Source organism: Miscanthus floridulus, chromosome 3 (genome assembly GCF_019320115.1).
Source record: "Miscanthus floridulus cultivar M001 chromosome 3, ASM1932011v1, whole genome shotgun sequence".
Lineage (NCBI taxonomy): Eukaryota > Viridiplantae > Streptophyta > Magnoliopsida > Poales > Poaceae > Miscanthus > Miscanthus floridulus.
Window position 1 is genome coordinate 34,122,070 of NC_089582.1, and position 143,726 is coordinate 34,265,795.

At 46.8% G+C, this 143,726-nt stretch overlaps 5 protein-coding genes, 1 long non-coding RNA gene and 5 pseudogenes across 9 annotated transcripts; 6 read left to right on the plus strand and 5 right to left on the minus strand.

The window, feature by feature from the left end:
• The first annotated feature begins 9,584 nt into the window (after positions 1-9,584).
• LOC136543498 (uncharacterized) lies at positions 9,585-16,757 on the plus strand. Its single transcript, XM_066535927.1, has 4 exons — positions 9,585-9,675; positions 10,357-10,594; positions 12,600-13,067; positions 15,169-16,757. The coding sequence occupies exons 3-4, from the start codon at positions 12,635-12,637 to the stop codon at positions 16,755-16,757; spliced, it is 2,022 nt and encodes a 673-aa protein (XP_066392024.1). The 5' UTR covers positions 9,585-9,675; positions 10,357-10,594; positions 12,600-12,634.
• A 14,781-nt stretch (positions 16,758-31,538) lies between these two features.
• On the plus strand, positions 31,539-45,710 carry LOC136543499 (uncharacterized). Its single transcript, XM_066535928.1, has 2 exons — positions 31,539-32,366; positions 45,600-45,710. The coding sequence occupies exons 1-2, from the start codon at positions 31,539-31,541 to the stop codon at positions 45,708-45,710; spliced, it is 939 nt and encodes a 312-aa protein (XP_066392025.1).
• A 464-nt stretch (positions 45,711-46,174) lies between these two features.
• On the plus strand, positions 46,175-46,888 carry LOC136547622 (uncharacterized; annotated as a pseudogene).
• Positions 46,889-60,746: 13,858 nt separating this feature from the next.
• LOC136541556 (DIMBOA UDP-glucosyltransferase BX8-like) lies at positions 60,747-68,465 on the minus strand. Of its 4 annotated transcripts, none has more exons than XM_066533490.1 (3): positions 68,451-68,465; positions 61,883-62,503; positions 60,747-61,805 (listed from the first exon to the last, which is right to left on the minus strand). In XM_066533490.1, the coding sequence occupies exons 2-3, from the start codon at positions 62,373-62,375 to the stop codon at positions 60,940-60,942; spliced, it is 1,359 nt and encodes a 452-aa protein (XP_066389587.1). In that variant the 5' UTR covers positions 62,376-62,503; positions 68,451-68,465; the 3' UTR covers positions 60,747-60,939. The 4 variants fall into 4 exon arrangements, with proteins under 4 accessions (XP_066389587.1, XP_066389586.1, XP_066389585.1 ...); XM_066533489.1 differs by lacking the exon at positions 68,451-68,465 and adding an exon at positions 64,842-66,471 and having other exon boundaries at positions 61,883-62,497; XM_066533488.1 differs by lacking the exon at positions 68,451-68,465 and adding an exon at positions 64,842-66,471.
• LOC136541555 (DIMBOA UDP-glucosyltransferase BX8-like) lies at positions 62,910-64,848 on the minus strand (annotated as a pseudogene).
• A 4,273-nt stretch (positions 68,466-72,738) lies between the features above and the next one.
• On the minus strand, positions 72,739-79,150 carry LOC136541559 (DIMBOA UDP-glucosyltransferase BX8-like; annotated as a pseudogene).
• Positions 79,151-79,356: 206 nt separating this feature from the next.
• On the minus strand, positions 79,357-81,144 carry LOC136541558 (UDP-glycosyltransferase 76C2-like). Its single transcript, XM_066533492.1, has 2 exons — positions 80,547-81,144; positions 79,357-80,427 (listed from the first exon to the last, which is right to left on the minus strand). Exons 1-2 carry the CDS (start codon positions 81,046-81,048, stop codon positions 79,529-79,531), a joined length of 1,401 nt encoding a protein of 466 aa, XP_066389589.1. The 5' UTR covers positions 81,049-81,144; the 3' UTR covers positions 79,357-79,528.
• A 2,667-nt stretch (positions 81,145-83,811) lies between these two features.
• Positions 83,812-84,695, plus strand: LOC136541561 (uncharacterized). The gene is made up of 2 exons (XR_010780396.1): positions 83,812-84,344; positions 84,472-84,695. It is a non-coding gene; the product is annotated as an uncharacterized lncRNA (long non-coding RNA).
• Positions 84,696-90,806: 6,111 nt separating this feature from the next.
• On the minus strand, positions 90,807-99,976 carry LOC136541560 (DIMBOA UDP-glucosyltransferase BX8-like; annotated as a pseudogene).
• Positions 99,977-103,908: 3,932 nt separating this feature from the next.
• LOC136541557 (DIMBOA UDP-glucosyltransferase BX9-like) lies at positions 103,909-105,885 on the plus strand. Its single transcript, XM_066533491.1, has 2 exons — positions 103,909-104,719; positions 104,840-105,885. The coding sequence occupies exons 1-2, from the start codon at positions 104,176-104,178 to the stop codon at positions 105,721-105,723; spliced, it is 1,428 nt and encodes a 475-aa protein (XP_066389588.1). The 5' UTR covers positions 103,909-104,175; the 3' UTR covers positions 105,724-105,885.
• Positions 105,886-136,703: 30,818 nt separating this feature from the next.
• Positions 136,704-138,376, plus strand: LOC136545421 (DIMBOA UDP-glucosyltransferase BX8-like; annotated as a pseudogene).
• The last annotated feature ends 5,350 nt before the right edge of the window (positions 138,377-143,726 follow it).

A 143,726-nucleotide genomic window follows, 5' to 3' on the forward strand; every position in this document is an offset into this window, starting at 1 on the left:
ATTTACTCCGACCACCTACCGCGTCGCAATGATGATCGTCGCGAAGAACGGCGCCGTGACAACCGCGACCGCCGCCATGACGACAGTTCGGAAAGCTCGAGGACCAGGCAATTTCGTCAACGCCGACCAGATAACGTCATACGCCGCCGACCAGACGTTCTGTCTAAAGCTAAGTCATGCTTTAATATTTTTCTAAATATTCTCCGATCTTCGTATATCGCCATAATGTTTCTCCGAGCAGTTTTCTCCATGTTTGCTCTCCAAATGATTTTCTGAGCCCCCGAACAGTCATGTTGATGCTCGGATGTCCCCAGAGACGGCCCTGTCTCTGGCTCCTCCCTACACGTGCACGAGCGTCTGCCCTCTGTGTTATGGGTGGTCGGCAGTGGCTCCTTAGCGACGCTTTGTTCTTCCTACACGCACACGGGCTCCACGCTCCGCGTTATGGTTAACGGGCTAGCTAGGGCTGGAGACTCAGCTACACACTAACTGTTCGGGCGGTTTGTATTAAATATAAATACATCTTCACACCAACTGATCGCCGAGCTGCATATGCTATTTCATCGCCATTGCTGATTTTTCTCCGGAGTTCATATATTTTTATATCATGTACTACCCGTTCTACATATTTGTATTGCAGGATCGTCGTCCAGGTGATCAGACCACCTGGTCCTCGGACTTCTCCACCGATCAACTGGTCGGACCGCTAGGTTCATGGACTCCGTCGCCGACCAGTTGATCGGACTATTCGCCGGTCGCTTCTACTCAATGCTCACTTCGTTGCCGACCAGTTGACCAGACTGTTCGTCGCTCGTGCTTCGTTGCCAGCTACGTCGGTTACTCCTCGGCGCTCGAATTCTTCGTGCTCAGGGACTAAGTGGGCACACTTCACCCCACTTCACCTTGCGGACATCGCCAGCTACGCCGGGAACTCCTCGGTGCTCGGACATCGCCACCTACGCTGGGGACTCCTCGGTGCTCGGACGTCGCCAGCTACGCCGGGGACTCCCTCGATGGTCGGATCTTGCTGTGCCTCATCGGTGTGCTATCAAGCTGCTCCATGCTGTTCGGATCAGGGTGCTGATCTTGGGCAGCATGTCTGGGGTCTTGATACACACATGTCAGACGATGTCGGCAAGCTTTCAGACTTCTTTTTCTTTGACCCTGCTACAAGATTCATTCTTCATCTTCCAGCAGGCTCGGGGACTAAGTGGGCACACTTCACCTTGCGGTGAATATGCGCTTTTCAATTCAGGGCTCCGCCCGTGGACTGGTTGCCTACTCGGCCGGTCTTCTGCCTTTCTTCTACTTTCTGACCCTGGCACCACGTGACTACGTCACTTACTGTCAGGCTCGGGGACTAGCTGTGGGGGTATGGCCCCCGGTATCCACAAGACAAGACATGGGCCGCACCATCAGAGGTGGCCCAGCCCACAAGATCAAGGCGTGCACCGCAAGATATTGTATAGTACCAAATAGGATAATTTTCTTGTAACCCTATCCCTCCAGAGTATATAAGGAGAGGCAGGGGTCCCCTAGTGGACAAGATCTATACATCTCAATACAATGCACCAAAGACATAGGACGTAGGGTATTACGTCCATCAGACGGCCTGAACATATCTAAATCGCTATCTCTGCGCCTTGTGTCACCATCCGGTTCCTGATTACGCGCATCCCCACCAACAAACCTACCATCGTGGGATACCCCTCGGTGGACTGCCGAGCATCTTGTGTCGACACTAATAAATAACCAAATGAATTAGGAGCTGCAGCTATAGTGGTCCATTTGGTCTTTGCCAAGTAGTCACTACTACACAAATGATTTTAGAAGACGGTGCCCAAGCATTAACGGAGGTGGATACAAAATTCAACCGCCTCCTAAAATGCCGGGCTATTAACGGAGGCGGTCATTTTCATTTATTGAGACAATCACGTTTGCCTGCTTCATAAAATCAAATTACGGAGGCGGTCGTTTTAAGACAACCGCCTAAAAAAATGTTCTTTTTCTGGAGGCGGTCGTCTTAACGCAACCGCCTCCTTAAATCGTTTTTTGGAGGTGGGCACACTATAAGCCCCGCCTTCGAAAATCATAGCCCAGGCAATGCCCAATGAAAGGATCAAGATGCCCAAGAGGGGGGGTGAATTGGGCTAATTCTAAATTTTCTTGTAATAATTAAATCCTATTGATAGCCCAATTAACCCCTTGTGCCTAGAAAGTGTTTCTAATGTTCTATCGCACAAATAGACTTGCAACCTAAGTTCCAATCCTACTCTAGCATGACAATTCTAGGAATGTAAATGACAAGAATTGAATTGCTCAAAGTAATGCTCAAAGTAAATGCTCAAAGTAAAGGGAGGAGAGGAGACGCGGCGATGTTTTGCCGAGGTATCGGAGAGTCGCCACTCCCCACTAGTCCTCGTTGGAGCACCCACGCAAGGGTGTAGCTCCCCCTTGATCTGCGCAAGGATCAAGTGCTCTCTACGGGTTGATTCTTCGACACTTCATCGCAGTGAATCACCCACAACCGCTCACAACTTGAGTTGGGTCACCCACAAGCTCCGCCGGGTGATCACCAAGCTCCCAATCACCACTAAGCCGTCTAGGTGATGGCGATCACCAAGAGTAACAAGCACGAACTCTCACTTGACCATGCGAAGCCTAATGAGGAGATGGATGCACACTTTGCTACTCTTGATTCACAAATGAGGCTACTCTCTTGGATTCTCGAATCACAATCACCTCACTAGGACCTTGCTCTTCTTGGCACTCACAAACGTGTTTCTCAGCTGTTGGAATGAGCAAAAGTAACTCCACACATGAGTGGAGCTTCTATTTATAACATGGGCTGAAAAATGAACCGTTATGTGCCTCTGCGGGTTGACCGGACGCTCCGGTCAGTTCAACCCGCACACTAGTGTTTAAGAGTTGACCGGACGCTGGCAGGGTCCGATCACCACTGACCGGATGCGTCCGGTCGTATTAAACCCTCACTAGACCCTTACTGTACTCTACCGGACGCTGAACCCCCAGGGTCCGGTCAGTACTGACCGGACGCGTCCGGTCGCTGATTTTCATCTTTGGAACCTTACTGGAGTTGACCGGACGCTGGCCCTCAGCGTCTGGTCACTTGACCTCTCCAGCGTCCGGTCAAACCAGACGAGTTCACCTTAGTCAAATGAACTGACCGGACCCTGCGGCCAGCGTCCGGTCGCACCGAAGCTAGCGTCCGGTCAGTATTTGACCCTCCATTCACTTCCAACTCTCGATCATATGAGAATGAAGTTTGCTCCAAAGGATCTAAGGGCTTTGTTGGAGCTACCTAGTGTTAGATTTAGCAAGTGTGCACCACACCTAACTCACTAGACTCACCTAGGTCAAGCTACCCGTCCATACCCCCCTTAATAGTACGGCCAAAGGAAAAACAAAGTCCTAAACTACTCTAAGTGTCACTCCAACTCCAATCGACACTTAGAACTAGTCATCCTTAACCTTGTCTTCCATCCTTTGAAAACCGAAACGATTTCCATCGTAGGAGCATGACCACCTTGATCGCCCAATTGATCTCCATTACTATGACCTAACTTAATTGCCTCTGCAAAACACACGTTAGTCATAGTAATCTTGTATTGTCATAAATCACCAAAACCCAACTAGGGGCCTAGATGCTTTCAATCTCCCCCTTTTTGGTGATTGATGACAATACCACCTCAAGTATGTGAAAGAGTGAGGTTTTTGACTTGCTTAGTTCATATAAGCTTTTGTCAATAAGAACAAAGGTGTTAGTCAAGCTTATATGACCTAAGCCAACACGATGTACTCAAAAGATATGAAATAAGCATGAGTACAAGTAACAAGCTCATTTGCATTGGAGTATAAACGCGGAAGCAAAGGCAAATGAGCATAACACAAGTGATATGACATATAAATAATTCAAAGTAGAGGGCACACATGTCATATATCACGGTCATGTAGATATCACTATCACATAGATATAGTTTAATGCATGAAGGTAAACACACGAATGCATAATAGTAATAGTGTATCACACAAATAAAACTCCAAATGTATATAATAGACTAATAGCTAACTAGGCTCCCCCTAAAAGTCGCTCCCCCTGAGTCTACATACTCGAACCCTCTCCCCCTTTGGCATCAAACACCAAAACCTAAGGGTCGGTTGGCGGGGCTGCAGCAGACAAGTCGGGCGCTGAAGTACGAGGAGCAAGCTGGAACTGGGCGCCATCATCATCTGACCCTGAGCTCTGTGCTGACTGACCCTCTGTGGCTGGAAGCATCGCTGAAGCGGTTTGGGTCTGAGCTAGGGCAGGTGCTGCCTATGATGCTGCTGGTATGTCTGTCGTAGGATCTGAAGATGCGACAGAAGAGGGGAGCCTCTGAGTAGTCACGGCGACGGGAGCTGCTGTAGAAGGACCTAGGGCATGCATATATGTGGCGGTGTAGGCATCCCTGTCAACTCGCTGAAAGATGCTCCAAGACTCCTGGAGACTGACGTGTCAGGGATAAATAGCGAGGATGACTGATTCGGTGTGAAGCCCATCTGAAATGGTGTGAACTGCGGGGCTACCACTGGCGAGGATAACCACTGGGACACCTGTACTGGGGGAGAAGCAAACTGAGCTGGAGGTTGTCCCTGACTCGGAAGCCCACTGGGTTGTACTGCTGGAGTCATCGTGGTGGTGGTAGGCTGAGCAAGCTAGGGTGAAGGCTATGACTGTGGAGCCCCAAGTGCTGTTACTACATGCTGCATAAATCCCATAAGCTGCTGCTGCATGAGTAACTGTTGCTGATGCATCTGCTGCTACTGCTGCTGGAGGACCTGCTGCTGTCGCTAGAACTCTTCCTGACGAGCCTGAAACTGTGAAAAGTTGGCAGCGGTCTCCTGAGCCTGTCGTGCCTGATCCTGCTGCATCCGCTCAAGAATAGCAATGAGAGCAGGGTTCGTCTACGGTGCAGGTGGAGCTGAGCTAGAACTGCCGGCCTCATGGTCATGTCTGCATGGAGGCATATGAGGAATAGGCTGGTAGTCGTCGTCTGAGCAGTCACTGGGCTCGCTCACCTCCTGCTATGCCTCAAGCTGCTTCTCCTCAGTAGCTGCTATCCCTTGAATAATCTCATCCTACTGAGCTGCGGACTCTGGTACATCTGGACGATGGTGAGGCTGACTGGGTGCCTGAGGAGTGCTGTGCCTGATCCTCTGTGCCATGTTATATGCTGGGAACTCTGTGGTGGCACCTCTGTACTCTACAACCATCTCTGGTGTCCTAACTTGCACTGCTTTGAGGATAAGGAATGTGATCCAATGTGCATATGGAAGCTGTCTGCGACCCTTGAAGCCCTCAGCTATCGTGTCTTCCATCTCTGACAGAAGGAGTTCCCAAATATCAAACACTGTCTGCTGCATCAGGGCATTGAGGAGCCAAAGCTGGATACATGTTAGGCCCTCCCTGTATCCCAACCTGGGAAGCAGTGTCCTCCTCATAATAGCCTCTAGCACTCTAGCTGTAGGAGTAAGGTCACTGGGGTTCCTCCGCGACCCCTCACCAAAGGGCTCCTTGAAGCAATGGCGCACAAGATCAGTAGGGGGCACCATACCACCATAAGGACGCCTAGGAGGCTCCTGCTGTCCATAATAGACTTCATGTATCCTGACTGGCTGCTCCTATAGCCTCAGTATCTCCCTGGCCCTCTGACTCGTCATTCTGTAGTCTCTGCCTTTGAATGCAAAGTGAATATATCTATGATGCGGGTCAATAAACAGAGAAGCATAGAACTGACGGACCCATGATGGAACCTATAACCCTGTCCGTCCAATCAAATCTGTCAGCCCTGGCAGATATGATAAGTATGGGTGGATATGCTCTCCGGCTGCTGCCACAATAGACTCTATACTGCATACCTACTGAGATCTGAACACTGCCCCACTGTTGAGATAAGCATTGTAGAAATCCTCCTGTAGTGGCGTGTAGAAACCCTCTACTGCTCTCTCATCCCTCCTGGGTGGAAACCACACATCAAACTCCACGAAGCAAAGCTACTAAACCTGCTTGGCTGTGGCGGCCCTCAAGTCAAGATGTACCACTAGAGGCAAACCCTGTGGTCTAGGCGGTGGACGCGATCCCCTCCGCTGTGTCTGTGGCCTCGGTGAGACTAGGACCCGGGTACGACCAGAAGGGCGAAGCTAGGGCTGTGGTGCCTGCTCTGTCTCCTCGGCCTGCTCGGCCTGCTCACCCTCCTGAGTCTGCTCTACTAGCGCTGCATGCGGCTGTGACTCCCCCTAAGGCTGACCTTCATCAATAGTATAATGCCCTCCTTCAACAGTGATAGTCCTAGGTGGACTACCAAGAAGGCGCTCAACTCGCTCAATCCCAGCCCTTGTTCCCGATGAAAGTGGTGGATCTACAATCACAACCCCACTGCGAGCACCTCCTCTCTCGGCATGCTCTGCGGCCTCTGCAACTGCCGCTGCTCGAGCTGTCTCTGCATCTGGGTACTTCCTTTGCTTGGATGCAATCTTCTTTGTCGCCTTGCCTTTTGGATCTGCAGGCAGGCGAGGCGGGGGCCTCCAATCATCATCTCCTGGACCACCACCAACATTCTTCATGCGAGCCATCTGAAAAGATCAACCGCTGCTAACAAGAACAACTGTCGCTGACAAGAGTAACTGCCCTGACACTTTCAAGGCTTGGCCTCGATCCGTACTCGCGAGCTTGGCCCCGAGTTAACTGACAACAGCACCTGACACCTCAACGGCACCGACTCACTACATGATGGAATAGATATATATACAAATAAATACAATATATCTAATGGATGCGAAACCCTAGGAAGCAAGCAATTTAGATAAGAAATTGAAACGACGGGCTTTCTACCTAACGAAACCGATGATCTGAAGAATAGGAAAGTAGTGTCATGCAGGGGGAACACCGGGACCACTAGGGTTAGGGTTCACGATGAATCAATGGCCCTGTAAGCAATTTGAAGTCAATGCTTGTGATAACAGTGCGGGTTGGGGCACGACGGCGTTGGGGCAGGGCCTTACCGGCGTGGAGTGGTGAGAGGACACTGCAGTGATGGCTCCGGTGGTAGACGCAGGCAGGGCACGATGGCGGCACGGCAACTGTGGGTGAAGCGGGCGGCGCGTGGAGTTACGCGAGAGGCAGGGTGTGGTGGTGTGCGAGAGCGGCGGCTGCGGCGGTGGAGGCACGGCGGCGCGGGATAGGGTCACGGCGGTGCTGGCGCGAAGGCTCGGGACGGCGTGACGGCTAGGGCGCGGAAGACGGCGGCGGCTCTCTACGGCTAGGGCACGGAGGGGATGCGGGACACGGCGTACGGTGCGCGGTTATATGGGTCCCCCTACGCGACAAACAAGGAAACAGATTAAGAGTCCTAATGCCGCACGAGATCTACTGACCGGACGCTCTGGTGGTAGCGACCGGACGCTACCACCCAGCATCCGGTCGATTCCAGAGAGGACCAATTCCTCTGGAATCACGACCGGACGCGTCCGGTGGTCCATGACCGGACGCAGGAAGGGTCCGGTCAGTTGCCTTGAACGCCATGTAGATCGACCGGACGCTGGAACCCTTCCTGACCGGACGCTCAAACGCAGAGTCCGGTCACTCCTTCAGCTTCTGTTCACCTCCTATGAACTGACCGGACGCTAGACATCAGAGTCCGGTGCAGCGTCCGGTCACTCTTTTCCAGCAAATCTTCAATAATCCTTCACGCTGCCTGTTCCTAATCAAGTCCCAACTTGAATAAGATTCAAATAAACACCAATTGGGACTGGTGTGAGTGACCCCTCTCAAACCCTCAAGTTTTTTAAAATATTTTGCCTTAGGCTATATTTCTTTTTATGAAAATAGTCATTAAAGGACAAATGGAACAAAACGACAAAACAACATTCATGCATATGCAATACTTGTAAGTAAATCTAGTTGCTTATCAAGTTTGATCCAAGGTTGAGCTTCTTCACACGCTTTTCGGCGGTTATCTTAACCATGTTAGACAAGCCCTATATGCATTACCAAAAGTTAAACATGTTGTATATTACAATGATCTAGGGGCGCCTGTCCTTCGGCGGCGGATCGAGGGTGGTGGCATCCCTCGGTGGTGGATCCAGGGTGGGCGCACTCACCGGTGGTGGATCCAGGGCGTGCCCGTCCTTCGACGGTGGATCGAGGGTGGTGGCATCCCCTGGCGGCAGATCCAGGGCGTGCCCATCCTCCGACGGCAGATCGAGGGTGGTGGCGTCCCCCGATGGTGGATCGAGGGCGGGCACGACCAGATACAGGGACGGCGACGGCGACAACGCGCAGATACAGCTAGCGGCGGCGGCGGCGCGTGGATGGGCTCGACGGGCCCATAGATGGGCTCGGCGGGCCTGTGTACGGGTGTTTCTTTTTTCGTGTTTGATTTACGGAGACGAGCAAAGCAACCGTCTCTGTAGGTCACGGATTAACCATGACCTTTGATTGGAGGCGGTTGCAATGCCCGCCTCCAGAAATAAAAAAAACGCCCGCTTCCAATAATCATTATGTAGTAGTGAGTATAATGGAGATTTTTATTTTACTTTCTTTGATCAAACTGGTAGTTTCTAGACCTTGAGATTAGTATGGAATCTTATTTTGTTGGCCAAATACTAATATGGTAGTTTTCTAAAATTTATTTTTTATTTGATTTATTTTGTGAGATTTAGCATGGAGCCTTCCAAACGTTCTTTAATTAATAATAGACCAGTGTTAAAGAAAACACTGGTCGACAGCAGCAGCTCGTGCCCTGTTCGCTTGACTGATAAGCTATGGCTGAAAGTACTGTTGGCTGATTTATTGTGAGAGAAAAATATTGTTCGTTGGCTGAAAAAGTACGGCTTATAAGCCAAGCGAATAGGGTGTCGGATTCTACATCTAGCTAGTACTCCTTTCGTCCAAAAATTTTAATGTTTTAGGATTTTTAGGGTAGATTAATAATCAACAGAAATTACTCATATATCCCTATTTATTGATGGTGAAAAAATCTTTTATTGAAAGGAATATACGGAAACATGCAGATCACAATCTCAAGTTGATATGAACCTAATCTATTATCCAAAAGCTAAAACATCAAGTTTCCTGACACATTTTTTTGAATTCTAGAATATCAAGTTTTTTGGATGGAGGGAGTAAATTGGATTCCCTAACTTTGTTCACTTTGAGTCCCTCACAAGGCATCAAAACAAAAGGATAGTGTACTGACTCAATAAGGATACTGTAGGACCAGATCAGGCAGATATATAACGAGGAACAGAGGAGCCTTGCTACTTATTTGAAAATTCTGCAGCAGCCCGTTAGCTGGTTCCAAGCAAAGAATCGTCTTTTGTTTTCTTTTTCTCACCCAATAAGCAAAGAATCATCTCTGATGAGCATACAGACACACAAAAGAAAAGTTTATCCGAACATTTGGCTAAAAAGCAAAGTTTCTGTGGACTACCACCACCAGCTACTTTTCTCACCCAATAAGCAAAGAATCATCTCTGATGAACATTTGCTTCTGTCTAGACTCTCCCTCAGACCCGTCCTCACACACGCACACAAGCACAACACTCGCTCAATCGTCGGTTCCATCCGTTTGGCTTCTATCTCCTGCTGCTGCATGCAAATTCAACATAACCGAGGTATGTAATTTAATTATTGGATCTACAATGTATGTAATAACATATGCTCATAATCATGAGAAAAACAACTACTTTGAAATTACATGCAATCTTTGGTTTGATCCATTTTGCGTTCTACATATCTCCCTGCCACGTATTTGAGAAAAAAAAACAACTGATTTCTGCTGCATATTCGAGAAAAAAATCTATATATGCCCTGCTACTGCATGCCAAATAAATATAACTGAGATATGCAAAGATCCCTTCCCGCGTAAGTTCAAGTTCATCGTCTCTGCTGCTATGCTGCATGTAGCTTTTGCCCATCATGGAAATCAAATGATCTGGAGAAGTGAATACATCATACGTATGTGGCATAAAATTTACGATACATGGATAATTTATATGTTCTTAAATACCCCTTCTGTGCTGAAATATGATGTATTTTTAGTTGGTTGAACTCACATTGTCATAAATTTCACAAAAGTTCTAGAAAAAAGAACAATAATATTTATGACATCAAATAATTAAGCTTCCTTAGACATATTATTATGAGATAAAACGTACCCCTTTTGATGTAATAGAAGTTAAGATTTTACTCTGCAAAATTGGTCAAATAAACTTAAGATAATTTGATATAGAAAAACTGAAGATCTCTTATATTTCGGAATTGAGTGAGTAGTTTCAATTTTGTGTGTTGATCAGGTCAGCGGATGGAATAATGATCGATGGGTTAGATTCCATATATAATCGAAATGGGATCGGTCTGCTGGTCGTTGGCATCGGTATGCATGGACCATTCCCTTCCAAACTGAAGCGGAGGTTGCAGCATTATTTACTGTTGAAGATACAGTTCTGGTACACCAGACAAATAATCGACCAAGCTAAGCCGAACTGACTGGCGCGGCCGGTTACTTCAATCCAATCCATCATGCGTACTGAGGTAAACCACTGAGAATTAGCAAGATCTCTCTTTTACGATGATCTCTTCACCAAGGCTCAGTGATTCGTACAGCAAAGTCGTAGCTCTCAATTTTGAAATTCATTTCTTTTTATTTTTTCAAATGTGACACGGTCTACACCAAAGTCGTAGCTCTCAATTTGTGCAACAACTTTGTAGTTGATAATATTTTTATTTGAGGTTGTATGGAGTTAATTTCTCAAAATTTGAAATTTAATGTCTTTGAATTTTTCAAATGATAAAAATTTGGGCCTCTAAATGGCCTCAAATAAAAAAAATAATCAACAACAAAGTTATAGATAATGTTCAAAGCTACAACTTTCGTGTAGACCATGTCAACATCAAAGGTTGTTTGAAAAAATCTAAAATGATTGAATTTCAAAATTAGAGAACTTAAAACAAATATTCGAACCTCTAAACAATCTCAGATAAAAACATTGTCAATTATAAAGTTGTACATCTTACTGGGACTATAACTTTAGTATAGACTATGTCAACATCCGAGACCATTTGAAAGAATCAATTTTACAATTTTAAAATCTGGTAACTGAAAATGAATATTTGAGCCTTTAAAATATATTAAATAAAAATATTTATCAACTACCGTGTCAAGCTCTACGTAATTAACATAAAGTTTATATTCATATGAAAAAGCTATGCCATTTTATATATAAGAGAAGGGAGAGACCGAGTGATAGGTGGGCTCCACTGTCACGTTAGCGAAATCATCCGAGAAACCACTTTGAAATGGTTAAGGAGGGTATTGTATCTGGTTTTAAAAGTTCAGGTGTGTATGTCGTTCTATATTGAAGTTCCAAGGGGCTTTGAAATTAAGTGACTAGTTCAAGGGGTGAATCGAATACTCCATTAAATAATTATACCCAATGTAAGGGATTTATTTTTTGGACAAAAGGGCAATTTTATAGCAAATAGCCACACAAATTTGGTATGTATTATATTGTTGCTTGTCATTTATATCAAATAAAATGGTCCTTTACTTAACGTCTATACGTGAAAAAATTAAATTGATTACCAAATGAAGTCAGGGCAGATGTGTCTTTTCTATTATAATATGTCTTATAATCTAATAGAATCAGTATGGGGTTATTTTGTTTATTACCTTACCCAGGCAACGTTGTCTCACCAGTCAGCAATCCAGGCTCTCAATTTTGAGTGTCTGGTGGCCAGATTTGTTGCCTGGCAGGCATCAAGATTCAACGATTGACCTCAGTATAGTTGTAAATTCATGTGTTGGATGTGATAACTTTATAACTATCTACAATGACTTTAATTATCAAGTTAGGAATGTGTACAAATAGGAAACTACACAAATTAATTAGCTATCTGTTAAAAGCATCACCAACAGTCCCCAATACCTCGTCCGATCCCCATAAAACTATTATATTAGGGATACTCATGTTTTTTTTGCTCCAACAATTCCCCAATACCTATCCTTTTTTTTGTGACCAACAATATTTACCTCATCTCCCCTCAAATAAAGAGGAGGGGGGGTTGCATCTCCCCTAGTGTAGCATGTGGCCCACCTAAACTTTCACTTCTCAGCTATCTTTTTTCTTACACACCTATGGGACCTACCTTTCATATTAGTATTTGGAAAGATATATTAGGGTACTACCGTAGCAACTCCCCTAATATTCACAAAAAAAAAATATTTGGCTACCCCAATACATATATTAAGGATACATTATTGGAGAGATGCTGGAGATGCCCAGCTATAAAATTCAGAATAAATATCTACTATACTCTTTTCATCAATTAATAGTTCCTAAATTAAATATAACGTATAGAACTTTAGCACTCTAAACTTTGATGTTTATAGTCGATGTTTAATTTAACTGTTTATTTATCCATTTGCCTTGAGTTTCTACTATTTATACTGAGCATCTACAAAAGACATCAGTTTTAATATGTACTTTTTATTTCTTACACCACACCATACTTATATGTACATAACTGCAATCAACAGTGGTAATTAAAGGCGCCTAGGGAATCAAGTACACGATGCAGAACATCAAGAAACTCTGGAATGAGTGGGAAATTCAGTTCTTGGTGCTCCTCAGTTTCACATTACAGATTTTCCTCTTTTTTACTGGCAGTCTTCGGCGGCGTAGCACCAACATGTTACTTAATTTCATAATTTGGATAGCTTACCTAGGTGCAGACTTGGTAGCAGTTTATGCCCTTGGCTTTCTTTCAAGACATGAGGATACAACTACTGGAAGTGACACTTTAAGAGGGGTCCACCAATTAGCTTTCTTTTGGGCACCTTTCCTGCTCATACATCTTGGTGGACAAGACACAATCACCGCTTTTGCCATTGAGGACAACTTTTTATGGTTGAGACATTTGCTGAATTTGATTGTTCAAGTTACCCTTGCCATCTATGTATTTTGGAAGTCCATTGATCAATACAGTCATCAACTTACAGCTTCAGGTATCACTACGGGACTCAGTGAATTTGCCGAGTGCCAGGGGCACTCGGCAAAGCCCAATTTGCACTCGGCAAAGGCTTTGCCGAGTGTTGCACTCGGCAAAGAGCACTCGGCAAAAAAAGAGTCGGCAAAGACGTCTTTGCCGAGTGTCTTTTATCAGGCACTCGGCAAAGCCTTTGCCGAGTGCCGACACTCGGCAAAGTTGGAACCGAAAAAAAACCCGAAAAAAATGGAAATTTTTACCCAAAAAAAATGGAAATTTTTTTTAATTGGTGGAGGCCCCCACCGGTCAGCGCCTATCCATCTCCGGCTTTTTTCGCGTAAATTTCACGGCTACGCGGCCGACGGGATTCGAACCCAAGACCTCTTGCTGCGCACAAACCTCCTCTACCACTACACCACACTGTCACTTGTGTCTAGAATCCGTTTTAGTTCCCAATATATTATACTAAACCGAGTGTAAATTGCTTATTTGAGGCCGTAAATGAATTCAAATCAAAAAGTGGTCAACTACAAAGTTTCATAAATTTTTGAGATCTACAATTTTCATTTAGTAAGTTTTTCCATCCGAGGTCGTTTGAAAAATTTGAATTTTAAATTTGAGAGATTCAAACGTAGTTTTGCATGATAAGATGATTTCAAATCAAAAAGTTGTCAACTACATAGTTTCATAACTTTTGGAGATCTACAATTTTCATTTAGGAAGTTTTTTCATCCGAGGTCGTTTGAAAAATTCAAATTTTCAAATTTTCAAATTCAAACGTCATTTTTGCATGAAAAATGATTTCAAATCAAAACGTTGCCAACTACAAAATTTCATAACTTCTCAAGATCTACAAAGTTTATTTTGGTCATTTGTTCATCCGACATAGTGGTAGTAACATTGTTCACAAATCATATATATCTCTCTTCTATTTTCATGAAATTAATATGAGAGATGTATATTTTATGAACAACGTTATTGTCGCTTTGTCAAATAAAGAAATGACCAAAATAAACTTTATAGATCTTGAGAAGTTATACAACTTTGTAGTTGAAAAGTTTTTCATTTGAATTCATTTAGGGCCTCAAAAATTGATTCGAAAAACTGATTTGCCGAGGGCCAAAAAAATACACACGGCAAAATACCTCTTTGCCGAGTGCCAAAACATAGGCACTCGGCAAAATACGGCTTTGCCGAGTGCTAAAAAAAAACACTCGGCAAACTGAGAGTAAATTGCTTGTTTGAGGCCCTAAATGAATTCAAATCAAAAAGTGGTCAACTACAAAGTTTCATAACTTTTTGAGATCTACAATTTTCATTTAGTAAGTTTTTCCATCCGAGGTCGTTTGAAAATTTTGAATTTTAAATTTGAGAGATTCAAACATAGTTTTGCATGATAAGATGATTTCAAATCAAAAAGTTGTCAACTACATAGTTTCATAACTTTTGGAGATCTACAATTTTCATTTAGGAAGTTTTTTCATCCGAGGTCGTTTGAAAAATTCAAATTTTAAAATTTTCAAATTCAAACGTCGTTTTTGCATGACAAGATGATTTCAAATCAAAATGTTGCCCACTACAAAATTTCATAACTTATCAAGATCTACAAAGTTTATTTTGGTCATTTGTTCATCCGACATAGTGGTAGTAACATTGTTCACAAATCTTATATATGTATCTTCTACTTTCATGAAACTAATATGAGAGATATGAGAGATGTAGATTTTATGAACAACGTTATTGTCGCTTTGTCAAATGAAGAAATGACCAAAATAAACTTTGTAGATCTTGAGAAGTTATACAACTTTGTAGTTGAAAAGTTTTTCATTTGAATTCATTTAGGGCCTCAAAAATTGCTTCGAAAAAATGATTTGCCGAGGGCAAAAAAAAATGCACACGGCAAAAAGCTTCTTTGCCGAGTGCCAAAACAAAGGCACTCGGCAAAATACATCTTTGCCGAGTGCCAGAAAAAAACACTCGGCAAAGACGTATTTTGCCGTGTGTTTTTGTTTGCCGAGTGTATTTTATTTGGCACTCGGCAAACACGGTCTTTGCCGAGTGCCCGATAAAATACACTCGGCAAAGCCTCGGCACTCGGCAAATCGCCGGTTTCCGGTAGTGTATTTTTGTCTCTGTTACTGGAATCATCAAGTATGGGGAAAGGACAATGGCCTTAATGTATGGGAACCTAAGAAACATGGGTGGTGCTCTTCAGAAAAACAAAAACACGAGTGGCTCCAATACTAATGAACATGATGGCTCTCATATCACTGAAAATGTGGAAGTGGTTCCAAGACTAGAGCAGGCAGATGATGTTGATTATCTTGGCATTGTTTCTTTTGCTTTGCAATCAGCTCCAGGTGTCCGAGAACTCTTTGCAGGACACACCTTGCACCAAATGGAAGATTACCAAAGGAGTGTACTAACATCATCTAGAATTCGCAAGGCCCACATGCCCAAGTTATTGGAGGTTGAACTTGACCTAATGTACGATGATCTCTTCACCAAGGCTCAGGTGATTCGTACAAAAGGTGGCATCGTACTTCGAAGCTTGTCTCAAATTTCTATGGTAGTCGCTTTTGTGCTCTTCCTTGTAAGCGACCATCATGGATATAGCAGGGCCGATCTTGCAATCACATACTTGTTATTTTCCGGAGCCTTTTTCCTGGAAGCTTGTGCAATATTTTTGTTAGTGATGTCGCCATGGACTTGGTCATGGTTGAAGGCTCGAAGGTGCTGTGGGCTCGCTCATGTAGGCACATCCCTCCTCTCCAGCTGTATCAGGCAGTCTGAGGGGAGGACGCTGTGGTCAAATTCCATGGGGCAGTACAACTTTCTGAGCTATGTGGGCGAGAAGTCGAGGCTGTCCAAGCTAGTGAAGAGGGTGGCGAGGATGACGGCAATCCTAGTCGGAGCCAATGAAGGAAAAAAACCATTGCTGTGGCTGAGCAAGCTGTTGGATACTGAACATGTCAAGGTGGACAAGACGACAATGGAGTCAATCATACAGACAGTGTATAGATCACACAGAGATCACCCGATCAGTCTAGTGGATGCCGAATGGCCTAACATAGGCCCCTTCCTCAAATATCTACTGCCCGACTTTGGAGCCAGTCTAGGTTATGGCATTGTGTGCTTTCACATATTCACGGAGCTATACTTACAGCACACTTTCATAGATGATATCGGTCACTTGGTAACTGCATGCCGCAATGTGTCCAACTACATGCTCTACCTTGTGGTAACACGACCTGAAATGCTGCCTGTCAGTGGCACCACCGGACATACCATAAAATTGTTTCTTGACAAGATCGCTCATGAAGATTGGCACACATCGGACCGTTTCACCAAATTGTGGAGAGCCAGAGATCTTCTGCGACGCTTGGGTTTATCATCCGAACCTCCGGCATGCAGAGAAACGCTGGAGGAGATAATGAGCGTCTGGACGAAGCTGCTCGTTTACTCCGCTGGCAAGTCGCGAGCAGCAGTGCATGCGACGTCGCTAAGCACAGGAGGGGAGCTCATCACCTTTGCTTGGTTGCTCATGGCGCACAAGCAGCTTGGAGATGTTGGACAACCGTATGCCTTCATTATTGGCGATGTTGGTCCTGTTAATCCATATATTCATGAACCCGTTGCATCTAAATTCGAGCCGACGTCGCCGCCTCCATTCACGCCGTCGCCGTTGCCGCCTCGGGCCAACGTATAGGACTTTAGCACTCTAAACTTTAATGTTTATAGTCGATGTTTAATTTAACTGTTTATTTATCCATTTGTCACTGTATTAATAAAAATGTCGTCTGGTGGTCATAGCAGCTCTCCGACTCCTCCGTATAAGCCCCTCAGGTGGAGCCCTGCCAAACACCCCCTTACTCATTGCTATTTGGTTCACCTGTGATGACCACGACGTGATTGCCTAACAGCCTTGACGACAGCTAGGAGCGATGTTCGTGTCGCCTATGAATAGGAAGGTCCACATGTATATGTTTCTTTGTAACACTTGAAGTGTAACATTATTTTGTGTTACTACAAGGTATATATTTGTAACACATTTTATATGTTCCATTTATGTGTTACAACATAGTACACTTTTGTAACATTTTGCTTGTAACATTAATTTTGTGCTACTATAATTATTGCCAATAACACATTTTTTATAAAAAAAAGTATTTTGTGTTACAACCGAAGTCTGTAACACACTATTTGGTGTTACTATGAAATTTCACTGGAACACATTGATGAATATGTTACAAGAAAGTGATACAATATCCTTGTTTTGTAGTAGTGTGAGTTTAACTATTTATACTGAGCATCTACAAAAGACATCAGTTTTAATATGTACTTTTTATTTCTTACACCACACCATACATATATGTACATAACTGCAATCAACAGTGGTAATTAAAGGCGCCTAGGGAATCAAGTACATGATGCAGAACATCAAGAAACTCTGGAATGAGTGGGAAATTCAGTTCTTGGTGCTCCACAGTTTCACATTACAGATTTTCCCTTTTTTACTGGCAGTCTTCGGCGGCGTAGCACCAACATGTTACTTAATTTCATAATTTGGATAGCTTACCTAGGTGCAGACTTGGTAGCAGTTTATGCCCTTGGCTTTCTTTTAAGACATGAGGATACAACTACTGGAAGTGACACTTTAAGAGGGGTCCACCAATTAGCTTTCTTTTGGGCACCTTTCCTGCTCATACATCTTGGTGGACAAGACACAATCACCGCTTTTGCCATTGAGGACAACTTTTTATGGTTGAGACATTTGCTGAATTTGATTGTTCAAGTTACCCTTGCCATCTATGTATTTTGGAAGTCCATTGATCAATACAGTCATCAACTTACAGCTTCAGGTATTTTTGTCTCTGTTACTGGAATCATCAAGTATGAGGAAAGGACAACGGCCTTAATGTATGGGAACCTAAGAAACATGGGTGGTGCTCTTTAGAAAAATAAAAACACGAGTGGCTCCAATACTAATGAAGATGATGGCTCTCATATCACTGAAAATGTGTAAGTGGTTCCAAGACTAGAGCGGGCTGATGATGTTGATTATCTTGGCATTGTTTCTTTTGCTTTGCAATCAGCTCCAGGTGTCCGAGAACTCTTTGCAGGACACACCTTGCACCAAATGGAAGATTACCAAAGGAGTGTACTAACATCATCTAGAATTCGCAAGGCCCACATGCCCAAGTTATTGGAGGTTGAACTTGACCTAATGTACGATGATCTCTTCACCAAGGCTCAGGTGATTCGTACAAAAGGTGGCATCGTACTTCGAAGCTTGTCTCAAATTTCTATGGTAGTCGCTTTTGTGCTCTTCCTTGTAAGCGACCATCTTGGATACAGCAGGGCCGATCTTGCAATCACGTACTTGTTATTTTCCGGAGCCTTTTTCCTGGAAGCTTGTGCAGTATTTTTGTTAGTGATGTCGCCATGGACTTGGTCATGGTTGAAGGCTCGAAGGTGTTGTGGGCTCGCTCATGTATGCACATCCCTCCTCTCCAGCTGTATCAGGCAGTCTGAGGGGAGGACGTTGTGGTCAAATTCCATGGGGCAGTACAACTTTCTGAGCTATGTGGGTTGCGAGAAGTCGAGGCTGTCCAAGCTAGTGAAGAGGGTGGCGAGGATGACGGCAATACTAGTCGGAGCCAATGAAGGAAAAAAGCCATTACTGTGGCTGAGCAAGCTGTTGGATACTGAACATGTCAAGGTGGACAAGACGACAGTGGAGTCTATCATACAGACAGTGTATAGATTACACAGAGATCACCCGATCAGTCTAGTGGAAGCCGAATGGCCTGACATAGGCCCCTTCCTGAAATATCTGCTGCCCGACTTTGGAGCCAGTCTAGGTTATGGCATTGTGTGCTTTCACATATTCACGGAGGTATACTTACAACACACTTTCATAGATGATATCAGTCACTTGGTAACTGCATGCCGCAATCTGTCCAACTACATGCTCTACCTTGTGGTAACACGACCTGAAATGTTGCCTGTCAGTGGCACCACCGGACCTACCATAAAATTGTTTCTTGACAAGATCGCTCAAGAAGATTGGCACACATCGGACCATTTCACCAAATTGTGGAGAGCCAGAGATCTTCTGCGACGCTTGGGTTTATCATCCGGACCTCCGGCGTGCAGAGAAACGCTGGAGGAGTTAATGAGCGTCTGGACGAAGCTGCTCGTTAGTCGCGAGCAGCAGTGCATGCGACGTCGCTAAGCACAGGAGGGGAGCTCATCACCTTTGCTTGGTTGCTCATGGCGCACAAGCAGCTTGGAGATGTTGGACAACCGTATGCCTTCAATGTTGGCGATGTTGGTACTGTTCCTCCATTCATGCCGTTGCCGCCTCCATTCATGCCGTTGCTGCCTCGGACCAACGTATAGAACTTTAGCACTCTAAACTTTAATGTTTATAGTCGATGTTTAATTCAACTATTTATTTATCCATTTGTCACTGTATTAATGAAAATGTCCTCTGGTGGTCATAGCAGCTCTCCGACTCCTCCGAAGAAGCCCCTCAGGTGGAGCCCTACCAAACACCTCCTTACTCATTGCTACTTGGTTCACGTTGATGACCACGATGTGATTGCCTAACAGCCTTGACGACAGCTAGGTGCGATGTTCGTGTCGCCTATGAATAGGAAGGTCCACGTGTATATGTTTCTTTATAACACTTGGACTGTAACATTATTTTGTGTTACTACAAGGTATATATTTATAACACATTTTGTATGTTCCATTTATGTGTGTCGACAGAATATCGTCGGCAGTCTTCCGAGGGGTATCCCATGAAGGTAGATTGATCAGTAGAGAGGCGTGTAATTAAGAACAAGAAAGCAACAGAGACATACGAGTTAGACAGGGTTGGGCCATCAGTATGATGTAATACCTTACTCGCGTGTAATTAAGAACAAGAAAGCAACAGAGACATACGAGTTAGACAGGGTTGGGCCATCAGTATGATGTAATACCTTACTCCTGTGATCTGTTGGTGTGTATTGGCTATCGTATGATATTGCATGAGTTTGGAGGGGGTCCCTGTCCGCCTTATATAGTCCGGGGGGCAGGGTTACAAGTTGGTTAGATCTGAGAGATAACCGAAAAGTAATAACAGATTACAGGAATCATAGGATCATACGTATCCAAACAGATCTCGTAGCATCTTCAGGATATCTTCCTAGTATCTTGCGGAAGGCGCCGAGCAGAGTCGTGCCCCGCAAGGCTTCATCTCATGGGCTGGGCCGCCCCTGGAGGTGCAGCCCATGTGGTCTGTCATCGGTATCGAGGGTCGTACCCCCCACAGCTAGTCCACGAGCGCCTTGTACCCGTTGTGCAACGCCGTCTTTGAGCTTGTCCGAGTAGGTGCGAACAAAGCCGAGCAGTCAAACTCATGATCCGACCACCGTGATGAGTTGCTGAGCAGTTGTGAGCAGTTGCCGAGCAGCGTGAACCGTCGCCGAGCAGCGTGAACCATCGCCGAGCAGTGTGAACCATCGCCGAGCAGTGTAACCCAAGTACGGCTTGCCATAAGGGTGTAAGGAGCTCAAGTTCAAAATCGAAAATTTCTTTGTGGTGGAACAAGTGCGCCCACTTAGAATCCGACCATGAGAAAGGAAGATAGTCTTCTTTAGCTTCAAGAGTCGCGGAGTCTTCTAGATTAAAGCAAACACACTCACCACAAGATGAAGTGTGCCCACTTAGTCCCCGAGCCTGACAGTAGATGACGCAGTCATGTGGTGCCAAGGTCCAAAGTAGAAAAATAGTAGAAGACCAGCCGAGCAGGCAGCCAGTCCTCGAGCGTAGCCTCGAAATGAGAAAAAACACATTCACCGCAAGGTGAAGTGTGCCCACTTAGTCCCCGAGCCTGATAGTAGATGACGTAGTCATGTGGTGCCAGGGTCAGAAACAGTGGTCAACAAGAGAAAATCCCCAGTGCGGTGAGGAACCGAGACATAGTGCTGATGTAGTCCCCGAGCCACAAGAGGAAATCTTGGAGAAATTAAATCATGGAGAAAATACCAGAGTAATGGCTATACAGTAGTAATTACTTAGTAGAAACGGATGGTGGAGAAGTCGGCGAATATTCGGCGAGCCATAACAAATTGCGGAGATAAATGGGCGATACGGGCCGTAGTTACGCGAAAGCCCAGGCAACGGCCCACCTTGCTATTGCGGAGAATTCAGAGAGGTGCCAATCGTGGGAGTGGTTTCCCAAAAACCCTCGAATGCGAAAAGGTGGGGGGAGTGCTTTATAACTATGCCGCTGCACCCCGCGCTCCCATGTTTGCCACTTTGCCATTTCATCTTCTTTCTTAGCCCTCGCATTTCTAGATTCACATCCACGCGCGCTTCCGTCGCCAATCCCCATCTGGATCTGAGAGATGGCGTCGAAGAGGGGAGCTGCGAACCTAAAGAAGGCAAGCCCAAAGAAGGTGAGCACCGGAGCCAGTCGAGACGAAGAGTGGGTGCCGTCGCGCACGGGGGAGGCGAAGCTCAACAAATTGGTGGAGGTGGGCGTTCTTCCTGACCACATCACCGCCGGATGGCACCCGGCCCTCGGTGAGCCCTTCCCCATGCCTCATACCGATGAAGCTATGATATTTGAGGACTACTTTTGGCACGGATTAGGTTTTCATGTTCACCCATTTTTGAGGGATTTGTTGGAGTTCTGGAGAGTCAGTCTGTGCAACCTCCACCCAAAACCATATTGCACATATCTATCTTCATCCATTTCTATGAGGCGTATCTCGGAATCCTTCCCCACTTCAACCTCTTCCGTCACCTGTTCTGGCTGAAGAAGAGAGGCGATGGTGGTTCTAAGGTGGTCGACAGAGTGTATCTTCAGCTACGTGATGGAATGGCGGGCGACTACCTTACTATGCCGCTGAACACATCGCTGAAGGGGTGGAACGCCAGGTGGTTCTACATGAAGCAGAGCCACCCTGTCGTCCGCTGCGACACCGGCCACATCCCGGAGAGCAAGAAGAGCTGGTCGGAGATGCCAAGTAGCGCTGATATGGAGCAAGTGAGGGAGCTCCTTGGCTTAATAAAAGGCATGAAGACCAACGGTGGATTGGTGGCAGTGAGCTTTATAGTGCGCCGTGTCCAGCCCTGCAAGGAGAGGGCTCACGCAGCCTTTGATTTCGAGGGGGAGACCGATGGTACCCGGGAGAGGACAGAGATGCTGTCGAGGGACATAGTGCAAGAGCGGGCTACAGAGCTATTCACTCCATTTGCCTCATTCAATTTGCCAGGGTAGACGAGACCCTTTCACTACAAAAATCTGCCTCCTTAGGTAAATATCTCAATTGTGTGTTCCTGATGCTATTTATCTTCTATCGTTGCCGAGCAGTGGACTAATTCACTTATGTGAAGATCCATTCGCAGGAAAGAGCGGTGTACTTCTTGGGCGTGCCGAGGGGCGATTGGCCGCAGACAGTAGATGCCCGGCCACCGACATAGCCTGAGGAGGGAGCCATTAGCATCTCATCGGAGAGTACATCCCCGGTGTCGGAGAAAGTCCAGGGGAAGAGGGCAGTGGCAGATGAGCCGGCCCAGAAGAAGAGAAAGACGACGGGTGCCGCTCCCCTCAAGCCGGGCGACATCTCGCTTGGCGGTGACCATACCACTCGGACACGAAGTACCGCGATGTTCGAGTGGTCGGATGACGATGAAGTTCCAGTTGCTCCTCCACTGAGCACGACGGCGCCTCCACGTAGCACGCACGTAGAGGAACAATCGAGGGGAGGGGAGGAAATCCCCCAACAGCAAGCGACGAGAGCCCCCGAGCAGCAGGCAAAGGGAGTCCCCGAGCAGCAGGCAAGGGGAGTCCCAGAGCGGCGAGCGGAGGAAGTCCCTGAGTAGCAGGCGAGGGGAGCCCTGGAGCAGTGGGCGGAGGGAGTCCTCGAACAACAGGTGAGGGGAGCTCCAGAGCGGCAGGCGGAGGGAGTCCCCGAGCAGCAGACAAGGGGAGCCCCAGAGCGGTGGGTGGAGGAGAGGCCGATGGCGGAGACCGTGGGACCTCAACCCCAAGAAGCAGGCATCGACCCCAAGGCCGTGACTAGGGGCTCAGGTAGGCAACGCCGGTTTAGAAAAATCTACCGAAAAGCCCTACGTAAGTACCCTTGTCTTGGAGTTATTTGGTTATCGTATCGTTATCCTTTTTGTTTTTTTGGCGATTGACTAGCTGATTTGATGTAGAGCGAGGCGTGTAGAGGATCTGACCCCACCCATCCAGGCTGATGAGCAGCCGGGGGCTGGTCCCGAGGCGGAGGAATGCTGGCGGCTCCCGTCTCGAAGTCCCCGGGTGCCCGGCAGTCGGTGGAAGAGTCAACCGCCGTTGCTGATGGACTTGGTGGCAGCGAGAGGTTGGCGTCGACGGTAGACGGATCGGCGACGGTGCCTGGGGCAACGGCGGAAGCCGCCGGGTCTTCAGCAACGAATGCAGGAGATGCCAATGCCACACCTGAGTCTAGGGCAGCGAAGCCAGTGGCGCTCGAGGAGCAAACAGTGCCTCCCAAAGCATCACAGGGGGCGGTTGGACCCGTTGTCCGGCCACAGAGCCCTCTGGTGGTGCCTCCAGCCATGGTGAAGGAGGACGAGGTGGAAGAGATCGATCATGAAGAATCTTGACCCCAAGCTGTCCGAATCCTCCGTAGACGCGGCGATGAGGTGGTGGTTGTTGAGGAGGAGGACACCGCCAGGGAGCTGTGGAGACTGGAGTCCACCCTTGCCGGATTGATGAAACAAATCAAGGTTAGTACTGCACCTGTAATGTTCATCTTTGACATTGGAGATTGTTCTTGTTCATAATCTTGGTGTTTTTGCAGGGGATAACCCAGACTGCCGAGCAGCAGCGCCAGCTGATAAAGAGGATGGAGCCCCTCACCGAGGAAAATGAAAAACTCAAAGAGGCGATGAACCTTATGGAGAGAAACATCCATAGGGCCCAGCGCGAGCGAGACCTTGCTGAGTCCAATGCGCGTGACGTAGAGTACCAGAAGGGCATCCTATCCAAGCAGCTGGCGACCATCTTCGAGTAGCTGCATGGCAAGTCTGAGCAGCTGGCCACTGTCTCCGAGCAGCGGTTGAGTGCTTCCGAGCAGCTAGAGCGGAAGTCCGAGCAGCTCAGGGACGTATCTGAGCAGAAAGCAGGTATGCATATCGGCGAATGTGTTTTGTATTGCTAAACAGCCATATTTTTTGTGATGACTGTTGCGCTTGTAGAGCAAGATGCAGAGCTCGGCCAGCTGTGCTAGGCTATCGAGCAACTCCGAGAGGAGAAGGCGAAGGAGTCAGGGCAAGTAGACAAACTAGCCAAGGAGCTAAAATATGAGTACTTCCTGGTTGGAGTTACTGTTGAAGTAGTTTTCTTTGCTTAACGGAACCTTGTAATGCTTGCAGATTACCGTCATAGGGTCAAGGCATAGTTTGATGTGCTGGTGCAGGAGGCCAGGACCTAAAGGGATAAGTTCGACGCTACAGTCACCGGAGTCAAACCGGTGCTCGACTGCGTCGACGTAGAGGCGGCTCCTCAGCCCGATGGTAGGCCGCCATGTTCGGACACCATCATCGAGAGGTGCAAGGCGGCGTGGGAGAACTTTAGAAGCTTCAACCGTGATGCCATTGTTACCGCCGTTACTCATGCCCTTGCGGTGGTCCGGTCCCACTATCCAGCCATTGACCTTCAGGCGATAGGGGATGGATTCACCAAAGGGATGGGCGAGGCAGAGCACCAACAGCTGGAGGATGAGGTGGAGGACGCGGCGAAGAAGCTGGCTGATGACATCGACCTATTTCGGCGAGACGGACGGCGATGGCGAAGCTCGGTGACCTGCTTGGAGAGTTGTGTTGTATTGACTGGAGAGAGTAGTTAGAATGCGTAAGGGCGCAAACAGACATTTATGTATATGTATAAATGTTGATATGTGCATGTTTATGAAGTTTGCTGATATTGTGGTGAAAAAATCGTTGCAGTATTAACCCTAACACAATTATACGTAGTATAAGTAGCGTCCGAGCAGTTAGTTCGTTACTGAACTCTTTGGACTTAGCTAGCCCATAGTCCATAACATCTAGCGTGGAGCCCGTGCACATGTAGGAGGAACAGGTGTGATCAAGGAACCGTAGCCGACCACCCATAACGCAGAGCGTGGAGCCCGTAGCACGTGTAGGGAGAGATCGGAGACTGGGTCTTCTCGATAGAGAACAGAGCGAAACATGTGTTGCTCAACGGTTGGTGAAATAACTTGCAGATAACGTAGTATAAGTGGCGTCCGAGCAGTTAGTTCTTCATTGAGCTCTCGGCCTTGGCTAGCCCATAGTCCATAATGTTGAGCGCGGAGCCCGTGCACCTATAGGAGTAACAGGCCTGACCAAGGAACCACAGCCTACCAATTATAACGCAGAGCGCAGAGCCCGTAGCACGTGTAGGGTGAGATCAGAGACTGGGTCTTCTCCATAGAGCACAGAACAGAACATGTGCTGCTCGGTGGTTGGCGAAACATGTCGGAGATATGGAGAAACGCGGCGGTGTGTTTACGGCGATTTCATATTGGAGTTTGTTATGGAGTAGCTTAGAGCTCGACGACCGTAAGTCGATTCTGTCCAAGTCACGTAGGCGATAAGACCCTAGTCGGGTAACCTCTTTGACGACATAAGGCCCTTCCTAGGGCGAGGAGAGCTTGTGCATCCCTTCGGTTTTTTATTTTCTACGGAGAATGAGGTCACTGAGAGCAAATGAACGACCTTTGATGTTACGGTTGTAGTATCTCCGCAAGCCTTCTAGATATTTGGCTGTGCGGACATAGGTGATCAGGTATTCCTCCTCGGCCCTATCGACGTCCTCTATCCGAACAGCTATGGCTTGCTCTTCATTGTACTGTTCCACCCTAGGTGCTCGGAAGGCAATGTCCGCTGGTAGTATGGCTTCTGAGCCGTAGACCAAGAAATATGGAGACACACCGGTGCTGTGACTAGCTTGAGTGCATAGTCCCTAGACCACAGCTGGTAGCTCTTTGAGCCATCTGCCCGGATGCTTTTCTTCTTTCTGATATATCCTCTTCTTGAGGGCATCAAGGATCATGCCGTTCGCCCGTTCGACCTGGTCGTTGGCTCTGGGATGGGCAACGAAAACGTATTTGACGGAGATGCATCGGTCTTCGCAGAAGTCCCAAAAATGATGACCAGTAAATGTGGTTCCGAGGTAGGTGATAATGCTGTTCGGGAGACCGAATCTGTGGATGATATCTTTGAAGAGCTCGACTACTTTCTTTGCAGTAGCCGAGCGGTTTATACTTGATCCACTTGGAGAACTTGTCGATGGCAACATATACGTACCGGAAACCACCTGGCGCTGGCTTGAAAGGCCCGATCATACCCAGTCCCCAGCATGAGAAGGGCTAGGAGGCTGGGATGGTCTGCAGTTCTTGTGCCGGCACATGTATTTGCTTGGCGAAAAATTAGCATCCTTCACAACGTCGGATGAGGTCTTCTGCATCGGAGATGGCCGTGGGCCATTAAAAACTAGCTTGGAAAGCTTTGCCAACCAAATTTCTCGAGGCCACATGGTTGCCGCAGGAACCAGAGTGAATTTCGAGAAGTAGCTTCACTCCCTCTTCTTGGGTGATGCATTTCTGCAGTATCCCTTCCTTGGCACTTTTCCTCATCAAGTTGCCATCCACCAGATATAATGTTTGCTTCGATGGATTAGGCGTTCAGTTTTAGTCTTGTCAGTGGGTACTTTGGCGCTAGTGAGGTACTTGATGAACTGTTCCCTCTAATCAGCGGCCGGCTAAGGTACTGTAAGTACTAGCTGCTCAGAGGGGGGAATTTCCTTAATTTCCTTCTCTTCCTTAACGGATGGCGCCAAAAGATCTTGAACGAAGACCCCCGGTGGAATCGCGGTGCGAGAGGAGCCTAACTTGGATTGGTGGTCGGCGAGCTGATTTTGATTTCGTACCACGTGGTGGTACTCGATACCGTAGAATTTCCCTTCAAGCTTCCTGATTTCGGTGCAATATGCATCCATCTTGTCACTAGAGCAGGACCAGTCTTTGTTGAGCTGGTGATGACCAGTGCGGAGTCCCCGTACACCATGAGGCATTTGACGCCAAGCTCAACGGCTATACAGAGTCCGTGGAGACATGCTTCATATTCGGTGACGTTGTTGGAGGCCGGAAAATGTATCCGGAGAATGTATCGGAGCTTATCCTTGGTCGGTGTGATGTACAGGATGCCCGCACCAGCATCATTGATGTTGAGAGTGCCATCAAAGTACATCACCCAGTGCTCGGGGCAAGTAGCGGTGATGGGCTTTTGAATCTCGGTCCACTCAGCGACGAAATCAGCGAGTGCCTGAGACTTGATGGTAGGCCTGCTTCTAAATTCGATGGAGTAAGTGCCGAGCTCGATAGCCCACTTGATGATGTCACTGTTGGCCTCTTTGTTGTGGAGAATATCCCCCAGAGGGAACTCGGTGACCACGGCAATCTTGTAATACTCGAAGTAATGGAGGAGCTTGCATGACGTGATCAGAATAGCATATAGCAGTTTCTGAACTTGAGGATAACGAGTTTTGGGCTCGTTAAGGACCTCGCTGATGAAGTAGACCGGACGTTGCACCTTATAGGCATTCCCGACCTCCTCACGTTCGACGATGATAGCTGTGCTAACGACACGAGCAGTGGCGGTGATGTAGATCAAGAGAGTTTCATCTGGCCGTGGCGCCATCATGATTGGAGGCTTTGTTAGGAACAACTTGAGCTGCTCGAAAGCTGTGTCTGCCTCCTCCAACCAGGAAAAGCGCTCGGAGGCCTTGAGGAGTTTGAAGAAAGGTAGTCCCTTTTTGCCGAGGCGCGATATGAAGCGGCTTAGAGCAGCCATGCAGCCTGTACGCTTCTGTATATCCTTAACACATGTTGGTCGTTTCATGTTGGTGATGGCAGAGACCTTGTCGGGGTTGGGTTCGATGCCACATGCGCTGATGATGTAGCCCAGGAGTATACCGGATGGAACTCCAAAGATGCACTTTGAAGGGTTCAGCTTCCATCGGTACCTTTTTAGGTTGGCGAACGTTTCCTCGAGGTCGGCGATAAGATTGTCGGTGGTCTTAGACTTGACGACCACATCATCGATGTAAGCTTCGACGTTGCGGCCGATCTATTGATCGAGGCACATCTGGATGGCCCTTTGATAGGTCACCCTAGCGTTCTTGAGCCCGAAGGGCGTGATGAACGACATCTTGATCTGGTCTTCTTCCTTGAGGGAGATCTGGTGATAACCAGAGTAACAGTCGAGGAAGGAGAGCAGTTCGCAGTCGGCGGTGGAGTCTACAACCTCATCTATCCAAGGTAGACCGAAGGGGTCTTTAGGACAGTGTTTGTTAAGATCAGTGTAATCAACGCACATTCTCCATTCTTTATTCTTTTTTTGAACGAGAACAGGGTTTGCTAACCACTCTGGATGATACACTTCTTTTATGAATCCGACAGCTAGGAGCCATTTTATTTCTACCCTAATAGCCTCCTTCTTGTCTGGCGTGAATCGACGGAGTTTCTGCTTGATCGGTTGGGCGGTCGGTGAGACATTCAAGGTGTTACCCCCGGCATGTCTGCAGGTTTCCAAGCAAACACGTCGACATTGGCACATAGGAAGGAGACGAGCACGCTTTCCTATTTGGCGGTCGTTGAGTGCCCGCATCCTTGTTGAAGTGCACCTCAGCTTCCTCGGCATTGGTGTACTGGTTGGCGGTCGTGATCATCTCGCCAATCCCTGTGGGCGGCTTGCGGTTGAACTTGGAGCGAAGCTCACGGTGATGGAGTCCTCGGATGAAGGCGGTAATGACCTTAGCTTCCGTGATGTTAGGAATAGAATTCCTCATCTCAGAAAAGTGTCTGATGTAGCTACGGAGGAGCTCGGACAGCTTCTGGTAGATGCGGTTGAGATCATGCTTGGTGCCCGGCCGAGTACATGTAACCATATAATTGTCGGTGAGGACTTTTTTTAGCTCTTCCTAGGATCCGATGGAATCTGGGGCGAGGCTTGTGAACCAGCTCATGGCGGTTGGCGTTAGCATGATGGGAAGATAGTTTGGCATGACACTGGTATCTCCTTCGGCGGCAAGGACAGCAGTGGCGTAAGCCTGTAGCCACTGTGTTGGGTTCATCCTTCCCTCGTAGGGCTCGACCCTAGTGATTTTGAAACCTCGGCGCCACTGAAGTGTTCAAAGCGCCCTTGTGAATGATGGGGGCCCTTCGGGGTTGTCAGCGCCGTCATCTGCAGCATTGCTAGCATTGAGCGGCTCGAGAGCTGAGTCCAGGTTACCGTACTCTTGCTCATACTCCTGGCGGTGGCGTACTTCTTCTTCATGGTGACCGAAGTGGCGTTCGTCGATACGTCGTCGCCCATCTCGGAGATTGTTGAGGTGCACTCGGAAGTCCTGGTCGACCTCCTGGTCGTGTTGGTGGTGATGTTCCATGCGGTTGCCCCTAGCTCCGCCCTGGAGGGGTTGCCTGCCGTTGCGGTGCTGGTCGGTGAAGCGACTTGGGTGGCGATCGGATCTTGGCGCGGCTGATCGGTGAATCGAGCTTGTAGAGTATGAAGGCCTCTGATCCTGGCGGATCTCGTTGACCTGGCAGTGCGTTGCTTTCAGCATGCGGCGACCTTGGTGACCTCAGGTGTCTACGGGTGCTGGGCGAGCTCGTTGGGGGCCACGGCCAGGTTGGCGCTTGGGGTCTTATAGACGTCGTGGTCGTCAACACGGACAAATTCATCATCGAGGTTGCGTTGGAGTTGGCGTGGTCTTCCTTGCAAGTCAAGCTACTGCTCGGCCATCGCAAGGGCAGCCTCGTTTGCTCGGTGCTGTGCACGGTTGACGTTTCGGCTCTCGCGAGCGGCGCGTTCCTCCTCTGTTTCGCCGTTCCGAGGGGGGCTGTCGATGCTGACGTTGAAGATTGCGCCGCCACAGAAAGGAGGGAGAGGAAGTAGTTCGGTGGTGGCGACGGTCTCCGTAGAGCCCTAGGACTCGGAGTCTGGATTCTCCTCTAGGATGTTTTGGAGGGATGCTCCGGGGCGTCGACCGACGTGCAGCATGTTGACGGCCGGTGGAGGCTGGTCGATGATCTAGTTGGCGGGAGGATGGACATCTCTAACCTGGTCGGCGAACTTGCCCCTTAGGCCATCTCGGTAAGCGGCGGCGATGTTGGTGAACCCAAAGGGTAGGGCCATAACCCCTGGAGTTTCCTGAGCTGCCCCCGATAGATCTGGATCGGAGGGTGGTCGGCGCTGAACCAAAGTGTCCAGAGCCGATTCAGCGATGGAGAGGCAATCGACGAGCTTCAGACCAACCTGATCGATGGATGCGATCAGATTGTCATTGTTGATCTGCCTCCTCTGGTAGTGAGGAAGTGGGCAGCGAGTTGTCGATGAAGGCGACCTCGGAGGTGGTTCTGAGATCAGATCTGCAGTCGCAGGTGCTGGGATGATTGGCGCATAATCAATCTGCACCGGCTCGATGAGCTCTCCGACTCCATCAGCATTGATGACCCACGAGATCGATCTGACCATGAAGATCTGGTCGGGCTGTGGGAGGGACGAAGAGCCTGCGGAACGTACCATCTTGTTCGATATAGAAACAGCACGCACACCCCTACCTGGCGCGCCAATTGTCGATAGAATATCGTCGGCAGTCCTCCGAGGGGTATCCCACAAAGGTAGATTGATTGGTAGAGAGGCATGTAATCAAGAACAAGAAGGCAACAGAGACACATGAGTTAGACAGGTTCAGGCCGTCAGTATGACGTAATACCCTACTCCTGTGATCTGTTGGTGTGTATTGGCTATCATATGATATTGCGTGAGTTTGGAGGGGGTCCCTGCCTGCCTTATATAGTCCGAGGGGCAGGGTTACAAGTTGGATAGATCTGTGAGATAACCGGAAAGTAATAACAGATTACATGAATCATGGGATCATACGTATCCTAACAAAACTCGTAGCATCTTAAGGATATCTTCCTAGTATCTTGCAGGAGGCTTCATCTCATGGGCTGGGCCACCCCTGGGGACGCAGCCCATGAGGTCTGCCGTGGGTATCCGGTGTCGTACCCCTCACAATGTGTTACAACATAGTACACTTTTATAACATTTTGCTTGTAACATTAATTTTGTGCTACTATAATTATTGCCAGTAACATATTTTTATAAAAAAAAGTGTTGTGTTACAACCGAAGTCTGTAACACACTATTTGGTGTTACTATGAAATTTCACTAGAACACATTGATGAATATGTTACAAGAAAGTGATACAATATCCTTGTTTTGTAGTAGTGTGAGTTTAACTATTTATACTGAGCATCTACAAAAGACATCAGTTTTAATATGTACTTTTTATTTCTTACACCACACCATACTTATATGTACATAACTGCAATCAACAGTGGTAATTAAAGGCGCCTAGGGAATCAAGTACACGATGCAGAACATCAAGAAACTCTGGAATGAGTGGGAAATTCAGTTCTTGGTGCTCCTCAGTTTCACATTACAGATTTTCCTCTTTTTTACTGGCAGTCTTCGGCGGCGTAGCACCAACATGTTACTTAATTTCATAATTTGGATGGCTTACCTAGGTGCAGACTTGGTAGCAGTTTATGCCCTTGGCTTTCTTTCAAGACATGAGGATACAACTACTGGAAGTGACACTTTAAGAGGGGTCCATCAATTAGCTTTCTTTTGGGCACCTTTCCTGCTCATACATCTTGGTGGACAAGACACAATCACCGCTTTTGCCATTGAGGACAACTTTTTATGGTTGAGACATTTGCTGAATTTGATTGTTCAAGTTACCCTTGCCATCTATGTATTTTGGAAGTCCATTGATCAATACAGTCATCAACTTACAGCTTCAGGTATTTTTGTCTCTGTTACTGGAATCATCAAGTATGGGGAAAGGACAATGGCCTTAATGTATGGGAACCTAAGAAACATGGGTGGTGCTCTTCAGAAAAACAAAAACACGAGTGGCTCCAATACTAATGAAGATGATGGCTCTCATATCACTGAAAATGTGGAAGTGGTTCCAAGACTAGAGCGGGCTGATGATGTTGATTATCTTGGCATTGTTTCTTTTGCTTTGCAATCAGCTCCAGGTGTCCGAGAACTCTTTGCAGGACACACCTTGCACCAAATGGAAGATTACCAAAGGAGTGTACTAACATCATCTAGAATTTGCAAGGCCCACATGCCCAAGTTATTGGAGGTTGAACTTGACCTAATGTACGATGATCTCTTCACCAAGGCTCAGGTGATTCGTACAAAAGGTGGCATCGTACTTCGAAGCTTGTCTCAAATTTCTATGGTATCGCTTTTGTGCTCTTCCTTGTAAGCGACCATCATATATGGATACAGCAGGGCCGATCTTGCAATCACATACTTGTTATTTTCCGGAACCTTTTTCCTGGAAGCTTGTGCAGTATTTTTGTTAGTGATGTCCCATGGACTTGGTCATGGTTGAAGGCTCGAAGGTGCGCTGTGGGCTCGCTCATGTATGCACATCCCTCCTCTCCAGCTGTATCAGGCAGTCTGAGGGGAGGACGCTGTGGTCAAATTCCATGGGGCAGTACAACTTTCTGAGCTATGTGGGTTGCGAGAAGTCGAGGCTGTCCAAGCTAGTGAAGAGGGTAGCGAGGATGACGGCAGTCCTAGTCGGAGCCAATGAAGGAAAAAAGCCATTGCTGTGGCTGAGCAAGCTGTTGGATACTGAACATGTCAAGGTGGACAAGACGACAATGGAGTCTATCATACAGGCAGTGTATAGATCACACAGAGATCACCCGATCAGTCTAGTGGATGCCGAATGGCCTAACATAGGCCCCTATCTCAAATATCTGCTGCCCGACTTTGGAGCCAGTCTAGGTTATGGCATTGTGTGCTTTCACATATTCACGGAGGTATACTTACAGCACACTTTCATAGATGATATCAGTCACTTGGTAACTGCATGCCGCAATCTGTCCAACTACATGCTCTACCTTGTGGTAACACGACCTGAAATGCTGCCTGTTAGTGGCACCACCGGACCTACCATAAAATTGTTTCTTGACAAGATCGCTCAAGAAGATTGGCACACATGGGACCATTTCACCATATTGTGGAGAGCCAGAGATATTCTGCGACGCTTGGGTTTATCATCCGAACCTCCGGCATGCAGAGAAACGCTGGAGTTAATGAGCGTCTAGACAAAGCTGCTCGTTTACTCCGCCGGCAAGTCGCGAGCAGCAGTGCATGCGACGTCGCTAAGCATAGGAGGGGAGCTCATCACCTTTGCTTGGTTGCTCATGGCGCACAAGCATTGACGTCTGGCTACTGGCATCGTCGTCGAGAGATAACACCTGCCGATTGGCCGAAAGGCCTTCCGTCTAGCCGAAAGGTCTTTCGGCCGTGTTGACGGCATTTCGTCGGAAGGGTGCAGAAACCATTTCGCTCAGCATGACACTTTCATTTTGACTTGGTATGCGCGTGTTGTGTAGGTAATCCCTTTTCGTCTTCGTGCTACGAAAAGGCAGAGGTGGCCAGAACAATAGAGGCAAAGCGGTTCCTTTGGCGGGGCCCCCTTGTGCCAGCTGTAAAGCAGAAGGGACCAGGCGAGGAAGGCGCTTACTGGGGGAGGCCAAAGGCGGAATGGACCCGAAACGCCCGACGATTTGGAATAGGCTTTAGGATCTGGGTAGTTGGAGGGGCATTTCTGTCCTTGTAAAAGATACAGATATGTATAAATTGAGCTCCAGGAGAGCTGGGTAGGGGAGAGAAATGAAACCCTAATTCCTTGAGTCATTTGTAAGTGCTTTTCGTTCTTCTTGTTCCTTTCGTTCGGTTACTTTGGTGCATTCGGTAACTTGAGCGACAACCCAACATTCGAAGGCTAAGGCCTAGAACAACACTGGTGCCCAACGTGGTTGTTGCTCGAGCTTTCCATGGCCGGAAGGAAAGGAGCGAAAACAGGTAACGACAATACGGAGTCATCAATGGCAGCTGCGGTTGCCACCACAGCGAAAACAGCAACCGACTACTGTAGCAACATTGATGATATCAACAGGAGCTGGGGAACCAACCGCCCCGCAAGTGCAAGGTGGCGAAACAAGACCATTCGACAGACAAAAGTGTATGCCAGAAGGACATGCTCGAGAAGTGATCACCGATCAGATCGTGATTGAAGATGAAGATGGCGAAATCTCTGACCAAGCAAGAGACCTGAGAAGGTTAGATATTTATCAGCAATAGATCCTTAAGTTGCAGCACGAAAAGGACCAACTACTAAAGCAAGCTACAGCACGAAAGAGGGCAGAATAGATCCGTTAGGCAATCAGACAGGCCAAAAGCCAGAGAGAAAGGTTGATCAGAGAGATTCAGCCGCTCCAGAGAGCAGGCAGCAAAAGCACAAACCATGTCCGTGAAAGCACTGTCTCCCTGGATATAGGCCTTCTGGACGAAAACGTAGAAATGTATGACCCAACATCACCGCTATCAAAAGAGATGCAGCAGCACCCATGGCCATAGAATTACAAACCCCGCATCCCGCTTTTTGACGGATAGACCAATCCGGGGAAGTTCATAGCAAGCTACAAAACAACAGTCTATTCGGCTAGGGGGATATACAGACTCTGGCGAAATCTCTTATATTGGCGGTCGAAGACATCGCCCATGACTAGTACATGTCATTGAAACCCCTTTCTGTTCACTCATGGCACCAAATCAAAGCAGATCTTCTGGCAACTTTCCAAGGGTACCGGCTAGAGACGAAAACCACAAGGGATCTCATGAATTGCGTTCAGCAAGATGATGAAGCCTTGTCGGACTATCTAAAAAGATTTATCCAGCTCACGGCGCAGGCACCGAATGTGCCAGAAGCAGTAGTAATAGCAGCGGCCATCGAAGGCTTGGCTATGGGGGATTGTGCAGCGCATTTCGTCCGAAAGCCACCGGCCGGCCACAGTAAAAGAACTCTTTGAAGTCATGAACCGTTGTGCAAGATCAGATGATGATTACAAGCGACGAAAGGCAACACGCAGTAATCTAAGGCAGGCATCAATGCAGCCGTTCGACAAACTACCTACAAGAAGATTCAGAATAGTCCATGCCTGATCAGGTTCACTCCCGCCCGTCGCAGACTAAACCCTATTGCGGGGGTTTTGACTTTTCGTCACTTCATGAAGGATGAGATGACAGAAGAAGGAGCGGATGCCAAAAGGTGCCGTGTTGTTTCACATGCAGCGAAAGTGCTAGGCATATCTCCAATGATTGCAAATACAGTAAGATGGCTAGAGAGCTTAAGGAAAAGATGACTCACCAAGAAGTCGGAAGAAGCCGAATTAACTGACGAAAACATCATTAGCCCAAGGGCAGAAGCTGGAGAAGACACACAGAAAACTCCTCTATCCAAAGCAGCACCTGACAGTTGTGTCCATATCGGCACAGACCTATCAGTCGAAGAGAAGCAACAGCTCCTTTCATTCTTACACGAGAACAACAATATTTTCGCTTGGTTAACGAAAGAATCACTCAGAGTCAGCCAATATCCGGCACAACACGGCCTGTATGTGGTGAAAGGGTCCAAGACAGCCGAAGCAGCGAAAGCTAAAGTCCAAAGATTGCCATATGCTGAGATCGTCAGATTCGTTCAGTGCCCGAAATGGTTAGGAAATGCGGTCGCAGTCATATGCATTGATTTCAGAAACTTAAACAAACATTGCCCAAAGGATCTGTAACCCTTCGCCAAGAATTGGCGAGTTGGTGGAAATTGTAGTAGGACACGAGATGATGAGTCGGTTGGATTGTTGCTCTGGTTATCACCAAACCTGATCGGATCCCAAAGACGAAGAAAAAACAAGCTCCATCACCCCAGGCGGCTTGCATCATTATCGCCACATGCCGAAAGGGCTACGAATTGCAGACACCACTTTCTCCAAAAAGACAAATGGCGTTTTTCACATACAGAAGCGGAAGAAACTTTTCGTGTACGCCAACGATATAGTGGTGAAGTCCGATAAGAGAGAAAAACACATTCGAAACTCGCAAGAGCTCCAATGAACTTCCGCAAGATTGATCCCAAGCTCAACCTAGGTAAGTGCATTTTCGGCATCCAGATGGGAAAGCCGAAGGACGGTGGATTTCTACCAGGGGTGTTGAAGCAAATCCAAACAAAATAACAGCAACAACACCAGTACAAAGGAAGCTTCAATCACAATGATATGAACCTTTCGTCCTGGCAGAAATGCTAAAGCTAGAAACCTTTGGGCTGGTGAACAACCAAGGGGCCGAAACAACACACACACGGAACGTAGACAATCTGCTTCGCTTATATCTACAGCCAGCATAACTCATATCACCTAGCGGGTAGTAATGCATTTTTTGTTTAAATTTCGCTTTCCGCAAAAATTAAGGGGAATCGTACTCATCTTCCTTTCACAAGAAACCTTTGCAGAAGGGTATTTCAAGATATATAAGTGAAGTCAAGCACCAAACGTCGAAAAAAGAAGCTTAGCCATGACCAAAGCTTGGATATTGGCAGTAGCACCTGCAGGTAAAAGGTCGTTGCATAGTCAATCTATTCGTAGGAGATCTCAAGCAGACTTCGCAACCTCGAAAGCCTAAGGGCTAGTTTACACTTCGTCCCTCTGAAAATGTGTGAGGGCGAAGAAATGAAAGCCTAAGGGCTAATTTACACTTCATCCCTCAGAAAATGCGTGAGGGCAAAGAAAGGAAAGCCTAAGGGCTAATTTACACTTCGTCCCTCCGAAAATGCGTGAGGGCAAATAAACGAAAAGTTAAGGGCTAATTTACACTTTGTCCCTCACCGAAAAGGTTGGGGGACGGCGCCGTTTTTCTCTAAGTTACGCCAAAGGGCTGGCACTGAAGTCCTATCACGCGTGTTTCGCCATCCCTCGCCAAAAAGGTTGGGGGACGGCGCCGATGGCCTCTTTCGTCATTGGTTTCATTAAGCCGAGTGAAAGGTAGGTTGAAAGCTTTTGAGCTTTCCTGAGCAAACCGGGTGAAAACCGATGGCCTCATTCGCCATTGGTTTCATCGAGCTGGGTGAAAGGTAGGTCAAAAGCTTTTGAGCTTTCCTAAGCAAACCGGGTGAAAACCAACGGCCTCTTTCGCCATTGTTTCGTCGAGCCGGCTGAAAGGTAGGTGTAAAGCTTTTGAGCTTTCCCGACCAAACCGAGCGAAAACCAACAACCTCTTTCGCCGTTGGTTTCGTCGAGCTGGGTGAAGGGTAGGTCAAAAGCTTTTGAGCTTTCCTGAGCAAACCGGGTGAAAACCAACGGCCTCTTTTGCCATTGGTTTCATCGAGCCAGGTCAAAGGTAGGTCAAAAGCTTTTGAGCTTTCCTAAGCAAACCGGGTGAAAACCAACGGCCTCTTTCGCCATTGGTTTCGTCGAGCCGGATGAAAGGTAGGTTGAAAGCTTTTGAGCTTTCCTGAGCAAACCAGGTGAAAACCAACAACCTCTTTTGCCATTGGTTTCGTCGAGCTGGGTGAAAGGTAGGTCGAAAGCTTTTGAGCATTCTTGAGCAAACCGGGTGAAAACCAATGGCTTCTTTCACCATTGGTTTCGTCAACAAGCCTTTTGTCCTTAGCGGGCAAAATGTTGGCTGATTAGTAAGAAAAGGTTGGGGGACAACGCCGTTTTTCTCTAAGTTGCGCCGAAGGGCTAGCATAGAAACCCTATCGCGCGCGTTTCGCCACCCCCCGCCGAAAAGGTTGGGGGCGGCACTGTTCTTCTCTAAGTCACGCTAAAGGGTTGGCAATGAAACCTATCGCGCGCGCTTCGCCACCCCCGCCGAAAAGATTGGGGGCGGCACTGTTCTTCACTAAGTCGCGCTAAAGGGTTGGCAATGAAACCTATCGCGCGCGTTTCGCCACCCCCCCCCACCCAAAAAGGTTGGGGCGGCACTATCCTTCACTAAGTCGCGTTGAAGGGTTGGCAACAAAACTGTATCGCCCGTGTATCGTCATCCCTAGCCGAAAAGGTTGGGGGACGACACCGTTTTGTTTCAATCACGCCGAAGGGTGGGCACTGAAACCCTATCGCGCATGTTTCAACATCCCTCGCTGAAAAGGTTGAGGGACGGCACCGTTTTTCTCTAAGTTGCACCGGAGGGCTGGCACTAAAGCCCTATCGCGTGCATTTCACCATCACTCGCCAAAAAGGTTGGGGACGGCGCAGTTCTTCTCTAAGTTGCGCCGAGGGGTTGGCATCGAAGCCCTATCACGCGCATTTCGCCATCCCTCACTGAAAAGGTTGGGGCACGGCGCCGTTCTTCTCTAAGTTGCACCGAGGGGCTAGCACCAAAGCCCTATCATGTGTGTTTCGCTATCCCTTGTCGAAAAGGTTGGGGGACGGCACCGTTTTTCTCTAAGTTGCACCGAGGGGCTGGCACCGAAGCCCTATCGCGTGCGTTTCGCCATCCCTCGTCGAAAAGATTGGGGGACGGCGTCGTTTTTCTCTAAGTTGCACCGGAGGGCTAGCACTAAAGCCCTATCGCGCGTGTTTCGCCATCCCTCACCGAAAAGGTTGGGGGACGGCGCCGTTCTTGTCTAAGTTGCGCGGAGGGGCTGGCATCGAAGCCCTATTACGCGCATTTCGCCATCCCTCGCTGAAAAGGTTAGGAGACGACGCCTTTCTTCTCTAAGTTGTGCCGAGGGGCTGGCAGCGAAGCCCTATCACACGTGTTTCGCCATCCCTCGCCAAAAAGGTTGGGGGACGGTGCCGTTCTTCTCTAAGTTGCGTTGAGGGGCTGGCATTGAAGCCCTATCACGCGCATTTCACCATCCCTCACCAGAAAGGTTGGGGGACAACACCGTTCTTCTCTAAGTTGCACTGAGGGGCTGGGACCAAAGCCCTATCGCGCACGCTTCGCCATCCCTCGCTGAAAAGGTTGGGGGACAGCGCCGTTTTTCTCTAAGTTGAGCCGAAGGGCTGGCACTGAAACCCTATCACACGCTTTTCGCCACCCCCACCGAAAAGGTTGGGGCGGCACTATTCTTCACTAAGTCACGCTAAAGGGTTGGCAACAAAACCCTATCGCGTGTGTATCGCCATGCCTAGTCGAAAAGGTTAGGGGATGGCATCGCTTTGTTCCAAATTGCACTCAAGGGCTAGCATCGAAGCCCTTTCGCGCGTATCGCCACCCTTCATCGAAAAGGTTGGGGGCGGTGCCGTTCTTCGCTAAGTCATGCTGAAGGGCTGGCAACGAAACCCTATCACGCGTGTTTCGCCACCCCTCACCGTTAAGGGTCGGTGGATGGCATCACTTTTCACTAAATACCGCCAAGGGTCTAGCAGTGAAGCCTGCCAATATTCTAGTTTTCATCCATCCCTTTCGAAAAAATAGCATCAATTCTTTTAAGTTCAATCCTAAAACCATTCGTTAAAAACTAAATACAAAAAACTCCAACATGGAGGCTTCGGTTCAGTAGCAGAGTCAACGAATACCTTATCATTACCAAAAGCATTTGGCCTTTCACACACTTTTGTTGGGCCTTTATACCCTTCAAGGTCAACTATGCCTTCAAACTTGGTGCGGATGCACAACAGCTTTCGACCAAGGGCTATCCATTCTTCAATCAGATCCATGCTAATTTGCCATTGGCAAGTAAGGGTGAAAGCTTCCCCCGCTCCTCACTTCGCCTGGTTGAGTCTGCCTCATATGGCCAAGGCTGCAGCACAAACTTGTCACCAGGAGGCCAAAACCACGGACGTCCCAAACTATCCGAAGCTATGTACCCCTTGTTCACATATTCTTGAAAATGTGAATGATTAACTCGAGGCAGCACAAGAATGTCCCAAACTTGTTCTGACATTTCAAACTCATTTGGATTGTTGGTTGAACGCCAACGGAACGCCCAGCAGTACTGTCATGGCAACCGTGTCGGTTTCGGCATGAAGATCCAAAAGCTCTACTGCTGGACGAAACCGAAGTCTATGACGAATGACCTTTCGTCCTATTAGTCCTCCGGTCCAAAGACCCTGAGTTGTTATCATTCTCGCTTGATGAATCGAAGGATGAATACGTCTCTACCGAGCAAGCCATCTAAAGAGACGGCAAAATCGCAAATGCAACAAGAAAGAAAAACACAATAAACTGTAAAGGAAACGCAAAAAAGCAACAAAGATAAGAAGAACAAATTACCAAAGCCAAAAACGAAACCTGAAACCACCAAGGAGTTGTGAAACGTCACCCGAAAGCGCAGAAAGCTACGAGCGATCATCTAACTGTTGAAACGCCAAGAGGCAACAAGCACACCCGAAAGGATTGCGTATATATCGGTCAGGCGTGTGTTTCGCAACTCAGGGGGACGGCGTTGTAGGCCGAAACATGATAAAGAAACGGTGCCCCTTCGACGCAAGCGATGAATGGAGGCGCCGAGGGGCTACTGTTGGGGGATGCCCCGATGTTTTGGTCCCCCTATTTCCCTTTATCTATCAACCTTATTTCACCAACGATTGCCGAAAGGCCCGCTGGAGCTACCGGGTTGGCCGAAAGGCCTTTCGTCTAGCCAAAAGGTCTTTCGGCCATCACCTTTCGGCATTAGAGTCTGGCTGTCGACATGGTTATCAAGGCATAATGCCTATCGATTGGCCAAAAGGCCTTTCGTCCAGCCAAAAGGTCTTTCGGCCATTGCTTATCGGCATTGACGTCTAGCTACCGGCTTGGTCGTCGGGAGATAATGCCTACCGGTTGGCCGTAAGGACTTTCGTCCAGCCAAAAGGTCTTTCGGCCATCGCTTATCGGCATTGACGTCTAGCTACCGGCATGGTCATCGGGAGATAACGCCTGCCGGTTGGCCAAAAGGCCTTCCGTCTAGCCGAAAGGTCTTTCGGTCGTGTTGATGGCATTTCGTCGGAAGGGTGCAAAAGCCCTTTTGCTTAGCATGACACTTTCATTTCGACTTGGTATGCGCGTGTTGTGCAGTTAATCCCTTTTCATCTTTGTGCTACGAAAAGGCGGAGGCGGCTAGAACAATAGAGGCAAAGCGGTTCCTTTGGCGGGCCCCCCTTGTGCCAGCTATAAAGCTGAAGGGGCCAAGCGAGGAAGGCGCTTACTGGGGGAGGCCAAAGGCGGAATGGACCATAAACGCCCCGACGATTTGGAATATGCCTTAGGATTTGGGTAGTTGGAGGGGCATTTCTGTCCTTGTAAAAGATACGGATATATATAAATTAAGTTCTAGGAGCGTTGGGTAGGGGAGAGGAATGAAACCCTAATTCCTTGAGTCATTTGTAAGTGCTTTTCGTTCTTCCTGTTCCTTTCGTTCGGTTACGTTGGTGCTTTCGGTTACTTGAGCGATAACCCAATGTTCGAAGGCTAATGCCTAGAATAACAATATGCTTTGTGCTAGTTTTCAATTATTAAATGTATTTTAAAAATTCCATCACATGTCTTGTATAAAAGATGGCGTTAGTAGTTAGAAAATAAAAAGGAGGCGGAACCAGTGATGACACGGAGGACGCATTAAAAAAATAATATGAACACAGGGGAAATATAGATGAATCAGTAATTATTGCGCATAGGAGCAAACAAATACTACTAATACTGATAGCATGGCCTTATGGTAGATAATAATTTGGACATCGATGAGGATGATAACCAGTACTCCCTCCATCCTAAAATAAGTGTACATCTCGTTTTCTCGAGGAGTCAAACATTTTTTAAGTTTGACCAATTATATAAAAATCTTATCGATGTTTATATCTATAAATAAGTATATCATGAAAGTATATTTCAATTTTAATATAATGATACTTATTACACAAAATAAATATGAATACTTTTCTATATAAGCTGGTTAAATTTATAAGTATTTGACTCCTCGAGAAACGAGACGAGCACTTATTTTGGGACGAAGAGAGTTTATGACAAGACAAATTTTAGGTAATGCAATGCTAGGTAACTACTCTTAGCTTAGCAACCGAATATATGTTATAAGGGGCCTTAATTTCCGTAGCCTTTTTCCTGGAAGTTTGTGCAGTATTTTTGTTACTGATGTCGCCATGGACTTGGTCATGGTTGAAGGCTCGAAGGTGCTGTGGGCTCGCTCATGTATGCACATCCCTCCTCTGAGGGCAGGACGCTGTGGTCAAATTCCAGGGGGGCAGTACAACTTTCTGAGCTATATGGGCTAGGCTGTCCAAGATAGTGAAGAGGGTGGCGAGGATGACGGCAAGCCTAGTCGGAGCCAATGAAGGAAAACAGCCATTGCTGTGGCTAAGCAAGCTGTTGGATACTGAACATAAGGTGGACAAGATGACAATGAAGTCTATCATACAGACAGTGCATAAATCATATGGAGAAGGCCCGATCAGTCTAGTGGATGCCCAACGCTGGCCTAACATAGGCCCTTTCCTCCAATATCTGCTGCCCGACTTTGTTGCCAGTTTAGGTTATGGCATTGTATGCTTTCATATATTCACAGACAGGGGCGGAGCTTCCCATATGGCAACATACCTCAATTTTTCTGGAACTCATACCCCCCAAATCACTCCCTCAGCCATGAATGCTTGAAAGAGTTCGTGAACTGCTGTTCTGTTGCCCTGAAGGAGGAGAACAATACGTCAAAACTGAACCGGCATCTGTATTTCATATGTGGGCTGCAGGCTTGTGGGCTTATGTGGCCTGAGTAGGGGCCCAATTAAGATGGCGTCCAGGCACCCACAAGCTACGACGGAGAGCAGATCAAGAGTCCCGATTTCAGGGAAAAAAAAAAAGAAGCAGTTCGAAACGTTTCGTATACCCGGCCATCGCATCGTCCTAGCCCTAGCTTTTGCCTTCCTCGATCAATCGGCCTCCGCCGTCCTGGCCTCCTGCACTGCGCGTCCTGCTCCTTGGCCGATTGCCTAAACATGGATCCAAAAGGAAAAGGCAACGACAATGCCAAAAGGCTCAAAACAAAAGGTACATAATGTACTATAATTAATTGGAATTTCAGCTCCTAATACACTTCAGTTGAAAGGGCATTTTCAGCAGCGAAGATTATCAAAACTGAATTACACAACAAGATGTCTGATGCTTGGCTTTGTGCTACATTGAGCGAGAGATATTTAAAGGAATTGATCTCGAGAAAATTAAGAAAACATTCCAGAAGAAGAAAGATAGGAAAGTGCAATTACCTAGATCTCCTAGACGCAACTAAAGCTTCATTGTCACTCGGTTTGTCTCTTGATTTCGCTTGCACCTTTTTATTATTCTTCTTTAATGTTAGATTCCTTCTATATAGTATTTATATATTTTTGTTTGTACATTTCATGCTTGTTGAACGAAGATCATTAAATTTTACATGTATATAAAGCAACATTAGTTTTAAATCTTATGCTATCTAAGTAGCTATATATTCTCTAGTTTGGCATCCCGCCACACCTCAATTTAATTCCTTCCTCCGCCACTGTTCACATAGGGACACTTTCACTACAGGAAACTGGGACTTTGCCCAGTGCTGGAATCTTTGCCGAGTGCCAAATATCGGGGACTCGGCAAAGGCCACCTTTGCCGAGTGCCGCACTCGGCGAAACTTGGCACTCGGCAAATAGGTCTTTGCCGAGTGTCTGGCACTCGGCAAAATACGGCACTCGGCAAAGCCAAACTTTGCCCAGTGCCAGACACTCGGCAAAGTTGGGCACTCGGCAAAGAGGCGCCCGGGATAACGGTGCCCGACGCCGGCCTCTTTGCCGAGTGCCTTCTGTTTGGCACTCGGCAAAATATTGGCTTTGCCGAGTGCCTAGGGCTAGCACTCGGCAAAATATTCACTTTGCCGAGTGCCAAACCTTAGCACTCGGCAAAATAATTTTTTTTTTGTTTTTTACCACCAACTTTTTTTCTTAGATTTGTATTTGTACCATGAACAACATGTTCAAATTTGGCACAATTTCATTGCTGTTTGCTATATTTCTTCACTTTATTTCGTTTTCTTGCAATTTTCCGGAAAATGTAGGTTTGAACTGTAGGTGCATCGAATAATAGTTTTGATCCATTCCAAAAATGTTATTCTTGTTTGTTAGTGTCACTTTATGCTAAATCAAGGAACTGTCTCCGAATTTCGATCAACGTGCTCACGGGGCAACGTCGCGAACTTGCGTGCGAGTGGTTATTTAATTCTATAAAATTCAAACGAATCCCAAAAATCATGAAACTTGGCGAGATGTCGTGATATCACATGCATATGCGGTGGTAAAAATTTGAAAACGTTTGGAGGGCGTCATCACGTATGGTGTTCACAAACCAGGACATCATCACATGTGATACGCAAGTTCGCGACGTTGCCCCGTGAGCACGTTGATCGAAATTCAGAGACCGTTCCTTGATTTAGCATAAAGTGACACTAACAAACAAGAATAACATTTTTGGAATGGATCAAAACTATTTTTCGATGCACCTACAGTTCAAACCTACATTTTTCGGAAAATTGCAAGAAAACGAAATAAAGTGAAGAAATATAGCAAACAGCAATGAAATTGTGTCAAATTTGAACATGTTGTTCATGGTACAAATACAAATCTAAGAAAAAAAGTTGGTGGCAAAAAACAAAAAAAAAATTATTTTGCCGAGTGCCAAGGTTTGGCACTCGGCAAAGTGAATATTTTGCCGAGTGCTAGCCCTAGGCACTCGGCAAAGCCAGGACAGGATTTTTTTTTTAATTTTTTATTTCGCCGAGTGCCAGATCGGGGGGCACTCGGCAAAATAGTTTCTTTGCCGAGTGCCCCGGATCTGGCACTCGGCAAAGAGGTTTGAAATATAAAAAAAAACCGGACACAACACACACCACGCACACACTAGACACGTACGTGCGCCGTAGCCGCCCCGCCGCCGCGCCGTAGCCGCTGCGCCGCCGCCGCCGCAGCCGCCGTGCCGCAGCCGCCGGCTCCCCGCGCGCCCGCCCCGCCGATTCCCCGGCCCGCGCGCCTCGGCCCAGCGCCCGCCGCGCCCGCGCGCCTCCGGCCCCGCGCCCGTGCGCCCGCGCGCCCGCTGTAGGAAGGAGGAGGAGGTAGGAGGAAGAGGAGGAAGGAAAGCAGGAAGGAGAAGAAGGGGAGGAGGAAGAAGAAGAAAGAGAAGGGAGGAGAGAAGGAGAAGGGGAGAAGAGGAGAAGAAAGGGGCCGCCTCGGTTCGTCGACCCTCACGCCGTAGTGGTCGTCCCCATTGTCGTCGCCGGGCCTCGGTCTTCGCATTCTCGCTGGCAAGGTATGCCTTAATGTTAGTATTAGTTAGTAAGTAGTAGTGTTAGTAGTAGTAGTTAATTAGTAGTGTTAGTATTAGTTAGTAAGTCGTAGTGACAGTAGTAGTTGTAGTTGTTGTTCATAGTTTTAGTGTTAGTAGTAGTTATTGTTGTATGTATGTGGTTGATGGCCTTCGTGCCTATGTTTGGTATACATGTGGTTGTTGGCCTTCGTGCCAATGTTTTCTGCAGGTTTTGGGAACCTCTCCGTGCAGGGGAGATACTGCCGAAATTTTCAATGGAGTCTAACCATTTGCCTTTTCTTTGCAGGACGAGGATCGTTGGGAGGCACTCGGTGACCCCGATCGTCTGCGTTGGCGTTGCGGTTCTGCCTGCACCGCGTCGCCTCGCCACTGCAGCGACTCGCCACCGCCCCACTAGCCTGACCTCACCGACACCCTAGGTATAACCCATCTTGCATACTTGCATCTCGTGTAACCCCAGTTAGGCGTCTCCCGTCCGAAAGAGATACGGTCGTTGGTATGCAGATCTTTGCATACCAAATTCTGTACCTATTTCGGATTGTCCACGTTTTTTAGACAGCCCGCGGATGCGTAGATGGATTGGTTTCCGTGGCCCGCTCCTGTCCGAGACAGAGTTTCGACACCACCTCCTCGTTGTTCTCCTGATACACAATCTCCCTGCCAGGACGTGTATCGGGAGAACAGCGGGGAGGTGCTGCCGAAATTCTATCTTGGATAGGAGCGGACCATGGAAGCCAACCTCATCTACGCATCCTCGGGTGGGATTAGGACCTATCCTTCACCTATTAGATGTATAGTAGGAACGCCTTGTGGATTTACCTGCAGTTTTTATTACTCGCTTACATATGCATGTGCCAGAGGATGGATAACCGTGAGTGGATGTACACGGGCCACGCAAGTATGACCCCAGAATGGATGACCAAGACCAATGCTTTCCTGGAGCATGCATTTGGTGAGGCTGCTAAAGGGTCAGCCCGGATGCCGTGTCCGTGCAGAAGATGTGGGAACAAGAAAAGAAAAATTAAGAGGCTCGTGGGGGAAGATCTTATCAAGTATGGATTCACGACAAACTATACCCGCTGGATCCACCATGGTGAAGCCGATCGTATTAGAGAGGAGGTGGTGAGACAGCGTCTCGAGGATTATGATGGAGATGGCGGGGTAGCGGACTAGATGGATGACATTCAGCAGGAACAGTTCGGTGAAGGATTGGAGGAGAAGCCAGAGGAAAGCGCAAAGACGTTCTATGATATGCTATCTTCAGCGCAGAAGCCCTTGCACGAAAAGACAACGGTATCGCAGCTGGATGCAATTGGACGCATCATGGGGTTGAAGTCGCAGTTTAGCATGAGTCGGGACAACTTCGATGGTATGTTGGCAGTTTTTGGATCCCTGCTTCCGGAGGATCACATCCTGCCGAAGAACTTGTACGAGTCACAGAAACTTCTTCGTGCACTTAAGATGCCGTATGAGCATATCCATGCTTGTCCGAATGGATGCGTCCTTTTTAGGAAAGATCACGAGGGAGCAACGCACTGTCCAAAGTGCAAATCCTCTAGGTACCTGGAGGTCGACACTAGTGATGGCAAGAAGGAATAGCTGAGTATCCCTACGAAGGTCCTACGGTACCTTCCTTTCATACCGAGGATCCAACGGCTGTACATGACAGAGGAGTCCACGAAACAGATGACATGGCACAAAAATGGCAAAAGGTACAATCCGGACAAGATGGTACACCCATCGGATGGCGACGCCTGGACCCATTTCGATGCCATACATCGTGTTAAAGCTGAGGAGGCTCGCAATGTACGTGTAGCGTTGGCAACAGATGGGTTCAACCCGTATGGATTGTCTGCGGCCCCATACACTTGTTGGCCCGTGTTCGTGATACCCCTGAATCTCCCCCCCCCCCGGTGTCATCTTTCAACCCAAGAACGTATTTTTGTCGCTGATAATTCCTGGACATCCGGGGAACAATATGGGTGTGTTCATGGAGCCTGTGTTCGATGATTTGATCGATGCTTGGGAAAAGGGGGTACTGACATACGACCGAGCTACAAAGAGAAACTTCACAATGCATGTGTGGTACCACTACTCCCTGCATGACTTCCTGGCGTATGGCCTATTCTGCGGGTGGTGTGTTCACGGGAAGTTCCCATGCCCAATATGCAAGGCAGGTGTGAGGTTCACTTGGCTGAAGAGTGGTGGCAAGTTTTCTTCGTTCGACCAACATCGTCAGTTCCTCCCCCTTGACCATCCATTCAGACGAGACATCAAGAACTTCACGAAAGGTGTTGAAGTCACCGATCATGCACCTTAGATGATGACCACTGCCGAGATCCGCGCTGAGATAGAGGCTCTCAAAGTTGATAAAGAGAAAGGTCGTTTTGATGGATATGGTCAGTTCCACATGTGGACTCATAAAATCGGGCTTGACTAGGCTTCCCTATTTCAACGATCTTCTTCTTCCACACAACATTGATTTAATGCACACAGAGAAGAATATCGCCGAGGCGCTTTGGGGAACACTCATGGACACAGAAAAGTCTAAGGACAATGTTAAGGCAAGAGTGGACCTGGCAGCACTATGCGATAGACCAAAGCAAGTGATGAAGACTCCCGCGCCTGGCAAGAAATGGAAAAGGACTTCGGTCGATTTCGTTTTGAAGAAGGACCAAAGGAGGGAAGTATGTCAGTGGGTTCAGTCGTTAATGTTCCCTGATGGGTATGCGGCGAATCTGAGGAGGGGAGTGAACGTGTCCACTTGCCGAGTGTTAGGGGAGTGCCGCCTGCAGATGGGTGGGCCGGCGCACTACCAAGGCAACCGGCCCCTCAGTTCGTACGCCCAGGCCTGGGTACACGCTATGCACTTATTTATTTATTTGTTCTAATGCTCAATTCTCATTACTTCTAATCGTCTTTGTGTTTTCCTCGCAGTCCCAGTCGCATGATGGCTAGGAATGCAACGAGTTCATGGCGTACGCCATGGCACACAAGGGCAAGGCGACAGCCCCGGACACCGTCTACAACCCGGAGGACGGGCCCGAGGCGTACAGCAACATGAGCGTCCACAGCAAGCTCACCGACTACGCCTCGGCGGCCCGCGAGCAGCATGGGGAGGACTTCGACCCCGCCACCCAGCCCCTTGATACCGACCTCGTGATGAGGCTCGGAGGAGGGAAGCAGCACGGCCGGTACTGGATGGCCTCCAACATGGTCGACTCGACCTCTGTGCCCAACCTCGCCCAGATCCGAGCACAGAGCACGAGCTCCTCCGTCCCCATTCGACCTCGGTAGGCGAGCACACTGCAGCAGATGGCGGCACTCCAGGTTAGTTCTATTTCATTCACCGTTCATTACTTTTACACATGTACCTTGCATTTGCATTGTTTAAACGTTGGTGATTGAATATTGCAGGCCACTGTGGAGAGGATGGAGGCCGAGAGGAAGGCCGAGAGGGTCGAGAGGGAGAGGGAGAGGGCCCAGAGGGAGGCCGAGAGGGCCGAGTGGGAGGTCCTGAGGGCCCAGAGGGCGGCCGAGGCGTAGAGGATGCAGGACGTGTTCTCATTCATGTCGAGCCTCGGCACCACTCTCCCGGGTGTGGTGGTGCCCCAGTCGCTGCTCGCTCCAGTTGTGCCTCCTACTCCTCCGGCTCTAGGCACTCCGGTGAGTATATATATATGGTTGATCAAGTCCTTTAGCTTGTGTAGATACTAATGAATTCAATTCTCCTTTGTGCAACAGTCGTCGGGTTCGAACCCGACTCCTTCGCCTCAGCACACACACCCCAGCTGGACAAGTCCACCACCGCACGGAGGTGCCCCTTCAGGCTCCCATTGGGATCAGTGGCAGTAGGTGGTGCCCCTTCATGTTTCATTGACTTTTCTTGATTTAGGACTTGTGTTGGATGAAAACTTCTTAGATGTTGTCATGGATTTGCATATTGGATGTGCGTGTGATGGATTATGCAGGAGGATGTGCTTGTGATGGATGTTGAATGTGCTTGTGATGTATTATGGATTATGTATGCGTTTTGTGTGATGCTAAATGCCTGTGTGCTGTCTCATGTATTATATATGAGTTTTGCGTGTTTGCTTTCGAAGGAAAGCAACAAACAAAAAAAAATTGCAAATTTTTTAGCTTTGCCGAGTGCCAACACTCGGCAAAGAAGTCTTTGCCGAGTGCTAGGGTGTGGCACTCGGCAAAGCTGGGAAAAAATGCCGTAAAAAACAGCCACTTCCCCAGTTTTGCCGAGTGGCACAGCCTGGCACTCGGCAAAGAGGTACATTTTGCCAAGTGCCACAGCCTGGCACTCGGCAAAGAGGTCAATTTTGCCGAGTGCTAGATGGTACCACTCGGCAAAGACTATTTTTAAAAAGATTTTTTTTAAAAAAAAATTGTTTCTTTGCCGAGTGCTCAGCCCTGGCTCTCGGCAAACATTCAAATTTTGCCGAGTGCCAGTCCCTAGGCACTCGACAAAGCCGGCGTTAAATGTTGACGGCAGTTATTTTTTTGCCGAGTGCGGGCTTGGCACTCGGCAAAGACTTTGCCGAGTGTCGATTTTGGCACTCGGCAAAGAAATTTTTGCCGACAAAGTCTTTGCCGAGAGGCCTTTGCCGAGTGCGGCACTCGGCAAAGCCTTTGCCGAGTGCTTGCCTGGCTTTGCCGAGTGCCCCCAGCACTCGGCAAAGATGGCGTCTGCAGTTGTGTTTTACATGGGGCCCTGTTTCAGAGATGATGTCATCAGTGACTTGGTAACTGCATGCCGCAATCTGTCCAACACTACATGCTCTACCTTTTGGTAACACGACCTGAAATGCTGCCTGTTAGTGGCACCACTGGACCTACCATGAAATTATTTCTTGACAAGATCACTGAAGAAGATTGGCGCAGAATGTACCATTTCAACCACACGTCAAGAGCCATAGGTCTTCTGCAACGCTTGGGTTTATCATCCGAACCTCCGGCATGCAGAGAAACCCTGGAGGAGTTGATGAGCGTTTGGACGAGGCTGCTCGTTACTCCGCCGGCAAGTCGTGAGCAGCGGTGCATGCGACGGGGCTGAGCACAGGAGGGGAGCTCATCACCTTTGCTTGGCTGCTCATGGCGCACAAGCAGCTTGGAGATGTTGGACATCGGTATGCTTTCATTGGCGATGATGATGTTACTTCGGCAGTTGAACGCATACGCACGATGAGAATATTGTCCTAGATGCTAGATATCCTGCCACAAAAAAAAGCTGGCAAGCTCATCAATGTTTTCTAATCTCTATCATTAGTAAACGATTAAGGATTATTAGGATGTTATATTATTACTTAGTAATTATGATGACAAGATTAAATTTGGTAAGTGTTAATCTGTTGAGTAGTTCATGTTCTGTAAGCTTATTAGGATAATAGTGGTGCTAATTAACATATTTTATTTGTAATTGGCGACTACCATGACAAAATTAGTGTTAGTGCATTTTATTAGTGTACAATCAGTTGTTATTCTTATATAATATAAATACAATAAGTTAAGTATTCTCAACCCATTTACTCTCATTCATCTAATCAAAAGAAATATGTCTCGTCCTATTCATCCAACCAACAGAAATCACCCGATATAAGAAGCAAGTTGATGATTGTCTCCAATTTTGTTGACGTGTGTTGCTAATGTCTTGGTTTAATTAGGAAGGCTAAATATGGTGATTAGCATTGTACCGCGGAGTATCTCTAGATATGATTCTGCACCAAAAGCGGGCTAACGAATAGGACCACGTCGCCCGTGAACCCGCTAGCCGTTGGATCTGGCCAAGACGCGATACGGACCGTCCGATCGGGGGTGTAGCGGGTCTATCACCCGTTAAACCGTCGACCCAGACGGTCACGAATCCTCGTGAACCCACTGGCGAGCGACTCGGCCTCTCCCCGGCGCGGTCTCTCCTCCTGACCTCGTCCTGCTGCCCTCCGCCGCCCCCGCACCTCCATCCTCCTCCCGGAGTGGGCGAGGGGGGCAGCGGCCCCAGCACGGGCGGGGTGCGGGTGCCGCGGGCATGGCGTTCCCAGCCATCCCGGCGCGGGCGGGGGCCCCAGCTACCCCTGCGATCCCAGCACAGCCGGCTGTGCGAGCGTGGCGGCTCGGGCCACCCCGTAGCGGGCGGCGGGCACAGGCACGTCGGCTGCGACCACCCCGGTGCAGGCGTGGGGCTCCATCCACCTTCCGGGCTGTAGCTAACGCGGCATCGGCGGCTTGTCCCTTGGTCAGCTGCACCCGCACTCGGGTGTCCCTCAGTGGGATGGTTCCCAGACCGAAGGGGCCTGAGGCGACGTCGAGCTACAGCCGACAGGAGGCCGTCCTCCTCTGACCTCACCCCTTCGCCCGCTCCTAGGTGAGGTGAGCTCTCCCTTCTTCTCTTGCCATTAATTTTTGTGTTAGATTTGAGCCATCGTGAGATGCTTCTGTGTGCAGAGAGATGATCTATCGATTGGCATCTAAGGGCAAGAGATGAACTGTTATTCCTGAGTTAGACGTGTATGTGTGCCTGGATACAATAGTGATGTTTGCCTGGATACTATAGGTTAGTGAGTGAGGATGTGACCTATCTTGCTGCATATGCACATTCAGATGTTTGTTTCATGGACTGTTTTAGTTAGAATCTAGAAAGCTAGAACTGAAAATTCAGAAGTGATCTTTTTAATACCGTTGCACGTCTGTAATTTTCATGCCAGTAACCTTGTCCCAATTGATTCTGAAACTCAAATTTGTCCAGCCATTACATTTGCTTGAACTGAGCTAAACAAGAATCATCCTTGCCTCTGAACTGCATTAGAAGTAGGCATTAAGGTTTAATAAATACTATCCCAACTCATGGTTGAATAAATCTAGTATGCTAATTGGTTGAATTTGTTGTAGAAAAAATATATGTCTAATAGTATATAGAGTATCCGTGATCTGTGTGTTCCTATCCCAACTCATATGGTTCTCTACTATTTATTTTTTCCTAAAGTTTTAAGGTGCTATGTACTGATTCGTATAAATACTTAGTTAAATAGGTGCAATTTTGGTATATTGTGGTTTCATGATTACACCTGCTACTCCTTTCTACAATTGATTCTGCTTGCGATATACAATAGGATGCAATGATAAACAAGTGCCCACTGCTGTACTGCTTGATGGCTGCTTCCTGCAATTTGGTCTGCTGGTGCTGTATGTCATATCTCTGACTCTGTCAAGCAGGATTCTGTATTGTAGATTGCTGAGAACTTAATGTTTATTTTTTTTATTGTGCAAGTTAGACATTGCAATATTGCATACCTCGTAGTGCTACATTGTGAGATAGGTGTGCGGGCATGATAAATTCTTTCCTTGTAGCTTACCCAGTACTCCATTCTAAGTTCTAACCGTGAGTTTCTTGCATGCTATGCTTCTACTGTCTAATGAGAAATATTCTGATTTGTAATCTATTGCTTCTGACTTGTGATTTAAATTTACTAAGATCTTGCTGTGATGACTTAATGTGAGTGTGATGACCAATGATTTAAATTTACTAAGTTCTGATCTGTAATCTATTGGATGACCAATTAGTTCGGGACTGAAAAGTCGTGCACTTTACATAATTTTGGTGTTTTAAATGACAGTCAAGATAAGCAGGTAAGGTAGACACTATCTATCTCTCTACTTTCTGGACTGTCTACTTTCTGGACTGCAACATTCTGAACTTAGAATCTTTTACTATCCTATATTCGAGTGCAGATTGAGTTTTATAATCAGGGCCTAACAGTTATAGGAAGCTCCTCTAATCATATACATACTTGATACCATATTTGTGTTTCTTACACATGAACATGCTTTCCTTGTGTGAAGTTTTTTCATGTCACTAGATACTTTCTTGATATCATATTAGTGATTTTTAATTTGACCACTTGCTTCCGTGAACAAAACACAACTATTTTTTTGTTCGTTTGTTACAGCTGCCATGGATCAAGGTTGCCGTCGAATGACTGGCCGAGCTGTCTCGGGCAGTGCCGCAGGCGCTCCTGCGCCACTACCGCACACGCGCGCACACCATGCCGCACAGGCAGACTGCCGACCGAGCCATGGTGCCCATAACCATGAGCCACATGCCCTGGAGCAGCACCGACGATGACCGCACCACCGCCCTGGCGAATCTCCTTGGCAGGACGGCGCTGGCCGCGATCGTGATGAGGGATGCCGCCACCACCAGCTGCAGCAGCCAGTGGTAGTGGCCCTCAAGGCCGGCATGGCCCGCGGAGTGCAACTGAAGCAGGAACAGCTCCTGCCCGAACACCGACGCGGCAAGCGCGGCCACCACGTCGCCGACTTCACCGGCCGTGGCGGCATCAAGGCGCCGGGAGCTGTTACTATGGCAGGGTTCCTCAACACCATCTTCAATGGCAAGCGTGCACAGTCCATGGTGCAGTCGGTGTCACAGGTGCACCAGAGTCTGTGCTCGACTGCGTAAACAGTGAAGGCTGGAGTTGTTAGACAACAAGAACGGTGATCCGGTCACAGTGCCACGACAGCCATGGAGTGCTAGGATGGTGCTGGAGCTAGAACAGAATATGTTCCACTGGATGTAGATGCACAATTTTAGAAAGAAACCGATCCACCTCATACTTGATTAGGTTGCTCAGCTCTTTTCCTGTTTAGAATCAGAAGTTTAAGATTTGACTTATAACAGCTATTTCTTCTCTATTATGCTGTGCACACCAAGTATTTGATATAATGTGTGTCCAATATATTATGTATTCTGTTGTGGTAACACTCAATTCTCCAAAATGTGTCCTTAGTACCTTGAACTTTTCAGTAGTAATTATACATCTTAACGGCATAATAGAGAAGCAATATTAAAAAAAATGTTTCAGATATGACATGACTATAAATATTATTTGAAATTGATTAGTCGACAGGTGTCCTAACCTTCTAATGAGGTTAATTGCACTGGAACATCTCATGTTCCAGTATCAGAACCTCTCTCTATATATGTTATATGCCCCAGACTGAAAAATGTTGAACCAAATAATCATGATTTACTAATAAGTTCCATTTAAACTGGCATATATTCTCCCCCATATCATAAAAACACCCTATTCTACCTTCCTTTACTTAAGTTATTAATATGGATAGTTTTTTCATGCCCCTGCATTCACTAAGCCCAGAGTATAAGATAGTCCCATATTTATATTAAATCATTATTCAAGTAAGAAAATTGTTGTTTTCACATGATTTTATTTGTACACAAAACAAGGCGACCATCAATACAACGGACACGTCCACTGGCCATGCCGCGATCTTTTCTACGGAGTAGTATATACTAGAGCAGCGCCGTGCGCCGCCCGTTCCTGTCCAACCCGTCATGCAAGGGGAGAAGGCGAGCCCTTGTGATTGGCTGGCTGCTCGGTTTCTTGGGCTCGAGTGTGGCCAGCTAGCCCACGGATGTCCTTCCATTTTTTTTCCTTTTGATTTTTCGATTCCACTTGCTGAAATTTCTTTTAATTTGACTACAACTAAAAATTCGAGTTTTAAGGCAGAAACCCTACAAATTTCATTATTCCAACAGCGCAGCTTCATACAATTTCATACAATAGACAGCAAGATACATATGCTCTGATCACCATGCAAGATTCTAGCTAGCTTTTGTCTACTTCGCTGCAGAAACAACTAAATTAGTGTGTAATAATAGACAGCATCCACAGCTAGCACATGGTTGTGCACGTTCCCTGCTGGCGCTACCGTCCACACAGCACCGTCTATGAAAGGAGGCAGAAGAGAAGAGGGAGGCAGAAGAGAAGAGGGCATGCTCAGCACTCGCCGATCAGCCCATGCTAAGAGAGTCCCAGACTTTCCCGGCTAGCTAAACCTTCATTTTCCCATGGACCCAGCCAAGCTCGCAGCTTTCCTTGCCGTCGCCGTCGTCGTCTGCGCTGTTGCCGCCGCACCGGCTACCGCGGATTACTCCGGCGGCGCACCCGCCCCAGAAAGCTGCCAGACGCAGATCACATACTTCACCAACTGCCTGGCCCGTTCCGAGATCCGCGGGCAGTGCTGTAGCGTGGTCGAGAGCCCCAAGTGCCTCTGCCAGCTGAAGCGGGAGGTGGCGCTGCCCTGTAGCCTGCATCGCCACCATGAGCGCAAATGCTCCAAGGAAGAGCAGGCTCCACCGTCGGTGAAGCTGGCCGAGCTGCAGCGCCTCCCATGCTTCAAGACACTCAAGTGCTAGCAGCCGTCTCCAGTTCGTATTTTTGTTTCGTGTACGTGTGCTTTTGTTTCACATTGTTCACTTGTTACTGTTCTATCCATTCGGCTTGCTATGGATGCGTACCTGAGCTTTGTTCGTTGAGACAATTCCTTATGTGTCACTGAAAAGATGGTTGACTTGTATGTGCCATTGAAAATTTGCTGTGACTGTTATGTCGGCTTTTAAATTTTTCTTTCCATGGTGCCACTTCTGTCAAATACTTCCTTTGTCCTAAATTATCTGTCGCTTTTAGTTTCTGTGCCGCAAGTTTGACTTGATTTGTAGAAAATACGTGCAACATTTGTATCTTCAAATAAATTTATTAAAAAACTAGATTCAAACATATTTCCAATGATACCAATTATGTACCATAAATAATAATATTTTTAATATATATTTTGTCAAAGTTATTTCTCGAAAAACGAAAATGACAGATATTTTGGGACGGAGGGAGTAGCTGTTAACTACCTAACAAAATGGGGCACTAAACAGAAGAAAATTTTAAAAACTGATATAGAAGGTAACAACAATATTAGCAAGATATATAGCTGTATAACAAATAAATTCATAATGTTTTCAAATGTAGTCGGATGACGATAAATTTTATATGAAAGCTGTAGAGATCTCTGAGATCTAAAACTTTATAGTCAATAACTTTTTCAGCCGAGATCGTTTAGGAGCAAAGATAAATATATTATGTTCTCAAATTTTGAATTCAGATTTCCAATTTTCAATATGATTTCGGATGGAGACACACTCTATATTAAAATTGTAGTGCTCGAAGAGATCTAAAATTTGTAGTTGACGACTTTTCATTTGAGATCATTTAGGAGCCCTGATATATAATATATTAAGTTTTCAAATTAAAAATCTATTTTTAAAATTTTCCAAATGATGGCAAATGGAGACACACTCTATATCAAGCTGTAGTGTTCAAAAAGATCTAATACTATATATTTGAAAACTTTTCCATTTTTCATTGCTTCGATTCGAAGCTAAAATATCCAATACAAGATTCATACACGTGTCGTTTGGTTATTTGTAGATAATCTCCTTTGTGTCACTTGATACCTATTAATGGTGTTATCTAGGAAGTTAACAACCACTTAACGAAAATGACATACATACTTTTGTCATTATAAAACATAATTCTAAATAACCCCATAACATTGCATCTAAATTACCGTCTGTACTATTATGAAAGATGATTTCAAATACCCTAATGCTTTTATAAGCTACCCATCTTTGTCATTATAAAAGATAATGAAAAATTACCTCCTAAGTTTGCATTCAACTTACCCATGTATGTGTCACTGTGAAAGATAAACATTTGTATGTACCTCAACCGTTATAGTAAATAAATAAAAATATCTTTTAAATCTACATGTAAATACTAATATATGTTATTATAGAAAATAAAATAATATTCCTAAAGTATGGTATGTAATGTTATGAAGTATGAAAAAACATTTATAAATTAAGACTTCTACAACCATGAAATTAAAAAGCCATATTGTTATGTTTCACCATGTATACAAAATAAACATGTATACACTAGGATAAATAAATATATATATATATATAGAACTACTACCCTGTAGCTGGCTACAAAATAACTTATTCTGTAGCCACTTTGAGTTACGATAATTATTATGTTAGTATACGAGATTATAGTAACTTTTTACTAAGTGGTTTATTATAACGTTATGGTAAATATCCCCATGTGTTATAGTAACCCAACTATCGTAAATATGTGTTGACATTATCGTAAATTAGTATATAAAATTATCGTAAATGGAGGTGGCTACAGAATAACTTATTTTGTAGCTGGCTACTGAATATACTCTCCCTATATATATATATATATATATTAATAGCTTACTAAGCATGGAAAAATATTCATTTAACAAATCACATAGCAATAACACTGACAATTCACTTCAATTTATATTAATACTCCACTATAATAAATTTTTAAGTTGTTATTTTAAATAAATTTATATATTTTGAATAAAACATTATACCATATAAAAAATTGGTAATTTAATTTGAAACACTCAATGATATATAAAGCAATACTACAAACATATAATCATGTGGTATAATAAAATCAACAAGTCCAGTAACTCGGTTGAAAGCTCTAGTTTGGTTTTGGCTAATTGATGAAACCCTAAGTACTTTGGCTCTAAGTGAATATGAGATAGATTGGTACACACCAAGCATTGGAGCAAATGGATGATGATCATGATGTTGGTGATGGCCATGGTGATGATCAAGTGCTCAAGCTTAGAAAAGAAGAAAGAGAAAAACAAAATGGCTCAAGGCAAAGGTATATTTCATAGGAGCATTTTGTTTTTCCACTCAAGATACCAAGTGGATGTGAGTGGGTTTAGGATAGATAGTCGTACTTTTAAGAGGGGTGAAACTCGTCGTGAAATGTGGTTATCAAAGTGCCACTAGATGTTCTAACTCATTGCATATGCATTTAGATTCTAGTGAGTGCTAACTCCCTTGAAAATACTTTGTGAAAATGCTAACACACATGCACTATGGTGGGACACTTTGTGGTTGGCAATATAGAAGCAACGGTAAAGTGAAAGGAGTTGAAACGCTGGTCACTGGGGTGATCGGACGCGAGCGAGGGAGGACCGGACGAGTTCGGTGCTTGACCCTAGGCTCGGGCAGAGGCGTCGGGATGACCGGACTCTGGCTCGAGGGAGTGACCGGACTCTGGGGGAACACTATTCTCGGGGCCAATCGTGGTGACATGGCGCGCAGGAGCTAAGTGAGTGAGGGTCAGACTCTGAGTACGTCCGGTCACCTACGATCGGACGCGTCCGGTCGAAGAAATTCGTCTCTGGATGCTTACTGGACTCGACCGAACTCCAACTGAGGGTGTGCTTGGTCATCGAGTGGTGAGTCTGGTCATGGCTGGTTGAGTGTGCGGGCGCAGGCGAACAGACGCTGAGCTGGTGCGTACGGTCATGTGTCGGACGCGTCCGGTCTCAACTTAATGCACGTGTGCGAGGGAGTTGACCGTTGGAATCGAGCGACTGCAGTTAAACGTGGGGGACGCGTGGCAGCATCCAGGGGACCGGACCCTACACCGGACGTGTCCGGTTGTCCCGACAGGCGCGTCCGGTCAATGCGTAGAGAGCCCCCTCTTGTGCCTAACGGCTCTATTTCGTTTGGGGGGTATAAAAGGTGGTTTGGGCTCATACTCTTGACCATTTCTATTGAGAATACACCCTGGTGGGCCTAGCCATTCCTCTCTAACTCATCTTGCTTAATTGATTCATCATTTGGTGAGACCGAAGAGCATCCAAGTACATTGCTTTGAGTGATTACATCTAGAGCCACTTGGTGATTGTGTTTCGCTGCGGGATTCGCTTGTTACTTTTGGTGGTTGTTGCCACCTAGATAGCTTGGTGCAACGAGGATCGTTGAGCGGAGGAAGGTGTTTATCTCCGGCTCCGATCGGTGGATTGTGAGGGGTTCTTGTGCCTTTCTCGTGGGAGATCACAAAAGGCAACTCTAGTGAATTGCTCGTGGCTTGTATATCCCCATCTTGTATTGGTTGTGCGGCACCCGGTAGCAGGTTAGGCATGTGATGCCTATTAGCGCGTGAACCTCCAAGTGGGTGAGTCGCCACAACGGGGACTAGTTTGCCGGCAAGCAAGTGAACCTCGGTGAAAAATCATTGTGTCATCTTGTCCCGAGGAATTCATTGGTTTTCATTGTGAATGATCTCTTGCCAGCTCGGTATATCCATCCCGAGCTCTTGTATTTTCTTTGTTGTGTACTTGTGTAGAGCTAGTTGTAGCTAGTGAGTAGTGTAGCTTAATTAGTTGTAATTACACTCGCTAGGTTGCTCGCTAGTGGTAGAAGTAGTGACATAGCCTTTGCTTGGTACATAGATATCATAGTTTATTAGATTTGTGGATAGGTGGCTTGCAACACTTGTAGAGCTAGCGCAAAATTCGCTTCACCATTTAATTAACTAATAAGTTGTCTTAGTGTTGTAGAAATTTTTTATAGGCTATTCACCCCCCTCTAGTCATTTAGGATCTTTCAATGGTGCAAGCCGAGTTTTAACTTAGCATGTGAAATACTACTAGGACCTAAAATCTTTTTAATAATAACATGATAGTAGTAAGTTGATAAGCGATGACAGCTGATGAGAGGCAGCTTGTTCGGGAGGCCGTTAAGGATCGTGAATTATTTACTGCTGACTGATTTGGTGTGAGAGAAAAATATTATTTTAGCTGGAAATTTACGATTGTTTACGACCAAACAAACATGCCGAGGATATTTGTATGTGCATTCTGAAGCGACAGCAGGAGGAGGAGGTTGCTGCAGTTCACGTGCTCAAATGGTAGAGCGAGTCCTTCCACCCCGTTTGGCCGTCTGGCCCGTCTCCATCTTATTATTGCTGATTCCATTCGTTGATGATTCCATTTTAGTTAGCTTTGATTAATCGGGCTAAGACTTAACTGTTGAAGATCTGCACATTCATCTTGGCATGACTCAGTTGTTCCAATACGCCATTCGCGATGACATGACTTTATTCTGCCACGTGTCGATGGTTTACATGAAAAGTGTTTCTTGTACGTGTCAGCATGTCTAGTTAGTCATGTAAATGCATGTGGCGTGTCTGTAACGATTGCACCATGTCTATGACCTAACTGAAAAGACTATAGTTTCTAAAAATTTAGTTTATGTACACTTTTTTAATATAGTATTTTTTGAATTAAAATTAAAAAAATCAGCTCGCTGGCGCTAGGAAAAGGAGAGGGCCAGACCTCACTGGGCTATGCGGCATGCCGGTCGACCTTGGGCTCGTTTCTGAATTGCCATCGGTCGTACTCCACCTCCCTCGCCGTCCTTCCTTCCAGCTAAAATGTGCCAAAGGAACGAAAGGAAGAAGCAGCTGGGTAGAATAGGCCGCAGTATTGGGTAGGGGACAGGAACTACTGGGCCGGCCCGTCGTAGAGGGAGGTCGCGCGATAGCCACGGAGCGCGACAGGTCGCTAAATAGACTTTGCGCACATAAATAGGCCTTTGAGATTTTTTTCATGGGAATTTCTGAATTTCTATTGGGCCACGCCCATTTATTCCAACACTTCCGACCCAGCAACCCGTTGCTCGGGCACCTGACCTGAGCATGTTCAATTCCAGAGTCGAGCAGGCACGGGTGGACATTACCTCCTTCAGTTTCAGTTTGCTCACAGTTACAGGAGACCACAACACGTTACATTATTCGATGAAAAACAGGCTACGGCCTGCTCGAGAGAAAAAAAATACATTATTCGACGAATTTGCAAACAGATCCAGATTACCTTGCAGTTCATGCCCGACTCGATCAAATTTCTGACATGTTCGGTGTTCACAGGGACAATACGTACTGGACTAGGCCGTCCATGGCGGAACTAGTAGCTGCAGATGCCTGCATCTGCAGACGGTGTGCCCTCTCCCTCATCAGAGGTCCATCTTCCCCAACCATCACTTGGTTCACCACCTTGGCGACGCTCTCCCTCTCCAACACTTTCCCGACCTCCAGCCCAACACCCCACTCATGCGTGACATACCTGGCGTTCACGATCTGGTCCGCGAAGCACGGCTGCACAAGCATGGGCACGCCTTCGCAGATGCTCTCCAGTATCGAGTTCCATCCACAATGCGTCCAGAACGCAGCAATGGCTGCGTGCGCCAAGACCTCTCTTTGTGGCGCCCAAGTGACAATCTTCCCTCTGTTCCTGATCTCCTCGCTAAACCCATCCGGCAATGATGGAACCTCTTCACCGCTGACTAAGCCCGGGCGGACAACCCACAGGAACGGCACACCGCTGCCGGCCAGCCCCCACGCCATCTCCTCGAACACGCCGCGGTCGACGCAGGCCAAGCTGCCGAGGCTCACGTACAGCACGGAGAGCGCCGGGTGCGCGTCCAGCCAAGCCCGGCAGCTGACGTCGGGAGTGTACAAGCTCTGCTCCTCCGAATCCTGGGACGACAGCAAGTGCAGGGGCCCAATCGCGAAGGCAGGAAGGGACAGCTCCCGCCGGATCTTGGCTAGCTCCGACGCCTCCATCGCCTCGAGCGTGTTGATGACAATGCCAGACACCGAGGCTCCTACGGCATCGGCGACGCAGGTGATAAAGCTGCACATCTCGTCCGTGTCGCAGCCGTCAACACGGAGCAGGTCTCGCACTCGGAGCGGCTCGAGGTCCGGCACCAGCTCATCCAGCTTCTCCTCTGCAGGACAATGTGGAACTAGCTCATCAACGCCTGAGTTCGAAATCCAGTGGGGAAAATAATTTCAACTTGCTTGCCTTTGGTGGGAAGATAGCCGGCGTCGCGCAGCCGCGGGTACGCCAGCATGTTGCGCAACGCGGCGGCGCTATCCGTCCGGAGCGCGAGCACAGGGACGCCGAACCGGCCGGCGGCGCCCAGCGCGGCGTAGCACTGCCCGTCGACCACCGCGCACGCGACGTTCTGGCCACGCCGCAGCAGCGACGCGAGGGCCTGCCGGAAGGGCGCCTCGCAGGCGGCGTTCAGGGCCAGCAGCTTCGTGAGGATGTCGGAGTCCGGGGAGGTGGCCTCGTCTCTGAGCGTCTCGTGGATGGGGACGAAGGTGAGCTGTGGGTGGCGCGCGGGGTCTGGAGCGTTGAAGTCCGTGTGGAGGACCGTGACTCCGAGGCCCCGCGCGTGGAGGACCGCCGCCAGCTTGAGCATGGGGTTGAGGTGGCCCTGGAATGGCAGCGAGAAGAGGACGACTTGGCGGCGGTGGGAGCTGCCGTCGCGATGCTCGTCTTGTCCGGCCATTGCCGCCGGCAGAGTGGTGGTAACTGAGAAGCCTGGGTGATCTCGAATTTTTCATAGTCGTGGGCTCACCCGTCAGTATTTGCCTTTGAATGCGAACAGTGTATTTTTCGGTGATGCATGCACTGCACCTGACCCGAACCGACAAGCGACAAGGACACAAATGTTATCAGCTGAATTCTTTAGTCTGCATTGGTAGCAGAGAACTACTATATGCTTGTGTTATTTTGAAATGATTGATTAGTACGAAATAGTGTAGAGGGGTAATCGAATATTGATTGGAAGGATTGATGAAACAAGTTCAAGATTGCTCAAGGATAACTTAGTAAGGTGTAGTTAGGTGGGAGGACAATGAGAGAGTATAAGATTCCTAAATCTGCGGATTAACGAGTTAACCCAACCGCATCCCTTGCATAGGTAGGACAGAGTGAGCCAAACATAGCGACATGGTCAGTTGGTCGCTGGCTACACTATCAAATCTCTCTTTCCCAATAATTTGATCGGAAGTTCTGTCTATTTATTTTTAACTCGAATATGCAAAAGACTTGTGCATCATTGTATTAAGCTAAAAGAAGTGTTCAAGTGTTTACAAGGGCACCCATCACCGCCGCAGCGCAAAAGCTCTGGATCAATGGCACCACCACGCCTACTCTAGCCCTGTACCCATTGCTCTGCCTCGTGCTTCTGCGTTTGGATCTCCGAGAAGCAGGCGAGCTCCATTTATTTATTTTGCAAAGAAAATAAACATAGCCAAAGAAACAGCAGGCATGGTTTTGCACCTGTACCAAATGGCTAGAGGGACAGGATGTGGTTCACCAGCTTGTCGACGTTGAGGTCGGACGATCCGGCCTTGGCCACGCTCTCCGCCGCTCTTCTACTGAGCTCCCGTGCCCTCCCCCGCAGCTCGGTGCCGGCCTCGCTCTCGCCTGACCCCATCATCGTCGAGATTGCCGCCTCCACCTTGCCCCTCTCGAGCTCGCCGTCGAGCGAGACTCCGGTCCGCCACACGTGATCCACGTACCGCGCGTTCCCCATCTGATCGCCGAAGCAAGGGCGGCACAGCATCGGCACGCCGGCGCACACGCCCTACAGCGTGGAGTTCCAGCCACAGTGCGTCCAGAACGCGCCCACGGCAGGGTGCGCCAGGACCTCCTCCTGCGGCGCCCAGCTCACCACCATGCCCCGCCCGCGCGTCTCCGCGTCGAAGCCGTCCGGCAGCGGCGGCTGCTGCGCTGGCGGCGCGCCGCGGACGAGGCCTGGCCGGAGCACCCAGAGGAAGGGGCGGCCGCTGTTGGCGATGCCCCAGGCCGTCTCCACGAGGTCCGCGGCGGACATGATGGCGAGGCTGCCGAAGCTGACGTAAAGAACGGACGCAGGGCCCTGCTCGTCCAGCCAGTCCAGGCACCCTCGGTCCTGCTGCAGCAGGCTGCTCGAGGCTGCCGGCGAGTGCACGTGGAGCGGGCCGATGCCGAACACCGGGACGGCGAGGTCGTGCCGGAGCGACGCGAGCTCGTCGGCCTCCAGCGCGTCGAACGTGTTGATGATGAGACCCGACGAGGTCTTCACGGCCGTCACCGCTCGCGAAATCAGCTCCCGCATTAGGCCGAGGGTGGCTCCGCTGGCGGACGGCAGGTCCCGGACGCGTACGGCGGCAGCTCCATCACCGGCTTGTCCAGCTGCGACTCTGCCACTGGAGATTGGACACGTTGGCATCCATGAATGCGCAGGTGTGTACCTTGAGCGGACAGGTAGCCCTTGTCGCAGAGCATGGGGAACGCCATGAACCAGCGGAAGCACGCGGCGCCGCAGGTGCCAAGTACGAGCGTCGGCACGCCGAGCCCACGTGCCACGTCCATGAGCGTCAGCAGGTGCGCGTCGGCGACCAGGCACGCGACGTCCTCCTCCTGCGCGTGCCGCTGCTGCTCGAGCAGCGCGGCCAGGCGCTCCCTGAACGGCGCCTCGCACGCGCGGTTCAAGGCGAACATGTGCTCCACGGTTACCTACACCGTGTCCGGGCGGGCTGTTCGCCGGCATCCCGTCGTCCTGGACTGGGACGAAGTCGTAGGCGGGGTGCTGGGAGCCTGGGACGCATCCGGTGCGTTGAAGTGGGTGTGGAAGACGGTGATGGCGAACCCACGCGCGTGTAGCAGGCCGGCGAGCTGGAACATGGGGTTGATGTGGCACTGGTATGGGAGCGAGAAGAACAGCACGCGGCGGCGGCGGCGGCGGTCGCCGCTGGCGGTGTGCCCCATTTTGATGGTTCTTGGATTCCTCGTGCTCCTATGGTAGCCGCTAGAGTTCGAGACTACGTACCGAAATGATGACGCACAGTTTGTCAACAAACTATGAAGGGCCTGTTCGGTTCCTGAGGAACCGTGGCCTGGAACATCATAGTCCAGCAAGAATGGTTCCTGACTTTGTTCCATGCCAAACGAACGAGCCCTAAAATGAGTCGAGTCAGTGACATACCAGATGAGCAGGCATGGGGGGATTTAGTGGCTGGACGAGAGCAAGGTGACCGGATCATTCTCCGTCGCCTACTAGTCGTCTTCTGGCTAGAGTTGTGCTCTTCGTGAGTTTTTTCAACTCTATCATCGTTTTTGTCAGCGCACATCTCCTCACCGGCCAGATAGATAGGATAGGACTAGTTCTTGGTGATTTAGTCAAACACTAGATAGCCTTTCCTTTTGTCCATGGCTGATCCACTTGTATATATAGGATGCAGTTGTGTATCGGCAACATGTATATGTACCTCATCACTGTTAATGGAAAACTCGTGCAGTTCAATTCTCTCACATGGTATCAGCCTAATCTCGATCCAGACCCCTTGCTTCCGCTCTCTATCATGGCGAGTCCGAGTGGCGCTTCTTCTTCCGCCTCCTCCGCCGCCACCAATCCATTCGCTGCACCGACTGAACCTGCTCCACCCCCAGCCTCCACCCTTGTGCTCCTCAACATCCGCAGCCACGTCCCAATTACCCTCTCTGTGGACGATGGCAATTTCCGGCAGTGGCGCTCCTTCTTTGAGCTCACCTTCCAAAAGTTCGGCCTCGTCTCCCATGTCGATGGCTCCGTTGATGCCGCCGCCATGTTCGACGATCCGGAGTGGCTCTAGATCAATTCTTGCATTGTCTCTTGGCTTTACTCCACTGTGTCCAAGGACATTTGGAATGACATCTTCAAGCCACGCGCCTCCGCCTACGCCGCATGGACGGCAATCTCCGAGCAGTTCCTCGACAACAGGCTCCAGCGGGCTGTCTACGCCCAGTAGGAGTTCCACAGCCTGTTCCAGGGGGACATGCCCATCATCGAGTACTGCGGCCGCCTCAAACGCGTCGCCGATACCCTCTATGATTGTGGCGCTGCCATCTCCGACAACGCTCTCATCATCAACACATTGCGTGGTCTGAACAATAAGTTCAGCCAGGCGATTGCCCTCCTCACCACCATGAAGCCGCCGCCGACTTTCCTCTACACGCGCTCCTACCTGCTCCAGGAGGAAACGCGCATCCGGTACTCTCATCAGATGGAGCAGCAGACGGCGCTCCTTGCGGCGGCACCCCGTTCCTCTGCGCCCAAGCCAGCTGCTCCGCAACAGCCTCCTCCGCCCCACTCCAACTTTGTAACATCCTGATTGCCCCTCAGATTGTTAAAAACCTTATTTCCGTTCGTGCACTTACTCGTGATAATTCAGTTTCTGTCGAATTTGATCCATGGGTTTTTTCTATCAAGGACCTTCGAACCAAGATGGCTCTGCTCTGAGGTGATTCGTCCGGAGATCTCTACCCCCTGCGTCCACAACATGATGCAACGCGCCGTCAACCGGTGGCCCTTCTCACCACGACGGACTCTCCCCTCTGGCATGCACGGCTTGGATACCCTGGTCATGCCACCCTTCAGCGCTTGTCGCGCACCATGGGGTTTTCTTGTTCTAAGTCTAGCAATCACACCTGTCATGCCTGTCGCCTTGGCAAACATGTCAGGTTACCATTTCAAGATTCGCATAATGTTTCACAGCTTCCATTTCAACTTCTTCATTGTGATGTATGGATATCGCCAATAATGAGCAATTCTGGGTTCAAATTTTATCTTGTCATTTTGGATGATTATTCACATTATACTTGGACCTTCCTTTGCGCCACAAATCCTACGTTCTACCCACCCTCATCTCGTTCCACGCCTTTGTTCGCACGCAGTTTAAACTACCAATTTTGTGCTTCCAAACTGACAATCGCAAAGAATTTGACAACTCGGCGTCACGCGCGTTCTTCGCCAAGAATGGCATTGCTCTTTGTCTCACATGTCCCTATACATCACAGCAAAATGGTCGTGCCGAGAGGGTTCTACGCACTCTCAATGACAGCCTCCGTTCCCTCCTCTTTCAAGCCTCCGTGCCAAGCTCCTTCTGGCCGGATGCTCTCGCGGCATCCACCTACCTGCTCAATCGCAGGCCATGTCGCCCGCGAGCCAACTCCATTCCCCATGAACTTCTCTTCGGCACACCACCGGACTATGATCATCTCCAAGTTTTTGGGTGCTTATGCTATCCCAACACCGCTGCTACAGCTCCTACAAGCTCGCGCCGCGTTCGGCACGCTGCATCTTCCTCGGCTATCTGCTCGATCAGCGAGGATATAAGTGTTATGATCCGGTCACTAAGCGTGTACTAATCTCTCATCATGTTTATTTCGACGAGACAGCCTTCCCATTTGTGCAGGTCCCCACACCTCCGGCAACTTCTGGGCAGCCGGATTCTCCATACGTCGCTGAGGTGCTCCCAGTTCCCACTAGAGTCCACCAGCCTCGACGTCGCGCCCAGGCCCCAGCTACCGCCGCACCAGTGGCGCCTTCGGCACCTGCCCCAATCGATGCTGCTGCATCGCCCGAGGCGTCCACCGCAGCAGCTTCTTCGCCACATGCTGCCATGGGCGCCCAGTCCTCCTCACCACCCGCGGTCTGTCCACCGGCGCTAGAGGTGCCGGCCACGGACGTTCCCGGCGCGGTCATGCCACCGCCGCGCCATCCCATGGTCACGCGTGCTCGGGACGGCATCCACATGCCCAACCCCAAATACGCACACGTGGCTGCGGCTTCTCCAATGCCGCCGCCACCGTCTGTCCGTGCTGCTCTTCGTGACCCTGCCTGGCACGCCGCGATGCAAGACGAGTTCGATGCCCTGAAGGCGAATGGGACATGGACGTTCGTTCCACTACCGCCACATGCCAATGTCATCATCGGCAAGTGGCTCTTCGAGAACAAGCTCCATCCAGATGGCTCTCTCGAACGGCGCAAGGCCCGGTGGGTTGTCCGCGGGTTCTCCCAATGACCCAGGGTCGACTTCCACCAAACCTTTTCGCCGGTGGTCAAGCCCACCACCATCCGCATAGTGCTGCACCTCGCCGCCACTCGACGTTGGTCGGTGAATCAACTCGACGTCAAGAACGCCTTCCTCCACGGCAACCTAACGGAACGCGTCTTTTGTCATCAACCAGCAGGCTTCGTCGACTCCGACCACCCCGACCACGTCTGCCAGCTCATCAAGTCCCTGTACGGCCTTAAGCAGGCACCGCGGGCGTTGTTCCAGCGTTTTGGCACGCATCTCCATGGCATGGGCTTCACTCCGACGGGCTCTGACAGCTCGCTGTTCATCTACAGGCACGGCGCACACACCGCATACCTGCTCGTCTATGTTGATGACATCATTCTCACGGCGTCCACAACACCTTTGCTGCGGCACGTCGTCGAGCAGCTGCGCCAAGCGTTTGCCATCAAGATCTCGGTGCCTTGAACTTCTTCCTTGGCATCCAGGTTCGCCGCACTGATGCTGGTTTCTTCCTCACTCAAGAGCAGTACACGGAAGCAGCGCCGGTCCTATGATTTGGGGGCCCTCTGGCGAACTCGTCGCGATGGCCCCTCTATACCATAAAATTTTAGAATATATAGGCTAATTTTACTTGTATAGGGAAAGCAAATCCAATAATATATTTTTAATTTAATATGTCTGATAATTATCGAGAGCGAGAAACAACGTAGACTAAAAGAACAATATATTTGTACTTCTATAACTAATACGATTACCTTAAAGAAGAATAGAACTCCATCATATCCATTGCTTCTTATAAAAAGATATTTCTTCGGGCTGTGCGGGGCTGCGGAAGTACGAAGTAGCGATCGCGTAGTGATCGCTTGATCGGCGCTGCGTCTCGCCGTTTGCGGAAGTCTGTGCGGGGCTCCGGAAGTACGAAGTAGCGATCGCTGATTCGCTGTCACGCTGTGCAGGGCTGCGGCGTTGGTGGCGGCTCGGCTCCTGATTGCTGAAAAGAAAGACAAAGAGGCCGACGGGCTCTGAAAAGAAACACCAGCGCACTGAGAAACACTGAAAAGAGGCCGACGGCTCCTGGCCTTTGATTCCTGAAAAGAAAGACTGCGCCGGCGCTGATGGGCTGCTGGCCTGCTGACTGCTGCATTAATCCCGCCTGGGCCCCCGGCCATCGCACCTCCTGCCCCCCCCCCTAGGGCCGGCACTGACGGAAGATATCTTGGAGCTCATAGGCATGGCCAACTGCAAGCCTGCGACTACTCCAGTGGACACCAAGTCCAAACTGTCCGCGAGCACTGACGGCCCAGCCACTGATGGCACCTTCTACCGCAGCATCACGGGCGCTCTCCAGTACCTCACCCTGACGAGACCGGACATTGCCTATGCTGTGAATCAGGCTTGCCTCTACATGCAAGCTCCACATGAAGCTCACTGGAATCTCGTCAAGCGAATCCTTCGCTACCTCCGCGGCTCCATCGACCATGGCATCTTGATCTTGGCAACCCTGTCCATCGAGCTCAAGGCATATTCCGACGCAGACTGGGCAGGCTGCCTGGACACTCGGCGATCGACGTCAGGATACTGCGTGTTCCTCGGTGAGTCGCTGGTCTCTTGGTCCTCAAAACGCCAGACCACCGTCTCCCGGTCAAGCGCCGAGGCGAAATATCGGGCAGTGGCCAATGCCGCTGCGGAATGCTGCTGGCTCAGGAACTTGCTCCGAGAGCTTTATGTCATCGTCGACAAGGCCACGGTGATCTATTGTGATAACATTTCAGCTGTCTACCTGTCTGAAAATCCAGTTCATCACGGGCGCACCAAGCATGTGGAACTTGACATCCACTTTGTTCGGGAGAAAGTGGCGCTTGGGAAATTCAAGGTCCTGCATATTCCTACTAGCCAGCAAATTGCAGACATCATGACTAAAGGATTACCAATGCCGCTGTTCGAAGAATTCAGAAACAGTTTGTGCATACGGTCTTCCGAAGCTTCAACTGAGAGGGGGGGGGGGGGGGGGGGGTCAGCGCACATCTCCTCACCGGCCAGATAGATAGGATACGACTAGTTCTTGGTGATTTAGTCAAACACTAGATAGCCTCTCCTTTTATCCATGGCTGATCCACTTGTATAGGATGCAGTTGTGTATGAATGGTCGGCATAGTCAAACACTAGATAGCCTCTCCTTTTGTCCATGGTTGATCCACTTGTATAGGATGTCCTCACCGGCCAGATAGATAGGATAAGACTAGTTCTCGATGATTTAGTCAAACACTAGATAGCCTCTCCTTTTGTCCATGGCTGATAGCCTCTCCTTTTGTCCATGGCTGATCCACTTGTATAGGATGTCCTCACCGGCAGATAGATAGGATAAGACTAGTTCTTGGTGATTTAGTCAAACACTAGATAGCCTCTCCTTTTGTCCATGGCTGATCCACTTGTATAGGATGCAGTTGTGTATGAATGGTCGGCATAGTCAAACACTAGATAGCCTCTCCTTTTGTCCATGGCTGATCCACTTGTATAGGATGTCCTCATCGGCCAGATAGATAGGATAAGACTAGCTCTTGGTGATTTAGTCAAACAGTAGATAGCCTCTCCTTTTGTCCATAGCTGATAGCCTCTCCTTTTGTCCATGGCTGATCCACTTGTATAGGATGTTCTCACCGCAGATAGATAGGATAAGACTAGTTCTTGGTGATTTAGTCAAATAGTGGATAGCCTCTCCTTTTGTCCATGATTGATTCACTTGTATAGGATGCAGTTGTGTATGAATGGTCGGCAGTGCTTCGGCAACATGTATATGTACCTATCACTGTTAATGGAAAACTCGTGCAGTTCAATTCTCTCACAGTTTTCAATGCCGGCGGCGTGATAATGGGGGCCACCAGTCTCACGATGTTGCGTGCAGCCAATGGCGGAGGCAGGCGAGCTGTACAGTGTGTTGTACACTGCTCGTATTCTACTCCTTTTGTCTTCAATTAACTGTCCTCGTTAGTTTCCGTACCAAAAGTTTGACTCAATTTGTACAAAATATATATAACATTTATATTTTTAAATAAAATTATTAAAAAAACTAGATTCAAATATTTATCTTATGACATTAATTATGTACCATAAATATTAATATATATATATATATATAGTCAAAGTTGTTACTCGGGAACCGAAAACAATAGATATTTAGGGCGGAGGGAGTACTAGACAAATGATGCTAAATTATTGATTAATGAAAATTTAGTTTTTAGGCTTATTTTCCTCTTAGGTCTGATTTTTAGGGATTCTTCTAGTGTAAACCCGGAGTTGCAGTCCTGGCGAGTGGCGACTTGTCCTTGCTCGCTATGTGCAACAGAGGAAGATTGACTGTCCTTAAAAAAAACAACAGAGAGTAGGACCGGTACTTTTGCTGGTTAATAGGCACTCGTTTTGAGAAAAAGTGTTGTTGTTTTTGTCCTCTCTCCTCTGGATCAATTGCAAATACACATGATTTGCACACATTTGATATCAACAACCATCGACATTCTTGATATAAAAAAACAGGGTGTTAGAGCATCTCCCAGAGTTTTCTACTTTTTTCTCCTAAAAACTTGTAGTTTGGTAACTCTAAAAAGATTTGGGGAGGAAAAAAGAAGGTCATCTCCAAGAGTTTCTAATAAATGGCATCTAAGAAATCAAATTTAGGGCCCACATGATTTATGTTGTGCCTTTTTTTCTTTTCTATTACGGGAAACTACAGGGCGCGCCCCTCGTGTGCTCCGACTCCGACACGGCCGGCTTGTCGCCATCAACGTCGTCGGCATCTCCGCTGGACCCTGACACCGACGACGAGCACGTCTCCTCTTCGCCGTTGTCATCCCGGTCCCCTCTCAAAACAGTCGTTTAGGTGCCTAAACTCTATTCAGGTGTCAAAATAGCATAAACCTAACGTGGCTCACTGACATGTGGCTCACATGTCAGCTCCATCTTCCACCTCTCTCTCCTCTCCATCTCAGGGCACGGACGGGGAGCGGGGGCGCCCCAATGGTGGGCGAGCATGGCGGCGGCGTCCTGGCAGACAGCACCAGCGCTTGATTTTCCCTCGTCACTGTTATCGTCCTGGGTGTCACTCATGAGGACCCGTTCGAGGTCCCGGATGTTGTCGTCTTTCAAGCGAACAAATGCTACCGGTACCGGGAGCTTGCTGCTTGCGGGCGTTGGCCACACTGAGCCCGCGGGCCGTGGCACAGGTCGAAGTAGGACGAGAGCTGAGCGCTCTGCTCCGTCGTCCGCAAGAGCACCTTCACACTTGCCGCCGTGGCCGCCTTGCGCATCGTCGACTTCGCCATGGCCTCGAGGACGAGCGGGAGTCGAAGGATACGCGCGAGGCTGCGGCGCGTAAAGTTACGCGGATGAGGGGTTTTTTTCAACTCCTAAAATATTAGGAGATTGTATTAGGAGTTGTTGGAGATGGATTTTTTTTGGATCTTTCTAAAAACTTATGATTAGGAGGAGGTTTATGGAACTTTTGGAGATGCTCTTACATGTACTCCTCTGTCTCAAAATACATGACATTTTTCACTTCTAGACATCTGGTTTGATTGTTCGTTTTATTTAAAAATTTTGTATAAACATTATTTATTTTTGTTATGACTTATTTTATCATTAGAGATACTTTAATAATGACTTATTTATTTTATTATTTGCATAAAGAAACTAAATAAGAAAAATGGTCAAACATGATATCTAAAAATAAAAACGTCATCTATGTTGGGACGGATGGAGTACAGTTTTACCATTTGTTTGGTTTGGGGATGAAAAGAGAATACATTAGATCCAACCTTGTATTTAGGGGATAGCCAATAACATGACATTTTAGCAAAGATTAATTAAGGGCTTCTCTAAATCGTAGGAATTTCACAGTGTAGGAATTTTATAGACATTTATTTTCATAATAAAGCACATAAAAATAAGAAAAAAAATCATTTGTTTCAAAGGAGACCTACAATGGAACCTCGAACAAGCTTCTTTGCATTGGGAGCGGAGCATAGTTCGACACATTGTTATGGTAATGTCAATTGCAGAGTCGATATTTTGCACTTCCTAAATGTTATATTCATATTCCTGACAGATTGCAAGTTTGCAACACATTAGTATTTGACAATTTGGCATGACAATTTTTTGCATTTCACAGGGACGATATGTAATGGACTAGACTGGCTATGGACAAATTAGTAGCAGCAGATGCCTGTTTCTGCAGACGGTGAGCCCTCCCCCTCAACTGAGCTGCATCTTCCCCAACCATCAGTTTGGTCACCGCCTTGGCGACCCTCCCCCTCTCAATCTCTTCCCCAACCTCCATCCCAACACCCCACTCATGCGTGACATATCTCGCATTCACCATCTGGTCCGCGAAGCACATCTGCACAAGCATGGGCACGCCTTCGCAGACGCTCTCCAACGTGGAGTTCCATCCACAGTACGTCCAGAAAGCACCAATGGCTGCGTGCACCAAGACCTCTCTTTGTGGCGCCCATGAGACAATCTTGCCCCTGCTCCTGATCTCCTCGCTGAACCCGTCCGGCAATGGTGTAACCTCCTCGCCGCTGCCGCTGACCATGCCCGACCGGACAACCCACAGGAACGGCATGCCACTGCTGTTATAAACGATAGGCAATATAAACGACGAAGAACAGTAGATCAAGCACATGGAACATGAGATTTTAACGTGGAAAACCCTCCCAAGGTGGAAGGGAAAAAACCATGGATACCAGCCAGCAAATCTTCACTATATCGGGTGAGGTTACAAACATCGGAGATTTACAACTTGGGGATACCCTAACCTAGGGGCCTTCCAGTATAGAAGTCTATGATACATCTTTTCCTTGAGGGAGGTGGTCCGTATATATAGGGAGCACATCGGACCTAACTCTTCACATCACACAACACCGTGTGATCTCCGGAAGACGTTTTCCAGGCCCCGAGTCCAACGCTCCATATCACATACAAACCGTGTGACCTCTGATACGTTAACGGGCTGCCCCGTCACCATGTGACCCATGAGATATTTTTAGGTTTTTCTGACCATGGGCTCCGATACCACTTGTTATAAACGATAGGCCATATAAATGACGAAGAATAGTAGATCAAGCACAGGGGACATGAGATTTTAATGTGGTTTTTCCCTTCCACCTTGGGAGGGTTTTCCACGTTAAAATCTCATGTCCCATGTGCTTGATCTACTGTTCTTCGTTGTTTATATTGTCTATCGTTTATAACAAGTGGTATCGAAGCCCATGGCCAGAAAAACCTAAAAATATCTCATGGGTCACATGGTGACGGGGGAGCCCGTTAACGTATCAGAGGTCACACGGTTTATATGTGATATGGAGCGTTGGACTTGGGGCCTGAAAAACGTCTTCCGGAGATCACACGGTGTTGTGTGATGTGAAGAGTTAGGCCCGATGTGTGACGGGGGAGATTGTTAGGTTTAGTCCCACATCGGAAATTGATGGTGGGGGAGCACAACATATAAGGCCGGGGCAGCCGTCACCTATCAGGCTAGTCATTTGGGTTGAGTTAGGCCCAAAGCCTAGGTATGTTGTGGGTTCCCGTGGACCTGGGCCCGAGGGGCCGTCGGCTCGTGGGTATAGCGAGCCGGGCCGGATTCCGCTGCACACTCTAACAAGTGGTACCAGAGCTTGGTTTGACCTTAGGGTTTCACGATGCAATCAATAAAGTTTGATCTACCGCTGCTGGATTACAAGAAGAGATTTGCATTGTGGCAAGTCAAGATGCAGGCGATTCTGGCATAATCTTCGGATCTTGATGAGGCGCTGGACGGTTTCAGAGGAAAAGGGCAGAAGTCATGGATCGCTGAAGAGAAGCGGAAGGATCGTAAGGCTCTGTCTCTGATTCAACTTCATCTACATAATGATATTTTGCAAGAAGTGCTGTAGGAGAAAACTACTGTAGAACTTTGGTTCAAGCTGGAATCGATCTGCATGTCCAAGGATCTAACCAGTAAGATGCACGTGAAGATGAAGTTGTTTACGCACAAACTGCAAGAAGGTGGTTCGGTGATGACCACTTATCGATCTTTAAGGAGATCGTTGCCAGCCTAGTGTCGATGGAGGTAAAATATGATGATGAAGATTTAGCTCTTCTACTGTTATGCTCACTGCCTACTTCGTTTGCAAATTTCTGAGATACCATACTATTAAGCCATGATGAACTAACGCTTGCAGAAGTATATGAGGCCCTCCAGACAAGGTAGAAGATGAAAGGTATGGTTTAGTCTGACGTGTCGTCCTCCAAGGGCGAAGTGTTGCAGGTTAGAGGCAGGCCCGAGCAGAAAACCTACAACAACAACAATAATCGAGACAAGAGCAAGAACAGTAAAGGCCGTTCCAAGTCCAGAGGTAGGGATAAGTTCTGCATGTATTGTAAGAAAGATACTCATGTCATTGAGGATTGTTGGAAGCTGCAGAATAAGGAGAAAAAAAATGGTACGTATAAACCGAAAAATAAATCCGATGGTGATGGTAAGGCCTCTGTTGTCTCCGCTGTTGATAATTCTGATTCAGGAGACGTTCTTGTTGTCTTTGCTGGTTGTGTTGCTGGTCGTGATGAATGGATACTTGATTCTGCATGCTCGTTTCATATATGCTCTAACAAAGATTGGTTCAGTTCTTATAAGTCTGTGCAGAGTGGAGATGTCTTGTGTATGGGAGATAACAACCCACACGAGATCGTGGGCATTGGCTCCGTTCAGATCAAGATGTGTGATGGCATGATACTCACACTAAAAGATGTGAGACACATACCAGGGATGGCCAGAAATCTCATCTCCCTCAGCACACTTGATTCTGAGGGGGTACAGACACTTCGGTTCAGGTGGAGTGTGTAAGGTATCAAAAGGCTATCTCATTCATATGATAGGTGATATAAATTCTATAAAGTTATATGTTCTTAGAGGAAGTACTTTACATGGTTCTATCACTGCTGCTACTGTTTCTAATGATGAACCAAGTAAAACTAATCTCTGGCATATGCGTCTTGGGCATATGAGTGATCTTGGTATGGCAGAATTGATCAAGAGAGACCTGCTGGATGGCTACACTGTGGGTAAGATGAAGTTCTATGAGTACTGTGTTTTTGGTAAGCACAAGAGGGTAAAATTCAATGCATCTATTCATACCACCAAAGGTACACTTGATTATGTACATGCTGATTTGTGGGGGCCATCTCGTAAGCCCTCTTATGGTGGTGCTCATTACATGCTTACCATTATTGATGATTACTCTAGAAAAGTGTGGACTTACTTTCTAAAAAATAAAGATGATACTTTTGCTGCTTTTAAAGAGTGGAAAGTTATGATAGAAAGACAAACTGAAAAAAATGTAAAATTGCTTCGTATTGACAATGGCGGTGAATTCTGTTCGGATGCTTTTAATGATTACTACAGGGAAGAAGGCATTGTCAGGCACCACGCCATCCCATACACTCCTCAGCAGAATGGTGTGGCTGAGTGCATGAACCGAACCATCATCTCGAGGGCTCGTTGCATGCTATCCAATGCTCGTATGAATAGGTGTTTTTGGGCTGAGGCTGCTAACACCACCTGTTATTTGATCAACTGGTCACCTTCTATCCCACTGAATAAGAAAACTCCTATTGAGGTATGGTCTGGTATGCCTGCTGATTATTCATAGTTGAGAGTTTTCGGTTGCACTGCTTATGCTCATGTTGATAATGGAAAGCTAGAACCTAAAGCCATTAAGTATCTGTTTCTTGGTTATGGTTCTAAAGTTAAAGGATATAAGTTATGAAATCCTGAAACTAAAAAGACTTTCATGAGCAGTAACGTTGTTTTCAATGAATCTGTTATGTTTAATGACAGCTTGTCCACAGATGTTTCACCAGTTGGTTCTGATGAGGAGCAGGAACATGTTAGCGTGCAGGTGGAGCACGTAGATGATCAGGAAACTAAAATTGTTGATAACAATGTTCATGATATTATTCAGCACTCACCTTCTGTTTTGCAGCCTCAAAATCAGTCTATTACAGATCGCAGAACAAAGAGGAGTTGTGGACCTCGTCCATGTTTAATGGAGGAATGTGATATTGTTCATTATACCTTTAGTTGTGCTGAACAGGTTGAGAACATTCATGAGCCGGCTACGTACACTAAAGCTGTTGTTTCTGGTGACCGCGAGAAGTGGATTTCCACTATGCAAGAAGAGATGCAATCACTTGAGAAAAATGGCACATGGGTTGTTGTGCACTTGTCTAAACACAAAAAGGCCGTTCGTTGCAAATGGATCTTCAAAAGAAAGGATGGTTTGTCTCCTAGTGAGCCTCCAAGATTTAAGGCAAGGTTAGTAGCAAAAGGTTTCAGTCAGATTCCTAGTATTGATTATAATGATGTGTTCTCTCTAGTTGTAAAGCATAGTTCTTCATCGTTTTAACATACATGATGCAAAGTCTGTTAATACTCTTATTGCTCTTCATTTCAAATTATCAGCTTTATAATGTGCAACTACGAATGAGAATTTTGAGTACATGTCAAGAGTTTCATATTCTAGTGCTGTTGGTTCTTTGATGTATGCAATGATTTGCTCTCGTCCTGATTTATCATATGCTATGAGTTTGGTTAGTAGATACATAGCTAATCCTGGTAAAGAACATTGGAAGGCTGTTCAGTGGATTTTCAGGTACCTTCGTGGCACAATAAATGCTTGTTTGAAGTTTGGCAGGACTGATAAGGGACTCACTAGCTACGTGGATTTAGATTTTGTTAATGATTTGGATAAGAGGAGATCTCTCACAGGTTATGTGTTCACTATTGGTGGTTGTGCTGTGAGTTGGAGGACAACATTATAGCCCATTGTTGCCCTGTCTACCACTGAAGCAGAATACATGTCTATTGCTGAAGCATGTAAAGAATCAGTTTGGTTGAAAGGTTTGTTTGCTGAGCTTTGTGGAGATGATTCTTGCATTAATTTATTTTATGACAGTCAAAGTGTTATATGTCTCATTAAAGATCGGATGTTTAATGAGAGAACGAAGCACATTGATGTCAAATACCATTATGTTCGCGATGTGGTCGCGCAAGGTAAGCTGAAGGTATGCAAGATAAGCACACATGATAATCCTGCTGATACGTTGACAAAGCCAGTTTTTGTTGCTAAGGTTGAGCTTTGCTCAAGCTTAATTGGTTTAACTGTTTAGTCCAAAAGGCTATTTGACACCGGAAGTATTTTTTTATTGTTTCAGGGTGAAGGTTAATTTTATGCTATAAGAAGGAATTTGTCTCAAGGTGGAGTTTGTTGAGCTATGATCAAATTTAAGCTTGGGCCGAAGCGAAGCGGCCCATTAACATTAAAAGGGACTACACCATCTATTAGTTTCGTATTGCTAATAGACGAGGATGTGGGTTTTTTTTCTCACATCCTCATTTATTAGCAATACAAAACTAATAAATGATGCCCACTTAACACTAATAAGCCGCTTCGCTTCGATCCCCGCTTGAACATCGATCATAGCTCAACAGCTGCCGGCCAACCCCCACGCCATCTCCTCGAAGACGCCGCGGTCGACGCAGGCCACGCTGCCCAGGCTCACGTACAGCCCGGAGCGCGGCGGGTGCGCGTCCAGCCAAGGCTCTGCTCCACCGATGCCTGGGACAGCAAGTGCAGAGGCCCGACCGCGAACGCCGGACGGGATAGCTCGCGCTGGATCTTGGCCAGCTCCGACGCCTCGATCCCCTCGAACGTGTTGATGACGACGCTGCCGATGAAGCCGCACAGCGCGTCCGTGTCGCTGCCGTCGACGCGGATCAGGTCTCGCGCTCGGTGCGGCTCGAGGTCCGGCACCAGCTCGTCCAGCCTCTCCTCTGCAGGTAGCGAATCAGGAGTGACATGTGCGTTCCAAGATCGATCCGATCCAGTGCGAGTTTGGTCTTGCTTTCACTTGCCTTTGACGGGAACGAAACCGGCGTCGCGCAGCCGTGGGTACGCGAGCATGCTGCGGAACGTGGCGGCGCTGTCCGTCCGCAGCGCGAGCGCGGGGACGCCCAGCTGGTGCGCCGCGCGCAGCGCGGAGTAGCACTGCCCGTCGACCACCGCGCACGCGACGTCCTGGTCCTGGCCACCGCGCAGCAGCAGCGACGCGAGGGACTCCCGGAAGGGCGCCTCGCAGGCGGCGTTCAGGGCCAGGAGCTGCGTGACGATGTCGGCACGGGGGAGGTGACCTCGGCGGGGAACGACTCGTGGATGGGGACGAAGGTGAACTCGGTCGGGTGGCGCGTGGGGTCGGGGGCGTTGAAGCCGGTGTGGAGGACCGTCACGGCGAGGCCCCGCGCATGGAGCAGCGCCGCGAGCTGGAGCATAGGACTGATGTGGCCCTGGAACGGCAGCGGGAACAGCACGATTCTCTGGCGGCGCTGATGCTCTTGTCCGGCCATGGGCGCTGTGGCCGGTAGAGCGTGCAGCGTGGTTGTTGCGATGAGAGGTCAACAGATAGAGATGGAATTTGTCGGAATATGTGTACCTCGATGCACAAAATGTGGCCATGTGACGCAACCGACAGAAGAGTCGTTTGCTAGAAGCACACAGTCCTTCGGACATATATATATATTTTTAACAAAATACAAAATGAGAGTTGTAATAAAAAGTATAATGAGAACAAGAGTTTCATACAAAAATTTTGTACTAGTAAACTAATATTGTGAAAACTGAAAGCCAAAAATCTAGATTCATGATGCCATGAAACATGAGCTAACAAAAGCCACTGCAACATAAACGAGTAGTTAATTTATTCAGCAGAGACCGTGGGCGAACATAACAATGTTGTAATTAAAAATTCAAAGAGAAAGTATGTGATCCACCAACTTATCAACGGCCTGTTGAGAAGACCCACTGCTGTCAAGGCACATCCGCACTTTCTCCTTCAGATCCTTTGCTCTTCTCCTGATTTCAACTCCCTCATCTTCATCCATCAGCTTCTTGATGGCCTTCTCGACCTCCCCTCGCTCTAGCACACCCTCCAACAAAATTCCAATCCTCCATATGTCGCGCACGTACCTTCCGGTTGGCAATTGATCTCCAAAGATTGGCCTCGACAGCATAGGCACCCCCTCATAGATACTCTCCAAGGTGGAGTTCCATCCGTTGTGAGTCCAGAAGCCTCCTACCGCAGGGTGAGCAAGCACCTCTTGTTGCGGTGCCCACTCGATCACCTTGCCTCTACCCTCCACAGCCGACATGAACCCATCCGGGAGCTCCTGTTTGTCCACTCCAAGCACGAGGCCACGCCGAACCACCCATAGAAATGGCTTGCTGCTATTCACTAGGCCCCATGCCATCTCCATAAACTCGTCTTGGGTCACATGAACAACACTACCAAAGCTCACATATAGCACGGAGCCAGGGGCCTGCGTGTCCAGCCACTCGATGCAACTGCGGTCCTGGGTTAGTAGACTAGTCTCGGCGCCGCCATCGTTGGAGGTGACGAGCTTGTGAAGCGGACCGACGGCAAAGGGTGGAATACCTTTGTGGGCAAGTTCGTCCCGGATCATCGCAAGCTCGTGGGACTCAAGAGCCTCAAATGTGTTGAGTATTGCACCGGAGGAGTTTGTTGTGATCTCGGTGGCACGACTCAAGATCTTGTGCACGATTTCTTTGTTGGGGAGCTTGCTTGGATCAAACAGGTCCCTCACTTGTAGAGGTGGCAGCTCCTCCACGGGCATGTGTAGGTTGGACTCTGAAATGAAACAAATAATCTCTATCAAGATTTATTCATGGCAAATTCGTGCCTAATTACAACACTGCGTAGATATTTCTAAAATCAGTGGCAGCATTTGTTAGGGACATGTTACGGACCTGTGGCTGGCAGATAGCCCTTGTCGTGGAGCATGTCGTAGGTGTCGGACCTGAACAGACGGAAGCAGGCGGCGCTGCCGGTCTGCAGAACGAGCGTGGGCAGCCCGAGGCCAGCCGCGGCGTTCTGCGCGGCGGAGAGGGTGGAGTCGAAGATGAGGCACGCCAGCCGCGGTGCCCCCTCCTCCGCGAGGTGCGACGCGAGCGCGTCGCGGACGTGCCCCGACGCCTCCATGGCGGCGTTGAGGGCGAGGACCTTGGCGATGCCGTTGTTCGTCGCGGCCACGGCCTCCGGGATGACGTCCGGCACGGCGACGAAGGCCAGCCCCGCCGGGTGGTGCGCGGGGTCCGGCGCGTTGAACGCTGTGTGGAGGACGGTAACGGCGACCCCCCGCGCGTGGAGGGCCTTGGCCAGGTGCAGCATCGGGCTGAGGTGGCCCTGGAACGGCAGTGGGCACAGCACGACGCGAGCGCCGCGGGCTGGACCACCGCCCTCTCCGGCCATTGTTAGAGTTGCCGGCCGGCTGGCTCCGACGTTCCTTGCTGGGACTGGGATGATGGATGGATGCCTGGATATCTCGGTTCTCCAGCCTTCTGCTTCAAGTGGCTATATACTATGGAAACAGTCGGAAGCTGCCTACGGAGCTTCTTGGAATGGAGGAAACTTCGTAATGCTGCCAACGGGGATGAGCGCGCTCTCACAGCGTTTACAGGGATATGTTATGAAATAAACGGTCTGGTCAAAGGACACGGTTGACGAATCTTCCAAGAAGATCGTGAAATCTATACTATAGTATAAAGAGCGTGCAAGCCGCCGAGTTCCATCTCTCCCACACAGATCACTGTTACCGGCACCGCCAACGAGCGATGGTTCTGCGATGAACAGTAACGGGTTTTACGAACAGTGCCGGGGTTACTGTGAGCTGTGACCAGTAACGGGTTTTATGAACAGTAACGGGTTCCTATGAACAGTCTCGACCCACCAAAGAACAGTACAATTTTTTTTTGACCCACATACAAATTTTTTCCCCCACTATTACCCGTGCAACGCGCGGGGTTACCTGCTTGTTTTATATAATTTCAGAACTTAAAAGGTCATGGATTTAGATCCCAGATACGAAGTCATGATTGAAAGTACCGTTGATTAATTTTCTGTAAAAAAAAATATTATTCATTAACTGAAAAAGTACGACTTATAAGCCAAATAAACATGAAGTAAATAGACTTGGAGACGGAGGATGCAAATTGAGTTAAGCTAAACAGAGATGACCAAAGAGGCCGCAAAGACTGAATCAATTTTTTTAGTAGGATATAAAACGTTCCGGCTTCAACCTTCCCAAGAAAACTAGTCCAGGATTAATACAACGTTCACTACTGGAAACAAAGCATTTACCGAGTGTAAACTGTTTTACCGAGTGTCAAAAATCTGGCACTCGGTAAAGAATTGCACCTGACAAAGAGTTCTTCTTTATCGAGTGTCGGACACTCAGTAAAAAAGGGCACTCGGCAAATGACTTCTTTGCCGAGTGTCAGGTTCTCGGCAAAAGCGCGGCACTCGGCATAGGCTGCCCGCGTAACGGTGTTCGGCCACGTTCTTCTTTGCCGGGTGCCTGCTGTTAGGCACTCGACAAAGATTTTTTTTTTTGAAAAATACTTTGTCGAGTGCCCCTGACACGGCGCTCGGCAAAGATTCAATATTTTTTTTAAAATGTCTTTGCCGAGTGTCCCTGTGAAGGCACTCGGCAAAGAGGAAATTTCTAAAAAAAAATCAAAAATCCTCTTTGCCGAGTGCCCCTGTGAAGGCACTCGGCAAAGACCCCATTTGCCGAGTGCCATGCCCCGGCACTCGGCAAAGTTTTTTTTTGTTTTTGGCCTTCAAATTTTTTGTGCAGCCCTTTTAAAGTACCAGGAACTCCTTGTTAGAATTTGAGAATTTTTTGTGGCTTTTTGATATATTTAGTTACTTTATTTCGTTTACTTGAATTTTTTTGAAAAATATAAATTTGAACTGCACGTGGTACGAATAATGGAATTTAATGATTCAAAAAATGATAGTCATATTACTGAGTGTAGTGTGAGGCCGTATCCAGGAACGGACCTGAAATTTTGGACATCTTGTTCACGAAACATGACAGTGAACTTGCGTGCGAAGTGTTTTTAAATTCTATAAAAAGCAAACGAAGTCCAAAAATCATGAAACTTGTTGAGATGTCGTGATATCGTATGTGGAGGCTATGATAAAAATTTTAGAAGATTTCGTGCACGTTATCACGTACGATGCTTGCAAACCGAAAGAATCTCCGAAGAAGTTTCATGATTTCGTGAAAGAGGCCGCCGAGGTGATAAGCATCGTACGTGACAACTTGGGCGAAACCTAATCAAATTTTTATCACAGCCTCCACATATGATATCATGACATCTTGACAAGTTTCATGATTTTTGGACTTCGTTTGCTTTTTATAGAATTTAAAAACAACTCGACCGCAAGTTCGTGGTCATGTTTCGTGAACAAGATGTTCGAAATTGATGGTCTGTTCCTAGATACGGCCTCACATTAAATAACATGAATATCATTTTTTCATTCATTTTTTTATATTATTCGAATGACTAGTAGTTATAATTTGAATTATTAAAGAAAATTTAATTAAATGAAATAAATTAAAGAAATATAGAAAAAGTTCGAGAAATGTGTCACATTGGAACATGGAGTAACAGGTATTGTATGAGGACTGCAGAAAAAGTTTGGAAGTCAAAAGTGAAAAAAATATGGTTTGTCGAGTGTCAAAAAATGACACTCGACAAAACACCTCTTTGCCGAGTGTCAGGACCGTTGGCACTCGGCAAAGAATTTTATTTTTTAAAAAAAAACCCTCTTTGTCGAGTGCTAGGCCGGATGGCACTCGACAAAGAATTTAAAAAATTAAAAAAACCTTTGCCGAGTGCTAAATCGGGGCCACTCGGCGAAGGGGGATTTAACCCCGCCGGCCCAGCCAGCCCATAGACACACGCACACACACACCGCCCGCGCCAGCGCCGCCGCCCTCCTCCTCCTGTGCCTCCTCCTCCACCGCTGCTCTCCCTCGCCTGCCTCTCACCTCCATCTCGCCCTCCCCTTCCTCTCTCTCCCCCCTTCCCTCCTGATGCGGCGGCGGGTGCCAGCACCTCCATCCTCGCGGCGCAGGCGCGCGGGGGGGGGGGGGGGGGGGGCAGCGGCCCCAGCGCGTGGGCGGGGTGTCGGCCATATCCCGGTGCGGGTGGAGGCCGCAGCGGTCCCAACCGCTCCGGTCCCGGCCATCCCGACACGGGCGGCGAGCGCAGGCATAGACACGGCGGCTACGCCCACTCCGGCGCGGGCGTGGGGCTCCAGCGCTGTAGGCCCGGCCGTCCCCCTCCCAATCCCGGCCTCAGAGGCAGGCGCAGTGAGCTTAGATGGGAGGAAGGTGCCTCCGCCCACCGGCCGTTCTCCGACTACGCGTGTGCCCGTCACTGCACCATCCCTCCCCGCAGGGCGTAGGTTCAGTGCGCGGGCCTCGCAGCGCGCCAGGTCCGCATACTCGCCTCGCATCCTTCGGTGGCTGATCTCCGCCTAGGCTTGTGGCCGTCACAGGGGCGCAGGTTCTGTGCACCCGCTTCGCAGCGCCGTCTCCTCTTCATTTGCTATGCGCGTCGTGATGTCTTTCATCTGGTGTTGCCATGCTTAAGTGCCTGCCACAAGCCACATTGATGGATGCGATCAACTGCGGTCATCCTCAGAGTCCAGATTTGATGAAAGTCATGTGCAAATTTGTGGTTTCTCATCAGGTAATGATGGTATGGATTACATCAAGTAGCAGTTAGACTCCAATAAGTGTGTTTTTTCTGTGGTTGAGGATCTGAATGCAAACCCAAGCAGTATAATGATTGGCCTTTCATGTGTTTTCTTTTACAGATCAAGTAGTTGATGATGCTCCAGGGCAACAATATAGGGACTTAGATCCTGAGTTGTAGGGCAAATACGATGCTGATTAAAAGATTTCAAATGTTAGCAGTGAAGATGCCGCGCCTGAAATTACAACTCCACAAGGTTCTTCAGATGAAGATACCCTCCTTCCATACAAAATTGTCTCTACCCCTCTTGGAGATTATAACAAAGGTTAAGCTACCAGTTTTCAATTCGCGGAATCATGGTTACTGTTGTTAGTTGGTCATAGCTGTAAAAAAAACAGGTAGAATAAATGTAATTAGTAACCAAGATTAAACCTCAAACAGTTCTGAGCCTCCAAGGAAGGACCGTAATAGATGTGGTCATTGTTAATTCCCCTTTATGCAATCAATGTCACAGTTCTTCATTTAACAAAAAATATTGTTGCCTAATCTTGAACCAGTAACTCAAAAAGAATTAGCTAAATTCTGCAAATGCATACTGTACATTTGTGAGGGAAACGTAGAAACAAAAGCATAAGATGGCGAGGCCTACACGCTTTGATGCTGCATATCTAAAGGAACAAGCAATATTAAAACCTACCAATGACATTGCTGATGCCATCAATTCATATGTAGTCTCCCTTCTACCTAAGCTGTGATAAGATAGTTAAAGGACGAAGTACACATGATTCGTTTGATTTACTATATCTTGTTTGACTTCTTGAACTCATTGAACGGTAATAGTTTCCCGCAACACATGCTAAACTGAAGAAGCGAGAACCTATTATGTTGCTACAAGACTTAGATCGCTATAACTGTCTTTGTAATGGAACTCGCCTTATAGTAACAGCATTGGCAGACATGGCAATCTAAGAACAGATCATAACTGGAACTCATGTTGGTCTTTATCAAAAATAAAAACTGTAACTCATGTTGCTGAAATGGTAGTCGTACCTTCAATTTGTCTTACACTGAAAAATAACAAATTTCCTTTCATTCTTCAGAGACAGCAATTTCCCATTAATGTATGTTATGCTATGACAATCAGCAAGAGTCATGGATAGACCTGTCAGTTGTAGGTGTATACTTAAAAAAAAACTGTTTTCAGTAGCGACCATTGTTATCAGTAGCGGAACTGGCGGTTAACACCATTGCTAACTTCGGTACTGCACAAGAAGCATTGTTCTATTATTTCCTCCGAAATTGCCAGACAACTTAGCTTTCTATTCAAGTTACGTCGCTGTTAATTTGTTATGAATAGTATATGACTGAAAAGTGACAGGCTCAGGATAAACCGGATCAGAGCTTCCACATACAAGCTGGCCCTTCACCATGTACAGTATTTGATGAGTGCACGTTGTATTTTTTTTCATTTGTTGTTCACTTGGTGATGGACTTGTGATATATTTGTGATGCACTTGTGGACTTTGATCGACTTGTGAATTTATTTGGATGGACTTGAGCACTTATTATTATATATGTGATATATATTGTGATGGATGTGATATGTGCGGATGGATGTGTGGATGGATGAGATATATATGTGATGGATGAGATATATATGTGATATATGTTTGTATGAATTTATTTGTCATGATAGAATGTAAAAAAAATTAAAAATTGCTGTTTTGGGTCACTTTGCTGAGTGTTGCACTCGGCAAAGGACCCCGTTGCCGAGTGCCATGGTCACAGCACTCGGCAAAGCTGGAAAAATGAGCGCCGGAAAAACCATTTTTCTAGCTTTGCCGAGTGCCATGACCATGACACTCGGCAAAGATTTTTTTTTTAAAAAAAATCAAACTTTGCCGAGTGCCGGCCAGAGGGCACTCGGCAAAGAATTTTTTTTTTTAAAAAAATTCAAACTTTGCCGAGCGCCGACCAGGGGGCACTCGGCAAAGAATTTTTAGAAAAAAAATAAAACATCTTTGCCGAGTGCCGGATGGAGGGCACTCGGCAAAGAATTTTTTTTAAAAAAAATAAAAAATCTTTGCCGAGTGCCTGCAGGGTTGGCACTCGGCAAAGCGACCGTCAACGGGGCCGGCGCCGTGAGGGTCGCTTTTCTTTGCCGAGTGCCCCCGGGGCTCTTGACAAAGCTTTTGCCGAGTGCCCGATAAAAGACACTCAGCAAAGAGGGCTTTGCCGATCAATTTTTTACCGTGTGTTCTTTACCGAGTGCAATTTGGCCTCAGGCACTCGGCAAAGAACCTGAATCCAGTAGTGGTTGCAGCTAAAGCTAGCTACCTCCAACACAACACGAACACGACCATGCATGATCGTGACAAACACGATCAGGAATGACAAGTCAGACACACATTCTGAAAATAAACGGCCATCTATGGGAGGCAAAAAACTACATAGCTATTGTATCCGAGTGTTAGCATGAAGGAATCAACAACTTGTCTTGATCCTTAAGTTGCTGCAATGGTACCCGAAATTGGATCGAGTATTTCCTCTAAGTAAGATTCACATAAATGTTTTTGGTTGGCATCGGTGGCGGAGCGTGACCCAATATTAAGGGGGGCTAATTCAATGCTAAACACTACAGTATTGCCTACTCCTACGTCTCTTGCTCTCTGCTGCCCCTTCCCAGATACTAGTAGGCTTTACCTACTTTAGTCTTCATCAGCATGCTACTACTAGTCCTTCATGATTTTGCGAAGGCAAGCAGGGGCCGGAGCCCAGTTTCGCCTCTACTGAGCTCCGTCCATGGTTGGCATTCATCAAAAACAATATCATTTTCTTAAGACCATAGAGCTCAACAAATTGGCATAGCCCTTATCATCATATTTAATCCACTTTACTATTCTGCCCCCTTGCGTAACCCAAGTATGAAATAAACCATTTAAGTCTCTAGGAGGTGCAATTTTCAAGGTATAAACAATAGCATGCTAAGGTATAAAAAATAGTATGATGTCAATAAAAAAGAGGTGTTGCATGTTTTCATCATGAGTTCATGACTACGTAAGCAGCAAGTTTTACTCCATTCCAGTTTCATCTATTAAGATTGTCTTTGGTGAGGATAACTCCTTTTTTAGGTACCACATAGATATTTCAATATTTAGGGGTATTTTCATATGCCAATTCTTTGTTAGTAAACCAAAAATTGTTATTGGTCAGTAACTTAGATAGATTTCTGAGAATTCGCCATGTTTTCTTAAACTACAGATAACTTTATCTCTAACCTCTTGGAAATTTATATTCACTAGTCTAGCAATAAAATGTTGTCATTCTAATATTATATTTCCAACTAATGCTCTCCTAAAAGAATATTAAATGTCATTGTAATTAGGACATTAGCAAATCATTGCTTGTTTCCTACGAAGAATATTATATATAGATGTGTCGTTGATATTTTAATGGATGATATCAGATATTTATCTTCCCAAAACCTAATTTAATTGTCGTCATCAAACTGAAGTTTTCCCACATGTATGAACTAATCCTTTACCCAAACGAGCCCCAACCAGAAATATGAATGACCTATTTTGTGTGTGTGTTGCACTCAAGGGTTGGTTCCTAAGATATCTCTTACACAGCAGACGTTGCCACACACCACCTTCATTGCTCAATTTAAACAACATTTAACTTAACTAGCATTTAGTTGAGTGTCTAGATTATGCACTCCTAAGCTACCATGGTCTTTTGGTTGGCAAATAATGTTTCAGCTTATTAATCTATACTTTCTTTTTATGTTGTCCATATTGCCAGAAAAATCTCGATCTCAAATACTTCAAATTTTTAGGACTACTCTAGGACTCTCAAAGAAGAAGGGCATGAACATAAGTATACTAGACAAAGTTGAGTTCATTAGCACTAACCTAACACCAACACATAAATGTTTTCCTTCCCACACTGCTATTCTCTTCTTAAAATTTTCTTGAATCACAATCCATATTTTCAAGTTTCCTAATATGTCGTGGGCCGGATGCCAACATATAAAAAATGGTACAAAATTACTTTGAAACCAAATAATTGTGAGTAATCTCTCTCACAATATTTTGATTGATCAAAACATAAAAACTAGCTTTTGTGGAAGTTGGTTTTAAGATCATATAATTATTCAAAAGCCAAATAATAATTTCATGTTCTTTAGTTGTTCAATATCATGGATACTATATGAACAACACAAAATATACCATGGAACATCTCATGGGGAGTGTCTAGTGTGTGAACATTTGAATACATCATGGACCATCACATGGATAGTGTATGAGCAAGCTAAAATAAAAATAATAAAGAAAAAATAAAAAATAAAATAGAATAAACAAATTAAAAATGAAGATAATTAATTTCTTTAGAAAGATCATGTGATAGAGGAAAAATAAAAAATAAATAGAAAATCCCATACATGACGTGTGAACAATTTAAAAACATCATGAAACATCCCATAAATACTGCATGAACAACTCAGAATATATCATGGAACATATCATGCGTACTATATGAACAAAAGAAAATACATTGTGGAACATCCTATGGAAATTACATGAACAATAAAGACATAAAACTGGATGAACAAATATAGAACATTAAAAAACACTATGCATGGTAATAAAAAATCAAAACAATTAATTAGAATAGAAAATAAAAATAAAAAGTAAATAGATAAAAGAAAAGAAAAGCAAAAAAAAAAAGGAATTATTGGGCCTAAACCATACACTCTAGATCAACCTTCCGGGCTGTGAATTGTGATGAGGAGTAGACCTACCGGTCGGTTGCTGCAGGGCTATAGTTGTTCAACCCTTCTACGATTATATTTGAGTAATTGAGTTCCTATTGTTTGCAACACGATACAATTTTGTCTACTATGAACACAGTAATTTGCTTAGAGCATCTCCAAGAGAAGACTAATAACAAAACTGATATTTGCGTGGTTAGCAGTAAAACGTCGGTCCAACAGCTCCCCAAGCCTTCCCCCAAAATTTACTCGCTCTGGAAAAACAAGCGAGCGCCCCGCTTTTCTGCAGAAAGATGGCGCGCCCCCAATCGTCCTCTCCAGCGCGCGCCATTTTGCTGAGTCTTTGCCGCGCTTTGTAGCTCCACCTGCCATCGAAGTGGCCTCCCATCTTCTTTGCTGAGTTCCATCCAGGGTGTGCGGCGCATGGCGACGGCCAGATGCGGCCACCTCTGTCCGTCGACATGCAGATGTGGCTGCCCCTGTCCGTTGATGCGCAGAGAATAGGCAAGGCCACAGGCGAGGGCGACAACCACAAGGCTAATGGTGGCGCTAGCATATCTGGAGATCAGCCTGCCGACGTATGTCTATTGCAAGGTTGGAGACCTGGAGTCATCGTACCAACAAAAAGGAACTAGCTAACGGAAAAAGTCAAGATCCGACTAATCCAATCTCTCACTAATGACGTGTCAGTATTGGGAGCAAAATATTAGGGAACTGTTGCGGACGAAACTAATTTTAGGGTACAAATTATTTAAGAGAGCCTCCGATAATAAGCTTTGTGTGTTAACTTTTTAGGGACCTCTTAGAGTCGCTCTTACGTATAGAAAGGAGTAAAAGGAAAACAGAAGCTGCTATTTAAAGAAAACAAATAGCCACAGATATCGAGCACTAGAATTGACAGGAACTGTCCATAAGAATATCAGCTATTAAGCTGCCAATGTTAAACCCGCGGAACATACATACGACATACTAGAGCAGAAGGTTCACAGAGACATATGTAGTCAACCAACTTGTCAATGGCATCCTGCTGCGGGGCCCACCGGACCACCACGCCTCTGCCCGCCCTGACGGCGTCCTCGATGCTCCAAGCTGTATTTCCCACAACTATGTGCACCAACTCAGGTTATCAGACAGCTCTGCTTTCATCGAGATTCGTGCTGCTCAAACGTCGTTCTCGCGTCCGTGAGCACGAGATTGAATTTGTTTTCTCACGATAAGTGCTCGTCTCCGCTCCTTCCAACTTCTGCATCAATCCTCTCAGTTCTCTCCATTCTCTACCTTTCCCTCTCTTTCTATTTCTCTCTCTCGGTCTCTCCGTCTGTATCTCTCTTCTCTTCGTTCTTTCTCTCTCTATTCTCTCTCTTTCTCCATTCATGACCTCTGAAGATTCAATCTCCTGCTGCCGCTTCCCCTCATCTCCATGATTCTCTCTCTCTATACATCCACGAGCTAACACTGCTCTGCTCCCTATGTTTTTCGTTGTTCTTGAATCCGACAGATATGCAAACTTGATGGTTCTCTGATTTTTTTCTCCACTCTCTCTCTTTCTCCATCCACGAGCTCTGAAAGATTAGGTCTAGTACACACTGCTGCCGTTTCCTTGTCTCCCTCGATTTGATCCTCTCGATCCTCATCTCCAGATGATTTTAGCTTTTATTTGTCAAAGATTTCTGATTCGTTCAGTACTCTATCACTGTTCTTCACTGCAATATATTTTGCTCTCTCGGATCTTACCTATTACTTTCTTTTACGGTGACAGATCCTTGCATTTTTGGCTTTTTTTTGCCAAAAATTTCAGATCCGTTCTTTACTATATGGTTGTTCTTCACTGTGTTTTTGTTTGGTCCATCAGATTAAACGGTTTCTTTCTTTTAAGGCGACAGATCCGTGCTTTCATCCAATTGCTCATTTTGTTCACCTAGTATTTTTTGGGTGTCTTTAAATATATATTTGTTGATATTTTAGCTTTTACTTGTAAAAAATTTCAGATTCGCTCTGTACTATATCGCTGTTCTTCACTGCGTTTAATTTTGCTCCCTCCGACCAACACGCAAAACTGCTTCTCTTAGTTCGTCGTTAACCCTAGATCCCCAATCTCTGTCCTTGCTCCTACCATTAATAATGCCCAGCGGCGCCGCCATAGATCCCGGCCGGTGAGGGCAATCCGAGCAGAATCGACGCTCGAAGGATTTGAACCAGTGGTTTCTTGTTCCTGGCGAAGTGGTCCAATTCCAATCGGCTGCCAGTACGGTGCCGGGCCGGGATACGGTGCCGCCTTCCCGGGCAGGTCCGCAGGTGGGGTCAACCTGATGGCCGTGCTCTCGGCGTTCCTCTCTGACTTGCGCGGCTGCTGGAATCCACCCCCGTGGACGGCAAGCTGGCCGGGAAGTTGTCGTTGATGGTCCTGTCCGTGCCAAATTGATGTTGCTTTAAGTAGCTAGTGTTCGGATCCACCTGATTCATTGCAGGTACTCCTCGTAGGCTTGCTCAGAGTTCATAAAAAAATCTCTCCTGGTCTATTTTTCTTGTCTCTGCCATTTTTCTATGCCGCCGTTTGTTTACAGATTTTTCTATCAATCCATCTTTCCTACAGGTTCAAAGCTAATTTTTTTTAAAAAAAATCCATCCTTTTATATTCAGATTCAGTCCAATAAGAATCGTTATTATATGTCCTTTAATCCTTTTAGTTTTTTTTTCTGAAACCAATGCATTTTTGGTCTGGCTGGATCTGCACATTTATATACCTGCTCATTTTGTTGCATTCAGATTCAGTTGCTTTTTCACCTGTTTTCTTATGGTAAATATTTGATTTAGTAGTACTTGGGCATTGACAGATTAGTGTTAAGGATGATTTTTTTAGATGGTGAACACTTCTTTTGCTAATTGGGTTGAACGCAGGTAAAAATTAGTCATACATAATTTCACCATTGTCATTAAATTTTATTACTGGAACTTCTCATTCATTTCCCTAAACTCTAACCTAGAATGTAGCCTGAAGATTTTAATTAGACTTGGCAATGTTTTTTCTAAGTTGTCCAATCAGTCCTTAATACTAAAGAGATAGCAATTGATTATTCTTTTTATATCCTTTGTTAAGTTCTTGTATTTGATAAATATTTGTTTCTCATTTAGTTGTTGTTTGTGACAACAATTATATTATACGTCAGACAAGTAGACAGTTATAAACATAGCTCTTTTTACCAAGTACCTTTTTCTTTTACCTTTTTCCTTTTTTATATCAATGCATCTCAGTGTCACTTGAATACATCTGGTCAATGAAATCACAGGATGTTAAATTTGATATTTATGTTCACGCTGTATCTTTTAAAGTTAGTCGATGCAACAATCGATGATGGTTCTCTTTATTTTAATCAATGTAACAATAAAATGAAAAAGGGGATTTACTTTAGTTAAATTCATGTATTTCTTAATTGTGGTAACCACGACGGCTTTTCTGTTTTCATGTCTGATCCACTACCTTCATTTCTTATGAGATATCAGTTTATATTGTACCTCTCAAAGAAATGCACAATGTCTTTGAACTTGTAGTTTATCCATGTCTTATCCTAATTAAAATATTATTTAATCATACTTATTAACATTATGGTGTAATTTTACTTGTAGTACTCTTGCACGTTTTTCTGACCATTTAAGTTTCTCTACATAGATTGGAACATGTACACCCGTAATTGTCCCTTGTATCAGTTTTATTAGTACTTGCCTGTTTATAGTACCACATGTTAGGGCTTCTTTTGTTCTTAATAGTACATTTTTACATCCCACCTATCTATCTCACTGATTTGCTTGAATTTTAATATTTTGTCTGTTTTTTTCTTCAATCCATGAACATTTATGTTCTCTTGTTATATTGGAGCCTCTACACCCTTAATTGTATCTTGTGCTCCCTACGTTCCAAATATAAGCCACTTTGACTTTTTTTGTACATCCAATTTGCTATGTATCTAAACATAACGTCAAAGCGACTTATAATTTGGAACGGAGGTAGTAGCAATTACATTAGTATGTGCCCTTTTACATTATTGTACTTTAACTGTTCCCCTTTTTTATTGTTATATTGTAGCCTCTACACCCTCAAATGTTGTACATTTTAATCTGATTTGCACTCCTATTATTTTCGAACCACATTAAGCCTGGTATTGATTTACTTGATGTACTATGAAGCTATATATTGCACTATTGCAGCACTTGGTTCACTAGCTCTTAGTGGTATTTGCACGACATGTGTGTATTTTGTCTTGCTATTTGCTGACATATCATGGTTGAATTGACTGCTACATTTTAACGTTATTTATTTGGTCTCGCTATTTGCAAACTGAATTGACTGCTACCTTCAACTTGTCTATATTTGGTCTAGCTATTTGCAAACATGCATGTGCATGTTCGAGGTAGTATTTGATCCGATTCAATTTAATTTTAGAGCATAAGCTATGAACAAAAGGATTAACACGACAATGGGGAAAAACATGGCTTGTGGTAATAAAAAAAATAAGGTATGTGCGTACTAGTAATGTGAACTAAAGGAGACATGGTTACCTCCAAAGATTACTGACAGAATAATTGAAAATGGGAGAAATGAAGAAAGCTAACTGAAGTTAAGCAACAAGAACAGGTACAACATTAACAATGAAAAATATCAGGTTAAGGTTGACGCCTTAATGGATCCAAGCCAAACCTGTAGACAAACCAAAGGAAGATTAGTACAAGGATATACAACAAATCAGTGGTAAGGAAAATAATAAAACAAAGGATCTGGTAAATATAAAAGAGCAGGGAATGCAATACTTATGAATATAAAAGAGAAGGCAAGGGATTTATGAAAAGTAAAACAGAGCATGCTTCTTGGGTCGAACTATAAAAGAGCAGGCAAGGCAATCTGAAAAGAGAGGACTAAATCGAGAAGTTTGGTTACAAGGAAACATTATTAGTAGCACTGTTCGTATTTGCTTTTTCTATATTAATTATCTTGTAATATTGTTATTTGTTCTCCACAGAAGCTAAGTAACACTAATGGCAATATAACTCTTTCACTGCCACTTTTATCTATACAGCTAGCTCCATGATGCAAGCATCCCACGGGACCGCGCGGCCTTTCTAGTACTCGATGAAATCAATAATGCATAGGCTAAAACAAAAAAAGATAAAATAAACATTAGTGGAATTATAAGAAGTTAAAGATAGTCTGGTGTCATGGAGCAAAGTTGCAAATAGCCAGTAACAAAATGTATACCAAGCTGGGGTACTATTTCTCAGCAAGGGTGCATGTGGGAATCCAACAATGATTCATTTAATAACAACACGTATAAAACTCATTTAACTCCCGTGCTCTTTTCTATTGAGAGAACAATTGTTTAAATATTTTCTTTACCACTCAATGGATCGTTCAAATGCAGTATGGTCGTACAAATGAAAGTAATACTGTTAATGGATTAAGGGAAGAAAATTACCTGAATTTGGCATTCAACAACAGGTACTAGATCCAACAAAGAACACTATCACTTTAAGGTTGACGGGTTAATGAATCCAACAAAGAACACCATCACTTTGCAATCTGAACTTTCATCGTCCGCTTCATGAAATTCTTCATCATCTTCAATACTATTTCCTTCTTCAGTATCATCCTGTACACTCTTGTAAGAATTACAATAGCCTGTAAAAAAACGGAGTTAAGTTTACATATTACGATTATTTACACTCTTTTAAGCATAACACAGGTCTCTAAAAAACAACAGTTAAAACAACAGTTAGCTGTAGAGATTTTGTGGTTATTCCAGCTTCACCATCATCATCTACACTGTTGTAAGCATTATCTCTTCTAATGTTCTTTATCATTCCCATTGTTTTTAATGATATATAATTCAGTTTACTTTGTACTGAGATGAAATGTGAAGTGTAATCATGAATCATAAAATTATAGTAGCTTGTACATACCATTGTCATGAACTTCATTAATAATCTCTATAGTTTTGAGGCTTGGATTTGAATTCTTGTCTTTTTCAGGACATTGTTGATAATTGGTACGTGGCATACGAACAGTACGAAGCAATTCCTGCATGGATCCTGCAAATCTATTTACTATGTCATCACTAGGACTAAGTCGCTCAAATGTAACCGGATATTTAACACGTTTGAATGAAATATTCGATTCGGAAACAAACAAAATAGCCTTATACGTACCACCATTACTTCTCCAAGTAGTTGGGTTTGGATGCACCGACCTTAGCATGTATCTGGGATCGATGCTCTGTGAAAAAGAATGAGCATATGGAGCACCGCTGCTTCCAATTGGCTGGGGCATTGCTGCGCCACTTGATAGATAATCTGAAGATCTAGTTCCATAGATCGGGAACTGATGTGGTGGTGGAAACAAGCTCGGCTGGGAGTTAATGGCGCCCCTTTCGCTCGGGGAACAACATCGTCGTGTTACTGCTAATCCTTTCCAAAGAATGCTGGTGCTGGTTGGAGTAGGTATCTGAAACTGGTCGGAAATCAAGAGTGGGAACAATACCGACCGCATTAGATGGAATGGCGGATTGCGGCGGCATTGGTACGGACTTGCATAACTAGTACTGATACCGACATCTATATTTTAATACCCTTCATTTTGTTCTTTCGATTTGTACTGATACTAGTACTAACCCAGAATTACCTGGTACCTAATGTTAGATGACTGGACTTGCATAACTATCTTCATAAGAGCTTTCTTTAGACTCTGAGCTTAATCTAACAAAACTACACTAGAATAAAATGTTCATAGCTTATGCTCTAAAATTAAATTGAATCGGATCAAATACTACCTCGAACATGCACATGCATGTTTGCAAATAGCTAGACCAAATATAGACAAGTTGAAGGTAGCAGTCAATTCAGTTTGCAAATAGCGAGACCAAATAAATAACGTTAAAATGTAGCAGTCAATTCAACCATATGTCAGCAAATAGCAAGACAAAATACACACATGTCGTGCAAATACCACTAAGAGCTAGTGAACCAAGTGCTGCAATAGTGCAATATATAGCTTCATAGTACATCAAGTAAATCAATACCAGGCTTAATGTGGTTCAAAAATAATAGGAGTGCAAATCAGATTAAAATGTACTGCATTTGCGGGTGTAGAGGCTACAATATAACAATAAAAAAGGGGAAGAGTTAAAGTACAATAATGTAAAAGGGCACATACTAATGTAATTGCTACTACCTCTGTTCCAAATTATAAGTCGCTTTGACGTTATGTCTAGATACATAGCAAATTGGATGTACCAAAAAAAGTCAAAGTGACTTATATTTGGAACGTAGGGAGCACAAGATACAATTAAGGGTGTAGAGGCTCCAATATAACAAGAGAACTTAAATGTTCATGGATTGAAGAAAAAAACAGACAAAATATTAAAATTCAAGCAAATCAGTGAGATAGACAGGTGGGATGTAAAAATGTACTATTAAGAACAAAAGAAGCCCTAACATGTGGTACTATAAACAGGCAAGTACTAATAAAACTGATACAAGGGACAATTACGGGTGTACATGTTCCAATCTATGTAGAGAAACTTAAATGGTCAGAAAAACGTGCAAGAGTACTACAAGTAAAATTACACCATAATGTTAATAAGTATGATTAAATAATATTTTAATTAGGATAAGACATGGATAAACTACAAGTTCAAAGACATTGTGCATTTCTTTGAGAGGTACAACATAAACTGATATCTCATAAGAAATGAAGGTAGTGGATCAGACATGAAAACAGAAAAGCCGTCGTGGTTACCACAATTAAGAAATACATGAATTTAACTAAAGTAAATCCCCTTTTTCTTTTTATTGTTACATTGATTAAAATAAAGAGAACCATCATCGATTGTTGCATTGACTAACTTTAAAAGATACAGCGTGAACATAAATATAAAATTTAACATCTTGTGATTTCATTGACCAGATGTATTCAAGTGACACTGAGATGCATTGATATAAAAAAGGAACAAGGTAAAAGAAAAAGGTACTTGGTAAAAAGAGCTATGTTTATAACTGTCTACTTGTCCGACGTATAATATAATTGTTGTCACAAACAACAACTAAATGAGAAACAAATATTTATCAAATACAAGAACTTAACAAAGGATATAAAAAGAATGATCAATTCTATCTCTTTAGTATTAAGGACTGATTGGACAACTTAGAAAAAACATTGCCAACTCTAATTAAAATCTTCAGGCTACATTCTAGGTTAGAGTTTAGGGAAATGAATGAGAAGTTCCAGTAATAAAATTTAATGACAATGGTGAAATTATGTATGACTAATTTTTACCTGCGTTCAACCCAATTAGCAAAAGAAGTGTTCACCATCTAAAAAATCATCCTTAACACTAATCTGTCAATGCCCAAGTACTACTAAATCAAATATTTACCATAAGAAAACAGGTGAAAAAGCAACTGAATCTGAATGCAACAAAATGAGCAGGTATATAAATGTGCAGATCCGGCCAGACAAAAAATGCATTGGTTTCAGAAAAAAAAACTAAAAGGACATATAAGAACGATTCTTATTGGACTGAATCTGAATATAAAAGGATGGATTTTTTTTAAAAAAAAATAGCTTTGAACCTGTAGGAAAGATGGATTGATAGAAAAATCTGTAAACAAACGGCTGCATAGAAAAATGGCAGAGACAAGAAAAATAGATCAGGAGAGATTTTTTTATGAACTCTGAGCAAGCCTACGAGGAGTACCTGCAATGAATCAGGTGGATCCGAACACTAGCTACTTAAAGCAACATCAATTTGGCATGGACAGGACCATCAACGACGACTTCCCGGCCAGCTTACCGTCCACGGGTGTGGATTCCAGCAGCCGCGCAAGTCAGAGAGGAACGCCGAGAGCACGGCCATCAGGTTGACCCCACCTGCGGACCTAACCGGGAAGGCGGCGCCGTATCCCAGTCCGGCACCGTACTGGCAGCCGATTGGAATTGGACCACTCCACTGGTTCAAATCCTCCGAGCGTCGATTCTGCTCGGATTGGCCTCACCGGCCGGAATCTATGGCGGCGCCGCTGGGCGACATTAAAGGTAGGGGCAAGGACAGAGATTGGGGATCTAGGGTTAACGACGAACTAAGAGAAGCAAGTACATGCTCCCTCAGATTCGACTACTCAAGCAAATGTAGGGCGGCCGCACCCTAGGCGGCGGTGAGCAGATGGGAGAGATGTGGAAGACAGGGGCTCCATTGTTGGAAGCGAGCACAAAAGAAACGTGGACAGCCGGAGGGGAGCGCGGAGAAGAATTTGTATTCGGCGATACGAGCGGCGAGACGACGAGAAATAGGACGAGAAACAAAACAGGGGTCCGTCTAGTGGTAGGCACGTGTCAAGATGCGCAGCCGTGTGGATGGGTGATGTGCGGCCGTAGATAACCGGAGTTGCCCCACATAGTTGTGGGATTGGTTTTTCGTCCTCGATGCCATCCGGCAGCCGCGGCCGCCGCACGCTCTCGTCGTCACAGCAGCCTCGTACCTGGTTGGGTCGGACGACCCAGAGGAAGGGGTGGCCGCATTCTGCCAAACCCCAGGCCACCTCCAAGAACTCGCTCGCGTCCATGGCCCGGAGCGCTGGGTGTCCAGCCACTCGATGCAGCTGCGGTCCGGGGCGAGCAGGCTGCTCCCGGCGCCCCTTGAGGAGGAGGAGGAGAGCTTGTGGAAAGGGCCGGCGGCGAGCACCACCGGGAGGTCGGCGAGCTCGTCGCGGAGCCTCCCGATCTCGGCCGCCTCCAGTGCCTCGAACGTGTTGATGACGAGGCCGGAGCAACCTCTCACTGTCTCGCTGGCCCGGGCGAGGACTCTGCGGACCAGCTCGTGGTCGCTGTGCTTCGAGTAGACGAGGTCCTTCACTCGGAGAGGCGGCAGCTCCGGCACCGGCGTGCACAGCTGCGACTCTCGCGGAGGCAGGTAGCCTTCTCGTGGAGCATGGGGTACGCCAGGAAGCAGCCGAAGCAGGCGGCTCTCCCGGTTCGCAGCACCATGTCATGATACTAGTAGAGATACCGTGGGCTGGGCCGATCAAGGGACATGGGCTGGACCTGGACCGAGAGAAGATAAGGACCGGGCTCCTCAGTATTCCAAGGAGGAAAGCAAGCCAACGTAAAAGGACTACCACCATCACCGCAAGGAGTGTCGAAGGACCAGAACTCGAAGAACGGCGGGCTGCGGCTCGAGGCGAGCTTTGCTCGAATCTACCCTTTTCCCTTCTTCCCCCTTCCAAAACTTGTATCCAGATCATTCTAGTAGCTTCTAGACACTTCTATTGTTGCATCTGTACTTCAGTTTTTGGATCGGACTAGTAGGACGGTGACACACACACACCAGCGTGGGCAGCCCGATCTTCTTGGCCGCCCTGTGCACGGCGAGGAGGTTGGCGTCGATGAAGAGGCACGCGGCGCGGGGCTGGCCCTGGTGGCCGGCGAGTGCGGTGGACGCCAGCGCTTCCGTGACGGCCGCGGAGGAGGAGGACTCCATGGCGGCGTTCATGGCGAGGATGATGTCGATGATCCTCCCCGTGGCGGCGACGTCGGCGGGCGTGCCGTCGGGGACGGCCACGAACCGGAACTCCGGGTGCCGCGCCGGGTCCAGCGCGTGTGGAGCACGGTCACCGCGAGGCCCCGCGCGTGGAGCACCCCGGCCAGGTGCAGCATCGGGTCGATGTGGCCCTGGAACGGCAGCGGGAACACCAGCACGCGCCGCGCGCGCCGCTGAGGACCAGGGCCGCCGCCCCTGCTGCCGTTGCCGTCGCGAGCTTCTTGGGCGCCGGCCATTTTTGCTAGCTGTGAGCGGGCGTATGCTCGGTGACGGTGTGAGTGCTACACTGAGCACGTACTGGTGGATGGGCAAACAAGTTCGACGACGTACACGTGCTACTGAACAGATCGAGGCTATCAGTGACGCACGAAATTTTTTTTTTATGTTTCGTGTCGATGATCGGATGATTGGATGAATTATTGGTTGGGATACATGCGTCATGCTGCATGCGTGGCAACAAACTTTTGTCCTAGAGAAGAGAAAGAAGTTCCGATCCATTTGCTACGTCCAAACGGCGGCCGGCGACATGCATGTGCCCAATGAAGCGGCATGCAGCTGCTTCGTTTGACGTCATTGGTGACGTTATTTGAACAAGCGTGGTCAGGCGTTGTCTGATGCTGTCACTCTCCAAAGTGCAAACTGATCATAGAGATAATAATGTATTACGAGGACTGCCTTTTGTCAGGGCAATCGCACGAGTAGTTTGATCAACCCGGATAATGCAAGGTAGCTGCTGACAACAAAACAACTCCACGTCTGCACTCCGTCATCACGGTCTCCATCAACCCGATGCAGTGGCGGAGGACGAAAAAAATTAAGGTAGGACGAAGTCGATAACATAGATAGTAAAGTAATATCTTTCAAAATGGTTCACTAGACGAAGTGATAGTCCAGCACAAAATATATAAGTAAAACATTCAGGATAAATCGAATTATAGAAAATACAAGCAAAGTCATCTAACCATGTGACGATGAAGCTTCAGTCACGCCTAGGCGCCCTTGGCAATTGCATTTGCCTATCTTTTTTTGTTTTGAAATGTTTTCTCTTGATCTTCTCAAGATCAATTCCTTTGAATATTTCTCGCTCAATGTAGCGCACCATTAAGTCATTAAGCCAAGCATCGGACATCTTGTTGCGCAATACTGTTTTGATATTCTTCATAGCCGAAAAAACCCGTTCAACTCATGCCGTCGCTACTGGTAGTATCAATGCCAACCTCAATTAGACGATAAACCAATGGAAAAGCAGTATGTCTATCAAGTTCAACCATTTGTGCAGCTAGACTTGCCATATCATGACAATCTCTAAACTCCTCAAGTCTTCTCACATGAATAATAAATAACTCAAGTTGATCTTTTATACCCTCTTCTCGGAATAGGAGAAATCATCAGAATATATCTCAGTAAGCCGAGCAAGATTTTCCACATCAAATTTAGAGAATGAATCTCTCGGGTGAAGACAAGAAAAGCAAACAAGCAATTTTGAAGTTACCTCGTTAAACCGATGATAAACTCTGTGGTAATAGCATCTATAGCAACATAGAAGGTATCAACACGTAAATAATGGCCTTGAGTGATGTTCTTGCCCTCTTTTCTTGATCTGCCAAATCTTGGTACTGCTTCATTCATATTTGGTATCGGAGTATCATTTTCACTGCAAAACTTTGTGGCTTCCTGTATAGTGGCTCCCAACCATCATTCCTCAAATTCAACAAACATGTTTTCACATCAATAACCATAGACATGGCTTGAAGAACATTTTGATCCTTCCTTTGCATGATAAGAGAGAGAGCTCACAACTCCCGATGCAAACAGATCATATCGGATCACAACTCCCAAGCCAAATGCCAAAGTTTGTTCACTTAACCTCACGTGGCTTGTTTACTCGATCGGTGAAAATCCATGCGTTTCATCCCTTCCTTCCATATCTTCCAATAGACTAGAAGAAGTAGTGGTTGCACTACCTCGGTCGAGCGCTCATGCCTTTCACGTGCCACCGCTACGAAACTGAGGACATATCGGTGTAGTTCATTCTCGTAGTGCCTGTGTCTTGCACAATGAGAAGAATCATCGATACCACACAATGTTTGACGGCGTTTTTTCAATTTTCATGGTGAAGCACCCGTGGATCCAATTTTAATAAAAAACAAACATGCCCATCATGCTACTTCTTCAAGCTTGGAAAGTTATCTTTTGTGTAAAACCATATACGAGGCACCCAAATCCAAGTCAAGAGGGAACTTGAATTTGGGTGATTGGATGTACGACCATGCTAGTTGAGCTAGCCTCACTTCCTATACGAAGAGGTGGACAATAGACTAATTTGTTGTCCTACAAAAATGAAGCCAGACTTTAGTGTGCAGCAGGGCAAAACACTTGAGAGAGATAATTATTGCCTTTGTCTTATTCAGGTTTGGAAGTTGCCTAGCTTAACCTTGTCTAGTATGTGTAGACCCTGTAAATATTCTTGAAACTCCTTTACTAATGCATGCTTAGCAGATTTTCTGCCGTCTATTTGTTTGGAAGGGCAAAAAAACTGAAATCACGAGCCTGTTCGCCGGTTGGTTTATGGGCTGATAAGCCCAGCTGGTGCTGGTTTGTTGTGAGAAAAAAATACTATTGACTGACTCATAAGTCCTGGCTGAAACCACGAGCGAACAGGCTGCACGAGGCGTCTGCCCAAGCCCAACCTCTCGCCGGTGCCGCACATCACGCGTCGGAAAACTTGGGCAGTCTGTACCTTATGGGCCAGGCCGTGGCTCAGGACTAGGGATGAAAACGGATCGGTTACGGACGGATATCACCGATATTACATTTGTTTTCATATTTCTGTCCGGATTCGGATTCGAATACGGATAGTGTCAACTATGTCGGATAGAATACGATTGGATATCGACATCATAAATATGCGATTTGAGTATTCAGATACGGATACGGTATCGGATGTTGGATATCCGGACTCGGATACGGACAGATCTCAACCCCTCTAAACAGATTCGGTTTCGAATACGGTCGGAAAATATCCGTACCATTTTCATCCCTACCCAGGACACAGCGTGGACGGCCAATGAACCAGGCTCTTCGTATCGTGTCAAAAACATCATGGCCTGATTTCAGATCCTCCGCTTCCTCTCTAAAAAAAAGGGAGTCTATTTCTCTTAAATTTGGTCCATGTCTGGATAATTCCTAAACTAAAGTATGATTTGATTTACTCTTAGTATTTCAATCGGTCCAATTACTTAGCAAAATTAGATGTATGCATTGAGTTTTAATTTCAAAAATTATGAGGTGATAGAACATCATATTTTAAGTTAAAAGTCATCATCGTTATGTTTCATAGAATTTATAAATCTAATTTTATTTTATTACTAGATGGCCTAACCTATCAAAAAAAACTTTACGATGTATTTTTTTACATAAATTATGATGTCTACGAACTAAAGCTCAACTTGTGCACATGGTAACAAAAATAACAAATCTTGGTAAAGGGTAAACCGAAACAATTTAAATAGTTAAAGCGAATATATCAAACCACACGTGACCATAGGGGTTATCAAGACATACCCTCTTCGTTCCAAAATAAGTGCATATCTCGCACTTTGAGAAGTCAACGAGTTCTAAGTTTGACCAAGTATATATAAAAAAATATTAATGTTTATAATAACAAATAAACATCATTAGATAAATTACATCATATATTTTTGTAGTAAACCTATTTCAAGATATAAATATTAATAGTATTTTTTTTTCTAAAAATCTAGTCATATTTAAGAATGTTTGACTCATCGAAATACGAGATGTTACTTATTTTGGCATGGAGGAACTATAAGTAATTTGGACTTTTCCTGAAAAGAAAAAAGATTCAAAGCCTTTATACCTGTTAGAGTGTGGGTGCGGGTGCCAAATCATACATATGTAATCGACCGATCCACTGGAGTGGCGCCGAGCACGTACTACTACTACTATATATCCAGCTAACAAAAATGAGGAATTTGCTTCATTGTATTGACCATTTAGTTTCCAGTTGCCTGTGTACAGAACTTCGCTGTTCGATTGAACTACTTATGAGCTATGGTACGGTGTTTTTCTCTCACAACAAATCAGCATCAGCTGATTTATCATCCGCAGAAACCATTAGCCGAAAAGCTCTGATCGCCTATTGGTTCATTAGCTTGTGTTCTTTGGTTCTTTTGCAGCCACACGATAATTCTCTTCCGGACAACCTGCAAAAAGCTCAGTGAGCCACAACATACACTTGTCTGTCTAATTAACAAATACCACTACAAGTCAATAATGCAGCACTACCAAACCACCCACGACAGATCAACTTTTTCCTAAAGGATAACTTGGTTTAGACGACAGATCAACCAGCGACAGCGAGAGCGTTTTGGCTTTTTTTAAATGGCGTGTGCTCCTGCTGCGTAGCTATGTGCTGTCTGCCGATCGAGACGAGCTGGCAGGCACGCGATCGATGGCCGGCGTCCACGAAGCGCGCACCGGCGGCAGCGGCGCCTCCAACGGCAGGAGATCATCACGGCGGCGTCCGCGGCGCGTCCTGATGTTCCCGCTGCCGTTCCAGGGCCACATCAACCCGATGCTGCAGCTGGGCGACGTGCTCCACGCGCGGGGGCTCGCGGTGACCGTGCTCCACACGCGCCTCAACGCACTGGACGCCGCGCGCCGCCACCCGGAGTTCCAGTTCGTGCCGGTCCTCGACGGCGTCCCGGCGCACGTCTCGGCGTCCGGGAACGTCATCGACATCATCGAGGCCATGAACGCCGCCATGGAGGCGGACGGGGCGGGGGCCCTCAGGGCCGTCCTCGAGTCGGTGGTCGCGGACGAGGCACGGCCCCCTGCCGCGTGCATTGTCTTCGACGCCAACCTCCTCGCCGTGCCCAGGGCTGCCGAGGCCGTCGGGCTCAGGACGCTGGTGCTGCGCACCGCCAGCGCGGCCTGCCTCGGATGCTTCTTGGCGTACCCCATGCTTCACCAAAAGGGCTATCTTCCTCCTCAAGGTCAGTTGACTCTCCATCGGAGCATACATGATAGCAGAACTCTCGGAGATCTCCTTTTCTCAACTGATCAGTATGAACAGTTTGTACTGAAGAAGTAGTTTGATCTATGCTCTGTTTTAGAGTCCAAACTCTACATGCCGGTGAAAGAACTGCCGCCACTGAGGGTAAGGGACCTCTTCTATTCAAGCTGGAGCAACCACAAGAAAATGCGCGAGTTACTCGCTCGGGCCAACGAAGCAATGAAGAATTCCTCCGGTCTAGTGATCAACACACTCGATGCTCTAGAGAAAGCAGAGCTGAAGAGGCTCTGCGAACAGCTCCACATCCCTGTGATACTTGCTCCTGGCCCTCTCCACAAGCTCTCCTCTAAGTGCACAAGGAGCAGCACGCCGGACCAAGACTACAGCTGCATCGAGTGGCTGGACAAACAGCCCTCGGAGTCCGTGCTGTACGTGAGCTTCGGAAGCTTGGCTTCCCTGGACGCCAAAGAGTTCTTGGAGGTGGCCTGGGGCTTGGCCAACAGTGGCCACCCTTTTCTATGGGTGGTTCGTGCAGACTCGGTACGGGGCTTCTTGGATGGTCCGGATATTCCGAATGGCTTCGAGGCTGCAGTTCATGGCAGGGGCAAGGTGATCCGGTGGGCGCCGCAGCAGGAGGTACTGGCGCACCCTGCGGTCGGTGGATTTTGGACCCACAGCGGATGGAACTCCACGCTGGAGAGTATCAGTGAGGGGGTTCCGATGATTTGCAGGCCTCAGTTCGCGGATCAGATGATGAACACGAGGTACGTGGTGAACACATGGGGTGTAGGGTTGGAGCTGGAAGGCGAGCTTGAAAGAGGCAAAATAGAGAAGGCCGTTAGGAAGCTCATGAAGGATAGGGAGGGAGAGGAGATGAGGGAAAGAGCTAAGGAGCTCAAGAAGAATGTAGCAGATTGCTTAAAAGCTGGTGGGACTTCTCAGGTCGCCATTGATAAGTTGGTGGATTACATACTTTCAATGTGATCTTTGTGTGCTGCCTATACTTTTTTTTTGGCAGCTGTGGAATCTAAACTGTATTTTGTTCAGGCATTCTAGTATTGAGGTGGTTTATATACAAACAAAGAGCACGATTCGAATCAAGTATATCATCTTGTATGAAAGCCAGTATACAAGAAAAAAAATCAGTTAGCTTGGGCTTTCTGCACCTTTCCACTAAAAAAGAAGAGTTACTTAGATTTCAAATTATTTTTAATAACTCTGTCCTTTCATTTGCAAAATCTATCAAATCTTACTATTACTAATAGGAGGCATCAACGGAGGCACCATGTTAATTCTCATTAGACGCGCTAAGAAAAACAGAAATGCTATATAACACACATGTGTTTTAGTATAAAAAAAACACATGGATTTTCTCCCTCTCTTTTCAACTGTCTCCCTCGCCGGTTTCGGTACATTCGTCACAGGAGCGAGTAGCCGAGTATTGTACGTGTTGAGGAAATTCTACAGAGGGCGTGTGTTAGCCCGGCTATCGGAATTACCATATGGGCTGGATTCCTGATGCTACAGCAACGGAAAATGGATCGATGGGCCAACAGTATTGGAAGGTTGTCCAAATCGGGCCGTTTTGCAATATCGACTGCATTCGTCACGCCGGTTTCACTTGTCCTCTTGTCCTTGCATAAAAAAAAATTGTTTCTTGTAATATTAGGATATGTGATCTTGTGATTTGTGATTGTCTGGAGGTAGAAGAAGGCTGGAGGTAGAAGAAGGCTGGAGATAGAAGAATGATGGAGGTTGTTGGATCTTAATTCTATGGTGTAAACAAATTCATGTGTTGAAACTACATAAAACACATGGTTGTTGGGTAGACAGACTCAAGAAAAAAGATAAATCCTAGAAATTCTCACAATAATAAAAAACATCTAGCCTTTAATTTGATAGACTCTAATCATCATCACCGATAATAGCCATTGGATCTATTGTAATTTATAAAGAAAATTACCCACCTCTGCCATTATGAAAAATACATAAAATAACCCCCTAATTTTGCATATAAATTACCCACCTCTGCCATTATATATAAATTATATATAAATTACCCACCTCTTTCATTTGATAGACTCAGAATAATCCCCTAAATTTATATATGTTATTATGAAACATAATTCAAAATAGCACCATCACATTGCATCTGAATTACCCGCCATTGCTATTATGAAAGATAATTTAAAATAACCCTCTAACTTTGTATCCAGATGACCCACCTCTGTCATTATGAGACATAATTTAAAATATAGCCCACTAATTTTGTATCTAGATTACTCACATGTGTCATTATGAAAGATAACTTAAAATACATAATAATGATTTTGTAAATTATCCACCATTGTAATTATGAAAGATCATGAAAAATAACCTCCTAAATTTACATTCAACCTACCCGTATATGTTGTTATGGAAGAATATAAAGTATTACCTTTATATTTGTATCTAACTCAGCCATTATAAAAAACAAAAATATTTCTCAAATCTACGTATAAATACTATACAACTATGAAATTAAATAACCATAATGTTATACTTCACAATTTGTACTAAGTACATTAGGATATATATTTATTTAATAGCTTATGAAGCATGGAAAAATGTTTAATTGACAAACCTCCTAGAAACATCATAACACTAACAATTCACTTTAAATTATATTAATACTACATGATAATCAATTTTATAAGTTGTTATTTTAAATAAGTTTATATATTTTAATTGAAATATTATATCATATCAATATTGGTAATTTAATTTTAAGCACTCTAAGATACATAAGACAACACAAGACACATATAAGTCTGTGATATAACAAATTCAACAAGTTCAATGCTAGGGTACAATCTAAGTTTTAATTAATATGTGGAGAACATATTACTAGGACTTAAACTCTGTTGGTACGAAAAGTGACCAACAAGTAAATATTTGTAGTTTTGCCGTACATTGTGATCGGATGTGGCCTAATATTCAATGACATAGGGTTTATACTGGTTCAGAACACGTGCCCTACATCCAGTTCTAGTCGATCGGTGACTTTATTCCTAAGCCCAGGTGCTCGAAGTTTGCTATGGGGTTGCAAACGAGTGGAAATAAAAAAGGGGGGTGTTAAAGGTCTAGTTAGGCTCAGAAATGAAGGGCCAAGAGTAACAGGAGCTCCAACGTGCGCTAAGTATTGGAACATACACTTTGTGTAGCTTTGGAGTTCTAGAGCTGTGGAGCTGTTTGAGTGCTCAGAATATCTAAAGCTTAGCAGAGAGAGAGAGAGAGAGAGAGTCGGAATGATCGTCCTCCCTTGGGAGAGAGCGCATCCACTTTTATAGGTGAAGGGGATGGCCTTACAAGTGAGAGAGAGAGTGTGCTCGTGTTTTGCTAAGTCTTGTTGCCCACGCTGTTGGATACAAGACGGTCGTCGGCACCCACAATACTGTTTATGTCAGACTCGTGTGGCAGGCTTTACCGTGTTCGTCCGATATGGTAAATGACAGCGCCCACAACACTGTAAGGCAAATATCGACGCCCACAACCTTGTTCGGGTTCTGACATGCCTAGAAGGTTTGCAAAGCACCCTTCGGGCATGGCTTGGTGGTACTGTTCTGCAGGTGTGCCGGGTATGGTCATCGGTATTGCGGTTGACTTGAGCGCATTGTCTTATTTGCTCCGCCTGATTCTTGGTTCCTTACCAAGCGGGCGTCCTTGGTCGGTCGTTTCCAGTCAGCTCCGACCGCATCGGTCGGAGAAGAGCTGTAAGCAGAGGTTCAGCGTATTCCCGACCGAAAAAGCGGGTCAGAGTCGGAAGCGAGTGTTGTCCCCTCCTTGGACAGACCTTCTGGTCGGAGACTGGATTGCTCTTTCGGCCTGTCGTTAGGTATCTAGGCCAGCCTAGGAGTCGAGCGTTTGTTGTAATGCCGTTTGCTGGGCCAAGCTTTTACTGGAAAGCGGGCCCATCGAGGACCCTGGGTTTATGAACCCGATAGGAGCCCCCGAGCCCTTTTGGGACTTCTACGAAGTCATGAAGGGTCTGTTTATACTTGTTGTATGAGAGCAACCGATGGGTGTAAGATCGTGAGTTGCCATTGGGCGCGATGGAGCACGGACCGATGGGTGCGATGAAGCATGGATCCAGGCATCGGGCGCGACAGAGCGTGGACCCAAGCGTCAGATAGGGTGTAGGCAGTATGGTGACCATGCGTCCATCATTGTGGGTTGATGTGAGTCCCCTAGAACATCACGTCATGGAGACGGGTCGTGCTGAGATGCGACCGCTCCCTACACGATGCCAGAAGTTTGACTTGGGGTTGTATTTTTTGGCCCATAGTGGTTGGCAGCGGCGTGAGCTTCCGTTAGGAACCGTGTCTGAGGGATCGGGTGAAGCGGGGCCAGCCCTTAGACGTCGAGCGAGGTGGAGCCAGCCCTCAAACGTCGGCCAAGGCGGAGCCTACCCTCGGGGGTCAGCCAAAGTGGAGCCAGCCCACGGGGGTTGGACAAGGCAGAGGCAACCTTCAGGAGTCAACCGAGGCGGGGCCAGCCCTCAGGGGTCGGATGAGGCAGAGCCCAGCAAGGGGTGTGGCCTTGGTGGTCCTAGAAATTGCCTGAGGGATTTTTTGACTTGCTAGCAGGTGTGCGCGAGCGCAACCGGAGGGTGTAGCCCCCGAGCTGCTGGGCGATTCGGATAGAATCGCCTAGGGGATTTTTTGACTTATCATTGGGCGCGATCGGGGGGTCGGGCGCGATGGAGCGCAAACCCAAGTGCTGGGCGTGGCCGAGGGGTTTTTCTAGTTTCGTGCATTACCCCATCCGTGGCTTCCGCAACCGAAGGGGCTAAGCTAACGTCACTTGCCTCGACGGCTCGAGTGACGTGCTCGGTGAGCTCTCTAACGGGTATGTCCGAGTGGAATCTAGGTCCGTCATTTGTAACGAGGTCGGTATAGCCCTCATGTGGCATTCCACTACTCCTTAACCCGCCTCCCGGCAGATGCTAGAGTCATTTCGAAGACCGACTTAGGTGGCCCACTGGCCTACCCTTGATGGAGATTCTGTGGGCATGGCTCGAGGTTAGGATCGAATGAGAAGGTCGAGATGACCCTATCTATTTCTGAGCAGATCGGGCGAGGGCCACTGGGGCTCATCTGTGTTTTCTCCCCTAGCTCTGTTTGATGCGAGGCGGCCTCGAACCCTTCATGGGCTAGCCTTCGAACCCTAGTCGGTCATCGCTCATGTCGAATGAGGCGACTACCGCTTTGTGATGCAACACGAAGCGTTGTGATGCATCAATTGCATATGCAATGCTTTGGATGTATGAGATGAATGAATGATTGTATGGATGAATGTGTGAATGCGTGTATGAGAAAGGATGAATGAATGATTATGCATTAGAAAATAAAATAAAAGTGAGAAGGTTTGGTAAAGTTACCTTGATGACTCAAGTGACAGGTTTTGAGGAGCCCTTTATCGTATATGTCCAAATGGGATCTGTGTCCGTCATTCGTGACGGAGTCGGCATAGCCTGCATGGGGCATCCTACTACTCCTTACCTGTCTCTCAGCACTCGCCTGAGCTGTTCGATCGACTCAGGTAGCCTGTTGTTCTTTCCTTAATGGAGATCCTGGTGGTGGGCCCTTCCAAACCTTGCCTGGGAAGGCGGAGGATTGTTTGCATGTGGTTGCACCTTGTTTCCTACGCCTGAGCTGTGGTAGTGGTGGGCCCCACCCAGGCCATGTCCTGTTTTAATCAGGCGATGTTTCGTTGGGCAAGGCGCATCCCACCGCATGCCCATCCGCATTAAATAGGGGGAAGAGAGAGGGTTTTCTTCCCATTCCTTCACATTTTTTGCAACCGCTGCCTCTCCTCCTCCTTCCTTTTTGCTAAGCTCGTTCACACGTGGTGGCGGTTTCTAGGAGATAGAGGGTAAAGCGAAGGGAGAGAACTCATAGATTTGTTCATGAATCCAGGGCATGATGTCGAGCTGGAGGCCATCCAATGTAGACGAGGAGGTGTTGGCCACCTTCGCCGAGAAGGGGCTGCTCCCGTCGAAGGAGGTGGCGCATTAGAGGGCTCCTGCGCTAGGGGAAGCCATTCCACGACCACAGGCCAATGAGGTTGTCTCCTTCCTCGCCTTCCATGAGTACGGGCTCCTCAACGAGTGGGGCCTAGAGCTGTAGCACCTCAATCCAACTGGGGTGCTGCACATCGCCAGTTTTGTCACCATCTGTGAGGCCTTCCTTGGGATGGAGCCGCACGTGGACCTCTTCTGGTGGATCTTCAGCGAGCGAGCTTTGTCTGAGGGGAAGCCACCCAGAACCACGCCAGTTGGGGGTTTCGCCTTGCAGAAGAAGCCGAGGCCATCGACTTCCTACCCCGCATACTCCCCCTGCGACTCCAATCGGGGGTGGCATGGCAAGTGGTTCTACATCAGGAACCCAGTGGAGGCATCATTCCCATCATTCACTAGAAGAAGGCCGGAGAGGTAAGAAAGCTGGTCATGGGGTCCCTCCAGTCGAGAGAACAAGCTGGAGGTCATCGAGGCAGAGCTTCAGAAGCTGGTGCAACATGGCCTGGATGGGCTGTGGGTCTTCCACACCTTCTTCCACCATTGAGTTGCCCCGCTGGCGGAGAGGAGGCAGCCGATGTGGGTGTACTATGGCCCAACAGATCCCAACCGCGCGTCGCCGGAGGAGTTGCCGAAGGACGAAGTCTCAAGTCGAGTCGACCGGGTGCTACAACTGAGGGATAAAGATTCCCTTGAAGGAACACTCGGACCTTTTCATGCTGCAAAGCTGTCCAATCTGGTATGCTCCCCTCTTCTTATTCCATGACATTTTCCCTCTTGCTCTCCTTTATTTTGATTTCGGGTTGTCTATTTTGTAGGGACTCGTGGGTTACAAATCACGGCCGCATCTTCCGAGGGGGGTGGAGGGCGTAGCTCGGCAAGCTGCTCTAAAGGAGGCAGCGCTTGCGAAGAAGAAGAAGAGAGCTAAGAAGGCCTGGAGGAGGTTTGAGAAGGAGAAGGAGATCAACTGGTGGGTCTTGGCAAGTGAAAGTCGGAGTGACGTGGAGGCGGATATCGAGTCGGAGGAGCCCACGGAGATGGGTGGTGACGTGAGTACCTCCAAGGATGAAGGATACAAGGGCGTCATCGTGACTTTGGTGGAGCGTCATGAGCCTACGAATGCATCCGTCGGTGGGAGGCATGATTCAGAGAAGTGCGGCGATGTTCTCAAGTTAAGGAAACGTGCCGCGGGCACTGCCACCACCGTCGAACGAGAGGAAAAGCGGGCACGGTTGCCATGCCCTTCAGAGGCATCGTTGGCTCCCCACCCCCTTGCTCCAAGTGTGGTGGGGCACGCCTGCCGGTTGGAGGAGCAAGTTTGTCCCCCCGTATCTTCGGGGCCAGCACGTGTGCGTGACCCACAACGTGGAGATGCCCCGTCAGTTGATCTGGTTGGTTCACCACGAGCTGGCGGTCGTGGCCATTCATGGGCCAATTGGGAACCGGCTGGGTCGGCTCCTCCCTTGGTTGATACGAGGGGGCGTGGGTCGCGACCCATGAGCGGTCCTCATCTGGCGGGCTCATCGCTAGTGGGTTAGGGCTTTGGGGCCCTGTCGCTTTCATCTAGGTATGCATCTATGTTCCTTTTTGATCTCACAGTTGAGTTATTTGAGCGCGACTGACCTATACTTATTTGACAGCAGCCAGGGACTAACAAGACTGGGCATCGCCCCACCTCCCATGCGGGAGGAGTGGAGACCGAGCTTGTAGTGAGTCACGACGAGCGGCGGGGAAAGCAGATTGGCTCTGGTACGACCTTCCCTTCTAGGGGTTGCATCCTCCTAGCCGGTCATGAGTACGGTGGCAGCGGTGGCGGCGGTGATGGCAGTGATGCCCATGGTGATGGCGAAGGTTGGGTTGAAGGTGACCCTTGCGATCCCTCCCCCGATAGCTGCGGCGGAAGAGAGGAGGGAAACCAGGCTTCCTGCCTCGCTTGGTGGAGGAACACATGGTTCGCCCTCCTAGTCGGAGCTAGAGGGGTTAGGAGGAGACATGGCCATACTGGAGGTAGATTGTCCACCGACGTGCCATGGAGTCCAGATAGTGGAGATCCCCTGCTCCAGTGAGGCAGGTACTGGGGTGGAACCACAAGTCATCCTGCCGTCACAGGAGTTGGTGATGATCTGGTCGTCGCATGATATTGCGATGGCTGGATCTTCCAGCGGGTCAGGGGCAACCCACGAGCTGGTGTGGCCCTGCCCTGGCAACCCATGGAAGGCTCGGTTCGTCCTTTGCGAAGAGGAGGAGGTGAAGCTCTGGCAGTTGCTTGAGGAGATAGGACAGTCAATGGAGTTCAATCTTGCCCAAACCAAGACGAGGCGCAAGGAGGCCTTGGAGTGGGTGGAGCTCGTTCATCAAGTTGTTACGGTTGACCTGCCCTGTGTCGTAGAGGCAAGTTCTCTGTGGTTTTAGCGTTTGTCCTTGACTCCTTGGTCTTTCACTAGTTGTTTCAGCATGTTTGCTTCTTGCTTTATAGGACTTAGAGGCGATGTCAATCTGTCGACACAGAATTTTGTCCCGTGCCGAGGACACACGTAGCAAGTCGGAAGGGTCCGCTCGATGGAGCTGGAGATCCACCAAGCTTCAGCGCAAGGGTGGTCGATCATGCACACTCCACCCGAGATGTGCCAGTTAATTTGACCCTGCAATTGACAAGGAGAGAAAGCTTATCAGTAATTAAGGGCGGAACTTGCCGGTGTTGCCAGACAGTCCCGAATGTGCGGCTCTGAGAGCCGATATGAAAGGTGATCGACTAAATAGTTGATTCTAGCATAATCATGAGAATAAATCGGTTAAAACTCATTGGGTTGTATAAGAAGAATCGGTTATCATTCAAGATAAATGTCGTTATTTGAGCAAATATTAATCAATGGCAATAAGATGTCAACAATGATTGGTTTATGCTAAGCCAATGACTGCAAGTAACTGAACTTCCTTTATAAAAGAAACAGTTCATCATCATTCAACCATTTAATAGAAATAAATCTAATGAACACATTAGATCTCATCTATCACTATGACCAGTGAGGTATGAGGCAGAATCATGCAGGCTATAGAAACAACAAATAGACTCGACGACCCTAACTTATTACTAATATTAGTGGGGCATGAGGCAGAATCATGCAGGCCATAATACAATAATAAGATCATGGGGCTAACACATCTTTCAACTTATCGCTACTTCAACAATCTCGTGATGCGAACTGTTCATGAAAGCGCTCGATATAAGTTAGTTTAACTTGTAGATTAGATCAGTTTCAGATTAACAAACGATGGGTTAAACAAGATATATGGCCGATCTAGATCAATCCCAATCGGGCAGAGTGATATTGCTGTAATTTAGATAAATAATGAAAGCAATAAGCAATATCGGTAACTTAATGAATCTATCAAAGACTGCCATTCTGAGGTAGAGCCGATAATTTGACCTTGATCTAGTTCAAGCAGTGGGGGTCGACTGGATCGATGCAACCATACTTGCACTGGGCAAGAATCAATAACTAACTTATACCAGAGTCGCTGTGGAGGTCGACTAGATCGATGCAGCCGTACGAACAGAGTATAAGCCATGACGATACTTACAACAAGTAGTGGTGGTCGACCGGATCAATGCAGTCGTACTTGCTGAAGAACTTGCTGAGATCTACTCTACTCCTACTCCTAAGGGGTGGCCAGAGCCGAAAAAGTAAATGACTTGTATATTGGATAGATTATGTGTCTTACAATAGTCGGGGTTTGATATTTATACCCGGGACCTGCGCATGATTCCTGTCTATGCATGACTCATCACAATTTTTGACCCTATAGAAAATATTCCTAATTTAAGATAACTTGGACTCTAATCTTTCCCTTTTTGTAGAGTCCGACATGCCTCGTCCTGGCGCCGATCATAGCCTTTGTCGTTATCCGCTAGCGCTATCTGAAGAAAGCTGATTCCAGCTTTGCATCTGAATCAGCTGGTTCCGATCTGCACGCAATTTATTCCTTGATGACATGATCTTGGGAGCTTTTGAGTCCCTGTGACTCTTCTTCCAAATTTTGGTGTAAACACATGCCCCCTAATTTTGGGATAAAAGTAATTTTATTCCAAAATTATCATGTTTGTGCCCCCGATAGGTCCGCAGTCATGGGTAAAGAATCTTGATATAGGGTCTACTGTTTGTCGCTACCTATGTCAGCTCATGAGCCCATGCTTCAAAACTTTTGCGAGAGTATCATTACTTCACGGGCACTTGGATCTATCCTTCTAGGCCGGCTATAAAATGTCTATTCGACCCTGGCGAAAGCACTTCAACAATTCAGCCATGTTTCTCTTCTATATGCCCCCTCGAGTGCTTCTGACTCTGCCGGACGCTCCATGGTCTATCATTTTGCTATGAAGATCTTGAGCAATTAGAAGAATTCTTGTGCATAGGGTGATTGTGTCGCCCATTCTAGTGCCTTGTCGAGCAAGAGGACCAGCTATTGCGGTTGGAAGAAGTCTTGTGATATCACCTATGTCTTCTCATCATGCTCGCAGAGATGTTCTAGTGTTTGCAAGGGCTAAAATATGTGGACACCTTTCCCTTGTTCGTTCCACCAAACACCCACCGAAAAAGCCACAAGCTTCTTTCCCATAGTTTCCCGGTCACCGAGAAATCAGCTGGGCATCTGTTAGGTCGGTGACCTTTCCCCTTCTCCTGGCACAATTTTATCAACGAGCCGACGCAAGTCGGTTCATGATGACCTTTGACCTTATGGGGACCCAGACTCCCTTTGATCCAAAGAAGCCTTGGTGAGTCAGTCTCTGGTCAATGTAAGTTCTCCTATGATATTTTGTATCCTGTGGAAGCAATAAGTCCGAATATGTTATTTCTTCGTCATCTATCCCCTGAACTTTTAGAGTGTCGATCCGTTTCTGTATCTGATTTTGATTTCACACCTCCGGTGAAACCTATCTCCTCGCTTTCCTGGGCTATATATACGGGCCACGGTTGGGGATTGAAAAACAACCCACTTCATTTCAAACCTTCTACATCCTTAGTATAGTTCCTGCTTTTCTATAGATTTGAGATCATGAAGAACAGCAAGAGGTCTACTAAAGAGGCTCTTGATGGATCTGCATCATCGCGCCAGTGCACCCATCATCAAGAGGGTGCACCTTGCGATGCTCCTGTCGTTCCAGAGCAGAGGGCTGACTCTGCTTAGCCTTTGGGATTATCCTCAGCACCAATTCATCGTTAGCTCCCCCGCTATCCAAGGAGGCCGAGAGATGATGATGACCTGATCACTTCCATTGACTGGACCGACGAGAAACTTGTCGACTGCCTCTCTATTACGGAATCGGCTCTGGCCATAGTTCAGGGCCGATCACCCCCTAAGGCCAACCTAGTGCTGGAGAGGCTGGCCAAGGCTGAAGCCAGAATCGCTGGTGAGACATTTACCATAATTTTCTGTTTCTTCTTAACTTTTGCCTCTAGGATCCTGATCACCTTTTCCTTAAATCCTTTAGATCTATCGGCTCAGCTGGAAAGCCTTCATTTAGCTACGGACCATGTGGCAGGATTTGTCAATACCAGGGGCACCATTCCAGTGGTTCGCTTGCACGACATCCCGAACCACGTCAGAGAAGTCGCTCTTCATGGCATTCATCATGGTGCTGCCATGGCGTTGGCTGTTGCACAGGTTCACTCCGGCCATGATCTTTGGCTTCTTCTCGTGGAGCTCCAGCCACCGGATACCCTGGAAATTATGAGCGCCTGGTCGAGGATTTCTTCGACGCCGCCAACTCTATAGCCCTGACCTCCTAGGCTGATGATATAGTAAACAAAGTGTTTTCTGGTCTATATCTTATAATAAGTGATATCATGAAACAATTCCCTCATCTCCAATGATTTTCTTTTACTTCATGCATCACTTTGTCCATGTTTGCCTCACTCCTGTTGGCGATACACATCGTATCGGCTTTTACCTCTCTAGGTTTATCTTTGCACTAGAAACGGTACCCTTCTAGTGTCGGCTATTAGGGCTGACAGCCGAGCAAATTGATTATCAAGTATTAATCCAAATGTTAGGGTAATATTCCTTTAAATATTCCCCATTTGATTGCTCTACCGAATTCCTCTTATCCTCTCAGCGTCTCCAAAATGTAATTATTACTAGGCGCACAACATTTGATCTGATAAGGTCTCTCCCGATTAGGTGACCATACCGGCTATCTTGCTCTTGGCCATTAAGGGTAATCCATTCCCAGCTTTCTCCGGAGTCTTATTGCCATTGACCGTCATAAGTACATCCTCGAGAGCATCCCTGGATCAGCCAAAGAAGGCAAACAACAGATCGCGGGAGCTGATGCTATTTGACTACAAATGTCAAGAGCGATCCACGATGTTCTATACTTGAAATCTGCATGTCAACGCGCATCTTGTGTCGAATCGATCATACTCTCCGTTATTTAATTATGCTTCTTGTTTTGGCCAAAGAGCCAATTTGATACAGCCAATCCCAGACTTCTAATCTTAATCCAATTAAGTCTGAAAACATGGCTTTTATTAAGAGAACCCTTTGATTTACTGCCCTTAGTTGCCCAACGCCGTATTCCCATCGGCATTAGCGAAGTGGCGCCTCACCTTCCATTAATTATGGTTGCCTTTTGCATGCCCCGATGCAGTCCACCTCTTCGCTTCGTGTCTTCAAATACTAGCCGATGGCTTCGGCCTCAAACACATCTCCATTCATAACTGTTCCTTTGCTCTTCTCCGCCTACCGAAACCCTATAGCGGGTTTCTTTCTCCCTTCCATAGATCCAATCATTTTCCATGGCCGATGAGGACAACCGAGGCAAGTGCGCGGCGGAGATCTCGGAGGAGAACATGCCGCTGAACCAGTGTCTCCGACGCATGAGGTGAGATTGACATTGCCTATTTTATGATGATGAACTATTCTGACTCGCCTATAGGTTTGTTGTGAATGACAGTCTTCGTCCTCTCCCCAGGGCCGACGGGCCCTCTGATGCCGCATCTTCTGTGCCAGCCTCGTCATCGGATTCTTCCAATTCCTATAATGGTGACGATGCCTGGTGCTACCTTCATGAGTGGAGGATGGCTCAGAATCGTTATTCCGAGGCGACTTGGGAGAACAACCAACTTGAGATTCGCCTCGGGGTCTCTTAGGCCCCCTTTCACACGGCTGAGGAGGAGGCCAGCGCCGTCCAAGAGCGGCTAGTTGAGTCTGATGCCATGGTGGTGGGTAAGATGAATTCCAGGAATGCCTCATTTCGATTTCCATTATCTTTATCTTGATAGCCTTTTTGTTCATGTGATTGTCAGCCCTGATGGTGTAGTTGGAGTCTCTCCAACTGGCGGCGAATGCGGCCGCAGACGCTATTAATGCTCAGGGTTCCCCCATCGCCGCTCGTCTCCAAGACATCCCGGCCCGTGTTTAGGAGATTGCTCTCCACGACGTTCATCACAGTGCGGCGGTAGCGCTGACCGCGGCACAAGTCCAAACTGGGTATGAGCTCCATGCCATGGAGATTGGTTTTCCAATGGGCGACAGTCCTGAGGAACATGAGGACCTGCTTGAAGAATTTGTTATGGCAGCGAAGGACATAGTAGACATCACATCCGCCCAGGATGTGGTGAACAAGGTCCTTGATTAGATTGTATCTAGGGTAATCCGATGAACAAAGACTCCTGTTCTTTTCATGAATGTGTCTCAGTGTAATGCCCTTGTGTATGACTGTTTTTGCTTTTTGTTTTTGTTCTATAGGTGATACATATCGTATCGACTTTTATTGTCTTTGAAGATTTTCATTTTTTTGAACTAGAGGTGATACCCTCCTGGTACCGGCTATTAGAGCCGAGAACAAATCGGCTATCGAATGTTGATCAGATGTATAACATCCCATAGAACTTTTCATATCAAAGGTCGAACGATTAATCAACCTAGGCCAAGCATCCTATTAAGTGAAATAGAACTTCTTTAAAGAAATCCATTAATTCTAAATCGCACTTACAATTTGACTCAGCATCCACGTATGTCGGCCTAAACTCATCTCCAGGACTCAATGCTTATTTTTCCTTTAATCCAATGGCCAACGTGAAGCCGTGGTTTTTCTACTAAAACAAAATCTCAGAGCCGATTGCTTGCATCGGCTGTTGGCTTTCATTACTGATCTTAATGAAGCCCCCTTCCCATGACTTGCTAGAAAAAAACATTAAAAGTCTCCTAGCTCCCAAAAGACTGGACCTGCTATTGCGATGCTCATGGACTCATCAGTGCGAATTAGTTCAACATCATCCCCATGCCATTGAATCAAACACTGATGCATGGTTGATGGTATACAACAGTTCACATGAATCCAATCATGACCAAGGAGCAAACTGCACGACCCTTTTCCATCGATGATGAAGAATGTGGTGAGCAGAGTCTTGCTTCTGATTGTTAGTTCGACGTATTACCTCCGAAGTCCTTAAGCATCATTTTAGTCTCCATCAGATCTCCTAGTCCTTTGCCAAGTTTTCAAAAAGTAGTGTAAGGCATAAGATTGACAGAAGCACCTCCGTCCACCAACATCTTGTTCATCGGCTTCCCATCAACAAGACCTTTCATATATAAAGCTTTTAAGTGCCGATGTTTGACTGGTTTGTCAAATATTGCTTGCTGTACAACCGTTAACTTGGCAACTATCTCCTCATACTCTGATTCATCCGAATAAACTTCTTTATCTACCAGAGCTCTGAATTCCGATGGCAATAGAAAAACCATTTGGATATTAGCCGATGGTTGCTTTCTATCGGCTGTTTGCTTGGTACACCATACTTGAGGTTTATCGGATGCCTGAGCCTATTCCATCTCTTTATTCCTTGGGTGTTGCACCCTTCTCTTCTGGCTTCTTGTCAAACCTCCGGGGCACCATGGGCCTTCCTGCCAAACATACTTTCTTTCAACACCTTCTTCTTCATAATCAACCCAGTTTTGGTCAACAACTCTTTTTCCCAGCCGATTATGAATACTTCCATTTTTAAGTGCTGATCCATGTTATTATGATAATATGCATCTTGAGCATGGATAGACCGGCGGCTGGTTTGAGATTGCCTAAACTCCCGATATTGATTGCTGCATTCTGGACAGTCATGTCTGGTAGGCAACTTCAAACCTTCATTCTAGCAATGTCTAAAGAAAGGACAATTCCAATGTGATTCGACTTGTTTCCTTTCATACCTCTCTCTTTCCAGTTGATGCTGGTATTCTTGATCCTTTAACCAACGCTGATAATCCTTTTCCTTCTGCCGCTGCCACTTATTCAATAGAATCCGAGATGTAACTCATGGCTTTGTCATCCCTGCTTTCGACGTCTCCCCCTGCTCGTATCGGCTCTTTTGCTTGGCACGACGTCTTCTAATCTCTCTATACTCGTAAGCCGATATTTGCATCTTGCGATCGACTGTTCTAGCTTCTTTTGATTTTGTTAACGTTAGGACCTTAGTCTTTCCTTTGAGGAGCCTAGCATCAACCATGTTTTGTTCTCCTGGGAAAGGATTATCATCAACTTTCATTTTCCGAGGCGTATCAAATTTTAGCCTCCCCTGCTGAATAGCCCTCTGTATATGCTGTCGGAAAATTCTGCATTCGTTGGTGGAATGAGAAGTAGCATTATGGAATTTGAAGAACTTCTTATTCTTCAATTGATCAGGGGGCAACATGACATGACCATCGGGCAACTTGATCTGCCCTTTCTCAAGCAAGAAATCAAAGAGCTTATCTGATTTGGTGACATCAAAGTCATAGCTCTCCTCGACTCCTCTTCCCTAAGGATTTGACACCATTACTGTCTTCTTGCCCCAATTCCATTCAGCTATAGCAACCTCCTCTTCTTCATCTTCATAGCCATCATCGGCTGAGTATGGATCATAAGCTTTAGCTACTATGGCACTTTTCTAAAATCCGGTGTCTCTGCACATACTCTGGAATTGGCTATTGAGCGCTGCCACTCGTTGAGCCAATTGTCCTAGGTTGTCAAATTCTTGTCCCAACAAATTTTCTTTCTATATAGGCAGCATTCCTTGAACAGCTAAAACAACCAGTTGATCATCAGTCAAATTTAAGGAGAAGCACAAGTTCTTAGTTTCTCGGAACCTCTAAAGAAATTTAGTGCCCGATTCATTAGTCTTCTGTCTTATAGTTGTCAGATCGGTAATCTTCTTTTCTCCAGTCCTAGTGTAAAAATATGTATGAAACTTCTTCTCTAGGTCAGCCCAATTGACAATGGAATTGACTGGTAGTGATGAAAACCAAGTGAAGGCTGGCCCTGATAAGGACAAGAAGAAGAAACGAACTCGATGGGCATCCTCAACTGATGCTTCGCCCAACTGTGTAAGATACCGACTGACATGTTCTATCATGCTTGTATTGTCTTGGCCAGTGAACTTAGCGAATTCTAGGAGCCTATAATTTGTGGGAAGAGCGACCAAATCATACCATTCTAGATATGGGCATTTGTACGAAAAGGTCAGCCCTTTTGGCTTCAGACCAAACTGATTCTTCATCATCTCGGTCACCCTCAGTAATAATTCATCAGCTTGTGGGTTTGGGTTCTTCTACACCTACTGACCCATCTGTGGATTGAAATCCCATGTGCCTTGATATCCTAGATTTGGCATGATGTGAAGGGTGTTATAATCTGTGCCATAGTGATACCCTTGTGAAATCTCAATCTGCTGGGTCCTTTGCTGGCTTACTGCTTGAAGTCTCTGATTATAGACATAAGGATCTATATCTCTATGGATCCTTTGAATTGACGGTGCTATTTTTTGAACCGACGATGGTATGTGGCCTGACGTGCCAAAATTGATCACCTGGTTCTGACTTTGCCCCACTGGCTGTTGCACATGTTGTATTGATGGTCTAGGATTATACTATATCTGATTTGCAGTAGTTCCTTGAGTTTGTTCAGATGAACCCTGAACTATCTGGACATCACCACTAGCAGCTAGTGCTGCTTCTTGATGGCTGGTACCGACTTGATTAGTCCCTTGGGTCCACGGATCTAGAATGTTGTAATAAACCGGCCCACCTTGATGGTCTAGGATTGTACTATATCTGATTTGCAGTAGTTCCTTGAGTTTGTTCAGATGAACCCTGAACTATCTGGACATCACCACTAGCAGCTGGTGCTGCTTCTTGATGGCTGGTACCAACTTGATTAGTCCCTTGGGTCAACGGATCTAGAATGTTGTAATAAATCGGCCCACCTTGACCAACTAGAAACCCATGAATCGCCTCTCTCATGGCGTTGTGGAATATGTCCACGAAAGCTTCGTTATGGCTTGATATGGCATCATGAACAGATTTGCCTACAACTTCTTTAAAGAAACGCATGTCTTCATCTTCAGTTGTATCTGTCTACCCGTGTAGTAGAACTATTGCTAGTGGAAATTTCTGAACAATTGTGTTGTCACGTGTTTTGGTGTAGGACAACAAACACTTGTTCTAAAACTCTTCTGTAGCTTTGCTGATGATACCCTTATCCCCATCAGGTAGATCTTCATAATGCAGCATAAGGATGTCGTTGTTGTTGTGAACCGCCATAATGATTGTGGGGTCCCACTGAGCGTGCCAGAAACGTGTGTCGACATAGAATTTTGTCCCATGCCGAGGACACACATAGCAAACCGAAAGGGTCCGCTCGATGGAGCTAGAGATCCGCCTAGCTTCAGCGCAAGGGTGGTTGATCCTGCGCACTCCTCCCAAGATGTGCTAGTCAATTTGACCTTACAATTGACAAGAAGAGAAAGCTTATCAGTAATTAAGGGTGGAACTTGCCGGTGTTGCCAGACAGTCCCGAATGTGCGGCTCTGAGAGCCGATATGAAAGGAGATCGACTAAATAGTCGATTCCAGCATATTCATGAGAATAAATCGGTTAAAGCTCATTGGGTTGTATAAGAAGAATCAGTTATCATTCAAGATAAATGTCGTTATTTGAGCAAATATTAATTAATGGCAATAAGATGTCAACAATGATTGGTTTATGCTAAGCCAATGATTGCAAGTAACCAAACTCCTTTATAAAAGAAACAGTTCATCATCATTCTACCATTTAATAGAAATAAATCTAATGAACATATTAGATCTCATCTATCACTATGACCAGTGAGGCATGAGGCAGAATCATGCAGGTCGTACAAATAATAATAGACTCGATGACCCTAACTTATTACTAATATCAGTGGGGCATGAGGAAGAATCATGCAGGCCATAATACAATAATAAGATCATGGGGCTAACACATCTTTCAACTTATCGCTACTTCAACGATCTCGTGATGTGAACTATTCGTGAAAGCGCTCGATATTAGCTAAAACAACCGATTCAGGCATAGCGCACAGTTAAAGTCATGTCCTATCAGGAATAGATCTACCAAATAATGATCCCCACTCCACGGTGCTAACAGTGGGGTGTGAGGCAGAATCACATAGGTCGTGATAACGGGCCATGGACGGTTCTCGCTAGCCAATAAATCTACTCAAGACGCAACATGCTTTAACCGCACGCTATGCACGATCAAGATTGACGTAAAACAACCGATAAAACATAACTCATCATTTAACGTGCAGATTAGATCAGTTTTAGATTAACAAACGATGGGCTAAATAAGATATAGGGCTGATCTAGATCAATCCTAATCGGGCAGAGTGATATTGCTGTAATTTAGATAAATAATGAAAGCAATAAGCAATATCGGTAACTTAATGAATCTACCAAAGACTGTCATTCTGAGGTAGAGCCGATAACTTGACCTTGATCTAGTTCATGCAGTGGGGGTCGACCGGATCGATGCAGCCATACTTGAACTAGGCAAGAATCGATAACTAACTTATACCAGAGTCGCAGTGGAGGTCGACCGGATCGATGTAGCTGTACGAACAGAGGTATAAGCCATGACAGTACTTACAACTAGCAATGGAGGTCGACCGGATCGATGCAGTCGTACTTGCTGAAGAACTCGCCGAGATCTACTCTACTCCTACTCCTAAGGGGTGGCCAGAGCCAAAAAAGTAAATGACTTGTATATTGGATTGATTGTGTGTCTTATAATAGCCGGGGTTCGATATTTATACCTGGGATCTGCGCATGACTCCTATCTATGCACGACTCATCACAATTTTTGACCCTATAGAAAATATTCCTAATTTAAGATAACTTGGACTCTAATCTTTCCCTTTTTCTAGAGTCCGACATGCCTTGTCCTGGCATCAATCATAGCCTTTGTTGTTATTCGCTGGCGCTATCTGAAGAAAGCCAATTCCAGTTTTGCATCTAAATCAGCTGGTTCCAATCTGCACGCAATTGATTCCATGATGACATGATCTTGGGAGCTTTTGAGTCCCTATGACTCTTCTTCCAAATTTTAGTGTAAACACAATCCATAAGTCATGTTTCCTTTGGGTGGAACACGGTCGGATGGAGGAGGCGATGATGTCACGGCGGGTTGACGAGCTTCGGCGCCAGCTGGAATCCACCCACCGCGAGTCCCAAGACCGAGTGGCCGAGGTGACGGTAGCGTGGGCTATGGAACTGCTTGCGGTTGAATGGGCAACTACTGCCGAATGGGAAGTCAACACAGCAAAGGTCTACTTGGCGGAGACCGAGGTGGTGCTTTAGAAGTCCTTAAAGGCTCTTGATACGGAGCAGAAGGCCTAGTCAGAGGTTGAATAGGAAGTGGTCATGCTCCGAGGGTAGGTGCTTGGTGTAGAGGAGTCAAATGCTCGACTGCTAGAGAAGGTGACCCAGCAAGAGGATGACTCTCCATCCTCGAAAGCACCCTTGTTGGTATGTATCTGTTACGCCTTTGGTTGTTGCCTTGGTTTTTCCTTTCCTTTACTTCTAAACTTGTCGTCCTTTTTTCAGAACTAGGTGGAAAAATTGGTTCGCTAGAGAGGGAGCTGGAGACAGCCAAGACGGTGATCAGTTGCAGCACCCAGTGAAGAGCGACATGCTCTCAAGGGGGAGCTCGACCAAATTCATAACGTCGCCTAGGTGGTCATTTCTAAGGTGTTTGGGTCTGGACCGAGCACCAGTACGCCCACCGTCTAGCTGGCGAAGGTTTCGAACGAAGTTTGAGTGCTCATCTCCGATGGCATGTTCTACAGGACATCAAGGGTGCTGACCTTAGTGGTGATGCACCACCTAGATCTAGACTTCACCGCCATCTATAGAGGGTACGCTGATGGGTGGAGCGTAGATGCAATCCATGCGCTTGGGGAGAGCTTGGTGCCATATGCATAGATGGTTGCTGAGCAAATCTCCATGCTGTGGGTGATGGAGGCTCACCGTTCGAGCATGGCTAAAGGCGTGCGCTAGGAAGATGTCATCTAGCCTACAGATGGAGTGGAGACTGGGTTAGAAGCGAGTGTCATCCTGCCTCCGATCGAGCCAAACATTGTCTCGTCGGAAATCCAATTGCCCTTATCCTCGTTGATCGTGGCGTCAGCCGTTGCCGCCGGGCGGCCATAATAGAATTTAGAGTAGAAGCAGTCAGTATATGTAAAAGATAAGTTTGTGAGGGAGTCCCCGTGTGAACATTTTTTTATATTCATGAATACTTCGATTTCATTTTGTGATGGAATCACTTGTAAGGGGAAGCTTTGTCCCATCCGTCCTTGTTTTTACCCTAGCATAGCTTTGTTTTTTATCCTTTCTTTTTCGCACCTGCCCGTTTGACCCATAGGCTGCAACCTTAAGAACTTAGGCGTGGCCCACGAGGCTCAACTGCTCATAACCGTAGATAGTGGTGGGGTGTGATCGGTTGGGAGTTTAAAACATAAGTTACATAGGGTAATTAAAGGAATGGACTACCCTTTAGTTTGGGTGTAAAGTATTGCTATATGATAGTAAAAAAGTGGGATGGTATCATACTTTCGTGGAGCCCCCGAGCGACCCAGGCCGAGAGTGCTCAGGCTGGGGTGCTTGTAGGAGCAAACGTTGAATAAAAGAAAATGGTAAGACTGAGTTTTAGGGGAAGAAACAACATAACTATTCGATGTTCCATGTGTTGGTTAGAACGTTGCCGTTGTCATCCTTTAGTCAGTGGGTGCCTGGTCAAATCACCTCGGTCACCGTATAGGGTCCTTCCCATGGTGGAGAGAGTTTATGTTTCTCCTTGGTTGATTGGGTTCTTCAGAGCATGAGGTCACTGACCTCGAGGATCCTCCTCCTGATTTTTCTTTCATGGTACCTACGAAGAGTTTGCTGGTAGTGAGCGAAGCGGATGACGGTTGTCTCGTGAGCCTCCTCGAGCAGGTCAACCGTGTCTTGTTGAGCCTCTATGGCTCATCTCGGTCTAAGGCCTTCACTCTTGGGGCGCCATGGTCTAGGTCAGAGGGCAATATTGCTTCAGCTCCGTAGGCCAGGAAGAAAGGTGTGAACCATGTGGATCGGTTCGGGGTCGTTCTCATGCTCCAGAGGATCGCTGGGACCTCTACAACCCATCGCCCGACATACTTATTGAGTCGGTCGAAGATTCATGGCTTAAGTCCTTGGAGGACCATGCCATTGGCTCATTCGACCTAACCATTAGTACGTGGATGTCCGACCAAGGCCTAGTCGATCCTGATGCCGTATCCATCATAGAAGTCTAGAAACTTCTTCTCGGTGAAGTTAGTTCCGTGGTCAGTGATGATACAGTTAGGAACACCAAAACGATAGATGATGTCAAGGAAGAACTTGACCGCCTCTTCCAAGCGAATGTTGGTGATGGGCTTTGCCTCTATCCACTTGGTGAATTTGTCCACCGCTACGAGTAGGTGAGTGAAGGCACCCATGCCCATTTTTTATAGGTCCGACCATGTCGAGGCCACAGACCGCGAATGGCTAGATGAAGGGGATGGTTTGAAGTTCTTACGCTGACAAATGAGTTTATCGAGCGTAGAACTGGCATCCCTCACACCTGTGGATGACCTCCTCTGCATCTTGCAGCGCAACGGGCCAGTAAAAACCTTAGCAAAAGGCTTTTCCGACTAGCAACCTTGGAGCCACGTGATGTCCGTAGATTTCGACATGGACCTCGAGGAGGAGCTGTTTCCCTTGGTCAGTAGGGATGCACTTCATGAGTACTTCCGACGAACTTTGCTTGTAAAGTTCATTACCGAATGCAACGAACATCTTGGCATGTCGAGCGATTCATCGCGCTTCAGCCCTTTCTAGTGGGAGGATTTCCTCGAGGAGGTAGGTGAGTAGTGGTGCTCTCTAGTCAGCTTGATCGAGTGCTACCATGGCAATGTCGGTGGGCGACATCGTCATGGAGGCACCAAGGCCAGAGTGTGTCTAGATCAGACCTTCCAGGATGCGGGCAGATGGCTCGTGAATGTCGTTGATGAAGACCCCATCTGGAGATAGAACCCGCCTGGCAGCCAATTTTGCCAGAAAATCGGTGGCATCGTTGTCCTTTCGGGGGACATGATGTATTTCGATCCCCTGGAATTTGTCCTCGAGCTTGCGCACCTTCTGGCAGTATGCTGCCATGAGGGGCCTTTTGTAAGAGGACTCCTTCATGACTTAGTCGATGACCAACTTCGAGTCACCATGGACATACAATCACGTAGCGCTGATCTCAATGGCGATGCATTGTCCATTGATGAGGGCCTCATATTCCACTACGTTGTTTGAGGTTGAAAAATGGAGACGTATCGCATAGCAGAGCCTGCTCCCATCTAGGGAGATCAGAACCACTCCAGCCCCTGAGCCGGGCGCCATCACCGACCCGTCAAAGTACATTGTCCAGTACTCGTGGGTGACATCTAGGGTCGAGAGGTGGACCTCCGTCCATTCGGCGATAAAGTCCGTAAGAGCCTGAGACTTAATAGCGGCGTGGGGGATATACTTGATGTCGTGGTCCATTAGCTTGAGTGCCATGGTTGCAGATGATGTCTCCCAGTGGGAATGAAGTGACGACCATGACTTCGTGGTCGGTGAAGTAGTGCAGGAGCTTCCGGGTTGCCATCAGCACGGCGTATAGAAGTTTCTACACCTAGGGGTACTGAACCTTGGCGTTGGTGAGTACTTCTCTGTCTAAGTATACAGGTTGTTGGACCTTCAGGTGGTGTCCTAGCTCCTCCCTTTCGATGACTAGGGCGGCGCTCACGACGTGGTTGCTTGCCACGATATAGAGGAGGAGGGGTTCTCCCCGTTTGGGAGCGACGAGGATTGGGGCCGACGTCAGTGATGCTTTGAGGTTTTCCAAAGCCTGTTGTGCTTCCACAGTCTAGGCAAACGCTTCCGTCTTTTTGAGAAGTTTATAGAGAGGCATCCCCTGCTCGCCTAGCCAGGAGATGAACTGGCTCAGGGTGGCCAAAGAGCCGGTGAGCCTCTGTATGCCTTTGATGTTGCGTATAGGGCCCATGTTGGAGTTGGCTGTGATTTTTTTGGGATTGGCTTCGATGCCGTGTTTGGACACGATGTACCCAAGCAGCTTCCCCTTCAGAACCCCAAAAACACATTTTTTGGGATTCAATTTGATGCTGAACCTTTGGAGGTTCACGAACATTGCGGCCAAGATCGCGATTAGATCGCAAGCTTGAGCCATTTTGACCACTATGTCATCTACATAGACGGCGATTGTTGGTTTTGGCCGCTCGACTTGGTCAGGCTGCTCGAGCGGGTCGATTTGGTCGATGAAGCATTGCTGCATGCACCGTTGATAGGTGGCACTAGCATTCTTTAGACCGAAAGGCATGGTTATGTAGCAATACGAACCATACGGGGTGATGAATGAAGTTGCGAGCTGGTCGGACTCTTTCATCATGATCTAGTGGTAGCCTGAGTAGGCATCCAGAAAGGAGAGGATTTCGCATCCTGAGGTGGAGTCGACTATCTGGTCTATGCGTGGCAAAGGAAAATGGTCCTTCGGACATGCTTTGTTGAGGCCAGTATAATCAACGCACATTCTCCATTTCCCTGTCTTCTTTTTAACAAGAACATGATTGACTAGCTAGTTGAAGTGGTATACCTCCTTGATGAATCTAGCTGCCAGGAGTTTGGCGATCTCCTCACCTATGGCCCTGCGCCTCTCATCATAAAAGCGACACAGGCATTGCTTGGTGGGCTTTGAGCTCAAGATGAGGCATTATGCGTGCCCGGTGACCTCCCGCGGTATGCCCGACATGTCAGATGGTTTCCATGCAAAGACATCATGATTGGCGCATAGAAAGTCAGCGAGCTCGCATTCCTATTTGGCCAGGAGTTTGGCCCCGATCCACACCAGTCTTCGTTGGGTCGGTGGGGTCGATCCTCACTATCTTAGTTTCCTCGATTGGGTGGAAGGCAGTCGAGGAGGTTGTCTTGTTGTAGTCTGGGGCTGCTAGAGTCGACGATTTTCCAAGCTGAAGGAGCTCGGCTGAGTTGATGATGGTAATGGCAAGCTCGTAATGCTCGCGGTCGCACATGTAGGCAGTGCGAAAAGGTGCTACCCACAGTGATGATGCCGTTTGGTCCCAGCATCTTCATCTTGAGGTAGGTGTAGTTGGGGATCTCTATGAACTTGGCGTAGCAAGGCTGTCCCAAGATGGCAGTGGTGAGGACCTCCGAGCGGAAGTTGGCTTGATCACCAAACGTGACGGGCAGGTTGATCTGCCCGAGCGGCTATGCCTGTGTCCCTAGGATCATGCCATGGAAGGGAGAGCTCACTGGGCAGAGCTCAGACCGGGGGATGCGCATGGCATTGAGGGTGTTGATGTAGAGAATGTTGAGGCTACTGCCTCCGTCCATCAGCACCTTGGTGAGGTTGTTCTTGTAGACAATGGGGTCAACGATGTGCGGAGAGCGACCTGGTCTGGTGACGTGGGAAGGATGGTCCCACTAATCAAGAGTGATCAGAAATTCTGACCAGCTAAGGAAAGACGGGATGGCCGTTTCGGTGATGCATGCCTCTCTGTAGCGCACCTTGTGCTAGCGCTTGGAGTAGATGGCATTGGATCCACCAAAGATCATGAGGCATTCCTCGGGGTCAGGAAAGCCGTCATCATCATTGCCCGCCATGCCTTCTTTCTTGGCCGCTGCCTCCTTGCCCTTTCCTTCCTTTGGCCCGCCAGCCTATCACAGAAAGTGCTTTAGGAGTTCGTAGTCCTTATAGAGGTGCTTGATGGGTTAGGCATGGTTGGTGCATGGGCTCTCTATGAGCTTGTTGAAGTGGTCGGGCTGACCCAACTGGGACTGCTTGCCCACAAGATCGGCTGTGGCGACCAAAGCGGAGTTGGCCGATCGGCACCGATCCTTCTTGTTTTTTTCCCTTTGCGTGGAGGGGCCCTCGTCTTGGTCCTCACATTTGGCCTTGCCTTTGTCCTAGCCTTTGCTAAAGACTGATCCGACTGCCTACTCACCAGAGGCGTGGTTCATGGCGATGTTGAGCAGGTCGTGGGTGGTACAGGGCTTCAGACAGCGGAGCTTGTGGATCAAGGACTCATAGGTTGTCCCAGAGAGGAATGCACTGATGACGTCTGCATCAACCACATCAGGAAGGGAGTTGCATCATTTTTGAGAACCTATAGATGTAATCCTATAGAGACTCATTGGGCTCCTGCTGGCAGCTCTTGAGGTCCCAAGATTTCTCAGGATAGACATACGTCCTCTAGAAATTCCTGATGAAGATCCTTTTGAGTCCGCCCAGTCGTGGATGCTATCAGGCGAGAGGAATTTGAGCCATGCTTGAACATGCTCTCCCATGCAGGATGGGGAGGTATTGAATGATGAAGTGGTCATCATCCACTCCTCTGGCTTGGCATGTGAGCCAAAAGTCTTCGAGCCATATACCAGGATTTGTTCCTCCAGTGTATTTGGCGATGTTGGTGGGTGGTCAGAAGAGCTGTGGGAACGACGCTTTCTAGATGCGACGACCAAAGGCCCATGGTCCCTGGGCCATCCAGACTAGGACTACAGTCATCTGGTCGGTGACCATGCCTAGGGTGCGTGTCCCCGCTCCCCTCTATGGTCCAGGCAGGGACCGTGCTGCCTGCTCTCACCGCGCCTTGATGGACGTCATCATCATGCCGGGCTTCACTGTCGATTATTGATGACGCTGTGAGCGTCACGGTTTGGCCTGAGTCATTCGCGCATAGGTGGTCGGTGTGGAGCGGGCGCCAGGTCAGGCCATGGTGCAGCTATGGCCTCCTGTTCCATGCCCTGTAGACTATAGCGGTGAGCGGATGGAGCGATTTAACTGGTGCACCCCCATTCCCCTGGTGGGGAGAGAGGCCACGAGCTGGTGTCGCGATGTGGAACTCTTCGCCTGTTGAACGACGGTGGTTTCCACCAGCGCCCGGAGGTTCCGGTGGATTACCTACTCCTAGGAGTCAACAAGCTCTGGAAGGCCACGCAGAAGCATTGCCGTAGTGGCGATGTTCTTGCCAGTCCAAGTGAACTGTGGGGGTCATTTCCTCCATCCAAGATGTTGCGCTGGACCAGATGGATGTGACCCCGGGCACCGCTCGCTAGGTTACACGCGTGTGGCGCAACCTGCTGTGCCAAGCGTCCCAATGCAGGTGGCAGTTGGCTCTGCCACCTTTGTCGCATCTCTTCGTCGTGCTCCTACGCACGAGCGAGGGCCTCCGCACGAGGGTCTAGAGGGGTATTAGTCTGTAGAGACTCCGCTACCACCGGTGGCTGTCCCAGAGCGTCTACCATAGCGCACTCCCAGGACAGAGGGTGGCTAAGTGCCACATCACCGATGCTAGCGCCGTCGCTTTCAACCTCGTCGTCCACGAGATTGTGAAAAGAGGTGGGAGCGTAGCCCGCTATCCCCATGAATTCGGATGTGAGAGGGGGCGGTATTAGCGACCTTCGGAGCCCCCTTGCGTATGTGTCCATAGGCGACGTGAGTCCGTAGGGGAACCGGTCGTACGACGGTCGTGGTGGGGGCAACGAAGCCCCTTTGGAGAATCAGTGGAAGGTATTCAACAGTGAGTAAAGAACAATATGTACATTACTCACAGTGGGGTTTGAGCCTAGTGTGGGCTCGAAGCGAAGCGTAGGTGTCTCGTCATTGAGGCCGTCAGGGTGGCCTAGAGCCGACGAAGGGCGCTCCTCCTCCGATGGGAGCCGGGACAAGTGCCTCCTCGCAGAGGCGAAGTACGCCGAGCTGGTCGGCGACAAAGTCTAGGCTTCCAAAGTGGAAGGTCTAGGACGGCTCAAAGACGAGAAGAACCCACATCTCAACAAGTGGGAACATGGGAAACTCCAGCGAGCCAAAGCGAATCGTATCGCTTGAGCCATCATGCCAAAGATGGTGGAAAGGTGGGCCATCCAATGACCAAAAGCGTGAATGTACGACATTCTCCCCACGAACGGCGCCAGCTGTCGGTGCAAAAAGTGACCAACAAGTAAATATGGTGTAGCACTCAATGACACAGGGTTTATACTAGTTGAGGCAACGTGCCCTACATCTAGTTTCAGTTGGTCAGTGACTTTATTCCTAAGCCTAGGTGCTCGAAGTTTGCTGTAGGGTTACAAACCAGTGGGAATAAAAGGGGGTGTTAAAGGTCCGGTCAGGCTCTAAACCGAAGGGCCAAAAGTGATAGGAGCTCCAATGTGTGCTAAGTATTGGAACGTACGCTCTATGTAGCTTTAGAGTTCTAGAGCTATGGAGCTGTTCGAGTGCTCAGAATGTCTAAAGCTTAGCAGAGAGAGAGAGAGTCGGAATGACCGTCCTCCGTTGGGAGAGAGTGCATCCCCTTTTATAGGTTAAGGGGATGGCCTTACAAGTGAGAGAGAGAGAGAGTGTGCTCGTGTTTTACTAAGTCTTGTTGCCCACGCTGTCGGGTACAAGACGGTCGTCGGCATCCATAATATTGTTTATATCAGACACGTGTGGCAGGCTTTACCGTGTTCGCCTAGTATGGCAAATGACGGCGCCCACAACACTGTAAGGCAATTGCCGACGCCCACAACACTATTCGGGTTCTGACATGCTTGGAAGGTTTGTAAAGCACCCTTCTGGCATGCTCTGGTGGTACTGTTCTGCAGGTGTGCAGGGTACGGTCCTCGGTATTGCGGTTGACTTGAGCACCTTGTCTTATCTGCTTCACCTGATTCTTGGGTCCTCACCGAGCGGGCGTCCCCGATCGGTCGTTCCCAGTCGGCTCCGACCGCGTCAGTCGAAGAAGAGCTCTAAGCAGAGGTTTGGTGTATTCCTGGTCGGAAAAGAGGGTCGGAGTCGGAAGCGAGTGTTGTCCCCTCCTTAGCTAGGCCTTCTGGTCGGACACTGGATCACTCTTCCGGCCTGTCGTTAGGTATTTGGGCCAGCCCAGGAGTCACGCGTTTGTTGTAATGCCGTCTGCTGGACCAAGCTTTTGCTAGGAAGCGGGTCCATCGGGGACCCTAGGTTTATGAACCCGACAAACTCTTTTTAATAAAAAAATATTTTTTGAATAAAAGATGGAAAACACTAGAGTTTCTACCTAACATGTGAAAAAAATTGCATAACTCGATTGAAAGTCGATAGCTAAACTATGATTTATGGTCACAGAAAAGGATGCAACTGAAGTTTATAGATGTTAATATTATGTTTCAACTAAATACATATCACGCTAGAAAATAGATAAATACTAGAAATTCTAACTAGAGGTCTCGAATGGAGCCTCCATGTTAATCCTTACGAGACATGTTAATTCCCACGAGACACGATAGGAATAAAAGATAGGTCCTAGAAATTCTCACAAAAATCCAAAACATTTGACTATCAATTCAGTATAACCTAATTACCATTTATAATAATAGCTATTGATCTATTCTATACAATTACCCACTTCTGCTGTTGCGTAAAACAACATAAGGCAACACATGACTATATATTCAAACTGCCCACATATGCTATTAAGAAACATGATCTAAAGCATATCTAAATTTGCATCTAATTAACCATTTACTCTTATTATGATAGATAATTTATGTAACCCAATCTTTATCTTATTATTTGAAAAATAAATATCATCTAAAATCTACATTCAAAATTACCAACATCTTTTTATTAAAAATGCTAAAATAATATAGAGCATGCATATATATTTATACATTACCTATTTCTATTAATATTACTATATTAAGATTTGATCAAAGTAAGCAAGCATGTTATGCAAGCATGCATGAGCGCATATCTAATGATACTAACAAATTGTTTAAAACCATATTAGTAATCATGACATATAATTTATATAGGTTGTTGCTTTAGATATATTGATGTATTTTAACTAAATATTTGACATGTCTATATTGATAGTAAAAAATTCATTCATCGTGAGAAGTATAAGAGATCACTAAAGGCTATATTTTCCCAACCCTTCAAGATTACTTAAGAACAAAAAGTCGATCATTATACAGCTTAAGTGTTCAAATTCTCTTGATGTTAGCACTATTACCCCATCCGAGATCTCACTTCAAGCTCTATCACTTATCTTAAATGATATGACGCCGGTTTCGAATGATTACTTTTGCCATTGTAGTATCTAAGAACACACTCTAAGGCCAAAAATCCTTATTGTTAAAAAGTGCAAAAGGTGGAGTTAATAAAAAATACAAGTCACAAGAGTTTCAATTTGACGTCAAAAAAATCTATAGCAGTCAACAAGAATAAAATTTAAAAAATTAAATTGAGATTGATAACCTCATAAGATATGTGGCAGCAACAAGGACCGCCATAGTTAATGGCAAGATTTCAAACTAATTACATTTTTAAAATATAAAAAGATGCCATGCAATGTAAAAATACGAATATGGTTGAAAATCATATAAATAAGTCCCTTGCAAAAGATAAAAAAACTATTTGGATATAGACTATATGAAATATCTATTATGTCTATTTTGTAGAAATAAACAAAGATAATAACATTTAATTTAATATAACAATTCTTTGTTACTTAGATGTATTAAACAATATATGTCTCAAGAATTCTAGCCCGTGCGAGAGCACGGGTTGATGGACTAGTGCATATAATTGTACTCCGGCCCTATCCAAGTAATTATAGCCACACAAGATAAATAAAACAAGAAAAACATGGAATTCATTCTTGGAAATAGACAAGGACCTCACCTAGACTGATGGCGTTCTGGGCATGCACAACGACCTGGGCTCCGGTCTGTGGCGTGCATGTAAGTCTCGGCGCAGATTGCTGCTTGCTGAACAGGATACGTGTGAATGGGTGGTTCAGAGAATGTTTCAGAGGACTAAAACTAAGCAAGTCTGGGCAGGTTAGCCTGGAAAGGTTGGAGACGTGGATCTCAAATGGACGCAGGAGATGTAAGCAAAGTTACGTGGTGACTTTATGAAGCGAAGTCACCCAATCTGCGTCCGGATGATGGAGCGCGGTGGAGGTCCTTGAGATGGAGGATGGGCAGCACGATGATGGATGTGGTGTCGGCTTGGACCTCGGGACAAAGACTCTAGATTCTAGGAACGCTGCCCTGTGGTTCAACCATATGATCAAAATCGGACGCCCAAGAAAAAGAGGGATGTGGTCAAATGATACGGGAGAGCTTAGTACAAGATTCATCTTGTAAAAGATTCTGAGCAGTACTCCTACAAGGCAATGAGCAGACAAGCGCAGCAGGACATCCAACACCTTGATACTACATGGCTAGATGGACTCTCTTTTTTCCAGCTCTCTCTTTTATCCTTCTTCCTCTCTTTCCCTTTGTACCGATTAGCACCATATATTGAACATTTCTCCAATTCTCCATGCTAAAGGATACAGTGATTTGGACACACATATTTTTTTCCACACCGTCCTCAATGCACTAATAAGCTTATTATTCATTCATTATGCATTGGCGGGCACAGAGTTTTATACTTCGGAAGCAACATCGTAATCTTGGCTAATTTCATTTGTGCATCATTAGTTTTTTTGAGTGGAATTTGTGCATCATTAGTGGTCCCTCCCAATTTACTTACACGGGCCATAAGTGGCCGGCCCCGGCCCACTCCACCGGTGCCATCATGCATGCACCCTCCACTCCAATCTGGACATGATTAACGTACAATGTTGCTTTTTAAATATTTATTATAGCACTAATGATTTCTGCCTCATCGAGTCATCGTCACCATCTACTTCACGTGCAAGGATGTCTTGTTTCGGTTGATGTATCTCTATCGCCGTGATGCTTCCAAATCGTATAGTTCTTCAAATCTCGCCTCATTGTGAGGTCTTACAATATTTTCTGGTTCCGACGGTCAAATAGTACATGGATAATATGCTGCCTTCTCGGTGGCCAATTTATTCACTTCTTCTAGAAAAGAGATATCAGGCCTTTCTTTCCGCGTACATGAATGTCCTTTCCATCTATAGCCTCAACTAAAAACTTAAAAATGAATGAAAGCATAATTCCCATTTAAAGTGAGATCATAGAATTGATAATTAAATTACTTTCTTATATATTTTAAGTTTCCATGAAATTAATGCACAAACGACAATTACCCTCGTCATCGAATAACGCTATATATATTAAACCAACTAAGGAATATGGAATACACTGGAGATAAATTAAACTTTTTAACCATTGAATTAAAAAACTAACACGAGATTTTAAACAAAATCTCGTCAAATACCCTGGTTGCAGCCGCTCCCTTGATTCAAATGCTTTGATTAATACGCAGAGGAGAGTGTTTGATGCAAGCGGCGTGGGGCCTTGATTCAAAGAGTAAGTAAAATGCACCAGCAACTTCCACACCTACTTGATTCAAAGACTTCTAATACATATAGAGCACATGTTGTTGAGCTAGTAGCTCTATTGTCAATGTCGTGTTACTTTACACTACGTGTACCGTGTTTAATATTCCTCGCAAAAAAAAGTGTACCGTATTTAATAAAATAGGATTGAAACGATTAGCTTTAGCCAATTTTCTTACCGGCACCAACCCCAGCACGACTACGAAAGGCAATTAAAATATGATATAAGGTCCTGTTACAACCACACAGCAAAGAAAGACTCCACGAAACTGTCAATGGCTTCCATAGGAGGACCCACAGCCACCGGCGACCGGCGCCGCCGCGTGCTGTTCTTCCCGCTCCCGTACCAGGGCCACATCAACCCCATGTTCCAGCTCGCCGGCCTCCTCCACTCGCGCGGTTTCTCCGTCACCGTCTTCCACACCCACTTCAACGCCCCCCACAAGTCCCGCCACCCTGCCTACGACTTCGTCCCCGTGCCCGCCCCCGACTGCTTGCCGGAGGGCACCTCGGTGCAGGCGACCCTCGAGCACTTCCTCGCCCTGAACCGGGCCTGCGAGGCTCCGTTCCGGGAGCTCTTGGCCGCCCTGCTGACGGAGCAGCAGGCAGCGCGGGAGGACGTCGCGTGCCTGGTCGCTGACGCCCACCTGCTGACGCTGCTGGACGTGGCGCGGGGGCTCGGCGTGCCCACGCTGGTGCTGCGCACCGGCAGCGCTGCGAACCTCCGCACGTTCGCGGCGCTCCCCATGCTCCGCGACAAGGGGTACCAGACAGCGCAAGGTACGTAAGCACACGCACTCATCCATGGCAGTGCAAGCGCAACATACGTCATGTGTGTTCCTGTGTTTTCGATCGGTGGTGGCAGAGTCGCAGCTGGAGGCACCGGTGAAGGAGCTGCCTGCCATACCGTCTCCGGGACCTGCCGTCCACCACCATCGCCTACCACGGCGTAATAAGCGAGGTGATTTCCCGCATAGTGACGGCCGTGACGACCTCCTCGGGACTCATCCTCAACACCATGGACGCGCTCGAGTCCGGCGAGCTGGCGTCGCTCCGGCGAGACCTCGGCGTCCCCGTGTTCGACATCGGCCCGCTCTACAAGCTCTCTCCAGCGGCCTCGAGCAGCCTGCTGCAGCAGGACCGAGGGTGCCTGGACTGGCTGGACGCGCAGGGCCCTGCGTCCGTGCTTTACGTCAGCTTCGGCAGCCTCGCCAGCATGTCCGCCGCGGACCTCGTGGAGACGGCCTGGGGCATCGCCAACAGCGGCCGCCCCTTCCTCTGGGTGCTCCGGCCAGGCCTCGTCCGCGGCGCGCCGCCAACGCAGCAGCCGCCGCTGCCGGACGGCTTCGACGCGGAGACGCGCGGGCGGGGCATGGTGGTGAGCTGGGCGCCGCAGGAGGAGGTCCTGGCGCACCCTGCCGTGGGCGCGTTCTGGACGCACTGCGGCTGGAACTCCACGCTGGAGAGCGTGTGCGCGGGCGTGCCGATCATTGCCCGCCCGTTCTTCGGCGACCAGACGGGGAACGCGAGGTACGTGGAGCACGTGTGGCGGACGGGCCTCACGCTCGACGGCGAGCTCGTGAGGGGCAAGGTGGAGGCGGCCGTGGCCGCGTTGATGGGGCCAGGAGAGCCCGGCGCCGGGCTGCGGCGGAGGGCGCGGGAGCTCAGGAGCAGCGCGGCGGAGTGCATGGCCAAGGATGGGTCGTCCTGCACGAACGTCGACAAGCTGGTACACCACATACTGACACTGTAGGCGTTTGGTACAAGAACAGCCGTGGAGCTCATGATCCGCAACTTGGCGCTCACAGCAGAGAGCAGACTCGATCTCTTGGATACCCACAGGTGACCATGTTACTTTGTTCTGTCTGTCGCTGTGTTCGTGTGTCCCCGACCACTCCACGATATACTCAGTTTGCGTAGAGGGTCCTGTTCGCTTTCTCTTATAATTCGTCTTTTTCAGCTTGTTTTTTCATCTAGAACAATATTTTTTCTCTCACAGTAAATCAGCCGAAACAGTTTGTATGTTGCAACTGGATGACTAACTGGCTGGACTGTGGCGGAGGGTGACAAGAAAGCAGGTGGCTCAATTGGCTAAGCCTTTCATTGCTTAGGTATTAGATCCATTTCGCTTTCAACTTATCAGCCCAGCTTATCAGTCACAGTACAGTGTTTTTCTCTCACAACAAAACGACATCAGCCAGCTTATTAGCTACAAAAATCATCAGCCGAACAACTCGTAAATTCCACGTCTCTGAGGAAGAACAGAAAGGGCAAACTTAGAGCTCGTTTGGCGTGGTTCCGAGGTGCTCCGGCTTCTTCTACTGTAGTAGAACAACGGTAGCACCATTGTAGTTGTACCGTAGCAAGGAGCCAAAAAACCAGATCCACCGGGTCCTTCATTCGGCAATTCATTTTCTGGTCGCTGTAGATGGCGGAGACGGAGCCCTTTGAGGCCACGTCAAATGGGCCCTTAGACCATCTCTAAGAGTGCCCAAAACTGACTCCCAATCTTAATTTTTTAGCAAGATTGAAAAAAAACTAATCTCCAAAACTTACAAAAGTCGTTAGGTAATTTAGAATTAGTCTACAATTCATAGTATAAAATTGTCTTCGATATTCTAGAATCGAGATATTGAAAATTGTTGGAGGAACCCAACTAATATGCTCCCATCTTTTTTTAGACACTCGAAAAACTCTTGATTTATATCAACTCCCAATGTTTCCGCACTTAGGAAACTCGAATACACGCTCGTAAACATCAGCCTATCTGAACGTGGAAGGACGTGGGGAGAAATAAAGAGTATGACAGGTTCCTGATACAAATATATAATAGAGAAAGAAAATATAAAAGTGACTAAGATAATTTAGAAATAGTCCGTGATTTCTAATGTAAAATTGTCTTCTATATTTTAGAATCGAGATTTTGAAAACTGTTAGAGGAACCCAACAAATATGCTCTCAATTTTTTAGGCACTTCGAAAACTCATTGATTTACCAATTGCTTTTTTGTTAACTATTGGAGATGCTCTTAGGAAAAAGAACCTTGAACGAAGCGTGCTTTGCGAGAGCTGTGAGCACAAGGCCTTTTTTTTTCTTTTTATAAGAAACAGGAGTTGTCCCCTGATGGAATTTTATGAGGTCAAAAATAAAATGAGCACAAGACTTTGGACATAAAGTCATTATAAAAAAAGAAATTTTAGAGACGGTTGAAATTGATTTTATAGAAGCCAAATTCTAAACCGTCTCTATATGCAAGAGTCTTTATCTTTAGAAATAAATTGGAAAGTTAGTGTTGCCAACCACCCATGGCCATGGAAATGTGTTTTCAGGGTAATCCGTTGGCTAGGTCCTTCTACTGGATTTCACGGGCAGCTGAAAAACATAACTACCTCTATAAAAATTAAAAAGAATAATGGAATGTGTTGTCTTAAAAAGCTCTTCCAAAGTGGAAGCGTCTTACGAAGCTCTTACAAATTTCTTACCAACGCAAGCAGTGGACGGTACAACCGGCGGCTGGTTCGTGATACCTGTGAGGCAGTGGTACTGAGATTGCAAGGGCCTTTATCTGTACTGATCTGAAGTATATATGTGGAGCTTGGGAGGCTTAAAATATGGTAGCAAGGAATATCAATAATTTAATTCAGAAATTGCAAGATTAAAAAGTAGTCCAAAGCTAGTCTATATTGTCGGCCTAAACTTGTTTCGGACCTAGTTCAAGAAAGCAACAGTAGAGCTTGGCACAAAGACTCAAAGGATGCAGGCACTTCTAAATTGTTTTTTTTCACTTTCTTTTTTTTCTTGCTCTTTTTTTAGGGTGCGGCTTTTTTTTTTGCACCTTTGCCTTTTATTCTTTTTTTTTCAACCAGAGAACCCAAACTGCAGCAATATATTACAACTCAACCTGACAACAAACTGCACTCTACAGGCGAGGAACAACTAGAAGATTTTATGCAAGAGGACAGGTTGAACTATGCTGCTCAAACACAAGGTTATAGGCAGTCCAAATCTTCCAGCGCTGAATGTAGAGTTACTGGGCAAACGTGAGGCAGGCTATCTGCTATGCTTTTTCTGAAAACGCCTTCTTGTTTTTAATTAGTGCATTAGCAGATTGAAAACTTTAACGTAGAGTCAAAAAGATTATAGGACTCTCTAACCAACTAGTTTCCTTGTTGACAAAGTGACAGCCCTATTGTAGGCTAGCCGTAAACTTCTTCTTTTGCAAAAAAAAAAAAAACACGGACCAGCAAACTCAAAGCATGAACCAGGAACCAGATATGAACGAGACCTAAACACGGCGAAACGATGACACGCAAGGGACGACCGTTCAATAAAGCGAACTAAAATTAAAATATTGCAGCAGCACAACGGGTGATAGGATAGGTAGAAAACAAAGATTAACACAAATATTTTTGTGGGGCAATTTTCGAGATTTATAGGACAAAGACAAAATAAAACTAGGGTAGTGATAAACCTGACGGTAATACCTGAAGCTCTGATTACCACTTAATGGGATACGGGGGTCCCGATCTTCCGTCAGGTAGAGGTAACTATCGTTGTGGCGGGGAATGACACACCGATCCGGTTTCAGATCGAAAGATCGAACTCTGCAATCTTAGCACCACAACTCCTCTGGTTATCAACCAAGACACGGATCCGGTTGACCTCGCCAAGAAGGCTAATCCCTGCCTGCGCAATGAAGAACACAAGCAATAACAAGAAAGAAAGCAACCAAATTGCAGATGAATGATTAATCTCACGAAGTTGGGGTCTCACAAACCGATGAACGGCGAAACTGTTCTTGACAGATTAATCTAAGCAAAACCCAAAACCTAATAACGGCGGCGGCGTATAATTATAAAGGTCTTAGGGTCGTCGCCTACCCTGGACGCGCCCCCTAATGGGCCCAAACACGATACATGGTCCAACGGGCCAAAAGATGGTCTCACAGCACCCTGGCAGATTCTGGACACTGACTTGTTTCGACGATTTTTGTTGATTCTAAAGGGCTTTTGACGTGAGACCACTTGAATTGGCTTCCTTATCAAATTAGCTTTCCAACCATATGTGGATCGTCGAAAACGGAGTCTGGATGCTTCTTGGGTGACCAGTTTAAGGCAGACTTGTCCTGGAGGCCAAGGCAGACTCAAAATCATGTTGGACCGGGCCTCCAGTTTCTGTTGGATGTCCTTGCTGGTCATCATTGCCTCCGCCTCTTCCTCTAAGTTCCTCATGACACTCTCCAATGTTCCTAATTAATATAACATCATTAGGTAGCAATCTATTCTCAAAAGTATGAAAATGATCACTTAAGAACGAGCTCACCTCTAAATTAAGTTGTCATCGACGGTGGAGCAACACCCTGACAGATTCTGGACGTCCACTTGTTTCTACGATTCCCGTTGACTCCGATCGAATTTTAAGGTGCAACTGGTGCCATTGGAAGCTCCATGAAATTATCTTTCCATCCATATAAAGAACGCCCAAAACGGATACTGTATGCGACCTAGGCATCATTTTTGGTACGTGCTGCTCCTGGACTCCAAGACAGGCTTGAACTTTAGTTGCTTTGGGCCTCCACCTCGGAGACTCGAACCGAATTAGCCTCGGGCCTCCTTCTTGACTTGGACACCCTTGCTGGCCTCCTAACCCTCCACACCATGCGCCAAACATGGTCATATGCATGGGTGTCATGTCCTCATCACCTTGCCAATCTTCTTGGTGAAGAGAGTTGTATCAACCTTGCCCATAATGAACTCCTTAGAGAGTAGGAAGTCCCTCAATCTCTCATACCATGCTCTAGGTGCTTGCTTCAATCCATACAAAGCCTTCTTCAACTTGTAAATATGGTTGGACTTCTTCTCATCTTCAAAACCGGGAGATTGCTCAACATACACAAGCTCATTGATATACCCATTGAGAAATACACTCTTCACATCCATTTGGTACAACTTGATGTTGTGAGCACAAGCATTGGCTAACAAGATCCTAATTGATTCCAATCTTGCAACTGGGGCATATATCTCTCTAAAGTCAAGACCTTCAACTTGAGTGTAACCTTGAGCCACTAATCTTGCTTTGTTCCTCACAACTATCCCATCTTGATCTTGTTTGTTCTGAAATACCCATTTGGTTCCAATCACATTATGATCCTTAGGCCTCTCAACTAACTCCCATACTTGATTTCTTGTGAAGTTGTTTATCTCTTCATGCAAAGAATTCAACCAATCAACATCCAACAAAGCTTCATCTATCTTCTTAGGTTTAATGGATGACATAAATAAGAAATATTCACAAAATGATGCCAATCTTGATCTTGTTTGCACACCTCTAGAGATATCACCAATGATAGAATCCAATGGATGATCTCTTATAATATTGGTTGGTTGGAGCACTTGCACTTGATTGCTTGCATTTGATTGAGATGATGTACTAGCCACTTGTTGTTGATCTTGCTCTTTGTCATCACTTGCACTAGCTTGACTTTGATCATGAGAACCACTAGCTTACGCATTTGAGTTAGAGAGCACTTGATTCTTGTCATCTTCAACATCAATCACATCTCTAGGCCTTATATCACTAATGTCCATGTTCTTTGTTGCATTGACCAATTGAGTGTCTTTCACATCATCTAGATTCTCATCTTCCTCTTGGGAACCATTGGTTTCATCAAATTCTACATCATGAACCTCCTCAAGAGTACCACTAGCCAAATTCCAAACTCTATAAGCCTTACTAGTAGTAGAGTAACCAAGCAAGAAACCTTCATCACATTTCTTCTCAAACTTGCTCAATCTTGTGCCTTTCTTCAATATATAGCATTTGCAACCAAAAATGCAAAAGTATGTAATATTGGGCTTTCTTCCATTCAAGAGCTCATATGGTGTCTTCTCCATCATGGGGTGACAATAGAGTCGGTTGCTATAGTAGCAAGCCATGTTGTGATAGCTTTGGTCCAAAATGAATGACTCACATTGTACTCACTCAACATTGATCTTGCCATATCAATCAAGGTTCTATTCTTCCTTTCAACTAGGCCGTTTGATTGTGGAGTGTACTTGGCCGAGAATTAATGTCTAATTCCGAACTCATAACATAGCTCATCAACTCTTGTGTTCTTGAACTCACTACCATTGTCACTTCTCACTTTCTTGATGGTTGTCTCAAACTCATTGTGAATTCTCTTGATAAATGTCTTGAAGGTTGCAAAGACATCACTCTTATGAACAAGAAAGAACACCCATG

What these genes read in the sequence shown, in the direction of transcription:
- LOC136541558 (XM_066533492.1), bottom strand. Translation starts at nt 81,048, where the DNA reads ATGGCCGGAGAGGGCGGTGGTCCAGCCCGCGGCGCTCGCGTCGTGCTG. An exon ending in GGGCTATCTGCCAGCCACAG is followed by an intron (nt 80,428 to 80,546) that starts GTCCGTAACATG and finishes GTTTCATTTCAG; the next exon opens with AGTCCAACCTACACATGCCC.
- LOC136541557 (XM_066533491.1), top strand. Translation starts at nt 104,176, where the DNA reads ATGGCCGGCGTCCACGAAGCGCGCACCGGCGGCAGCGGCGCCTCCAAC. An exon ending in GGGCTATCTTCCTCCTCAAG is followed by an intron (nt 104,720 to 104,839) that starts GTCAGTTGACTC and finishes GCTCTGTTTTAG; the next exon opens with AGTCCAAACTCTACATGCCG.
- LOC136543499 (XM_066535928.1), top strand. Translation starts at nt 31,539, where the DNA reads ATGCAGAACATCAAGAAACTCTGGAATGAGTGGGAAATTCAGTTCTTG. An exon ending in ATCTCTTCACCAAGGCTCAG is followed by an intron (nt 32,367 to 45,599) that starts GTGATTCGTACA and finishes TTTTCTTTGCAG; the next exon opens with GACGAGGATCGTTGGGAGGC.
- LOC136541556 (XM_066533490.1), bottom strand. Translation starts at nt 62,375, where the DNA reads ATGGCCGGACAAGACGAGCATCGCGACGGCAGCTCCCACCGCCGCCAA. An exon ending in CGGCTATCTTCCCACCAAAG is followed by an intron (nt 61,806 to 61,882) that starts GCAAGCAAGTTG and finishes ATTGTCCTGCAG; the next exon opens with AGGAGAAGCTGGATGAGCTG.
- LOC136543498 (XM_066535927.1), top strand. Translation starts at nt 12,635, where the DNA reads ATGCAGAACATCAAGAAACTCTGGAATGAGTGGGAAATTCAGTTCTTG. An exon ending in TCATCAACTTACAGCTTCAG is followed by an intron (nt 13,068 to 15,168) that starts GTATCACTACGG and finishes GTTTCCGGTAGT; the next exon opens with GTATTTTTGTCTCTGTTACT.